This window comes from Bos javanicus, chromosome 19 (genome assembly GCF_032452875.1).
Source record: "Bos javanicus breed banteng chromosome 19, ARS-OSU_banteng_1.0, whole genome shotgun sequence".
Taxonomy (NCBI): Eukaryota; Metazoa; Chordata; class Mammalia; order Artiodactyla; family Bovidae; genus Bos; species Bos javanicus.
Genome location: NC_083886.1, coordinates 35,456,361 through 35,580,094, shown reverse-complemented (window position 1 = coordinate 35,580,094; position 123,734 = coordinate 35,456,361). Strand labels below are relative to the sequence as shown.

General features: G+C 55.6%; 5 protein-coding genes and 1 long non-coding RNA gene across 27 annotated transcripts; 3 read left to right on the top strand and 3 right to left on the bottom strand.

Moving 5' to 3' along the window:
- Nucleotides 1–4,284: 4,284 nt before the first annotated feature.
- Nucleotides 4,285–55,000, top strand: EPN2 (epsin 2). Of its 11 annotated transcripts, none has more exons than XM_061391177.1 (10): nucleotides 4,287–4,454; nucleotides 31,377–32,138; nucleotides 33,733–33,900; nucleotides 44,443–44,555; nucleotides 45,854–45,946; nucleotides 46,619–46,796; nucleotides 50,516–50,689; nucleotides 50,931–51,017; nucleotides 53,051–53,263; nucleotides 54,487–55,000. In XM_061391177.1, exons 2-10 carry the CDS (start codon nucleotides 31,544–31,546, stop codon nucleotides 54,783–54,785), a joined length of 1,920 nt encoding a protein of 639 aa, XP_061247161.1. In that variant the 5' UTR covers nucleotides 4,287–4,454; nucleotides 31,377–31,543; the 3' UTR covers nucleotides 54,786–55,000. The 11 variants fall into 11 exon arrangements, with proteins under 11 accessions (XP_061247164.1, XP_061247161.1, XP_061247157.1 ...); XM_061391173.1 differs by having other exon boundaries at nucleotides 46,619–46,811; XM_061391178.1 differs by having other exon boundaries at nucleotides 46,622–46,796; nucleotides 54,487–54,992.
- Nucleotides 55,001–57,920: 2,920 nt separating this feature from the next.
- B9D1 (B9 domain containing 1) lies at nucleotides 57,921–66,296 on the bottom strand. Of its 4 annotated transcripts, none has more exons than XM_061391185.1 (8): nucleotides 66,162–66,290; nucleotides 64,752–64,820; nucleotides 63,907–64,018; nucleotides 63,601–63,784; nucleotides 61,109–61,243; nucleotides 60,230–60,292; nucleotides 58,386–58,453; nucleotides 57,921–58,117 (listed from the first exon to the last, which is right to left on the bottom strand). In XM_061391185.1, the coding sequence occupies exons 1-8, from the start codon at nucleotides 66,222–66,224 to the stop codon at nucleotides 57,975–57,977; spliced, it is 837 nt and encodes a 278-aa protein (XP_061247169.1). In that variant the 5' UTR covers nucleotides 66,225–66,290; the 3' UTR covers nucleotides 57,921–57,974. The 4 variants fall into 4 exon arrangements, with proteins under 4 accessions (XP_061247169.1, XP_061247172.1, XP_061247171.1 ...); XM_061391188.1 differs by lacking the exon at nucleotides 63,601–63,784 and adding an exon at nucleotides 65,624–65,733 and having other exon boundaries at nucleotides 61,109–61,205; nucleotides 66,162–66,244; XM_061391186.1 differs by lacking the exon at nucleotides 57,921–58,117 and adding an exon at nucleotides 60,813–60,876 and having other exon boundaries at nucleotides 58,383–58,453; nucleotides 66,162–66,296.
- Nucleotides 66,297–74,446: 8,150 nt separating this feature from the next.
- Nucleotides 74,447–82,561, bottom strand: LOC133232156 (uncharacterized). Its single transcript, XR_009731329.1, has 2 exons — nucleotides 82,475–82,561; nucleotides 74,447–78,303 (listed from the first exon to the last, which is right to left on the bottom strand). It is a non-coding gene; the product is annotated as an uncharacterized LOC133232156 (long non-coding RNA).
- A 38-nt stretch (nucleotides 82,562–82,599) lies between these two features.
- On the top strand, nucleotides 82,600–87,855 carry MAPK7 (mitogen-activated protein kinase 7). Of its 2 annotated transcripts, XM_061391172.1 has the most exons (7): nucleotides 82,600–82,690; nucleotides 83,183–83,419; nucleotides 84,023–84,188; nucleotides 85,046–86,124; nucleotides 86,206–86,786; nucleotides 87,115–87,248; nucleotides 87,393–87,855. In XM_061391172.1, the coding sequence occupies exons 2-7, from the start codon at nucleotides 83,188–83,190 to the stop codon at nucleotides 87,544–87,546; spliced, it is 2,346 nt and encodes a 781-aa protein (XP_061247156.1). In that variant the 5' UTR covers nucleotides 82,600–82,690; nucleotides 83,183–83,187; the 3' UTR covers nucleotides 87,547–87,855. The 2 variants fall into 2 exon arrangements, with proteins under 2 accessions (XP_061247156.1, XP_061247155.1); XM_061391171.1 differs by lacking the exon at nucleotides 82,600–82,690 and having other exon boundaries at nucleotides 82,794–83,419.
- Nucleotides 87,856–87,947: 92 nt separating this feature from the next.
- On the bottom strand, nucleotides 87,948–90,557 carry MFAP4 (microfibril associated protein 4). Its single transcript, XM_061391189.1, has 6 exons — nucleotides 90,456–90,557; nucleotides 90,148–90,226; nucleotides 89,791–89,945; nucleotides 89,284–89,380; nucleotides 89,024–89,206; nucleotides 87,948–88,880 (listed from the first exon to the last, which is right to left on the bottom strand). The coding sequence occupies exons 1-6, from the start codon at nucleotides 90,459–90,461 to the stop codon at nucleotides 88,633–88,635; spliced, it is 768 nt and encodes a 255-aa protein (XP_061247173.1). The 5' UTR covers nucleotides 90,462–90,557; the 3' UTR covers nucleotides 87,948–88,632.
- Nucleotides 90,558–102,260: 11,703 nt separating this feature from the next.
- RNF112 (ring finger protein 112) lies at nucleotides 102,261–113,264 on the top strand. 8 transcript variants are annotated; one of them, XR_009731325.1, is made up of 18 exons: nucleotides 102,264–103,819; nucleotides 103,934–104,084; nucleotides 104,267–104,307; nucleotides 104,812–105,100; nucleotides 105,301–105,507; nucleotides 105,619–105,747; nucleotides 105,921–106,025; nucleotides 106,428–106,478; nucleotides 106,725–106,781; nucleotides 106,858–106,932; nucleotides 107,031–107,148; nucleotides 107,272–107,438; nucleotides 107,512–107,565; nucleotides 107,689–107,763; nucleotides 107,897–109,215; nucleotides 110,303–110,469; nucleotides 111,586–111,722; nucleotides 112,943–113,264. XR_009731325.1 is itself a non-coding variant. In XM_061391170.1 (15 exons), the coding sequence occupies exons 1-15, from the start codon at nucleotides 103,422–103,424 to the stop codon at nucleotides 108,365–108,367; spliced, it is 2,388 nt and encodes a 795-aa protein (XP_061247154.1). In that variant the 5' UTR covers nucleotides 102,264–103,421; the 3' UTR covers nucleotides 108,368–109,275. The 8 variants fall into 8 exon arrangements, 1 of the variants encoding a protein (XP_061247154.1); XR_009731323.1 differs by having other exon boundaries at nucleotides 111,945–113,264; XR_009731324.1 differs by having other exon boundaries at nucleotides 111,586–112,103.
- Nucleotides 113,265–123,734: the final 10,470 nt, after the last annotated feature.

Sequence of the window (123,734 nt, the reverse complement as noted above, 5' to 3'; positions counted from 1 at the left end):
AAAGATGTTTACCGCCCCCCCCCCACAAAAAATAAAGACTTTCCCTGGTGGTCCAGTGGTTGAGAATCCACCTGCCAAGGCAGGGGACAAGGGTTTAATCCTTGGTCTGGGACAATCCCACATGCCACGGGGCAGCTAAGCCCGTGCACCACAGCTGTTGAGCCCAGGCACCCTAGAGCCCTCAGTTCAGCTCAGTTCAGTCTCTCAGTCATGTTTGACTCTATGTGACCCCCATGGACTGCAGCATGCCAGGCTTCCCTGTCCATCAGCAACTCCCAGAGCTTGTTCAAACTCACGTCTATCGAGTCGGTGATGCCATCCAACCATCTCATCCTCTGTCGTCCCCCAGAGCCCCTACTCTCCAACATGAGAAGCCACCTCAGTGAGAAGCCCGAGCACCACGACAAAGAACCAGCACAGCCAAAACTAAATACATAAATAAATAACATTAAAAAACAATAAAAATAGCCTATCTTGTTTGGAATGTTCACCACTATAGGGGAAAAAACCTGAGGAATAATGGTCAATAAAGACTAGAAATGTTGGGTCACAGATTGAAAATTATATATTAAGCTGATGCTGTTGTTTACTGTTACACTTCATGCCCTAGGGAGGAAATCTGAGGAAGATCATAAAAACTTGTTTCTCAGGCATGATGAGAGCTGTGGAAGAAAGGTGTTATACAAATCTCTACTGAATTACCAGGTTATTGATTAATGTAGAAAATACTGCAAATATTGCTCCTTCCCTAAAAATGAGAAGGAAGCTTCCTTCTGAGCCCTCATGCCCTTTCTCTTATGATTTCTTGTGGTTTCAGTGTTTTGGTTTCTGTCTGTGTTCAGGACTCCTCTGCCCTTTCAGACTTCCAGCCCCTGGAGGGACCAGGGTAGCTTTATCTCTGTGCCCTAATAAGAACCATCGCCCATCTAGGGCTTCTAAATTTCTAAAGCTTTTCCTTCTCTGCTTTCTCATTCTGAACTGAAATGCAATCCCTCAAGGTGGGAGGAATTGCTACCCCCACTTCACAGATGGGGAACCTGAGGGCTGGCCAGCATAGGCTCTGCTTGCTGGACAAATGGATTTGGATCTGGAGTTCAGACCTTGGATGAAGCTCCCTGAGACCTCCTGCGTCTTCACCAGGAGAAGATGCATGCCATCTTCAAGGCACGCCCTCTCTTCCCTGCCTGCAGTGCCTCCCCCTTGAAGCCCTCCCTCCCTAACCCCAGAGACATTCCCATCTGTACAGCCATTTCTTCCTGCTTCTGACCCTCATCACCCTGACTGGCCCCCATCACTCTGCCTCTTTAGGCATTTGAGACTCACCTCCAAACTGTAAGTTGTGTCTGACTCTTTGCAACTCCATGAACTGTAGCCTGCATGGCTCCTCTGTCCATGAGATTCTGCAGGCAAGAATACTGGAGTGGGTAGCCATTCTTTTCCAGGGGATCTTCCTGATCCAGGGATAGAACCCATGTCTCCTGCATTGCCAGGTGAGTTCTTAACCACTGAGCCACAGGGAAGCCCCAGGAAGGCAGATGAGCATGACTGTTCCAGCCTGTGCCCTGGGTCAGCTTGGGCCTTGGGCAGAGTATCTGACTTATCCTGCACCTTCCTCTGTAAGATAGCTTACATGCTGTGGACCCAGGAGAACCTGGCTTTGAATCCTAGCATGGCCGTGCGCTGCCTCTCTTTCCTTATTTTTAAAATGGGAATGGCACTGCTAACCTCAAGGACTCCTCATGGGGATGAACCAAGAGAGGAAGTGCCAGAGTGCACTGGGATTCAAAAGGCGTGAGGAAAGAGAAGTGAGTTTGAGGAACGCAGGAATGTCCCCTCCGACATTGCACAGGGGAGATGGTCTTCCAGCCTTAGGAGGCCCTCCCTACTCTGCAGCTTGGCTTGATCCCGTGAATTGCTCTCCAGCTCACTTCCTGGGCTGTGGTTGGCTTATCATCTCTTTATCTGCATCCAGCTCTCTTTCCTAAATCTCTGTGGCAGTGCAGATTTGCAAGCTGGGTGTAGAAGGGACTGGGTTCTGCAGGCAAATGTTGGCCTGGGTGATCCAGCCCGGCACCTCTCCAAACCTCACTTTTTTCCTGTAAAATTCGAACAATATGAAGGCTCACCTTGAGGTGTCGTGGTGAGGTTTGGGGCCAGCGCCATGCCTGGTGGGGGCACGTGGTTGTTTAAATTCATCAACTAAAGTTAAATAAAGACTTAAAACTGCAGCTCCTCGGTTGCACTGGCCACGTTTCAAGTGCTTACGTGTGGACAGGACAGCTAGACTGCAGTCCATCCTCCCAAGGAGTCCTAGTGGCAGCATTGCTGCGTGTGGGCACAAGTTCATCTGTAGCTGCAGATTCTTTGGGGGGTGGAGGGCCATGATTTCAGCGAGAGTGCTGCCCTCCTGCAGGCCCAGGAAGGCCCAGGAGAGAGCCGGGGCTCACCAGGAGGGTGCTCCAGGATGGGAGTGGACCGGGTTTAAAATCGGGAGCTCAGGTTCCTGCCTCTGGGGGCAGGCACACAGGGCTCCATTCACTTTCTGGTAGAGAAGGCATGTGGAGTCTGAAGGCAGGTTGGACAAGCGGTTTCTGGCCTCTAGGACAGCCACTGTTGGACTTTTCAAAAGAATGATGGCTGCATGGCTTTGCAGAGGTGTTAGTGTCTCTCTCTGCTTCTCCCTTCCCCCTCATCACTCCTTCCAGTCTTCCCTCTCCTTTCTTCTCTCCCTCTTATCTTGTGGCCAGAGAAGGGTAGTCTAGATTCCAGCTAGTGAGAACAGAGGGCTGTCATCCCCCATATCCCCTCACACAGGCGGAAGGAATATGGGGCTGGGGGAAGGACAGTGGTTTGCCTTCCATGCCTTTGCCAGTGAGGGCACAGTGGGACTTCTGGACACAGCCCCCCTGAAACCAAAGCTTGGCATACTGTTGAGGTCACCTGGGCCTCCTTGGATCACAGGCTGCGGGAGGGTGCTCTCTGCCAACCCAGGAAGCCCTGATGCATCCCCAGACCCTGCTGTGAGGGGTCTTTGCTGACCCCACTGTGACTGGAGCAAGGTGGGCTTGGGCTCCTCTCCAGGGTCTGGCCCTCCTCCAGCATGGTTCTTAGTACATAGTAGGTGTCTCGTGGGCCCTGGTTGAACCAAAGGGAGGACGTGTTTCCTATGTGAGAGTGCGAGGCCCTGTGAAGGGGCGAGCCTGCACCGGGGGATCTATAAGCCCTTCACAGGAGGAGGGTGAACCCAGTGCCCCACCTTCTTAGGGTCATAATGTCATTAGCAGTCTAGCAAAGCATCTGCACCATCCTCAGAATAATTTTCAGGTGTGTTTTACTGAAGTAGAATGCATACATTAAAGTGACACATCTGTAGCATACATCAGTGGATTTTCACCAAGGGTAACACTTGTACCCCAGCACCCAGCGCCCCTGCACAACCACCCACCCCCACCATCTGGTTCCACCTCTCGGACTTGGTAATGTTTACAAGCGCACACTGCGAGGGAAAGCGTGTTTGAGCTTTGGCTGGGGGCTCTGGGAGTGTGTGTGTGTGAAGGAGGAGAGGGTGTGTGGACCTGTGGGACATGCCTGAGATATGGGGGGATTTGTGGGGTCTGAGTGAAGGTTGCCGGAGAAGGCAATGGCACCCCACTCCAGTGCTCTTGCCTGGAAAATCCCATGGGCGGAGGAGCCTGGTGGGCTGCAGTCCATGGGGTCGCTAAGAGTCTGACACGACTGAGCGACTTCACTTTCACTTTTCACTTTCATGCATTGGAGAAGGAAATGGCAACCCATTCCAGTGTTCTTGCCTGGAGAATCCCAGGGACGGGGGAGCCTGGTGGGCTGCCGTCTATGGGGTCGCACAGAGTCGGACACGACTGAAGCGACTTAGCAGCAGCAGCAGCAGCAGTGAAGGTTGCCGTGTGCGTGGGTTCGGGGTGAATTTGCCACGGTTTGTGCAGTGGTGTGGGGTCGTTGGCACGCGTGCGTAGGTTTTGGGTGTTGTTTAGAGTATTGGGGCGTGGGCTGTGGGGTGTGGTGGGAAGGCTGGGTAGTCTGCGTGGGGTCGTGGGTATCCGAGGGAGGTCGCGGGGTCAGAGAAAGTGAAGCCTGGGTTGGCTGGGACCCTGGCCCGCGGGCGCGGGGCGGGGCCAGAAGGTAGGGGGCGGGGCCGTGCGGGACTTGGGCCGTGCGGAAGGGCGGGCCCTCGGGGCACGGGGCGGGGCCAGACGGCAGGGGGCGGGGCCTTTCGGGACCTGGGCCGGGCAGAGGGGAGGGGCCGGCGGGCGCGCGCACGCAGCCGGCGCGCCCCCTCCCGGCCGCCATGTTGGCTGGTGTGTGGGTGTCAAACCGAGCTGGAAGCGGCTGTGACTCTTCGGGCTCCAGTCGCTCCCGCCTCCTCAGCTCTACTGGAGGCCGCAGCCGCGCACCCGGGTCGGCCCGGAGGAGCGCAGGTGAGCCGGGGCCTCGGGGCTCGGGGGCCGGAGCGGACCGAGGGCGCGGACCCTGCCCCTCCCCAGAGCGCCCCCAGAGCGCAGCTCCCCCACCACCTCCCGGAGTATACACCCCTCAGTCTCAGTCGGGTCTGTACCTCAGGCCGGATCCCCTCTTACCCAACAGGCCCCGCCCCACGGGCTGGAGCACGGCCCCTCCCCGTCTGGGTCCTCATTCCTCTGCAGGGACCCCCCCCCCGCCACCGCGCCCCACCGCCTTTCCCTCAGGGAGCTCTTCCTTTGGTATCCTCGGAGCCCCGGGCTTCCCGCGCCCTCCGCAGCTCCGGGAGCCCGTCCAGGCCTCGCCGTCCACCTTTCCGCTGGACCCACCCTGCCCCTCCTCCCCGGGCGGGGCGCCCCCGCCCTCGTCCAGGTGCCGGCCGCCCCCCTTTGGGCTGCCGCGGGCCCCCTCCCCTCCGCAGGGACCCGGCTCGCCCTCCCTACCCCACGGCACAGCGGGGACGGGGGTGGCGGAGCCAGGCTCCAGCTGCCTTTTGTTCCGCGTGGGATGGAGAGACCCCGCCCCGCGGTCCTGCCGGGCTGGTCGAGGTGGGTGAAGGGGTGCGTGGAGCCGCCTCTTCCAGAGGACCCTTCGTCTCTCTCCCCGTGGGGCGGCTCCCGGGAGCCTAGCGCCTTGGGAGAGGCCAGCCCTTCCGAGAGGAGTCCGTGCCAACAGGTTTTTGTTTGCAACCTGGAGTTGGCCCGGTGGCTTTGCCGCGGGGAGAGGGGAGGACAGCTCGCTCTCCCCAGAAATCCCGGCAGGGGCCTGTGGAAACCCATTTCGCCGCCCATGGGCTCCGTCTGGGGCCCTTCGCCCTTTAGCTGCCCTGGGGACGCGTCGGAGCCTGTGCTGGAAAGTAGATGGGTTTATCCACCTTGAGGGTTCAGATGGGGAAACTGAGGCCCAGGGAGAGGCACTGGGTCATGCGGTGATGCAGCGTCGGTGCCGGAACTAGAAGCTTGGGCTCTCTGGGATATTTTAGAATTTTTTTTTTAGAGAGATGTTCAGGGTTATCCCTCTTCTCTTTTTAACATTCACTAAGAACTTGAACAGAAAAAGGTGAGAAGTAGTTGTTCCTTTCCACCTCCAGGAGGAGCTTAAAATGATTGAAAAAGGTGAATTTTAATTTTTAATTGTTTTTGTCCTCTTCCAATTATGTAAGATAATGAAGATTTGGCAGAAAACTTGTGCATCTTGTAGCTCTATCTACGGATGTTAGGTGCTAACAGATCGTATGCTGAATCCTGCTCAGCAGGGATTGAATTTGCACTGATAATTAAGTTTTCATCTGTATTTACATTAACATCCAAAGGGCCTACAGGTTGTTCCTGAGTGGTGCTCATTCCAGCAATTGTGTTTGCTGGACAGGTGATTGTGTCAGAGTCTGCCAAGATCTCATTTCTTATTTATCTGAATTAAAAAAAAAATCTGTACTGTATTTTTACATTTTGAAAGCTTTTTTGCTTCTTTAGTTTTAATATTGCGTCAGTCATCCTTACCAGTCTTGCTGAGTTCTTCTTTTGGAAGCACTGGATGAGTTGCATGCATGCTCAGTTGCTCACTTGTTTCCAGCCCTTTGTGACCCCATGGACCCCTTTGCTCCTCTGTCCATGGAGTTTTCCAGGCAAGAATACTGGAGTGGGTTGCCATTTCCTTCTCCAGGGGATTTTCCCGACCCAGGTATTGAACCTGGGTCTCCTGCACTGGCAGGCAGATTCTTTAACACTGAGCCACCAGGGAAGCCCACTGGATGAGTTGTTGTTCAGTTGCTAAGTCGTGTCCTATGTTTTTCGACCCCATGGACTACAGCAGGCCAGGCTGTCCTCCACTGTCCTGGAGGAGTTACTGGCTGTTGAAGAGTTTGGTAAAGTGCTGATTAGAGTGAGGCACGATCCAGGACTGCATCCCACCAGCCCCCCGGCCAGGAGCGTGTTTGGGTTGTGCTGTGGGGTGTACTGATCTCGGTTTACACAGGCTTCTTGCCTCCCTGTGCCTGGTGGATGGGGTGCTCTGGGGAGACCTCTCTTCCAGCAGGGTGTGTGACTCCAAGCATGTGCCTGGGGTGTGAAGAAATGTAAGACTCGCGTGATGAAAGCTAGCATGGTGTGTACAGTCTTGAAAACTGCCCCATCCTCTATGGAAATTCTCTCTAGAAATGCAGGTGACTCTCTGTGTAACTGTTTTCCATGACAAGACATGGGTTTCCTGAGTGTTTGGATTCTGATAAGAGCCCTGCAAAAGTAGTTGAGAATTGCTTGTGTCGCTGATTTATTTTATTTTTTTTTTAATATTTATTTGGCTACACCAGGTGTTAGTTATGGCATGCGGGATCTAGTTCCCTGACCAGGGATCGAACCCAGGCCCCCTGCATTGGGAGTGTGGAGTCTTAGCAACTGGACCACTAGGGAAGTCTCTGATTTATTTCAATGGCTTGACTTTTCCCGAACCTAAGGAGTGGGCATTTATAATAATAATAATAATTGTTTCAGTTTTATTAGGAAGAGTAGCAGCATTTACTTCTTTGTGGCCTGAAGTGCTGAAGGATTTTTACGCACAGGGCTGCTGTTTTCACTTTCTAGGGAAGTGCCTTTTAAGTTTTCAAAGCTCTCTGGCAGCTGTTCTCCCCCTTCCCCAGAACCTTCCTGGTGAATTGGTGGGTGTGGAGAACTGTGGCTGTTGTTTCATGGCTGAGGATCTGTTGACCCTGAGCCTTGGAGAAATCAAAGGGCTTGGATTTGGGAGATTGAGAATCTGTTGTTTCATGGCTGAGGATCTATTGACTCTGAGCCTTGGAGAAATCAAAGGGCTTGGATTTGGGAGATTGAGGTTGGGGAGGATGTGAGGAATTATCTAGTCCTACCCTGCTTTTGTTTGCTGGGCTCTCAGTTCAAGCGTTCTACTTAAACAGGTCTTCCGGGATTTCCCTGGTGCTGTTGTGGTTGAGAACCCGCTTTGCAAGGCAGAGGATGTGGGTTTGATCCCTGGTCGGTGAACTAAGGTCCCACGTGCTGCAGAGCAACTTAGCCCATGAGCCACAACTGAGACCCGATGCAGCCAAATAATATGTTTAAAAAAAGAACAAAGATTTTCGTTCAGTGTAGCATGAAATGTGAATAAGGAGTCCTGGGTGGTGGGCAGCAGGGAACAAGCTTATCCATCCCCACTGCAGGATCCATGGTTCTGTCTTGCTCTTGCCAGAACTGCTGTTGTTGGTCCAGTAGTCCTGTGCCAGTCAAGTGGGTGTTATCCCCCTTCTACAGGTGAGGAAACTGAGGCCCAAGAGCGTAAGTCTTGTGCTCAAGGTCATGCAGCCAGTAGGTGATGGGGCTGAATTTAGACAGGTGTGTTGACTCCCCAGATGTTCTGATGCCTTAATATCATCTGAGAAACTGAGTCCTGGGGTGAAGAGACTTGTTCTAAACCCAGCTGTGAGTTGGTGGAGGACTGAATACCACGGGGTGACCTGATTATCAGGATTGCTGAGGTGGGAGAGTACGTTTGGCTTTGCCAGATGCATTGTGAAATGTCTGTTTGTCTCCATCTGTTGAGTTTTTGAAAATTGACAAGCTTTCTGATAAGTTCCTTAATGGAATTTTCTTTGGTCTTAATTAAGTTTGTTCAAGGTGTCTAAAAATAGACGCTTGAAAAGCAAACACAGTGAAGTAAGTGTCCATGCGGCTGAGAGGGTGTGTTGAGTAGCCTCTATCCACTGGCTTGTTTGACCGCACCTACCTTCTAGATTCTTGATGGCTTGAAATGCAAAGTTGTTCCAGCAGACTCTTGTTGAACATAATTCCCCTCTGTCTTCACATCCACATACAACACAGGGGTTGCCACCCTATCGCGAGTAGAAAAACAGGCCCAGAGAGATTAAGTAACCTTTGAGGAGCTAACCCAGCCAGGAGTCAAACCCAGGCCTGTGTGGTTCCTAAAGCTGGGTGCTTCCTACTCCACCAGCCCCTGCAGAACACCCCACATGATGAGTGCTCATTTCTGTTATAGGACACACTTGTAACCTGAAAACCACCACATTTATTTAGAGGGCTGGGAATTGTGAGCAAGGAGATGTGTGTCTTTTTCTGACTTTAGTGTCTGTGAAGAAATTGAGGTTTGAATGGACTGTTTGAACTGATAGAGGCTGAATTTTGGCTTTGGATTTAGAGAATGGCCTGGCTCTTTTGAGCAGATCCTCAGCACTGTGACAATCCCCTGCGTGCATGGGATTCCTTCTGGTGACTCAGCCCGGCGCACCCAGGTGCTGGGGCTGCGTTGTGCCTTCCTGTGGGCCCTGATCTGGGTGGAGCGTGCCAGCCCTCTGGAGACAGAGCAGGCAGCCGTGTCCCTTACCTGGTTGAAGTGGTGGTTGGAACTGTGCACAGAGGCTGTCAGGGAACGGACCCCGTCCGCTTCCTGGCACATGGATCGTGAATGGAGTCAGGAGAATCAGGCTCGGCTTGAGTGGTGACTGCCCATTCAGGCTCAAGCATGATATGGGTTTAAAAGCATCTATAATTCATCACTTCTGAGTGCAGGCTTCATCCTTCCTGTCACTCCCCCTTCTTAAGGAAGAGTAAGCTTCACAGAACAGGGCTCCGTAGCTGAGGACACCAAATGGCACAGGCAGTTTGGCTACAGAGGCCATGCGACAGCTTTGGAATCAGGTGTGGGTACAGATTGGCCTCCTGGCTGGATGGATTTGGGCACTTTAATCACTGAGCTTTGCTTTCCTTGTCTCTGAAGAGGCCAGTAATAACCACTGCAGATAGAAGAGTGGTCTTCCTCAGCCACTGGTGCATATTAGCATCGCTCAGAGGGCGGGGCGGGTCCTGCCCCCAGAGTTTCTGACCCAGTAGATTTGGAGTGAGGCCTGAAAATGGGCTTTTTCAGCCAGTTACTAGGTGTTCTCTGATGCTGCTTGTTCTGGGGCCAGATTGGAAATGCAGGCCCACAGGACAGACGGGAAGGCCAGTGAGGAGTCTGCCCTGGCTGGCTGTGCCGGAGAGTCACCAGCAGCAGGTCCTTGCTGCCTCCCAAGTGCTCTGAGTGAGATGGTGGCATGACGCTTGGGAAGGGAATTTGGTTTCTCAAAGTGATGTTTTCATTTGTTCTTACGTGATTATAATTTGACCTGTGGTCACAGCACGATGACTCTGTGGGTTAGTCAGGATGTTGTCCGTAAACGAAGGGAACGTAAACGTCAGTGCTGTTCGAAGAGGCAGTTTAAGTCCAGAATCCTGTTTGAAAAGCTGGTTCTTCATTCCCACACGTCAAGCAAGATGTTCGCTGTCAAGGCTCTTGAGAAATGCAGCTGAGAAAGGGCAGGGGGCGTGGCATTGGACAGGAGCAAACTCCCACCGGGCTGTTGGGGGTGGCCTCTGGTGTTAATGGAAGTTGCTCCTCCCTCCAGCAGTTCAGAGTGATTTCATAGTCTTTGGTGTTTACAGTTGGGAAGGAAAATTTTTTTGTCTCCAGTAGTAATGATCAGCTTGTCCGTCAAAACCAGACACGTGGGTGTGTGTGAGCCCTGCCGATCTTTGAGTGTCTCCTTTGTGCCTGGCCCCGTGCGACTCCTTCAGGAGTCCCTCCACAGGGCGCAGGGATCCTCCAAGACCCGTCACTACTTCTCCTTTCGCCTGTGCAGAAACTAAGTCTCAGAGGGGCTCAGCAGCTGACCTCAGGCCACACAGCCAGTCATTGCCCAGCTGAAGACTGCTGCCACCGTGTCAGATTGAAAACCACAGTGTCTCCGTGGCCTCGCCCTGCAGCCGTCGCAGGTGTGCCCACTGCCTCAGCGTGCCTCACAGCAGCCCGGGGGCAGGCGCTTCACAGGGGAGCAGAGCTGGGGCTTGGAGGGGTTGGGCTTGCTCATGGGCACCCACCCGCTGCTGGCAGGACCTGAATCCTCCCCTCCCTGCCAAGAGGTGCAGAAGTCAATTCTGAGACCCAGAGCTGCCTGGGTGTGTAGAGCAGGAACCTGGGGGGAGCCTGGCTGGAGCGGTGGGAGGAAGTCTGTGTGGCTGGTAATTGGTTTTGTGCTCATAAAGCTGTGCTAAAGTAATCGCCCAAATTGCCCTTGGAGAGAAGGGGCTTTGTTTTTTTTGACTCTGTGATCCTGAAACTGCACATTCGTTCTGTAAACATAGCACATGGGAGTTTAGGACTAAAAAATGGTCTGGTAATGCATACCGAAAAACTTGGTAGTTTTAAAATGTTGCATATAAATAAAAATATGATGCTTCACCTTCCTCAGTAGGCAGTTCACATATGCCTTCTAGCACATGGGTCATTTTTCTGGTCCTACCTCCCATGGGTGAGGAGGCTGGGGTGTGATCACTTTCCCAAGGTTTGAAAACTGCCCGAAGCTCCCAAGCCAAGGGGTGATAAACAGCTATGTGTCAGTACCTGCCCTGTGCTCTTGGGAGGCCCTGGAGGTTTGGACTCCAGTTGGTTGTTTTGTAAACTCTCTAAGACTCTGGGGTGAATACATCCTGAGAGCTAAAGGTTGCTAGCTAGAGTCTGTCCCCTTCTCTATGTCTGCGTACCCCAAGGTTGTGGCAATCAAGGAATGATGATGGGCTGAAAAGTTCACATTTTTACTTGAAAGTTTGTCCTCCCTGAGTGCCTGTTTGATACCCAGAGCTGCCATGGGGTATACTGGGAAATTAATGATCAGAGAAATAGCTTTTAGGCCACTTTCTGAGAGGCAGTCGGTTGAGGCAGAAATATGGGTGTCAAGTCAGGGCGGTTCCATGACCATATGGTCAATATCTGAGGGCAGCCTGCCGGAGTGCTGCACAGGGTCTCTGAGGTCAGAGCTGGGTGTTTGTGAGAAGCCATGGCTCCGCCACCACTAAAGAAAACTGTTAGTGAGGCAGAAGCTGGTTTGTTGAGTTGTGATTTTGATTCTTGGTCAGGAAATGAAGAGTGGAGAAAAGTCTGGAAGAGTCAGGGAGAGGACAGGATCACAGCTGGACGTGGCTGGACAGGGAGCCAGAAGGCAGAAGGGGGGCAGGTGCCTGGCGGGGGTGTGGCGTGTGTGTGGAGGAGGCTATGGAAGCAGCCCTGCCGGGCAGATGCCTCCTGAGAGCAGGGAGCACTGGGTGGCCACTAGCTCCAGTGGGGCTGCGGCCTTGGGGTTCCAGTGTTGGGGGCGCCCTCTGGCAGGGCCTGCAGTGTGGCTTAGTTCCTGTGGGTGAGGGCCTGGCCAGGCTGCCTTCACCGGACTGGATGGGTCCTAGTTCCAGAGCCAGCCCCAGGGTGTGTGTCAGGATGAAGAGGCCGGAGTCCTGCTCTGTGGAGGGGGCTCCTTGGGGCCTTCTTGCTGCCTAGGAAGGTGGCTGTCAATGCCCTTGGAGCCTGCAGTTCGTATTGTTGGCTGCACCTGCAGGTCACGTGGCCTGAAAGCTTTTCAGAATGCCTGTAATGGGGCTGCACCCCAGACCGTGGTGAGGGAGCCAGTCATGTTTTCAGAAGTGCTTTAGAGCACTCTGATTGTGTGTGTGGGCTGCGAGGCTGGAGCCAGAGGGAGCCGGAAGCCTTTGCAGTCACGAGGTGTGGGGTGCTGGGACCCTGAGCTCCTGTCAGCTGCTGTGGATGGTTTGGGAGGGAGAGAGGGGAGGGGGCAGGTTAGGGGAGTTGTGCCAGAGGAGGACGGTTGGGTGACCACCTGGCTGCAGAGGTTTGCCTTTCAGTCACCCCGGGGAAAGCGGGCTGGGTTAGCGGAGTCAGCAAGGTGAGAGCAGGAGAAGAGACTCTAGTGCAGCAGAAGAGACTCTGGCCCAGCTGTTTGGTGACCTCCTTCAGCCTGGCTCTCAGCCACGTCAGTGCAACTGACACCGCCGGGCCAGCCTGGAAGCCAGGTTCCTTCCTGCATCCCTAACTGTGATGACCACAGCAGACACTGCTTGTAAAATGTAGAACTACACTTCTGAAAAGTAATTATAGTAGCCTGGAGAATCCCAGGGATGGGGGAGCCAGTGGGCTGCCATCTGTGGGGTCGCACAAAGTTGGACACGACTGAAGCGACTTAGCAGCAGCAGCAGCAGCTGTTATTTAGAACTCCTTATTTAGGTAGATGCACTTTATTGATTAAAGGTCAGAAATAAGGTTTTACTTGGTGTATTTAACACATACCACAATATCATCATTTATGGTATTTCCAGAAAAAAGTAGTTTTCAGTCCAGTTTATTCAGTTTTTAATGTTTACTGAACACACGTGTTATACACTGTAGGTTAGGAATACATACATGATAAGATGTAAGTTCCTAGGAGGGAAAGATTAGGAGGTTGTGATTAATATATACACACCACTATATATAAAATAGGGCTTCCCAGGTGGCACAGTGGTAAAGAATATGCCATCAATGCATGAGATGCAAGAGACGTGGGTTTAATCCTTGGGTCCGGAAGATCCCCTGGAGTAGGAAATGGCAACCTGCTCCAGTATTCTCGCTTGGAAAATTCTATGGACAGAGGAACCTGGCAGGCTACAGTACAGTCCGTGGGGTTGCAAAGAATTAGACACAACTGATCATGCACACACACACAAATATATATATATGTACACACACACACACATACATAAAATAGATAGCCAACAAGGACCTACTGTATAGAACAGGGAACAATACTCAGTATTTTGTAGTAACCTATAAGGGAGAATAATCTTCAAAAGTATACACACACACTACTGAGTCACTGTGCTGTGTATCTGAAATTAACACTGTGTTGTGAATCAGTGTTGTAAATATTCTAGTTTAAAAACAAAGGATGTAAATTCCTGCCTTTAAGCAGCTGATGATCTGCGGAGAGCGGCTCCTGACGTGGGACAGGTAGTGTCAACTCCGAGAGAGAGACGTTAGAAAGTGTGGGCAGATGCTGAGAACGAACTTGGGTGTCAGAGAGGAGATGGTACGTAAGCAGAATCTTGAAGGAAAAGTGGGAGTTCTGAGGGGCAGAGGACCCCAAGCAGCAGGAACAGGCCACGAGGAGCCGTGGGTGAGATGTCAGGCTCCCTGAGCCGGGAGGGTGTGGAGGAGGCAGGCCAGGGCGTGCGCGGAGGCCCCCATCAGCCTGGAGTCCACCCTGGTTCTCATATGGCTTTGGTGGCAGGGGGCACCCGGTGCTCCCCCTGACCTCTGATCTGAGCAGCTCTGGTCCCTCTGAGCGTGGGGAGCTGGAAAGAGCTCCTGTGAGAAGAGGTCCTCTGCTGTTTGAGACAGACTGAAGTGATGTCACTGCTGTGGTGTGTGGGCATACCCTGGGGTGACTGGGAGCGGGTGCTGGAGGCTTCCCTGGGAACCTGGAATGCCCACACTCCTTTCTTTTGTCGCAGAAGGTGGGGCTGGAGGGGGCTCTCGGCTGCCCCTCCTCTCTGCGAAGCTGGTTCCTTGGGTCCAGGCGGGGCGGGGCAGTGCTCCTGCCTAGTGAGCAGGTCCCTGGGGAGAGGACTCCTGACAGCCAAGCGGCTATGTTCTCTAGAACCCATGGAGCCCTGTGTGACGACATTGTCGGGGCGAGGGGTCGAGCCCTTAGCTCAGGGCATGTGTGAGCAGCTGCCGTGTGCCAGACTTGGACCTGGGCACCCCCCACGTGCACCAGGCAGAAGTGGTCCGTGGGTCCCATCCAGCCCGCCGGTACTTTTCGTTTGGGTTGTTGGTGCCTGGTTTTCAAGATTGAACTTGGTTGCTGTATTGGTTTCCTATGGCTGCTGTAACAAATTACCACCCACGCATGGCTTAAAGCAACAGGGTTCTGCAAGTCTAGTCCATGTGGCTCTTTGGGTGTAGGCAGGGCTGGCTCTTCTGGAGGCTCTGAGGAGCTCTGTCCCCTGCCTTCTCCAGCGCCTTGCCTCGAGGTCCCTCCTCTTCAGAGCCAGCAGCTATAGTCCCGTCCCTCTCCCACTGTGCCCTCTGATACGGCTTGCCTGCCCCCACTAGTACTTTAAGGTCCTTTGTGGTTACATGGAGCCCCCTGGATAATCCAGGGTCCTCTTCCCTATTTTAAGGTCATCTGATTAGAGACCTTAATCGCATCTGCTGCTGTAATTCCCCTTTGCCATCCATCCAGGATTAGGATGAGGGCATCTTTGGGAGGCCATTATTCGGTCTACCCCAGATACCAACATGAAAATCAGGAGATCTTACATAGCAATCCAGACTTGCGGCTTCATTGACAAATCAGAACACTTGGCAGCCGGGGCCTGCCCCGTTGCCTGGCAACCCTGGGTCAGCGCCAGGGTCGGCGCCATCTCTGGGTGAGGTTGCGTGCTCCAGCTCCTCACAGCCCCCACCCCTCCCGTGGTGTCCACTCACCTCCCTTTGTGGCCTGGGCCCTGCTCTGGGGACTCACAGCCTTCCACAGAGTCCTGTGGTGGCAGGTGCCTGCTCAGGATGGTGGAGCTTCCTGCCTCCGTCTTCTGTGTCCCTATGAGACCCCCCTCCCCCACCTCCAGATCTCTGTCCTCTCCGTGCCTCCCTGCTGACCCAGGCTCCATGCTCCAGAGCCTTTCTGGTGCTCTTCTTGGTGGTGGTGCTTTTTTTTTTTTTTTTTTTTTACCATAACTCCTTGTCTCCTGTCCCTTCTTTCCATCCTGGTACCTTCCATCTTACATCTTGCATTGGCGTCTGTGAGAAGCAAGTCTTTCTAGTACACCGTTAGAGCAGTGCCCATTGAGTCAGGACCACACAGCAGTGTTTTGTTGAACACCTGCTGTGTGCTACATGCTCCCCTAGACTCTGGGAATGCGACAGGGGTGGGTGGAGGGAGATACCTGCCTGCCTCCCCTGCACACCTAGTTCTGGAAGAGGGAGCAGGGACAGGTGAGCTGGCAGTTAGTTGCAGCATCAGCTCCTCCTGCCTCTCGGGAGGGAGGCTCTGGCAGCGTCCTGTTCCTGGACCCTAGCCCAGAGGTGAGCTCCGTCTGGTGTGCTGGGGCTCTGGAAGAGGCACTTGGGTGACTGATCCCCGTATTTGCAGACATTGCCGGGACTCCAGCTGATGGCTGAATTTGGGACAGGCATTTTGGAGGGCCCTTAGTTAGCATTAGCAGCGTGAGAGACCAGGCCAGACACCTCTGTGTGCTGCTGCCCGGTGGCCTGGCCTGGGACTCTGGTTATTTTCAAGGAGCCCTTTGTATGGCTGCTTGTGGCCAGGTCTGCCTCCAGGTGACCCTGTGCTCTGGGGCTCAGGGGGAGGACACCTGGTTGAGCCCCTGGAATTTGACAGCTTAGAGGCATCTAGTTCTTTTATCTATACAGAATACTATCCAGCAGGTCAGAGATCTTTGGAAACTTGCTTGAAAACAGAGTAAGACTTATCATTATGGAGGGTTTCCAGCTTATAAAAATAGAATAGTTCAGCTTGACTGTTTTAATCTAGGCTCTTCTCCCTCCCCTGCCAGATTATTTCAAACCAAATCCGAGACTTGACTTTGTTGATAAGTGCTTCAATGTGTATTGCTCACAGATGTGGACTCTTTGGGAACTTATTTTTAAATAAGGACTGACCACCAGCGGTCCTAATTCTGAAGTTCATACTCTCTGGGTTCAAAGCTGGGTTTTTTCAGTGGTAGCATAACAGTCATCTTTATACAAAATCTTGATGTGGGTTAAATTTTATTAGCACTTCTATTAAGGCAAAACAATGAGAGTTCAGCTATCTTAATTATTATTATTTTTTTTATAAAATGACATAAAATTTACCATGGACCTGAGTTTGAGCAAACTCTGGGAGATAGTGAAGGACAGGGAAGCCTGGCATGCTGCAGTCCATGGAATCACAAAGAGCTGGACACAACTGAACAACTGCTGCTGCTGCTAAGTCACTTCAGTCGTGTCCAACTCTGTGTGACCCCATAGACAGCAGCCTACTAGGCTCCCCCATCCCTGGGATTCTCTAGGCAAGAACACTGGAGTGGGTTGCCATTTCCTTCTTCAATGCATGAAAGTGAAAAGTGAAAGTGAAGTAGCTCAGTCGTCCGACTCTCAGCGACCCCATGGACTGCAGCCTACCAGGCTCCTCCATCCGTGGGATTCTCCAGGCAAGAGTACTGGAGTGGGGTGCCATTGCCTTCTCCGAACTGAACAACAGCAGCAACCATTTTAAAGTGTAAGTACTCAGTGGCATTCATCACATTCATTGTGTTGTACAGTCTCACCTCTTTCTGGTTCCCAAGCTGGTCTCATCACACCCTGAGGAGACCTGCACCCATCAGCAGCCGCTGCTCCCCTCCCCACCCCGGCATCCATGGATTTGCCTGTGCTGGGCAGTTGACATGAATGGAACCATGTGGCCCACGGCCTTCTGTGACTGGTTTCTTCCCGTTGGCATCCTGTCTTCCAGAGTCACCCCCATGGTCGAGTGTCAGTGCTTCATGCCTTTTATGGCTGAATGATATTCCGTCATGTGGACAGACCACAATTTGTTCATCTGTTGATGGACACTTGGTTTGTTTCCACTTTGGCAGCTGTGAGTAGTTGCCGCTTTAACTTGTTAATGCTTAATTTGAAACGTGGTGATATGGTGTGTGGATCAAAAAGAAAATGTCACCTGTGAGGGAGCAGGAAGGTGCCTTACTCTTGGCTCCATTGGTTTTTACACACACATTTAAAGATGCTCGCTGCTGAGTGGGACACACGTACTACAGAAGCGCACTGTGCAGAGCATCCCCCTCAGGGCACCCAGGCCCACATGGCTGCTGTCTGCCTCTGGGGGCCATGAGGCCCTCCCAGCAGGCTGCTGACCAAGGACAGGCCCTGCCCTTCCCAACCTGAACAGCCACAGCCATGGGTCTGGGGGTGGATGGTGGCGAGGGGATGATCTCTCATATTCTCTTGGAGCCATCAGTACACGGGTGGATGCCTTTCCTTGCTTTCCCCAGTGAGACGGTCAGAGTCAGTTCCCTTGTGGCTTCATGACTGCATGCTGAGTTCAGGATGGCTGGTTAGATACACGGCTGTCAGCTGGACCATGAAATTATTCGGGAGCATGGCGTAGATGTGGGCGTTGATTTCTGGTAGGAGTTTATTTCCAGTGAAGAGTCAGTGGCAGCCCACCTGCTGACTGTAGGTCAAGGGCTGCCATGGGGATGCAGAGCGGCCCTTGTCCACTTCATAGGGGTCTGGTCCTGGTGTTGGGAGCACGTTTCATCTATGTCATGCTGTGTGTCCCCTTATGAGGACATGAGGGTGGGGTTCATCTCAGGCCCCAGGACAAGGAGAAGCTTCTTCTGTGACTCTGTTCTGTTTTGTCTGTAGACAGTGTGAGTCATCTTTGCTTTGGCCACCAGGAAGCTCAGCTCAGAGCCAGTCTCTTGTCCTAACTCTGGTGTGGTCTGCACTTGGGTTCTAACCTTGCTTTCTGGCCCTGCTTTTTTTTCCTCTCCCTTCCGTTTCCCTGTTGCCTGGGTTTCTTCATTCACTTGCCATTCGCCGTGTCTCCTGGCTTCCTCTGAGCCAGTGATTCTCAAATGCTGTGCCCCCATCACCTTTGGTTCTAATTTTTCTGGGTGGGGCTTGAGCATAAGTAAGTTCCTGAAGCTTGCCAGAGATCCCAGCACAGATCCCCCTCACAGGCGAGGGTTGTGAGCCACTGCTGTTGGCCATTTCCCTTCTTTTTAGCGACAAGGTAGGAAACATAGGCCTCCATAGGAAGGATGGAGTTGGGGAGGACAGCCGATGCAAAGGTGGCCTGAGCTCAGAGAAGCAGCAGGTGGATCACGTAGCTCCTGGTGGCCTTCTTGCTGGTGGAACCAGCAGGAGCTCTCCTTGGCCAGCCTGCAGAGGCCTCACCTCCTGGACAGACCGGGGATGAGTGGCTGTAGAGTTTGCTCTGAGGGCTTTGGGCCTGCCTGATGGGAGCGCGGCTGTGTGACAACGTCCCCGGGCTGTCCAGGACCCGAGCCTGTGTGTGGGGCCCAGTCAGGCTGCCATTTGCTGTGGAATGCAGTTCTAGAGAAGACCAGTGGATAAGAAGGCATTCATAACCGGGTCTTTGCAACTCATCTGACCCTGCCTGTGTGTTAAAGGAGCACTCTCCCTGCTCTAATTGAGAGAAGGAATAAATTATGACTGAAAATATGTTCCTTCTTGATTTAAAAAAAATATTATTTATTGGCAGGAGAGTAAAGTAAGTAGCGTAAGAAATCACCGTGTAACCGGACTGCAAGGTGTTAGGTAGATGTTAATATTTGATGAAAGAGAAACAAATGTTTTCTTTAAACAACAAAACCAAACCCTTTATTATTTCTTCCCTCTCTCTCCCTCTTCTCAGGTTTTTTTCATTAGGTTCTTTTGACTTTGAGCAAGAATCTTGGTAACTTTTTCCCCTCTTCACCATCTGATTATCCGTAGTTTTTCCAAAAACTAAAGCCAGCTCTGATAAAACATACACGCTGACGGAGCATCTTCAGGCTGGTTCTTCTCCGTGCTACGTCTCTGGGGAATGTTGATGATGCCTGTCTTAATGGTAATGAAAGAAAATGTGGGAAGTTCATGAAAGTAGGAAGGGCCAAGCTGGCACTAGCCTTGTCACTGTCACTGCGGTTAATGTTTTGGTGTATTTTCTCTAAGTTGTTTGTTTAGTGCCCAGGGGTCTTTGTGGCCTGTGTGGCCATCGCAGGCTGGCACAGAGCTCTCCCTCAGTGGCTGAGCTGGGAAGAGCTCAGCTGCCTCCTGTGGTTTGTCCCCCGCTTCCTTGCTGTGGGTGTGGGGTCTTGTGGCTGAGAGCACTGCTGGGGGCGAGGCTGCGGAGTGAGGGGCTTATTCAGCAGTTGGATGTGGAGGAGGAGGAGGAGACCCTGACAGGGAGGCTGTAGCGGGTGCTGGGATGGGGCGTGTAGGCAGGGTGGCCTGCAGGGAGGCAGACTTTGGGGCTGAACAGTGGAGCAGAAGACTGCTGGCTCTGCGAGCCTCAGAGACTGTGGAGCGGGCGGTGCCCCCCGGGCAGAGTCAGCTGTGACTTTCGGGGCTCAGGTTGCCCTTTACCATGTAGTACAGGGGGTGGCATTCTCCCAGGGCCAGGTGCCTGGGTGCTGGATCTTCGAAACCTTCCCTTCTGGGCTGGAGTGGCGTCCGGCCTGTCATCCTGGGTTTCTGAAGAAACCTCCTCCCTCACTGAGGTCAGGTTGGTTTATGGTGAGGTGGTCGTGGGTGGTTTATGCCTCTCCTTTCTGGAGGCTATAGAAGAGAAGGCAGGCCCCAGAAGAGAAAGCAGGCCGTTCTTCAGGAACATCTTTGCTTGGGGCTAACCAGCTCCCTCTGTTCCAGTCCAGGCTGTGGGTTCACAGGTCACTTTGGGGTGACCCACGACACGTCAGTGCTGAGTGAGTTCCCTCTGGGGCCCTTGGTGTGGATGTGCTTGTGCCTAGCCTGAGCCTCTGTGAGCAGCTCTGTCATGCTGGGGAGGGGTCCCCACTTCCCTGCCTGCCTGGCTGGTTACAGGCACCTCCGGGAAGGAGGTGCTGGCCTCCCCTGAGCCTGTGCGTCCTGTGATGGCGGTGGGCCTGGTGTGTGTTGGGGGGGTGTTCGGGGGTCTGCATCAGTGATGTGTGGCGTTGCTCTGCTAGCCACTGGATGGTGAAGAAATCCATGTGGTAGACCCCTAAAGGCCGTTGGGAGGAAAGAAAAAGAAATTGGGTTAAAACTAGGAGGAGGGGAACAAATATTGTCTTCTTTAAAAGGAAGAAACTTCATTGGCACACTGCTTCTGAATCAAGCTCTCAGAAATAAAAGATGTTTAAAAACCTGTGCCATGAGGCTCACAGGATGTAACCTGGAATCCTTCCCCCCAAGGCCTCCCGCCTTGCAGGTGGTGATGTGGAAGGGGCCAAGCACAGTGCCCGATGAACTGGCGACTTCTGAGCATCCAGTCACTTGAGAGAGAAAGTCCCAGGCCAGTGCAGCTGGCCTCTGAGGGCCTGTCCGTCTCCCCGCAGCTCCACGTCTCTCTGTGTCTCACTGAGGCCAGGGGAGGGCCCGGCAGGAGGGTCCAGTTTTGTTGCTGGCCTGCAGGGCGGCCCCAAGTGGCCCTCTCTGTGCCTGCTTTCCTTCTTGTTAAGGCTGTATGGGTATACCACGTTTTGTTCATCTGTGAAGGGAAGCTCTTCTCACTGGCTGGCTTTTAGGAGTGATGTTGCTGTGAACTCCAGGGCCACGTGCGTGCTTGGGCACCTCATCCTTTCTCTTTGGCGGAGACACAGGCCTCCACCCCCCCCCCCCACACACACATGCCGCGGGGAACGGGCCTCTGAGGTGCTGGACGCAGAACGTCACACCTCCCTTCTGCCAGTTTTACCGGCTAGGGCCGTGGCTGATCCCTGAGGAGCGGGGAACACAGTTCTGTTACAGGCCCAGGAGGCGGTGGACTGGAAGTCCTTGGTGCATAGAAATGATGACCACAGAGGGGGAGTGGGCATTCTGGGCACAGGGGAGGGGTCACTGCAAGGTGGGGCTCCCAGGTGCAAATTACCTGCCACTGGTAGGCCCGCCTTGGAAGCTGGTTGGTGGAGAGACTATGAGTCCTCCAGGGAGCAGCTTAGAACATGTGGTGGTCTTCAAGGAAGGACCCGGGAGCCTCGTGTAAGTTATGTTCGGGTCCTGAGGCTGAGGAGCTGGCACTGCGCCTCCTCGGCGGGCACTGCCTCACTCACCCTCTCTCCTCTCCTGTGAAGTGCTTCCCTTGCAGGCTGGGGCACACAGTAAGCCATCAGTAAATTCAGCGGCCACCTCGGTGAGTTTGGCCAGCAGCAGCCGAGCCTGCGGCCGGTGAGTGAGCGGGCCGGCCTCCCCAGGTTTGACTGTCTTCCTGTGAAGCACAGGTGTGCCGAAGGACCCGGTCCTCCCCCTGGTCGTCCCTGGGCTGACCGAGGGAGCAGGAGGCTGGTGGCCAGTGAGGCAAGGAAACACTTCTTTCTCTAAAGTGGAGTGTTTACTGGGCAGATCTGCGTGTGCACTGTCATCCGCACTGGAAACTCACTCCTGCATTATTATTTTCCTCAGCAAAGTAGGACAAAGGCAATGTAAATGTTGTTTGGAGAGAAGTATTTGGCTAATGGAGATAAAGCTAAAAGGAAAATAACAACTTTAACTTCTTTTTGGTTTTTGTGTTTTGACATTCAGCAGCATACTTCTAATCTTTTAAGAATTAAAAAAATTACATGGTATGCCAGCCGTGGTTTGTTTCTGCTTGTTAACTTTAGTGTGAAATTGACTCAGTGCCGCCTTGCCAGACGAGGGCCTCTCCAGTCCTGCTTTTCTCCTGGGTGGGGGAGGTGCTCAGCGGGACCGAAGAGGGTGTGGCAGAGGCCTGTGAGCAGCCGTGGGCCCCGCAGGAGTGAAGGGTCTCCCCTCCATCCACTCAGATCCTTCATGGGGTCATCTGTAGGCTTCCAAGGCTGCTGCTGCCATTTTCCTGAGGAGGAAACAGATTAGTGAGCTGACGAAAACGTGGTGTGGGGGCAGCTCTCTCTCCACTCCAACTCATGGTAGTTTTTACCCCCAGCAGCATCACAGCCCATGTTTCCACACCCCGTGAGACGTTGGGGGCCCTGGACTTGGGCATCGGGTGAGGGTGTGAGGAGCAGCCGAGGCTGGGGCAGTGTGGGAGCAGGTGGGGTTGAGTCACTCCTTCCTGGGGCAGCTGTGTGCCCGGCTTAGCGCCAGGCCCTGTGAGGCAGCCCCAGTGTGCAGACAGTCGGGGCCTCTGTCCAGAGGCCGTGGGAGGAAGCGGGGAGAGAAGGGGGAGGCCGGAAGCGCAGGTGGCCTGCAGGGCAGCCGCAGCAGGTGGGGGGTGCTCTGCAAGGCTGGCTGGAGGTGGGGGGGCGGTGATGGGCTTGGTGCTGTGCCACAGAGGCCAGCCCCGTGCAGCAGGTCTGGAGGGCCGAGGGCCCCACACTGGGTGTTGGAGCTGTTTGTTGGCATAACCAGGCAGAGAAGTCACAGCCCTCCCAGCCTGAGGCTTGGCTCCTGCTGCCTCCTCTGGACTCTGCATCCCTGTTGGTTGGCATCATGCCCTGAATCCCCTCAGCTCCTCTCTCCTACACCACAGGATGGTTCTCCTGTGTCTCCACCCATCTCCTGGCCCTTCTTGGACGTCACTGATGGCCACTCACCCCCTTCTGACTTGTGCTCCATGCCCACTCTCCTGGGCTCCCCCAGCGCCCGCCCCAGCCCTTGGCACAGCTGCCTCGGCTGTCTCTGCTCTCTGTGCTGGTCCTGCCAGCACCTCCAGCTTCATTGTCTTCATAGTTGTACGGCCTCCTTCCTTCTCCTGAAGCAGGCACACTCTCCCCACCTTGACATCCTGTGTCCCTGCCATTCTGGTGCAGCCAGGCACTGTGGTATGGGCGTCTGCCTGCTTCCTGCCCTCCCCCTCCCCCGCCCCCCCCAGTCCGCCTGCTGTGACTCCATCAGGACTGCAGGAGCCCCGCCTCCGCTGCGCTGCTTCTCTGTCCCCAGACTTGCAAACCCACTCCAGTAGCTTCAGCTGCGGCAGTGTTTCTTAAAATAATGTTAAGTGGAAGCCGTTGAATGTTACTCATCTTAGAGAGTTTTTTATTGTCAGAATGCCGTGGTATCTTTGGTGGTTCCTTTGAAAGTGAAGCTGAGAGCTGCCAGGTGACCCAGCAGCCCTCTTCCTCGGTACCTGTCCAGGCGAGCTGAGCACACACATCCACATAAAAACTCATACGCAGAGTTCACAGCAGCATTGTGCATAAAGGCCAATAATGGAAACAATCCAGGTGTCTGGCTGATCAGTGGGTACATAAATGTGGTCTGTCCATATGAGAGAAAATTACCACAAAAAGGAGTGAAGTACTGATAAACGCAGTATAAGCGAACCTTTAGAATACGTCTGAGTGAAAGGAGCCGGACATAAAAGGCACATACTGCGTGGTTTTGCGTGAAGTGTCCAGAGTAGGTGAGTTCACAGAGACAGAAGGCAGCGTGCTAGGGGCTGGTGAGTGGAGGAGTGGGTAGTGATGGCGGATGACAGGGTCTCCCGGGGATGCAAACGTCCACTGCAGTGACTGTTACCCAACACTGTGCCTGTATGCTAAGTCACTCACTTGTGTCTGACTCTCTTGCAACCCCAAGGACTGTAGCCCGCCAGGCTCCTCTGTCCACGGGATTCTCCAGGCAAGAATACTGGAGGGGGTTGCCACGCCCTCCTCCAGGGGGTCTTCCCAACTCAGGGATCGAGCCCACGTTTCTTATGTGTCCTGCATTGGCAGGCAGGTTCTTTACCACTAGTGCCGCCTGGGAAGCCCATGCAACACTGTGAGGATCCTAAGCTGTGAGTGTGAATTGCCTACTTTAAAATGGTGAATTTCGTCTTAATGAAAACAAATAGAAAGACCTCCTCTGCCCAAATGCCATAGCATGATACCTGATTTCATGTATGTGATTACTTAATGCAGGTATTTGAATTTAGAAGTAAATTGATTTAGGGACTTCCCTGGTGGTCTAGCGGAGAAGGCGATGGCACCCCACTCCAGTACTCTTGCCTGGAAAATCCCATGCATGGAGGTGCCTGGTAGGCTGCAGTCCATGGGGTCACGAAGAGTCGGATACGACTGAGCGACTTCACTTTCACACATTGGAGAAGGAAATGGCAACTCACTCCAGTCTTCTTGCCTGGAGAATCCCAGGGATGGGGGCACCTGGTGGGCTGCCATCTATGGGGTCGCATAGAGTCGGTCACGACTGAAGCAACTTAGCAGCAGCAGCAGCTGGTGGTCTAGTGGTTAGGACTCTGTGCTTCCACTGCCATGGCCAACTCAGTCCCTGGTTAGGAATGAAGATCCCACAAGCTGAGTGTGGCCAAAAACAAAGTAGATGGATTTGAAGAAAAATATTAAGCATACAATAACACAGCTTATATTAAGAATTAAAGAGGAGGATTCCTAACACAGCGCTTGGCATGTCAGAAGTACCCTGTGAGTGTTAACCATATGACTCTTACTTGGAGGGTTTGACAGAGATCTGGAAGGGGAATAACGAATCAGCAGATCCAGATTCCTCAGTGCATGAGGCCCCCAAACCCGCCCCCCGCCTCACCACCTCTTCCCCTCATGCCCATGGCTCCCTTGTGCCCCCATCCTCCTGCAGCCCTGCCCCAGGGGCACAGGTTTCCCACCGGCTGTCCCCACCTAGGTAGGGGCGGGGGCTGCGTCCTGGGCTTCCCCATAGGCATCATTCCTTGTATGTCCAACGTGTGAAAAGTATTGGCTAAACCCTCTGTCTGTCTGCGCTGTGACAAGGAAATGATGTTACAAGAGAGAACAGCAAGAACATTTGTAAAATGCCATGCAGACGTCGCCGTGTGCCTTGCAGAGCAGCAGCTCTGCTCCCGGAACAGGGTCTAGAAGCCTTGGTGCACGAGTCTCGGGGACTCTTGCACACACCAGCACTGTTCACGATGGCAAGAAGGTGAAGTGGGCTCAGGTGTCCCCGGACAGACGAGGGGGTGGGTGTCGGTGAACACAGGCGCTGTCACTTGGCAGGGACACACAGCAGCGCGGACGAGTCTCAGAGCCTCAGTATCGACACCGGCAGATTGTGGTGGTTGGATGATGTCAATGGTAAGACCATCTTCTTTCTTAAAAACCGTGGGATCACGGAGCTCAGAACCCAAGCTGTTTGCGGGGTTGGGTGGGGAAGGGGTCTGGGTGACAGGGGCGCGTCATCTGTGCCCACATGGGGCTGGTATGTACTCGTGTGTGCCCAGCAGCACGTACATCATAAAAATGTAAGAGGACAGAGTGGTGGCTGGAAGACCTTCTCTGGGCTGACGCTGACATTTGAGAGTCCAGTCAGCGGTGCAGAGTAAATAAAATCCTGGGAACATATCCAGCAGAGGAGGAAGGAGGGAAGTCGTATTTTTATTCTGAACCAAAAGAGGAAGTTTACCTTTCGGCTCTGAGACTGGTTTTTTTCCTGGTGGTACTTCAGATGACGGCTGTTCTTAAAGGAGTAATCAGAGCTCTCGGGTTGTTCTAGCCCATGTGGCTGCTTCAGCAGAAGACGCAGCAGTCACCGAAGAGGTCCTGTTTCTTAAAGTGTGAGTTCTGATGGGATGGAGTCGTCTTGGAGTCTCTGATGCGCAGGCTTCCACCTGCCAGCTTTCCTCCTGTTCCCGTCTGTGGGGCCTGACGCTTTCCAGGGCAGTGCTTTCTGGGAAGAACCTTAAAGACCTCTCCTTGGTGGGCCACGTTGGAAGGCGCTGGGAATGCCAGGGGCCTATCCCAGGACAGCACCACAGCGCCTGGGCCTCATGTCCGCACGCGGTCAGGGGCTGGCCCTTTAGCTCCAGCGTCTGGGCTCCTGCCTGCTTGGCTTGCAGAGCTGGAGACGGGCTGAGCAGGGGCAGGAGGGTGGTTATTTCTGTCCTGTCTCACTGCCTGTTTAGCACCTGACAGGAGGGCCCTTCAAAGCCTCTGGATTCAGGGAGGAAGGATTCACTATTCTCATGGTAGTGTGGGGTTTATCTGAAGCTAAACAGACGAGATGAAGAGGATAGGACCAGAAGCCAGAGGTCTGGGAGCAAGTCCTGGTCCCACCACGTGCTGGCATGTGGCTCAGGCCAGTTTCTTACCCTCTCTGCGCCCAACTTCCTCACCTGCAAATTCTTAACTGAGGTTCAGTGAGCAGACGCTCTGGCATGCAGTCAGAGCTGTTAGGATTCTCCAGCGTCTGTTGAGAGAGCCTGTGCTATTTTCAGTTTCTATTCTGAGCCTGTTCTTTCGGGTGACTGCTGGCATCAGAGAGTTAGCACATCTGAGGCCTTGTTGGAAATGCCAGCCACACAGGAGAGGACTGGGCCCGGGTGTGACGGTCAGGAAGGGGCTTGGGGATGATGCCACCTGCCTGACCAGGAGGGGCCTTCTGCCCAGCATGTTCTGCCTGGGCCCTGCTGCTTCTGTAGGTGTGTCCCCTGCCCTGGACTGTGCCCCAGGCTGCCCTCGGGGTGCTGCTGAGAAACATCCTCAGAGACACACTCTGGGAGGACGCAGGTGTCTGAACCTGTGTCACTCAGTGCTGAGCAGCGGCTGTCCCCACCTCATCACCTGGTCTGCTCCTGAGCCCAGGCTGGTGGGGTGGCAGGGCTCTGCTGCCCGTGGGACTGCCTGGGTACTATTGGCTGACATGGCTCATCCACCCCTGCCCTCAGGTTCTTCATTGTGAACTCTTAACCACGTGGAGTGGTTTTATATGTTCACTGAGCAGAGTGGCTGCTCTGACTCCAGCGACAGAGCCCTGAGGGAGACTGCTGGGGGACTGGCCCAGATGAGCCCCGTGTCTGAGGGGGAGGGGGTGGGGTGCTGTCTGCCTTGTTCAGTTTCCCTCTGTTCCCACTCACTCAGCCCGCGTCAGAGGAGCCTGTGCTGAGGACACGTGTTGGAGATGGGCAAGCAGCAACTGGGATGAGCAGGAAGGTGTCCCACATGAAGAGGTTCTGCCCACAGTGGGAGTTAGTGACTTGAGAGAGTGATCGTGGTCCCCAGATCTCAACTGACAGGAAAGAGCCAGTGGGACAGTGCTGGGGGAGGCCACGGGCAGGGGAGCAGACCGTGCCTGGGACCGGGAGAGTGCCAGGGGGCGAGGGTGCACCCGTGCTGGCCCTGGAGGAGGTCACCTTCCGGGTGTGCCGTCTTCTGGGCTCTGGTGCCCCCCACACCGCCTGGGGTGGGCTGCAAGGACCTCAGCCACACTCCCCAAAGCCCACGGGAGCCCTTTGTGCCAGGCTGGTCTGCATTTACACTGCCCGGAGGTGCCTGTCCTCACCTGCGGGCTTCCTCTGGGCAGCATCTTGAGCTCCTGAGAGAGCAGCGACGGGTGGCTGCTGTGCCTGAACCCAGGCCTGTGTGGTCCACAGCTCCCCCTCCCCTGGCTTCCCCTCTCCTGCTGGCTCCTCAGGACGTGGCCACAGCCCAGCACTCAGCGCCACCACAGTGACCAGCCAGGTCTAAATTAAGCATGAATCCCTGGGAATTCTGCCTTTTCCCATGTAGTTCTGTTCTTTTCCCAAAATGCCTCAAGCTGGAAACTTCTGCTGATCAAACCCATTGCGGGCCTGCCCCGTGTGCGGGTGGGTGGGTGTGAAGCCATCAAATGTCCCCTTCTGTGCCCCAGTCTCTGGGTGGCGTGGCCACTGGCCATCGGGGGTCTCTCTCTGGTGGTAGAGTCACTTAGCGTGTTGGAATGGAGACTCTGGCCCAGGGGTCACAAGCTCCTTTCTTGGAGGGGGGCTGAGTTCCAGGGGCTCACTCCACAGACCCGGGAAGCCCCACAGGCCAAGAGAAACATCCACCACTAGGCTTGTCGCCAGAACTCTAGCCTCATGGTGACTGACCTGGAGCTGGTCTGAGGTGGGGGCTCCTGTGACACCCTTGGGCTGGCAGGAGTTGAGCCCTTGTCAGAAAGGGGCCTTGGGACAGGAGGCTGGGTGTCCGGTCTGCCCTGCCATCCAGGAGCGGGAGGCTGGGCCTGGCCCAGCCCGAGCCCTGCTTTCCAGGCCCCTGGTTCTGTGTGCTGTCTGGTTTCTGGCAGAGTTGTTTAAGAATGTTGTCCCTGGTTGGCCATTAGCAAAACTACATGGAGGAGTGGTGGAGGGGAGCAGTGAGGAATTTTCTGTCCTCTGCTCACGCATCCACTGGCCCAGGTGCCAGCGTTCGGTGCTCACGCCTCTCCGGGAGGTGCTGCTCGTCACGCCACCGTTTCTAAGCGCCTGTGTTGTCGGGTGGCCAGACCACGTCTCCTGAGCCTGGTCCTTGTTTCACACTGCCTTTCAGAGTGACTGCGTTTCAACACCCGTGTAACCTGCAGCCCGGCTGCTCTTCCTAGAGACTGAACGATCCGCCACACTGCTAAAGAAAAGAAGAAGTCCTCACGTGTGTTTTCAGTGCTTGATTTCTGCTTTTAGAAAAATCACTAACATGGTCATTGGAGGCTATCTGACATCGAATTTGAATTTTCCTGTGCTTGTTCCAAGGCTGTCATGTCTTGGGAGAAGCCCCCAGGTGGCTCTTTCTTTTTAAGGGGACAGGGGTCATCCAGCGTTGGGGGGACGGTCAGTCCCCCTGCAGCCAGTTAACTGGCACCTGGGGCTCTCCCTGTAATGTGGGTGCTGCCACTGTATCTGCTTTATCATCTTGGAGTTCAGAGGCTCAGATGTTTGTTTTTGAAATTCTTCACATACATGAATGCAGGGTTTTCTTGAAGCCCGCTTTTGGGATAGAGATATAAGATTTGATTTCTCTGCCCACCAAGGAGTCCTGGGACACAGATGCTGCGTTCGGTGAGTGAGGCGGACGGCCCTCAGCTTCCCTGTGGGTGTTGCCTGCCTGGAGAAAGTCACAGGAGGCCGCCAGACGCAGATCAGGAGCTGCCATCTGTGGATCCTGTTAGGTTTGGGGAGGGGAGAGATTTGCTGCCATTCCCTCATAGCTGGTCTGGGTCCCTGATAACGATCCCCGATCCCTGAAAAGCCCCCCAGATGGGGGTTTGGTGGAGACCCCAACCATCAACATCTTCTTGACACCTGGCCAGTTATGTCCCTGTCACAGAAGGGATGGCCAGGACTCACGTGGGCTTTGACCAGGGCCCACCTGGGGTCTGGAGCCATGAGGGCTGCTTCCTCCTGAGTCTGGGACTCTGGATTGGGAAGGAATTTCCCCACCCAACTCTGAAGGCTCTTGAACACATTTTTATGGAATTCTTCTTGCCTCCAGGGGCATCACTCTAGCCTTGGAATTTTTTGTTTGTTTTTTTAGTGTTGCTCTATTTGCTGTTTTATTCAGTCTACTTGTAGTTTCCACTGTCAGGCGAATTCTGGTTATATTTTCAAATATGCCAGAATTTTTCTGCCCCAGCTTGTCTTTGGCAAATGTGATCCAGCTGTTACTTTATGGTCACCATTATAGGCTGCTCTTGAGATCAAGAGTCCTGATCCCAGACTCTGGCTGGGTTGCCTGCGTGTTGAGAGCCAAGGGACGCAGCTCCTCGGTGGTACTGGGCCATGGCTCAGCTGTGGCTAGGGGCCCGTCCTTCAGGCTTTGTGTGTGTAGGTGGGCTGTTGCCTGGGACAGGACATGCAAGCTGCAGGTTACATGCGGCCGCGATGGCTCCTGCAGCTGCGAAGTGCAGGGTGGGGGAGCCTGCCGAGCCCCAGGTGGGTGACAGACAAAGTGCTCGGCGGCCCTGGGGCTTCAGGACCTTGAGTGTGACCAGTGATGCTGGAGCATTTGCTCTGGGAGCCGGAGCTGCTCGGGAGGCCCCCTCTGAGGCCCATCCTGTCTGGTGGCCATGGATGACCAGCCTTGTCATGTCACACATGCAGGTCCCCACAGAGCACCTGGCCCTGCTCCTCAGACACACTGTGGAAGGTTTTTAAGAGCCGACCGGGCAGTGGAGTTCACTCTGCCCACCTTCAGCTGAAGTCCCATTCTGCTGAAGCCCTGCATCTGCAGATGAAGATAGAATTCTTGGCCTGTCTGAGGGTGGAGAGGCCTTGCTCACCAGGCCGATGACTAATGGCACCAGGATGACGGTTATGAGCTTCTCCTATTTGGCTGAATGTGAGGAGTGGGCATTTCCTTTGGCTTCCCCACTCCTGACACTTGCTGGTTATTTATTTCTGAGTCTGGAATGAAGCTGGTAGAGGCCGCCCACCTCTTGTTCCTCTGGCAGAAGCAGCAGAGTGAGAGCCCCTGTGGGAGGAGGGAGAGAGTCCTCACCAGGGGGCCTTGGTCAGCTGACCTCATGACCCAGAAGGAAGGCTCTCCATCTGCACCAGGGGAGGGGGTGATCCTTACCCGGAAGGAAGGCTTTTTGTGAGCATATAGTGAGACAGCCTGGCCCAAGGCCACCCAGCTCTTTCCCAGGCCAGAAGCCCAGTGGCAGCTGGGGGTGGGGTGGGGGTGGGGAGCTGCAGGTCCTGGGCCCCCTCCTCATTCTGTAGGAGAGGAGTCACCTGGCACCGCTTCCCTTCCAGTCCCCGCCCGCCCTGTCACCTCCTCTGAAGAACCCCCCTGAGGGCTCTGAAGGGAGTGCTTTCCTCGCCTCTGTCGGTGGCCCACCGCCACAGTCGAGTTGCCCTCCACTTGCATCCTCAGGTCCCTGCACTCACCTCTGTCCCCTGCCAGATGCCTTCCTGGGGGAAGGGGCGCTGCTTTTAACTTGTGGCAGCAGCATTTATATCGCAGTGCTGGGTGCCCACTGGCAACCAAACCAGGTGGAGTCCTCCACACTCTGGACCAGGCCTGTGGCCAGAGGCGTAGCCTTCACTCCAGCTCCGCAGGTGTTCCTTCCCTGGAGAGAGGTGTTTGTGGCAAAGGACTGGGTGGACCTGTTAATGTGGAGTCCTCAGTTCTCTTTTCTCTGAGATGAGGAAACTGGGCCAGAAGCAGTTTATATGTAAGGTTGTATCAGTGCTACATAGCTTGTGCCAGATGCTGGAGGCTCTGAAAGCCCAGTGGGGCCTCAGCCCTGGTCTCGAAGGGGTTGGGAGTCTCTGTAAGAAGTTAGGAGAAGAGGGTCAGAGAGAGTCTCTGGAGCCAGTGTAGATGGTGTGAGATTCTTCTAGCGGGCGTCTGCCAGGTGTGGCAGAGCAGATCCAGCAGAAGTGGTTTGAAAATAGACCAGGAGTTACAGTGTTACCGCTTTCCTTCCAGAGGCTTAAACTTGAGTTTAAACTGTATTGGTTATTAATGTGTAGTATTGTTCTTAACTTAGTTTTGAAGGGAAGATGGCATCCTTTTTGTCCTCGGGGGCTGGAGGATGTCCTCTCACCACCCCGGCTGGCCGACCCCTGCCTGCTATTTGCAGAGAGCCTGCTGTCTCGGGAACTCACACACAGTAACGTTTGTTACTTCTTTCTCTAGGTCATGGCTTCCAGCTTCTCAGACCTGAGGCTCCAATAGAGGAAATGACTGTCAGGGACCCTGCTCCAGACCTGTTACGGAGACTGAACCTCTGTGGAGCACGAACCTGCCGGAGACGGGGAAGCTTCTCTCTCTGAAAGGATCTGCACTTGTCACAGAACGTAAAGATGACGACCTCATCCATCAGACGGCAGATGAAAAACATTGTCAACAACTACTCGGAAGCTGAGATAAAAGTGCGGGAAGCCACCTCCAATGACCCATGGGGCCCGTCCAGCTCCCTGATGACGGAGATTGCAGACCTGACCTACAACGTGGTGGCCTTCTCGGAGATCATGAGCATGGTGTGGAAGCGGCTCAACGACCACGGCAAGAACTGGCGGCACGTGTACAAGGCGCTGACGCTGCTTGACTACCTCATCAAGACGGGCTCCGAGCGCGTGGCCCAGCAGTGCCGCGAGAACATCTTTGCTATCCAGACCCTGAAGGACTTCCAGTACGTTGACCGTGACGGCAAGGACCAGGGGGTCAACGTACGTGAGAAGGCCAAGCAGCTGGTGGCCCTGCTGAAGGACGAGGAGCGGCTTAAGGCCGAGCGGGCCCAGGCCCTCAAGACCAAGGAGCGCATGGCCCAGGTGGCCACCGGCATGGGCAGCAACCAGATCACCTTTGGCCGGGGCTCCAGCCAGCCCAACCTGTCCACCAGCTACTCGGAGCAGGAGTACGGCAAGGCCGGGGGGTCGCCGGCTTCCTACCATGGCTGTGAGTAGTAACCCCCATGCTGGGCACCGGGCTCAGCCAGAGCTCATGACCCCTACCTTCCTGCTGCTGGCACCTGGCAGCAGCCCCTCAGTCCGCCTGGAGTTACTGTTACAGAGGGGCTTCTGGCCTGGGGTCCCGAGACCCTCTGCTGCTCTGGGGTTTGACTCTGTGCATGTGGGCAGGGCTGGCCTCGGGGGCAAGGCAGGCGCAGAGGTTGGATTACCTGCTTCCTCCTCAGGGCAGGGCTGAAGCGAAGGGCCTGGCTGCCCACAGCAGCAGGGGATTGGCTGTCCTGGAGAATCTACTCTCTTTTATCTCATATTCAGTCCCTTTCTGAAACTGGGCTTCCGGTCTCCTGACTGGCTCAGCTTCTGTTCTGCTTGAGCATCACTGGGTGAGGCAGAGCATGTTCGCCTCTCTTGCAGAGGGAGAGACCAGGCTTCCTTCCCGCTTCTGGGTGGGAGTCCTTGGTGATTCGGTCACACGGCTGGGTCCGTGCTTTCTGGGCTGCTCTGTTTTCTCGCTTTGCATGTTGAAGATGCTAGGTCTTTGCCTAGTGTTCAGGAGAAATGTCAGAGAGCAGAAGTGGCATTCAGGGCCTGACGGAGGCTGGCCAGGGAGCCATGTTGGCATCCTAGCTGTTCATGGATGTGGGCCCTGAAATGGTGCCCCTCTGCCTTCTCAGTGAGGTGGCAAGCAGGCAGCCCTGGTAGCCTGCAGGGTGAGGGACACAGAAATTGTGCCTCTGGCTGTGAAAACAGAAATCCAGGTACCCCTACCCTTTGCTTTTGGAATAAGTAACACTGTTAGCATAAAAAAAATTTTAAGGCAGTTGTTTGCAGTTTGACCCCCTGTTGACCTTGCTTATTGGCAGGTTTCGGTTTGTCGTCGCCCCGCCACTTGAAGCATCTGTGTTGAGCAGGTTTGCACAGTGGGGTTGGACTCCCGCCTCTGGGATTCTCAGCAATTGTCAAGCTCAGAGGCCAGCATTCCTTGTCCCACTTGTAGTTCCTGTCGTTTCCCCACCTAGTTTGGATGACTCTGCTCAGGCAAATGCTGGGACCTTGGTGAAGCCGCTTAAAAGAATTGGAGCATGCAATCTGGGGCTCCAGGGGCTCCCCTACACTAGGTTGATAGAAAAGGAAGATTGACCTTAAGAAATGAAGTCGTATGTGTCCCTCAGGGAGCCCCTCTCCGCCAAGAAAGGCCGCTGCAGGTAGGCTGGGCTCCGGGCTGGCCTCTTCTTTGGAAGTGGTCACGTAAGGGCCCTGGGGGCTGCTTTTCTCTTGCCTGCCTTTTGAGGTCATTGCCCCTGAGTCCTGAGGACTGAGTGTAGGAGCTGAAGCCACGTCCCATGCATCGAGTGAAGACTGTTCCGGGGCTGGGAGGAGGTGGTGGGGCCTCGTGTCTGGTCCTGTGGCCTCAGCCTTCGCCTCCCTGCCCAGCGGCCCTGAGTTGGCCCACCTCTGAGAGCCCGAGCTTGAGCTGCATGTTCAGAGTCTGTTTGCGGGGTCCGGCCTTGCCTGTCCCTCTAACGGCCTGTCTCTGTGTGTGTGTGTGTGTGTGTGTGTGTGTGTGTGTCCCTGCCCCACAGCACCCGAGGCCTCGCTGTGTCCCCAGCACCGCACTGGGCCCCTGTGGGGTCAGAGCGAGGAGCCGCCGCCGAGCCATCGCCCGCCCTTCCTGCTGCGCCCGGGGCCACCCTCCTGCCCGGCCAGTGACCCGGCCCAGCCCTGCCTCTCTTGGGACCCCGCAGCCCAAGGTGGGAAACGCGGGCAGCCTGCTGGATGTGCTCCTGGTCGCCCAGTAGAGCCAGCTTTCTCCCTGCCTCCCAGGCCTCAGGGCGGCTCCCTCTGCAGCCCAGCGCTGGTCCTCCCCTCTCCCGGGAGCCCTGGCTACCCTGCGCCCCTCTTCACACCCCTCACCCAGAGGCCTCAGGGGATCCGCTGTTTGCTTTGCATGAGGCCTGGGTAGCTATCAGGCTCTCCCAGTCCCACACCCTGCGGGATTGGAGGTGTGCTGGCGGCAGCCCCAAATGCGGGGAGGACCAGGCCCCTGGGCCGGGCCTGTGGTTTGGTCCTTGTCTCACCGGCACACCCAGCCAGGAGCCATCCTCCATGTTGCAGTGATGTGGGCAGGTGAGCAGAGGACCAAATGGGGTGGATCTTGCTTCTCAGTTCCCCGCCATCCTTCCTGAAATCTGCAGGACCCGGGACCCTGGCAGGCAGAGAGTTGGCTGCCTAGTCAGTTGTAGGTTGCAGTGTTTGGAGGTCTCTGACTCAATGGGGATGGAAGTGAGGCTTGCTTTGGTGGTGATTGCTAGCTCTCCTGGACGACCTTCAGCTGGTGCGGGCTACGCTGAAAGCAGATTTCGCCGCAGCCTACGAAGAAGTGCACTCAGTCCACTGCCTTGGCACCTGGGCCCACCACAGAGAACGCCTCTCCTCTCTGCCTAAGTGGCTCTACCGGGGCGGCTGGCGGCCCCTCACCTGGGCTTTGTGCGCCTTGTGGCCCCCCTGCCAGTGCTCGCGGGATCACTGTGTTGAGCTCCGGGCCCATTTTCCCCTCACTCTCTGTCCCGAGGGAGTACTGGCTTTGGTGCAGGGAGGCAGTCATAGTGTTTCAGAGTGACACTCCCGCTGGTCCCCAGGGCCCCTGAGCCTGCCTGTCGAGTACCCGGGGCCCCCAGCTCTCCTGGGACGCTTGCATTCAAAGCCCCCGAGCCAAGGCCCGCAGGTCCCCCCTCAACTCGGTGCCTCCACACACCACCACCAAGTTGGTCGACCCACAGCCCACACTGCCTCAGCTCTGGGGTTAGAGGTAGAAATTAAGGGTAAAATGAGTGAGTGAGTTTGTTTTCCCAGAGTTTCTCAAGTGCTGGATAAGGTTTGGGCAAACCAGTGATACGTGGTGTCACCGTTCTGGGTGCCTTTCTCTCTGTGTCTCAACCCTCACCGTCACGGGTGATCATTTCTGAGCACCCGCCTGATGCCCAGTGTGAGGTGAGGATCTGCCTTGGGGATCTGCCTGGGCCCTGGGGATCTGCCTTGAGCACGCTGGCTTGGAAATGCAGCATGGAGGGGTCACCCTGACCGGCCTTGTGAGACATAGCGGAGATCCAGGCCGGGCCGTCAGCTCGGCTCGTGTGGTATGCTGTCTCCATCGGTGGTTGTATCAGGCTAGGGAACTAGCCCTCTTTTCCTTTTCTTGACACTTAGCCTTTGGAACTGCATTTTGTGGGCTTTTCCAGAAATGTGGAAATGTGCCATATCTTGAGGCTTTGAGTCTAGAACATCTGATTCTTAGAGGTTAGATTTTGTTGGTAGTGAAGGCTGTTTCCAACTTTGTAGCTGCCCTTTCTCTGCTCCCTGAGCCGCTGGCTGCCCAGAGCCCAGGCACACGTCTGACAGGCTGGAGTCTTGGGGTGGGCGCGGGCATCGTGGTCTTGGTGCTGAGTTTTCTCGGAGGCTGTGGCCTGTCCGGTTCAGGTTCTTCCTCCCGTCCCTCCGGCTGATGACCGGCAGCCGTGCCCTTTCAGAAAGTCAGAGTCAGCAGGCGATGCGCCCATGGGCCTCCTCCCACAGCCTGCTGGCCACTCAGTGACCAGCCCGTCAGGCCAGTGCCCCTGTGGCCCACTTCTCCATGTCTAGGTGGTGAGCTCAGCATGGGTGGCACAAAAGAAACTCTGCTGGTTTTCTCATCGTAAGATAATGCCTGTGTACTCCTGATCATGTAGAAAGTGCAAAAGGAAGACGGACACACTCCATGATCTCCTTAGACTGCTGTTGTTCCCGTGTGGGTGTGTCCTTCTGAATGCTTTTTCTAAGCGGGTGCTTTTCTAGGCCTGCAGGTTTGTTTGGATCCCTGCCCTTTCTATCACGACGTCGTCCCAGCTCCCAGGCCTCTGGGCACAGGCAGTGGTGGGGCCTCGTCATGGCCATCTGTCTGGGAGAGCCAGAGAGTTCTTCCTCTGAGGAGGAAGCGAGGACCAGATCAATACCCATATCCCCCACAGCCAGCTGTATGGACAGACCTGGATCTGGGTCTGAAGTGTTTTGTGGGAGCAGAAGAAATCTGATGTTTTATATTGTATACATGGTACAACAGTGTTACACGCGTGTTGTTTGTAACAAAGCACACATCTCAGAAGGCTACAGCGTTCATTTGCCCAGGGCTCGCGCTGGGCAGTGAGGGCTCGTGGTCCCCAGATGAGGCCTGGCCCTCTGTGGGCCTCCAGTTTGGGAGAGGGTGGGCATCTTGACGGTGTGCCACATGGAGTGCCCGGAGGGGGCCGGGCAGGCGAGTCAGAGGCTGTTCTCACCCTGCGTGCAGTGGGCCGGATGCAGTGGCTCAGAGGACCCCTCAGCTGACTCAGATTAACTTGCTGTGCATTTTCCACGTTGCTGCACAGTTACACTTGACTGCAAAGGTTAGAGCTCGGGTGGGTTAGAGGTCCGTACAGCAGGTTGGGATGGTGCTCTCTCCCGGTTTTGCCTGTCCCCTGTGCTGTCACAGGCTCTCACACAGCGCCCTGCCTGAGGGACATGCTCTGAGAAGGGACCGCGTGGATCACAGTCTCCACCCTGTCTGAATTGTGTCCAGGTTCTCACAGTGTGGTAGCAATGTGATGAATACCTTTGGGCAGAAAGCTGCTTTTCCGAGGGGTCTTGATGTAGAATTGTCTTGTCTTCAAAGTAGAATTCCAGGAAGTGAGGTTAGTGGGCAAGTGTGTTAGCATCATTCTATGTCTTGAACTTGGCAGATGTTTTCCCAGCAGACCCGGCCCAGGTGCAGTGCCCCCAGCTGGGGTGCAAGAGGGGTGACCATGCTTGGTGGATAGCCCCCAGCCCAAAATGGGTACTGAGATTTTTCTGAAAGATAATTTCTAGTTTTAGTTAAGTTCAGTCGCTCAGTCGTACCTGACTCTTTGGGACCCCATGGACTGCAGCATGCCAGGCCTCCCTGTCCATCACCAACTCCCAGAGCTTTCTCAAACTCATGTCTGTTGAGTCAGTGATGCCATCCAACCATCTCATCCTCTGTCGTCCCCTTCTCCTCCCGCCTTCGATCTTTCCCAGCATCTGGGTCTTTGCAGAAGAGTCAGTTCTTTGCATCAGGTGGCCAAAGGATTGGAGTTTCAGCTTCAGCATCAGTCCTTCCAGGAATATTCAGGACTGATTTCCTCTAGGATGGACTGGTTGGATCTCCTTGCCGTCCAAGGGACTCTCAAGAGTCTTCCCCAACACCACAGTTCAAAGGCATAAATTCTTCGGTACTCAGCTTTCTTTATAGTCCGACTCTCAGTCCATACATGACTACTGGAAAAACCATAGCTTTGACTAGATGGACCTTTGTTGGCAAAGTAATGTCTCTGCTTTTGAATATGCTGTCTAGGTTGGTCATAACTTTTCTTCCAAGGAACAAGCGTCTTTTAATTTCATGGCTGCAGTCACCATCTGCGGTGATTTTGGAGCCCCCAAAAATAAGGTCTGTCATTGTTTCCACTATTTCTCCATCTATTTGCCATGAAGTGATGGGACCGGATGCCATGATCTTAGTTTTCTGAATGTTGAGTTTTAAGCCAACTTTTTCACTCTCCTCTTTCACTTTCAAGAGGCTCTTTAGTTCTGCTTCGCTTTCTGCCATAAGAGTGGTGTCATCTGCATATCTGAGGTTATTGATATTTCTCCGGGCAATCTTGATTCTAGCTTGTGCTTCATCCAGTCCAGCATTTCTCATGATGTACTCTGCATAAAAGTTAAATAAACAAAAAACAAACAAAAAAACAAAAAGGAAAAAAAAAGTTAAATAAACAGGGTGACAGTATACAGCCTTGATGTACTCCTTTCCCGATTTGGAACCAGTCTGTTGTTTCATGTCCAGTTCCAACTGTTGCTTCTTAACCTACATACGGATTTCTCAGGAGGCAGGTCAGGTGGTGTGGTATTCCCATCTTTTGAAGAATTTTCCACAGTTGCTGTGATCCACACAGTCAAAGGCTTTGGCATAGTCAATAAAGCAGAAGTAGATGTGTTTCTGGAACTCTCTTGCTTTTTCGATGATCCAACGGATGTTGGCGATTTGATCTCTGGTTCCTCTGCCTTTTCTAAATCCAGCTTGAACGTCTGGAAGCACTGTTCGCATACTGTTGAAGCCTGTCTTGGAGAATTTTGAGCATTACTTTGCTAGTTTAGTAGATGAAAATTTCCATCAGGATATTCATTTTAAAAGTGAGTTTCCTGTTTGTAAGTGTTGCTCTATAAGAAAGTGCTCTAGGCATGCAATCTCAGTTTACGACTGAATTAAGAAAGAGAGCCTTCTGTCTCTGTTAAAGTTCCGGTGACCACAGCACCCCCCCAACCCCGGTTCCTCCCGAGCGCCTGCCTGGGGAGCTGTGGGTGTGGCCCTAGCCCTGGTGCTCCCTCACCCCCTCCAGAGTGTGACTTCCCAAAGCACCAGGAACCATGGAACCCCTGGGAAAGAGCAAGGAGAAAAAATGGCTTCCTGTTCTGGACAAGCTCCTAGCTCCCACCTTGCAAGCTGATGGCCTTATAACGGACAGGATTTACTCTGCAGCCCAAGGAGAGCAGCACAGATAGGACGGGCTCTGAGTCCTGCCAGCCAGCCCTAGGGCAGCCTTTGTCTCTGCCCGGCTGCCTATCCCCACAATCGTCTGCGCTGCCTCCTTTCTTCTGGGCTTCGGCTTTCACGCACCTCAGGGTGGTTGGGACCAGTGTGTGAGGTGTGCCCTTGGGAGTCACAGCTTCTGCTCACTGGAAACTAGACTAGAAAATGAACACACAGGTGCGTGGAAAGAGGCAGATTGGGGAGATGGCCCAGCTGCAGGCAGGTCTGGAGCGCAGGTGAGGCCTCCGGTCTGCCGGCTCTAGGTGCCCGGGGCAGGGGTGTCTGCACTGAGCCAGGTTGAGAAGAACCCCTGCCCGTGGAGCACCCCAGTGGGGAGGACGTGCTAGGGGGGTGGCTCCAGAGCCGACCCTGGAGGGGAAGCCGAGGTGCTGTTGCCCGCCCGAGAGCCAGAAGGAGCTGGGGGATTCTAGGGCCTGTGCGGGGGTGACAGAGCAGGGGCCAGGGGTGGGTGGTGAGCAGTATAGAGTCCAGGGGCAGTTCCTCCCCGTGGCAAGAGTGTGCGGGAGGTGGGGCCCAGATGTGTGTGCTGGGAGAGCCCGGGACCTGGGGCTGCAGCAGCACTGACCCGGGTCTTGTTCCCTGTGGAGGCTGGAAGCCCTGGATCAGGGCATGCGCAGGCCTTTGCCTCTGAGACCCGCACGCGCAGGGAGCATCCTGCCTTATGCTCCCCCTGCTTCTGCTGCTGGAGGCCTCCTTGGTGTCCCTGGGCCATGGCTGCCGCCCTCCCCTCGTGTCTTCGCCCCCATCTCTTCCCTGCCTGTAAGGACACAGGTCACGTTGGATGTGGGGCCCACCTGCTTCAGTGTGACCTCAGCTTAACCATTCACTAAGGACTCTGCCACAGCCATTTCCAAATCTGCTCGTGTTCTGAGGCGCTGGGGGTCAGGACCTCACACCTTTGGGCCCGCTCTGCCTTGGCCCCTCGGCAGGGCAAGGCTTTCGACCCTGGTGAAGCCCCACCTGCTCTCTGCTTGGCAGCCTTGCTGCCTGCCCGCAGGCCATGCTCCAGTGTCCCCACCCCCTCCCCTGTGTGTGTGTGTCTTGTCCCTCCTTACTGGACACAGGCCCTGGGAGAGCATGGGCTGCCCTCTGGCCTGGAGAAGCGCCAGGCATGGTGTGCGCAAATGTTAGGACCGAGGGCTCCGAGCAGCTCAGGGCATGGGGACAGCATGGCATTGGCTCTTGAGTTCTGCTGGCTCTGAGTGGCCTTGTGACCTCCCTGGGCCCCGGTTCCCTCCTCTGTGGGAAGCAGTGATGGTGAAGAGCAAGGCCTTAGGTCGGCCTTTGTCCCTTGTGGCTGTGGGACCCTGGCAAGCCACCTCATCTCTGGACCTCAGCCCCGGTTTTGAGGGTAGGTTGGAAGGCAGGACCCCATCTGGGCTGAGGGTTGGGCAAGACACCAGGTGTGGTACCACTGTCACACACCAGGCACTGGGCCAGGTGCCCCCCGTAGGAACTCGTCTGGTCCTCACAGCAGCCCAAGCCGCAGGAACCCTGTTTCCCATCCTGTGGGTGAGGAAGCCAAAGCGAGGGGTTGAGCAGCGGCAAGCCCGGGTCTGGGCCCAGGCTTCCAGGCGCACCCTCCACCAGGGCTGCCTCTTTGAGGCTGAGACCGTCAGCCTGGGTGGGGATGCGGTGAGGTGGAGCCCACACATGGCAGGAATTGAGGGGGCCGGTGGGCGAGAGTCAGGAAAGCACGCCAATGTGCAGGGTGTGCGAGTATGTCTTCTGGGTGGAATCATGAGAAAATGTCAACAGCTGTTTCCTCTGGGAAGAGGGGTAGAGGCAGGAAGAGTGGGGCGGCCCTCACTTCCTCTTATGCTGAAGTATTTAACACAGGCTCTGGCATCTCCCCTCCCCCATAGCCTGACAGTGGATGGAGTGGACAGCAGCCATTGGGCCGCCTCGTCCCTGCCCGCGTGCCCATCTGCCCACTGTTCTGACTGTGACGTGCAGCCAACTGTCTGTACGGAGACTGCCCGGGATCTTGTCCCTTCAGTCTGACTGTGCTCATGACCCTCCTGTGCTGGGATGCTGGGCTGGCCATCCTGCAAAGTGGCCCTTGATCTGGGTTTGTCTGCCTCAGTCCTTTTCCTGTGCTTCTGTGAACTGGAATCAGATGTAGAGTCTGCGATGGGATCTGGACAGGGTTTTGCCAGGACTGTCAAGTGGTGGGCAAAGGGCAGAGCATGGTCATGGTCCAGCCCCCCTTGTCCTGAAGGTCCCCCGGCTGTGGTGGTGCTTCCATCTCCTCACATCTCGCACCTTTTTGGCTTTTCCACAACATTGTTGTTCAGTTGCTGTGTCGTGTCTGACTCCGCGACCCCATGGACTGCAGCACAGCAGCCTTCCCGGGCCTCCACCATTTCCCAGAGTTTGCTCAAACTCAAGTCCGTTGAGTCAGTGGACATGTTATTTCCACAACATATTTTTGTATTTTCTCCCTTTCAATGTTACCTGGGGTAATCTGAGCTTATTTTCTCATAATTCATCTCACTTGACTAAAAACAGTCTTTCCTGCTGTTGCCTGTGAGCTGGGAGAGGGCGGGCCTGGAAGGTCTCCCAGGGGACAGGGTCAGAAGCCTCTGCTCTCCGTGGGAGTGTCCTTGGTGGCTGAGGTCATTGCTGACTCAGGAAACAGCCTGTGGAGCACAGGAAGATGTCGGCAGCTGAGGAAGGCCCAGTAAGCACTTCATTGCAGTTCAGTGATGAGGAAGGAACTTAGCTGAACGGGGATCTGGTCACCAGGGGCAAAAAGTGGCCCTGGGCTCAGTGCCAGCTCCACAGCCCCTCCCTCGGTGGCCAACAGAAAAGGGAGGGGGAGGCCACGGCCTCCAGAACCACAGTCCTCAGCCCACATGGGCCTTGGGCCACCACGGTGTCCATCTGGTTTCTGCCCCATGAGACAGGGGGTGTCTTGTGGCTGTGGGTGGAGTGGAGAGCAGTGACCTGGGCAGGGCCAACCCCCAGGGTGGGGGCAGCTTGTTTCGGGCCTTCCCACCCCTCCCGCCCCTCCCATCGCTCACCTCACAGACTTGGAAGCAGAAGCCTGGAGGGGTGGCATCCAGGTGCAGCTCCCTGCTGCAGTGGGGTAGGGACAGGCCAGGTGCCTGGTGTCCCCGTCTGCTGGCAGGCATGGGGTAGTGGCAGTGCTCAGACCCAGGTGGGGTCTCCTTGGAGCCGCATGGCCAGGCCCTTGCCTTCTTGCCAGCCCGTGTGCCTGGCTTTCCGTGAAGTCCCTGTGCAGAGTTGCCTGCGGGAGGGGGCGTGCAGTCTGCACCCTTCACAGCGGCCGTGACTGCAGACGCCCCTGAAGAGTGCTCTAGGAAAACTGCAGAACGTTGCCAATGAGAAGGGGCAGTTTCCTGTTTTTCTGTTACCTTGAGTGCTTTACTTTGTTTTTTCGCAATTCCCCAACCGTGCACACCTGAAGTGCCTTGTAGGGGGCATTCGGGGCCTGGAGCAGGCGAGCAGGGTCAAGGAGGGTGGCCCTGCAGGAGGTACCAGGTTGGGGGTGGGTTTCTGGTTCTCCTCCTAGCCTGGAGTTTGAGAAAATGTGATCCTGTGTAGGTTCCCTGTCCAGCCTTCCCCTGTGCTTCCTCAGCCAGGGTGGTGGACCAGGCAGGACAAAAGGGAGCCTGCCACAGGGGTGCCAGCTTTGTGCTCCTCCCCACGGGTCAGGCTCAACTGCAGGGGAAGGGCAGGGGCATGCTCGTGCTCCCAGGGTGATGAGCCTGTGTGCACAGGGCCTGCCTTCCCAGGAGAGCATGGCTGGGGCAGAAAGCAGCAGAGACCCGAGGGGACTTGCTTCTCCTACTGCCCCGTGAATGGTGGACCCTCAGAGTGGGGCCCGGCCGAGCTCTGGTGGCCGGAGGGCCCTTTCAGGCTTTGTGCTCACTGTCCTGTTCTCTGGCACAAGAGGCCCTTTGTGGGGCCGAGATGCTGTCACTAAGGCAGGAGCATCTCCACCGGACGCCGCCCTCGCAGCTGAAGCCCGTGTGCGCTCAGCTGACGCTCCGGGCTGGTGGCTGTGAATTCTGCCATCTGCGCGACCTAGAGCCGTGCATCCGCTTATAAAAACCACAGCATTTAGGGGAATACCCTTTGTCTGATTTCCACATTGATGTGGTGAGCTATTTCCGTGTGTGCCGGCCACACATTATTCCAGCAGCGTCAGCTGGGGGGACACAGACGTGCACATTTGCATTTGAAGCTGGGCCGGCCGCGCAGCTGTGCAGAGAGGCACCGAGGACAGGGCGCCTCACTTCTCTGGCCAGCCCTGCAGAGCCCCGGCCCATTCATCCTGTCCCGGGCAAGTCAGGCTCTGTGGCTGCACAGCCAAGTTCAGCTTTCCCTGCCAACATGGGGCCCTCTGTTCAGAGCCCTTTGGGGGTATAGGGTGGAGCCTGGGGGCCTGGTTTCCCCTTTGGGAGTAAGTGGAGGATGGTAGATATCCAGGGTTTGTTATAAACTGAGAGTTTCGTGGGCAGCCTCAGAGACCATTCATCAGGAGCCGGCGGGGAGCGGGCGGCCCATGGGGCCGTGACCTGGATAAGATAGCCACTCTGGTCCTGGGAGAGCCTCCTCCTGCCCCCACAACTGACCCCAGCCGTCCCACTTCCCTTGTTCTCGCCAGTCTGGGTGGTGGCTTTGCTTCTAGAGCACAGGGACGCCAGAATCTGCCATCTGTGATGGGCAGAGGTGAACTTTGGGGACCAGACATGCTTTTGTTTGGGGATGTTGTTAAGAAATAGGATTGTTAAGATAGATTTGAGGACATTTTGTTACCATCCAGCTTTATTTCTAAAGGAATGCTCTGGAAAATTGGGGTGATGGACTGGGATTGGACTTGATTTTATTTAGAAAAGCATCTTTGTGCTTTTTCCTAACTGCAGTGTTTTTTTGCTCTTTGACCTCTTCATTAGCTTAGAGTACACATGAGGCAGTTGGCCTTTTTTTTTTTTTTTTAAAACTATTTCTCTTGGTTGACTGTGAATCATAGTGAACACACTGTGCTCCAGGCCTGGTTGCTCCAGATGCAGTCTCCTCGCTGTGTTTACGTGTCTTTCCCCTTTACAGGCTGCCCCAAACTGCCCCGCAGCCTTGCCCGTTGCACTGCTCAGGGACCCCAGTTCAGTCTTGCCTCTCCCACCTTACTCACTGCAGCCAGAGCACAGCCATCTAGAAACTTCAGTATCCAAGCTCTTCCCCACCAGTTAATTTCTCCCAAAGAAGCAGATCCTGAGAGGCAGGCTTAAGTGGGAGATTTAGGCTGAAGCAGCGTTTGGGGTCAGGAGGTCTTGAGAGGACCTGTGAGTCCACACAGGCTTTGGGCTTCTTTGAATGATGACCCAGCTTTTCCAGAACTGTGCCCCCAATCTTGTAAAAACTCAGCTCCCCTTCTTGATGCCATGCAGCTCTGCCATGGGGGCAGGTCTGATCCTCGAGAGGTCGGAGCTGGCCATGCCTGTGCCCCAGGATATTTTTCCTGGTGGGTGCTGGGTGGCTGATGTGCTTGTGATGTTCCTCAGCTGTGACCTTGGGATGGTCGCAGACACCCCTTCTCCCCGCCCAGGGGGACCCGTGGGTGTGAGGCGGGAGCGGGTGGCTGACCGGGGAACACGGGTCCTTCACAGTGACTTTGTCTTCCCTACAGCCACTTCCCCACGGGTGTCCTCGGAGCTGGAGCAGGCGAGGCCGCAGACGAGTGGGGAGGAGGAGCTGCAGCTGCAGCTGGCGCTGGCCATGAGCAGAGAGGTGGCCGAGCAGGTGGGTGCTGGCAGGGACACGCCCCCGGCGGGGAGGGCCCAGGCACAGCCACACAGAGGAAAGGCTTTTCAGGACATTGGTCCTGGGGACGCACCTGTCAGAGGTGCTTCACAAGATGCTCCCTCTGTATTCTGCACATCCTGTGTGCAGAATACGATCCACAAGGTGGCTGGAGAGCATCTGGATCCGGAAAAGGACAAGACAGAGGCTGGAGGGAGGGCCCAGGAGAGAGGAGAGTGCTAACGTCCAGAGAGGGGCGTGTGTTTGGTCTCCCTGTTATGAGCACGTGTCACGTGAAGATGGCGAAGGAGGGGGAGTGGCCCAGAGGACCTTCAGAGGGGTTGGCCCTCTGCTGCTGCTTTCAGCCCTGACTTGCTGTCCTGGGGTTAAAAAGGGCAAAGCAGTGTGGCATGGCTGCGTCACCCTCTCGCTTAGAAGTGCCGTGAGGGACAGGCAGGGGGTCACATGGAGGCAGCTGTCGGTCCCAGAGTGGCTGGTCCCCCTGTAACTGGAGTATCCTGTAAGGTCCACAGTAGCGGACTGCCCCCAGGGTGGCCCCTCAGTCCACACGACCTCCCTATGGGTCCCACCTCACCTCTGGCGGCCCAAGGGAGGTACAGAGAGCTCACAGGGAAAACGGGGCAGATGGACATGCCCATCCAGTGTGGTTCCTTATCCCATCTTAGAGTAAATAAGACACAATGAGTGTATTCACTTACATTTAATCATTATATTATCCATTTGTAAAAGCTTGAGTGGCCCAGTTTTATATATGGTGACTGTGCTTTGAATAAATATAAAATACAATGGACCATTTCTGTTAGAATTCAAAAATAGGAACACACTTGTTTTCTGGAAGCACGGCGGGGGTCAGGGTGGAACGGCCTGTGACGTGTCCCCCTTCCAGTTCCTCTCTGGATTGTTTGTGTTTGTTTTTTTTTCCCCTCCTGATTATTTGTGTTTTATGAAGAGACATATTGCTTCCATAATTAGAAAGAATTTTAAAGTCATTTTCACTTTGAGAAAGAGCATTTTAGAAGTATTCCTCTTCTCCTCTCTGTCTGTGGTGTCTGTGCCCTGGGCTCCCTGGTGGGACTGGAAGTAGGTGGGAGTCACACAGGTGGGAGGGGACCCCGGGCGCATAGAGGGGACGGGAGATACTCGCTGTCCACCTTGTCCTCAGACCCTCCTCTGAAGTGACTGGCGATCCAGCTTTAGTTTCCGGCTGTGGTGGGAGGGCCTAGCTGGGTGGCGATGTTGTGGCCATAACCAGCTTCAAGGTCCATTGTGCTCCACAGGAAGAGCGCCTTAGGCGGGGCGATGACCTCAGGCTGCAGATGGCCCTGGAGGAGAGCCGCCGAGACACGGTTAAAGTTCCAAAAAAGAAAGAGGTGAGTGCTTCACGGGGCTGGGGGGTCACTGTGTGAGACCCTTCCAAGCCCGCCCCCGTGGTGTGACAGCAGGAGCGAGGAGAGGGCGAAGTGCACACTTCTACCTGGGTGGTGGGCCCCCATGACCCCTCCCCGGCCCCCCACCCCCCAGCCACATGGCTCTAGCCACTGCTTCCTAAGCTGCGCATCACGTGCTCTGAGATCTAAATGTGACTACTCTGCCCCCGACAACCATCCTGACGGACGGAAGAGTCCCCCCAGGGCCAGGGGCTCCGTTGGGGCCCCTACCCTGTTACAGTGCTGATACATCCTGGCCCTGACGGCATCCAGGATGGCCATGAGAGTGGGAGGGTGAGCCAGCCCCCGGGAGAGAGGGCCTTGGGTGATGCTGGCCACTGCAGGGCCAGGTGTGTCAGCGGACAGCACCTGGAAGGAGGCAAAGCCTGCGTTTTCCCAGGAAACCCTGAGGACCGGTTGACAGAGGGCACGTGGCATGTAGGGTGGAGCCGGGTCTTCACTGGGAAGTGGTGATGTGGGGCAGTGGGAGTCCTGTGGTCCTCTGGGCCCCCGAAGGCCTTCTCTCTGGGAGAACCCTGGGCAGGTGCAGGTGATGGGTGAACATGTGCTGCCAGGCAGCAGAGCTCACTTGTCCCCTACCCTGCTCGTCTCAAGCAGCACGGCTCCCACCCGCAGCAGACCACGCTGTTGGACCTGATGGACGCCCTGCCCAGCGCGGGCCCTGCTGCCCAGAAGGCGGAGCCCTGGGGCCCGTCCACCTCCGCCAGCCAGACCAACCCCTGGGGCGCGCCGGCAGCCCCGGCCAGCACTGCGGACCCCTGGCCGTCGTTCGGTAAAGACCCCTCTGGTACATCTCCCCTGCGCACTTGCTGGATGAGGGAGGAGCTACGGGCACTCTGCTCACCTGGCAGCGGTGGGCTTGGGTCCAGGTGATGGGGTGGGTGTCCAGGCCTGCACACCCACTGTAACGCCCTCCTGAGGGCGGTGGTTCAGAGCTCCACTTCGTCCTGTTGTGAGGAGCTTTGCTTGGGCACGTTTCTCTTCCGCTTCCCACATGCACTGGAAATGGCTTGTCCCTCCCCTGGGACACACATCAACCCTCAGCCTCAGGATCGCACCCGGGTTAAGAAACTGTATTATACGGCGTGAAATGTCTGAGTCGAGTTGCTGTGATTAGCTAGAAATTATGACATGCTTAAATGACCGTATTAAAGTAATTCTTCTTACTTGCTATTTAAAGCAATAGCAAATCTGTTTAATAGGCTAAATGAACATTTTAGAGTTCTGTTTAATGCCAGCGTAAAGTGAACTTGTGACAGGTGATTCAGACATGAGTGTGGCACCATCAGTTTCATCTGGGGAGTAACCTTGGGCACATGGGCTTCCTGATCGCTGGGCAGGGCTTGGCTACAGGCTCTGGGACGGTTTTGCAGCCAGCCCGCCGCTCTGGGAGCCCCCCGAGGTATACTCAATCCTGCTGCCATGGCTGATCTGTGGACATCCTGTCTTACAACTTTGGATGTATCTTTTGTGCCCATGTCTCTTGGGGCCTTTGTCTCTGCAAACCAGAACCCCATCTTTTGTATTCAGCTCAGTTCCCTAGCAGTTTGCTGAAGTGTACCAAATGCCAGGTTCCGTTCTCCCACGTGGGGACCGGATAGGCGCAGGGAATCGCCCTGCCCTGGGATCACACAGCACGTGGCCCTGGTGCTTTCCACTTGGTATGTTTTCAGAGTTCATCCACATGGTAGCACACATTCCTACCTCACCCCTTTTTATGGCTGAATAATACTCCATTTTATAGATTAAATCATATTTTGTATAACTATTGAGCAGTAAGAGATGATTGAAACCTAGAAAAAAAATTTTTTAACAAAGAATGGTTATCTCTGCCTGTGCTGGGTCTTCGTTGCTGTGCACAGGCTCTCAGGTTGGAGCTCGTGGCCTCTGGAGCGCAGGCTCAGTAGTTGTGGTACTCTGGGCTTAGCTGCTCCACGGCATGCAGGATCTTCCCGGAGCAGGGATCAAACCCAGGTACCTTGCATTCACAGGTGGATTCTTAATCACTGGACCACCAGGAAAGTCCATAACCTTAAATTTTCAAATCAAACCTTTAAATGTTGATAGTGAATTTAAAAGATTAAGAGCATGTTTGGAGCTCATCAGAATACAGCTGGGTTGGCCTCATGTGGTTTGTGGCCTCATGTGGTTTGTGGCCTGCCGCTTTTTTCCTTGCTGTTCCTTGCCTGACCCAGGGCCAGCTCCTTGGTTCTTATGCACTTTACTCTGGGCTGTGTGAGGAGGTGGCATGGGGGCTGCAGGGCAGGACTGCACCCCGAGTACGTCAAGGAGGCAGTCTGATGGGCAGGACACCAGTCATATATGGCCCCAGTGCAGACAGGTGGCTCTATGCTTGGGCCAGCTTCATCCAGCAGTGGAGCCAGCGTCCTTGAGAGAGATCCTGCCAAGACTCAGCAGAGAGTGAGAAGACTTTACCAACTCTGTTGGCAAACCTGAGGACTTGGATAAAATGGATGAAGTCACACTCAGCCACAGTGGTGGAAGGACACCTGTGAACAGGATAGTCCTAGAGTCACTAAAGGACCTGAGTCAGCCATGCACCTCCCCCTCACCCCCTGATCACCCCACAAGCTTTGCTGGGAGGTCTGACACCCCACAGGAAACACCTCCCCTTCACACAAACTCCTGTGGGCTAGCACAACCTTAATACCAGAACCAGACAGAAGACGCCCAGTGTGAGAACAGACATGTCAGGCCAGGCTCACTTAGGAATATGGATGCAAAAACCCTCAGCAAAGAAGCAATTGCAAAATCAAAATGAGAAAAGCATAAAAATGGTATAGTGCATTATGAAAAGCCTTGTTTGCCAGGACCAAGTCAGGAAATGCACGGTTGGTGTGTAGTTGCTAAGTTATGTCTGACTCTTTGCGACCCCCATGGACTGTAGCCCGCCAGGCTTCTCTGTTTATGGAATTTTCCAGCCAGAATACTGGAATGGGTTGCCATTTCTTTCTCCAGGGAATCTTCCCAACCGAGGGATTGAACTTGCATTTCCTGCAGTGGCAGACAGATTCCTTACTACTGAGCCACCTGGGAATCCCCAGGAAATGTATTAATGTACCATATTAATAAACCCAAAGAGAAAAATCATGCAGTCATCTTTGTAAAGGCAGAAACAGGTTGACAAAATTCACCAGCTGTTTATTGCAAAAGTCTTAGCAAACTTGAAATAATGCAGAGCTTCTGTAACCTGATCAGCTTCTGAAAGGAGAAAGCCTGTCATGGTAAATGGTGCCATTTAATGGTAAATGTTTAAGAGCAAGACATGGATGCAGCGTGCACCCCTGCCATGTGTTGGGACGGGTGGTTCTGGCCAGTGCAGCAAGATAGAAAGAAAAGGAACTCGAAGAGCTCCGCCCCCATCCTTTATGAGAGATGGGAGAGAGTGCGTAGCTTCCAGGGAGGGGTTTATTGGAATTGAGAGTTATTATTAGAATTACTGTGAGAATAAATAGGATGAATTTGAGTGATTAGAATTGAGTTTAGTAAGATTGCTGGATATGAAAATTACTATGTGAACTTCAGTTGTTTCTCTGCATAACAAAAAGGTAATTAGAAAATGAAGTTTTAGAAACATAACAGTCCCTAGGACTAACTTTTACAAAAGTTGTATAAATCCCTTATGGAAATAAAAACTATAATAAAAAGTATTACTGAGGCCGCGTGTGGGGATGGAGCTCCTGCATGTCCCGGAAAGCACAAATCAGAGGAAAATCCCGGGGGTCCTGCCCCATCCCCGTTGAGAACTTCTCCATTCTTCAAGTGACCCCTTAAGGAGGGTGAAGGGAAAGTCCACAAGTGAGAAGATGTTTGTAACTCATGGAAGAGAATCAGCAGCCAGATGTGGAAAGAACCCCACTGATGAGCATGATGGAGAAAAGCAGCCCCTCAGGAGGTGAACAGAGTCAGCACCTCATGGAGGGCAAGGGGAGTTGTGAGGGGCTCCTGGGGAGCGGTGGCCACACAAGCACACCCGCCTCTCCTTCTCTGTCTCAGAGCGGAACGTCGCACAGCAGGAAAGCAGCACAGCTGAGCCTCCCAAATAAAACATGTGAACACAGCCTTGTGGCGTGTCTGCCGGGCACCTGATTCAGGGGCCCCGCACTGCTCGCCTAGGGGAGGTGCTGGCCACTGGGACGGGGCGCAGGGGCATGGTGTGGGCACCTGTAATGCTCCGAGGGGGGAGAGCCAGCATGTGGGTGCTCTTGGAGTCAGCCCCCTCCCCACGGACAGTTTCAGGGTATAGAAGTCTGTCTGTCCTTCAGGGAAGGGCCTGTCCAGATCCGCCGAGTGGCTGTGGTGGCGCCCAGGTGTGTGCCCTGTGTTCTCTGAAGCACATGAGTCTGCCAGCAGGCTCTGCGGCCCTCTCCCCCTGGGTGCTCCTACCACCCAGGGCTGGCCCTCGCCTTCTCACTCCAGCTGCCCAGCCATTTCACCGGGCATCTTCGAGCCAACCCTACCTCTCCACAGGTGCCAAGCCAGCCGCCTCCGTCGACCCATGGGGGGCACCCACTGGAGCCAGCACACACTCTGCTCCCAAGGGCTCGGACCCCTGGGCTGCCCCGCAGCAGCCAGCCCCCAGCGCAGGGAAAGCTGCTGACCCCTGGGCTGCAGCCTCGGCTGCCAAGCCTGTGTCTTCCTCTGGTGAGACCCCCTTCCTGGCTCCTCTGCTTCAGTCTGAGCACCCCACTCTGCATGGGGAGTCCCTCTCCTGGTCCCCGCCCTGCCCACCTGGTAACCCAAGCCTGTGCTTCACCTCCCTTTCCTCAGCTGGCTCTCTGGTTCTCCCCACAAGGGGCAGAGATGCCTGCCCACCCCGGCCCAGGTGGGCAGTGGAAGGCAGGGAGTGGAGGCCCCCTGCAGTCACCACCACTCTCTCCCCCAGGGTCCTTCGATCTCTTCAGTAATCTGAATGGTACAATTAAAGATGACTTCTCTGAATTTGACAACCTCCGAACTTCAAAAAAAGCAGGTACATGAGGTGGTGGTGGTTTCCGCACGGTCCTATGCCCTTGACCAATCCCGTCTCTGCAGGGATGACAGTCGTGAGCCCAGTGACTCCACACACTTCCCTCTTGTCTGACTCAGAGTTGGAGTGACTCGGGGCAGCAGTGGATGCCCTTGAGCTTTCTGTCCTCTCGCTGGGCCGCCTCAGCCTCCTGCCCTGGGGCTGCCTGCAGAGGCTACTGCCCTAGCTTCCAGCCCTACATGGCTCCTGCCCCACCTCCATCTGCTTCCTTCCTCCCAGCTCTCCAGAGGTGCCCCCTTTTCTAGACCACTCAGGTCTCTGTATAGGCAGGCATCTTTCACACACACACACACACACACACACACACACACACACAGGTATATGCACACACACAGCCACATGCTCACACACACACATATACACGTGCATACACATGCGTACATGTGCGCACAGACATGCACACACAGACAGACGTGCACACACACAAGTGCGTGTGCAGATATACACACAGATACATGCACACACAGACATATATCCACATACATAAAAACATGCACACACACATACATACACACTTGTGCGCATGCGCACACAGAGATATATGCACACACAAACACACACAAGCAGCTCCTGCACTGCCCACCAGCCACTGTGCAGGAGGCCTGACCCCTCCTCGTGTGCCCCTAGGCTGGGAGTGGTCAGGGTGGCGGGCCGAGGAAGGGGCTGGACGCCCTCTTTACACACCGCACAGGGCTGGGGACAGAGTATCCCCAGGGCCACCCCTCTTGCCAGAGCAACTTTTCTCGTTGCTCTCTCCTCTCGGCTCCCCCTCCCCATTTCCCACTGCCTCCTGTGCCTCCCCCAGCAGCCGGGCTGGGCTGGTTGAAGGTACGGGCAGCCTGGCACCGTGCACCACCCCCAGGCCTTGCGGCTTGAGGGGCCGGAAGCGCCTTAGAACTGCTGCTTCCTGGGCTCTTTGTTTTGCCACATGAAGAAAGCAGCAAGCTTCCGTGTGTCCTCCACAGCCAAAGCACAACCTAACTGTCCATACCTGCTCCCTGCGCCTAGTGAGAAGTCTGAACACGCTTCCCTGGGCCTGTGAAGTGTTTACCCTGACTCCAGAGGAGTTCCACTGTATCAATAGAAAGTTTGGAAACGCTTACGGAAGAAAATGAGAATCGTTTCCAATTCTTCCATGTGCTCGTGGCCACCAAGCTTCATTCCAGTACTTTTCCTGAGCTGTTACGTACGGCCTTTGTCGTTGGAACTCACGGTGGCGTGAGAGTCCAATCCTGCCCCCGTGACTTTTTGGAAAAACAGATTGAAAACATTTTCTCTCAGCATTACAAATCCTTTAGAAATAGCTCTGTAGAATCTCAGCGATGTTACTGAATTTTTCACTTAGGGGAGGACGTTTCAGGCTGACTTCCAGGTTGTGTGTCTCTGTGTGGTATTTCTCGAGACCAGGCTCCTGGACGTGGAGCTGCAGGAACAATGAGCAAAGGCACCACCATTTCTAGGAACCCACATCCACATTGCCTTTTCACATCTTGGCAGAACATCCATGTCCTGCTGGCCTGTCTCAGCACACCCTCTATTGGCTGAATTTTTAAAAATCATTTGCTTTCTTATTGTTGAGAGATTCATGTCCTTTGTAAAAACTTTAAAAAATGAAAACATCCAAAAGATGTAATTTACTCACGCGTAGCCACCAACCCACAGTTCTGTTGTCGTGTGTGGAGACGGTGCCGTGCTGTTGGTCCCTGCTTCTCTTGGTTGGTCTCTCCCTCCCCACACCTTCTGTCCCTGGATTCGGGTCTTATGGTGCGAGCCCTGCCCTTGGCTGCTGGCAGCTCCAGTTTGGGGCTGTTGGGAAAGCTCTGCCATGAACGTCCTATCCTCTGGAGCAGCCGTGCACGTCCCCAGCGAGGCAGCATCTAAGGACATCTGGGTTCTGGATACTGCAGGGTGGGATGCACCTGTCCTGGGCCCCCGCCCTCCCAGCTCACTGGTCCATGTGTGTCCTTGTCTTGCAGCCAAGGCAGCCTCTCCGCCGACCCAGAACAATGGAACCTCCAGCCCTGATCCCTTTGAGTCTCAGCCCCTGACCGTCGCCTCGAGCAAGCCCAGTGGTGCCCGGAAAACCCCAGAGTCCTTCCTGGGCCCCAACGCGGCCCTGGTCAACCTGGACTCACTGGTGACCAGGCCAGCCCCGCCGGCACAGGCCCTCAACCCCTTCCTGGCACCAGGTATGTGGCTTCCTGGGTTCCCCCAGCCATCCACCCTTCTTGAGAGTGGCCCTGGGGCAGGCCTGTGGGCGCTGACCTCCCCTCCAACCCTGGATGGACTTTTCCCACAGGCCGTAGGCAGGTGGGGAGCACGCTCTGGAGCACCCACATCCTGGGCCAGCACTGGTGCCTCTCGGGGGGCCTTGTGAGGGGCTGGAAAACAGCCCCTCCTCTCAGTTAAGACCACAGAGCAGAAGCTGCCCCTGGCTTGGTGCCCCCAGCCAGGGAAACCCTCTAGCAAGCATGAGTTTGGGACACTTCTGGGGGCCAGGGGAGCCAGGGTTGGCTGCCCCCGCTTTGGGTGAGTGTACCTGGGTCCTCTGCCGAGCCATGCTCCAGGGACCCTCACTTTGCCCCTGCCCTGGGTTCTGCCTCTTCTGGGGCCGGAACTCTGCCCTCTGTCCCGAGCCCATCCTCCCTGCTGGTGGGCTCTCCACCCGCAGGGGCTCCACAAGGCTGCAGGACAGGCCCCAGCCCTTGAGTCGGTGGCCAGGGCCCCATGTCCCGCCCCGGTCCCGAGTCCCAGTGTGCTCACACCCTCAGCTGCGTGAGCTGCTCACCATCCCTGCCACATGCTCTGTCCCACCGGCCTGGCTGTCTTGCTTCTCCCTGGGTGGGAGGGTCAGATCTACCCTTCAGCCCCAGTCCAGGCAACCCTCTTCCTTAAGGAAGCCCCCGCCCTTCCCCGAGTTTTCCTTGGGCTCTACAAGGACAGGAACGGGTTACGTTCAGGGCATTTGGCCTGAGGACTTGGCAGGGCCAAGCTCTCAGAGCCTCGAGCAAAAGTGCAGAAGCCCCAGCCATGAGCTCCTGAAGGGATAGGGGTCTGCGTCTCTCCTTGATCGCAGGACTTCTCAGAGATTTCATGAGGTCAGGGTCCCCCGGTACAGCATGTGGGGACTGCTTTCAGGCTGCGCTGCTCGTCCCGCCTCCCCCATGGCTCCCCTCTCTCCCTGCACCTGTGGCTGCTGCTGACGGTGCCCAGGGTGCCAGCCTGGAGTAGGCGCTGGCCCCTGTCAGCCTGGCCCATCACTTGGCTCCTCACAGCCTGAGTTTCCTCCTCTGGACGTCGCGCCCAGAGGCGGGGCTGCCTGGGTGGCCTCCCTGGCATTGTAGTCCAGCCCCGGGGCCCAGGGACGCTGCTGCTCTGCCCACAGCCACTGCCTCTCCCACTCTCTCCCCAGGTGCTGCCACGGCCTCGGCCCCTGTCAACCCCTTCCAGGTTAACCAGCCGCAGCCGCTGACGCTGAACCAGCTGCGGGGGAGCCCAGTGCTAGGGGGCAGTGCGTCCTTTGGTCCTAGCCCAGGTGTGGAGCCTGTGGCTGTGGCCTCCATGACCTCCGCGGCCTCCCACCCAGGCCTGGGGGCCAGCAGCTCCTCCCTGCCACCTCTGGGCCCTGCTGCAATGAACATGGTGGGCAGCCTGGGTGTACCCCAGTCGGCAGCTCAGGCCACCGGCACAACCAACCCGTTCCTCCTCTAGTGCCCGGCCGGGACCCGTGCAGAGCATCCATGCCGAGGACGCCGAGCAGGGACTGTCGCTTGTGGAAGGGGTCGGAGAGCAGGGGGATGGGTGTCAGGGCGTCCTGTCCAGCTTCCTGAGCAGAGGGTGTCTCTGTGATCCCGGGCCTCAGTCTGAGGGGTGAGCGGTGGCAGCAGACAAGAGGCATCACACAGCATGTGGGTCCCCGGGCCCGTGTCCTGTGGGGGCCCCCTGACCCAGCCTGGCCACCCCATTGCCTCTGTGAGGATCTGCCAGCTCTCGGGGGCTTGGCCAAGGCGGCGGCCATGTGAAGTGCCAGTCCAGCCTCAGCCCAGGGTCTCTGGGACACTCTCGCCCGGGACCTGGCCCCCACCCCTAGCCCCAGGGACACCCCGGGCAGCCCCAGGCATGGACCGGATGGAGTGCCGGCACCCTCAGACACTGACCTTTTGGGGACGCAGTTGTGCGTGTTTTACTTTTCTTTGACTCGTGCGTGAGTTCAAAGTGAACGCCACCACCGTGGAACAACTCTTGAATTAAATCCACTAGAGAAGCTTTAAACTAACCCGAGCATAGCCCTGCCACGTGCTCTGTGCTTGTATGCGTTTGCACAGATTTTGTTTAGTACAGTTTCATATTTGAGTTTGCAGAATTATCAAATAGTCTTTTTTTGGCTAATATTTTTATAACGTGGTTCTTATTTAACTGTCTAGTTTTGATAGAATTTACCAGGTCTGGCTGAATTAAGATATTGGCAGTGTCATGTTAGTGGTTTAAATTCTCTTATTTATGGTTTTAACTCTGTAAGAAAATTTAAATACGAAGAGACAAAAAAATGCCTTATGGAAAAACTAAAGCAAATTCTTTATAGGAAAAATACGGGAATTTGATTACACATAAAAGATATTAAAAAAAAAAAGAAAAACCTACAATAGTAACAAAAAATTGTAGCCTCTAGTTGCCTTTTCCTTTAACTCCCTTTTTTGGTAAATTACCAAACTGACTTTCAGCCTTTTTGGCTAGATCTAAGAGAGAGGCTATTTTTCTTACTGATGTACCAACATGAGAGTTAAAGACAAAATCTAACATATGAATGTTACTCACCAGGTTTTATCAGCTAACTTCTGTGACTGAAGGCATGCACAGGACTCGCGTTTACAGTGGAAACATGGGATGGAACCCTGTCTCTGTGACCTCCCCCTTAGCTCCACCCTCAGGGCAGAGGTGGGGACAGTGCTGGCGGCTTGTCAGGGGGCAGTGGGGCTCTGCTGTGGCTCCTGGGACAGCCCTAGGCTGACGGGCTGCGGCCCAAGCCTGGCTCCCACACACTCACCTGCCCTCCAGACACATGTTGTGATGTAGAAATAACCATCTCTTTCTTTGGAGAGGATCAAAAATCACTCTTATACAGAAAAGATATTAACAAACATGCACTAATCTTACCTCCCTCTCCCCTGCTTCCTTTGTCCCACCCACCACAATTTAAAGAAGTATTAAGTCACAAAGATCAGAAGAGACTCACTCCTCCCCAGAGCAGGGACATTGGCCCCGAGTCCCATGTCTGGACAGCTAGCCTAGTGGGCAAGTCAGTCTCCATTTCCACAGCGGACGTCTTGCCTCCGGCACCAAGGGCAGTTAACACCAGGTCCCTCTGCTTGCAGTGCTGGGCACGGGAGGCTGACAGAGCAGCCTGGAGAGCTCACTCTGCTCCTCCTTTCGGAGGCCACCTCCAGCCCAGAGACTTGGGCTGGACTGTGGGCTCCTGAGTCATCAGGAAGGCCGGACCGGCTCTCCTCTCCCAGCGGCCCAGGGGCGAGCGGGCTTGGGGCAAGATGTTCCCCCAGGGAGGGATGGGCTGACGCCTGCACAGGTGGTAGGACCACACTACTGGGTGCTGGGGCCGCTCCTCATCAGTTAGGAGCCCTTCCTGACGTGACACAGGCCTCCGAGGCCCAGGCAGCCTCAGCTCCCGCCCTTGATCAGACCCATCCCCAGGCACCTCTTCCCATTGCCCGTTGCACTGATCATGAAGCCACTGGCACTGCCAGAGTGTGGGATGTGTGCCATCAAGCGCCCTCCTGCCCAGGTGCCATGGTGGGGGTGTAACCCAGCCATTCTCAGTCCAGGGGCAGGTGGCTGGTTTTGAACTCGTATTGACTATTGATACTTATTTACTGTATAAATATAATTTATCATTTGTATCATGATGCGGTTTCTGGTTGTGTCCTTCCCCTGCCTCCACCCTCATCAATCCTGAAACACTGTGAGGGGCCGGCTCAGGAGCCAGTTCCCACCTGGACCCAGCTTGGCCACTGAGCTGGTCCCGGTGCCTGTGTGAGCCTGAGCATCAGGGAAGGAGTGGACTGGGGAGCTCCTGTACAGTCAAGGTCATGACAAGGGAGGAGCTGAGAGAGAGGCCATGTCAGGGAGGAACCATCCAGGTGGATGGGGATGCGTCAAGGGTGGCTGGAGTCCGGTGGCCGTAGGCTGGTCTGATGACCAGGGGTGTTCTGGAAGCTGGGATGGGGCCACGGGGGATGCGCCTGCGGAGCAGAGGCCAGAGCAGGAGAGGACTCCTCATGCAGAAAAGGCCAGCGTCCTGCTGCCTATTCCAGGGAGCACAATGAGTTGGGGCAGGGGGAGTGGCCCTGAGTAGCATAAACTTCTGGTTTCCAGAGGAACTGGGGGAACATGAGCCGGGGGCTCCCTTCAAATCCTGCCAAGGAGAGAACACTGGGCGAGCCCTGTGACCTGCTCAGAGGGCTCCCTTGAAGCTGCCAGCGAGTGGTCAGGTGGCCTGGCGTTGGCCGAGGGCAAGTGGGTTCTCCCCCTGCAGTACCACCCACCTGGGGAGGCTCTCAGCCCGTCCCCTGTCCAAGGGTGGCAGGCATCCATGGAACTGGAGCCATGGAGCATGGTCAGTTTGACATGTGCCAGGCACCAAGCAGGCAGGTTTTAGGGCCGAACGTGTCGAGGTGTGAGGGGCACACAGCTGTGAGCCGTTGAGATCAGTGTTGAGTCCAAGCGCGCGTGCTGGTGGCTGTTCTGTGCAGCGGCCATGGGCGGTGCCCTCTGAGGTGAGGGCCCTGCTCCCAGGGGATGTGCTGCAAAAGTCGGCGCAGCCCTAGCCCAGGCTCTGTGAAAAGGTTACACTTTATTATACGATTGCTGGGCAGAGGGCTGTTGCCTTCACCGGGGGAGGCCCTGGGGTGGGCTGGGCCCCGAGACGCCCTGTGTGTCCGGAGGCCCGGTGTCATAGCCCAGCTTCCTCATGTCCTTGGTCACCACGTTGAAGAGGAGAGTGACGAAGCCCTGGGAGCGGACACGGGTCACTGGGGACAGAAGGACAGAGTCAGCCAAGCTGGGTCAGAGACAGATCCAGGCTGCTTTGGGAATCAACAGCTTCCGTGTTCCCTCCTGGAAAGTGGGGGCAACACTGCCCAGCCCACATTCCTCCCTGGGAGAAGGGGCTGCCCTGGGGACAGGGCGATGGAAGTGGCAACCCTTCTGAGCTGGGCCCTGCTCCACCCATCTGACTCCTGGGGGCCCACCTGGTCCCTTCCACGCCCACCCTGCCCAGGGTGAGGGGTGAACCTTTACCTTCCCGGCCTTCCCCCTGAGCCACCACTTTGGGGTCTGTGTACTCGGGTCGCCGTCCCATGAACCAGCTGGGAAGACAGGGGAGCGGGTGAGCAAGGAGCTTGGGGGTCCTGCAGACATGGCATGGGCTCTCCCTTCAGCCCTTTCCCGGGGAAGAGCCTCCCCACACCACCCTCCTCCTCAGCTGGACACCGTCCATGGGTACGGTCATTGTGGGCAAAAGCAGAGGGAGGGCTAGGGCTGGGAGGGTGCATGGCCTGAACCCAGGGGGCCCCACCCGGAGTCCAGCAGCCATCCTTGGGGGTGGGCAGAGGGACAAGATCAGGGCTCTCTGCTGTCCTAGTAGAGCGGGATCCTAGACTAGTCACTTCCCGACTCTGGGCCCTAGTGTTCTCCAGTGTCCCGGGGATGTGATCACAGGCCCAACCTGACGGGGCTCTGGCCAAGATGTCTGTGCCCCCCGCCTGGGCAGTGTCCTGCCACCTCGCTCCCAACGGCAGGGAGGTGGCACTGGCCTGGGTCCTTTACACCCACACAGGCACCAAGGGATGTGGCCGTGGCAGGTCGGGAGGAGCCTCACTGACTGCGCCTCAGTTTCCCCGTCGGAGGAGCAGGGCTCCACCTGTACCTGCCTGCCAGGCTGCGCTGAGGACCAAGCTGGGGAAGCAGCCCCCAGGGCTGGCATGTGCCAAGGACAGATGCTGCTGTAGGAGCACCAGCGGCTCCTTGGGGCAGAGACATGCCTGAGTCGCCCATGTGGTGGCATCTTGGGGAAACCCTTGAGCATCAGATTGGAGGGGCGGAGTGATGGCCCCAGAGATACCAGGTCCTGTTGAGAGAACTTAACGTCTTTGGTTTTAAGCCACCACATCTGTGGTAACTGGTCACAGTGGTCACAGGAAGCAGTCGCAGGGGAGTGGGTAGGCAGCAGGCTGAGGAAGGGTGCTTGGGAGCAGAGCACCCAGAGAGGGGGTGTTTGGAGGGGCTGCTTGGCCAGCTTCTCAGTGGCCTCCAAGGGCCCTGGACTGCGGAGGTCTTGTCGATTCAGCTGCTGCCCTGGGTTCCATCATCCAAGCTCACACAGTCCAGCTGGGGCAAGAGCGCCCCCTGCCCACCCCCCCACCCCCCCAGCAAGAAGAGCAGGAGATACCCCTGCTACCACCTGGTCAGCAGTGAGGTCTTCCCTAGCCAGAAGCCCCTTCCTCAGGGAGACAGCACATGGGGGCCCACAGTTCTCCCCCGAGCAGTGTGGACGTGGCCAGGATGTGTGGACCCACAAGGCCCTTGACACCCCACAGCTGCCCTGTGGGTGGTGATGTCACCTCCAGCCGACACTGGCCCAATCACAGTGGCTTCCGGAGGAGCTCCCAGGGGCAGCAAGCACCCAGCCATGCTCCCCAGGCCTCAGAGCTCAGGAAGCTTCCTCCAGCCAGCAGGGCTCCAGCCACGTTCCCCTCATCCTGCCCGCCCACCCAGCAGCTGAGCTGACTGTTCTCCATCCCTACCCCCAACAGCCAGCCAGGCCCAGCCACCCTCCAGCTCCTGTTCAGATGAGGGAAGGGGCCAGAGGCCTCGGCTGGTCTCACCCAGACCCTGTGTCCAGCCCCCGCTGGCTGTGCTGCCAAGTCCATTACCTACTCCCTGTGCCTGCAATCTTCTCTGGGCTCTGCCACGATGGCCCCACCCTTGGCTCTAAGCCCTGCTCAGATGTCACCTCCTGGCAGAGGCCCCTCATGCAGAGGTGTTCAGCATGACAAGGAGGGGTGGGGGAATGTGACAGCCTTCCTTCCCACCACTGAGGCCAGGATGGGCGCCCTGGGGATGGGGGATAGGCGTCTACTCACCTGGTAAACTTTTGCAGTTTAGATGTAGATTCTGGGACAAACATGGGGATGGTCTTTTTGTGCCTGAAACAAATGTTTTCACAGCTGTGCTGAATCAAGGGAAAGTGCTGGAACTTTCTGAGCCTCCAGTGAGGGACAAGCTGGAGTGCCCAGAGGTTAAAGCCGAGGCCGCCTCCAGGGCCAAGTTCCCGAGAGCCCTGCCTGTTTTCAAGGGCCAGAGGATGTGAGGGTTACAGACACCAACCCCGGCTCAGCTGCGCCCTCACAGGGTCTTGCCTTTCCCCTAATGTCCCCCTGTGCTGCCCGGATACCTTTCCTCCAGGAAGCCCATGGCAGCCCCCAGGGTCCCACCCGCTGTGATCAGCGAGCAGGTCCTGTCCCAACACTTCTCGGCTGCCTGCTGTGCCGCCTCCCTCCGCCCCCTCTGACCTAGTCCTACTCCTTAGGGCCCGCCTGGTCCCCCTGTGCCCAGACGTCCTGTCTGCACTGTGTCTACATCTGTCATGGGGCTTGATGAGACAGAGCCTCAACTCTCCACCCTGCCCACTAATGGGGGCTGCCGAGGGCAGGGCCCTGAGCTCACATGTGTCTGACACGTCGTCCTCAGGCCAGCAGAACCGCGCACAAAGGCAGCAGCCATGCGGGCTCTCGGGAAGGAAAGAAGGAATGAATGTCTCAACTCCAACCCCTGGGGCCTCTCGAAGCCCAGGACACTGCCCACCCCTGCCTCCTCCCAGATGGGGCTGCGCCCCCACCCCTGCAAGGCCCCATCTACTCCCCACCTCCAGGGGGGTTCCTCTGGATAGGAGCCTGGCAGAGGGTGCCCACCTCCCAAAGCTGCGTGGCCAGCAGCCCAGGGAGCATGGAGGGAGGACCTACCGGCCAGGTGAGAGGGGCACGTGCACCGCCCCGTATCCTCGGACCACGTCATTTCCGAACACGTCCGGCCCGTACACGCTGAGCACGATCTGCGGCCCTTCGAACGACAAGGCAGGGGTCAGCCCGTGGGGAATCCTGGGAAGAGCAGGGCAGAGAGCAGGGCCGTGGTCCTTGAAGCCCCCAGGTATGGGGCTGACAGAGAACGGGGTGAATGTGGGGACCTCCCACCCCACACCAGGGGTTTCTGCCACCCAGGATTCAGGAGGCGGGAAGAGGGGGGCAGAGCCTGGCAGCTGTCCAGTACCGGCCGATGCCCTGCCTGGGATGCTGTGATTCCACTGTCCACAGACCCAGGAAGTCGGCAGGCATCCAGGTGTGATTGGGTGGGGTCCGGTCCTGGGACCTTTTTTGAAGGGGTGTCAGACTCAGGCCAGCGGGGTGGGTCCTGGGAGGGGTGGTGTCCGGTCCGGTCCAGGAGGACAGAGGGGAAGCAGAGGCCTGTACGCCCTTCCTCTGGAATCCTAACTGGAATCCTAACAGTTCCCAGTGTTCCCGGTGGGCAGTCCTGCCCCCTGGAGGCCCAGAAGAGAACTCCCTCCACTCTGGGCCCCTCCGGTGGAGGCAGGAGCTGGCTCGTGGCCAACCCACATGAAGTGTTCCTGGGGCGGGGAGGGCCGTTCAGAGATTGTCACTGCTTTTCCTAAGGTTTCACCACCAAAGCAAGTGTTCCCAGCCTGGTCCTTTGGTTCTGCCTGTGTTCTGAACTTTGTACCATGGGAATGGAACAGTGCATAGATTTCTTTCAGCTTCTTAGACTCAGTGTTCACGGGATGCAACCAAACCATGTCACCTACAGGGTCTGCTCAACTTGGTCCCATCTAGCATGTCTGTGGGGTGCACAGTCAAGCAGGGGCTCAGCACATGTCCCCCCAGCTGCTTCCCGGGGGCGCAGCACCCACTCCAGCCTTGTTCCCTGAGCCAGCGCTTGGCACCCTTCATGACAACTTGCCATCCTCAAGCTTCCTGATTGGGCTGTTCTGGTGCCTGCATTGTGGCCACTCACTTTTTTCTTATATGACTGTATTTAATTTTGACTGTGCTGAGTCTTCATCACCGTGTTAGCTTCTCTGTAGTTGCGGTGAGCAAGGGCTATTCTTTGTTGTGATGTGCGGGTCTTCACTGTGGTGGCTTCTCTTATTGCGGAGCACAGGCTCTAGGGCTTTAGAAGTTGTGGTTTTGGGCTCAGTAGTTGTGGTGCAGCACGTGGGATCTTCCCGGACTAGGGATCGAACCTGTGTCTCCTGCACTGGCAGGTGGAGTCTCTACTACTGAGCCACCAGGGAAGCCCCTCACTTTAGCTTTAATTTGCATTTTCCTTAATTGTAACTGTTCTTCCTAAAATAAACCTGAGGCCTTGTCCTGTTTATTGGTCACTCAGACCACTCCCAAGTCCCCTTTCCACTCCTGCGCTGCCCCTTGTCATGAACCGGCTGTCTGCATAGATTCAGTTCTGCCTGGGGCTCCGTATGGATCTGTCTGTCCCGGTGCCCTCCTCACTGTGCTGTATAATCACAGCTTAGTATCTGGCTGGCAAAAGTCTCAACGGGCATCTCCATCATCTCTGCCAGAATCGGCAAATGCTCCTGGGGGGAGCGGGGGCGGGGCCTCTCTGGAGCCCTGCTTTGCTCCTGGAGCTCAGCAGCTAAATAAAGTTCCATGCTCTGCTGCCTGTCTGATGCCTTCATGTAGTTGTTTTCTGGTTTTGCTTTTAAGTACTCTATTCACCTGTCCTCGGCAGCAGGAGTCTGGTATGTTACCTAGTGCTGTCTTCCAGGGAGCCAATGAGAGTTTCTTATTCATGGACAGCAGGATGGCCGTCCTGCCCAGGAGGGTCACTGGGCAGCCTCTGCTCTAGACCTGCAACCCCAGACCCTCTAAGCCTGGGCGCCGGCTGCACGCAGTGTGAAGGCCTGGACTGTGAAATCAGATCCGTGCTCAGCTACTCAAGGTGAAGCTGAAGGCAAATGATGCCACTGTTTTGAGTCTTGGTTTCCTAAACAGGAGAAGAGGTGGAGAGAAGCCTACCTTTAAGATAGTATCTCACAGCTCAGCCAAGTCCACGTTTGGAGAGCACGCACAGCTCTGTGGAGCGAGCCAGGCTTTGCACACAGCTAGCACTCATGAGTGACTTCACTTTCACTTTTCACTTTCATGCATTAGAGAAGCAAATGGCAACCCACTCCAGTGTTCTTGCCTGGAGAATCCCAGGGACGGGGGAGCCTGGTGGGCTGCCGCCGTCTATGGGGTCGCACAGAGTCGGACACGACTGAAGCGACTTAGCAACAGCAGCAGCAGCAGCACTCATTAAGTGAGAGTGATCACAGACGACCAGATACAGTGGACAACAAACCCTGCAGACACTAGCAAGGAGAACTTTGGGAGGCCAGAGGTAGGACAAGGGCTGGGTGCCCATGGCAGAGAGAAGGGCCTACCCCTGGCTCAGGGCAGGGTCTTGGAGGAGGAGCAGGGGGCTCGGGACTGGCGGAAGCACAGCGGTGATGGATGGGGGAGAGCCGTTGAGAGGCCAGACTGCTGAGCCCCAGTCACCAGGCTCTGCCCTTCGCAGGCAGTCGCTGCTCAAGGTTTCAGGCTGGGCTTCACCGACTTCCTCAGAACCTCGGAAAGGTCAAGTGCACACAAATAAGTGGGAAGGAAGGGAAAACAGCCAGGTGTCTGAGAGCACCTGAAAGGCTGGTAGAGGGCCCCAGGGATGAGCAGGACGAAGCCTGCAGACTCACAGCCGTAGGGGTTGGTGCTCTTAAAGGTGACGTCGATGGGGAAGTTCCATACCAGCGCCCGCCTCGCATCTTGGCTCTTGGAGGTGATCTGTGAGATGCCTTCCTCCAGCCCCTGCGAGGACAATGACAGTGACGGCCAGCGTCCCAGCTCCAGGCTGCCATGTCCTCCCACCCCACCCCAGAGGTGACAGCTGAGAGCTGTTTTCATCACCATCTTCTGCCGAACAGAGGGACCTAAGACATGACAGAGCGGCTCCCAGGTCTTTGAGGGTTTCTATCCATTAGGGCCTGAAACCTTGAGGCCCCTCCCCTCTCCTGGTGCCCAAGCTCCACCTGCACCTCCTTCAGAGGAGGGGACGGTCCAGCAGGCTGTTGCCCTCTCCCTTGTCGTTCTGCCTGGCTAGTTTATTCTACAGCCTTCTACTTGGCCCATCCCCCTGCTTCCTTCAGCTCTACGCTCAGTTACTGTCTTAAGGAGGCCTTTTCTGGCCTCTCATCCCTCCCCTTCCTGCCTTCACTTTCCCCTCAGCACCGCTACTAGCCAACAGCCTGGAGCGTTTACTGCCCCGAGTCTGTCTCCCTCTCAGGCAAGTGGCCCCAGCAAAGCTGAGCTGGTCTGGCTTTATTTGCTGCAGGGCAGGGCCCAGGAGCGACCGTAGCCTTAGGGGTGGATCAGGGATCTCTGCATTCTCTGCCCCGGCCTCACTGGGAACAAACTCACGTGTGTGCCACCCGTGAACTCTTAACTGGTTCTGAACTGGGAGGGGAAAGGGTGCAATGGAGCCTTCAGAAACCCCTCCAGTCACAAAAGCTGTGAGTCTGGGAGGCTGTAGGGTCCAGCTTACCGCTGTGGGGGCCCAGTCCTGGCCATACACGAAACAGTACTTGCAGTAGAGGTCGTCGTACTCAGGAAACTGGAAATAAGCACACACAGCTTCTGCTCACAGGGACTCATGCTGTGACCACCTGTTAGCCAGGCAGGTACAGCCACCAGCAACTCTGAACATGAGGCACCTGGCGGGCAGGGGCTGAGAGAGCAGGGTGCGTGGATATGGAGTTCATTGGAGGGTCTGGTCTCAAGATGTGGGATAGTCCAGGGCCACTGCTGCCCCCAGGCTTTTGCTCAGGCTCTGACATCTGTATGACATGCCCTTCTCATTCCTTCACCTGGAGGAGTGCTGGTCACCCTTCAAAACTGACACTTCGGGGAGCCTGCCATGACTTCCAGGTTGTTGGAGCCACATCCCAGCTTCCACAGCCCCTGGTGCTCCATCACAGCACTGACCATGTTTATTTCTCTCAACTCCATTAGACTGTGAACAAGGGACAGGTATGTGGGCCTTCTGTGTCCCTAGCACCTGGCACAGGGTGGGCACAGGAGGGTCTAAGGAATGATGCCGAAGTGAAAGGTCTAGAAGACAGGTGCTCCCAGGATACAGGGCTTGGTGGGAGCTGAGGGCCTGCAGAGCGGCCCAAGCAGAGAAGGGGAAGAGTGGGGATGAGGGGCTGCTGAGAACACAGGCACATGTGACCCAGCCCAGCTGAGGCCCCTGCTGGGATAAAGCAGAAGAGGGGAAGCTGGCCTTAGGCACCAGGCCAAGGAGGAGGTGGACAGGGTGGGAGCGTGGGGCAGCGACCCTGATGAAACAGGAAGGCGGGAGATGCCCACTAAGAGACCCCACGGGGCTTTACTTAGACCACCTTGGTTAGTACTCACAATATAATCATAATATTTTAAAAACAGCCTGGAAAGGCAAGTCCAGCAAAGCTTTGACATCAGTCCAAGTTTGAAATTCGTTTTGCCACTTCCTTTGGGCAACTTCCCATCTGTAAAATGGGGGTGCAAGTAATACCTACTTCAAAGGGTGGTTGTGAAGACTGGCTGAGCGGGGCTGGGCATGAAGACTGGCATATATCATGTCTTACAGTAGTAACAAACGGTTCTTAGGACATGCAGGGGACTGGAAAGCACTGTCCCCTTCCGTCGGACAGACACACCCTCCGGGTCAGGAGAGCTGCCACCATCGCTGTGTCAGACCAACCCGCGCCGGAGGAGCTGAGGGTCGCTGGGTGGATGGAGGCCCCTGCCCGAATCTTCACGCGGGCTCGGCCAACTGTGGCCTCGGCCTGCTCAACCCTCCAGGCCTGTTTCCCCACCGCACTTCGTGGCGGAGGGTCCGCGCGACCTCTCGCCAAGCCTGTCACGCTGGCTCCCTCCCCCGAGGTTCGACCCTGGAGAACTCACGGCCGCTCACCTGGGCGCTCTCCACCTGCCCGTTGACCATGAGCAGGAACACGCTGGGGGCCGCGGCCGCCATAGCCGGGCCGCGCGGTTACTAGGAGGCGCCGGGTTGCCCTGGAGACGACGGCGTGGCGCAAGGGACAAGTTTCAGGGAAGCGGGAGCTTCGGAAAGCGCGCACAAGGCGGCGGCGCGCAGGCGCAGTCGGAGCGGCCCGTTGCGGTGGGAGGCGGGGCTCAGCCGTCCGGTCAGTCTGCTGGGCGGTCGGCGCGAGGAACCCCACGCGAGTGTAGCTGGTGGTGTAGGACCCAGGCCATCGCCCGGGAATGTGTGTCCGTTCTGACCACCGCGCTGCCGGCTGGAGTGTGTGACTGGAGCCCGAGGCTGCTGAGGGGCGGGGTCCGGCCGCGCTTCCGAGAGTCCCCGTGGGGCCAGCAGCTCCCTGCCTCGGGTCGACAGATTCTCCCTCGTGCCTTTGAGACCCTCGCCTCCCAAAAGTTTATTAGACAAACCGAGAAGGGACCTGGAAGGTCCTTAAGCCCAAGACAGCAGGTCTCTGCGTGACGCGGGAAAACGGGCCTCTGAGGGGCCGCCCCAGCACCTTGCCGGTGGGGAGGGGCGAGCCCACCGGGCTCGGCTGCCCGCCTGCTCTCAGCGCTCACCACTGTTCGCTTTTGCACATTGATTACTGTGACAGCTCCAGCCAGTGCCGCCTCTCCCCCAAGCCCTACACCACGAACACCAGGGCTGTGCCAGCCCCGTGTCCCGGTTGCCTGAGCACTGGTGGCAGCTTGTGGAGTGGATGGATAATTGAATACGTCTGCTGCTGCTAAGTCGCTTCAGTCGTGTCCGACTCTGCGACCCCATAGACAGCAGCCCACTAGGCTCCCCCGTCCCTGGGATTCTCCAGGCAAGAACACTGGAGTGGGTTGCCATTTCCTTCTCCAACGCATGAAAGTGAAAAGTGAAAGTGAAGTCGCTCAGTCGTATCCGACTCTTAGCGACCCCATGGACTGCTGCCTACCAGGCTCCTCCATCCATTGAATTTTCCAGGCAAGAGTACTGGAGTGTGAATACATCTCCGTTGCGCAATATCAAAGCTATGGTTTTTCCAGTAGTCATGTATGGAGGATGTGAGAGTTGGACCATAAAGAAGGCTGAGTGCTAAAGAATTGATGCTTTCAAACTGTAGTGTTGGAGAAGACTCTTGAGAGTCCCTTGGACAACAAAGAGATCCAACTAGTCCATCCTAAAGGAAATTAGTCCTGAATATTCATTGGAAGGAATGATGCTGAAGCTGAAACTCTGATACTTTGACCACCTGATGTGAAGAACTGACTCATTGGAAAAGACCCTGATGCTGAGAAAGACTGAAGGCGGGGGAAGAAGGGGACGACACAGGATGAGATGGTTAGATGGCATCACTGACTCAATGGACATGAGTTTGGTGGACAGGAAATGGTGGTGATGCACAGGGAGGCCTGGCCTGCTGCAGTCCATGGGGTCACAAAGAGCTGGACACAACTGAGCGACTGAACAACAGGCGTTGTGCAAAAGAGGAAGCAGATTCAGATGCAAGATGACTGGGACTCAGTCAGAGCTGTAGATACAGAGCTGAGTGAGGACTCCATCAGCTTGGGACCCTTGCTGCTGCTTCCCTTCCTGGGCTTGGGCCAGCGCCAAGGGCATTTCTTGACCAAGGTATCAAAGGTGGCGTTAGAAACCTTATCTGGGATCCAGAGAATGAAGGGATGGACAGGTGTGTAGACATCAGGGAGGCCGTGCCCTCAGTAGGGTGCCCAGGTCATCACACCCTGCAGCAGCCAGCTGCTGGCTCGGTAGCAGACCAGGGGTTGTCCCAGGAGACATCTGTGCGGGAAAGGGAAGGAGAGGTCACAGCCAGCCCAGGCCCACTGACCGTCCCCCCACCCCCACCCCCCGCCAGGTAAGCAAAGATACTTGACAGGGGACGGGACAGCCCGTGTTCACACATCTGATAAGAGAGGCTGAGGCTGGGGAGCCTGATGGGTGGGCCAGGGGCTCGGGTGAGAGTCTGCCTCCCTGAGGCCTTGGCCATGTCCCCCACAGACACCCCCCCCATCCCTTTCCAGTTAAGATGCTTCTCCACAGATGATACCACTCTCGTCTAACACTTTCCAGTGGCTTTTGAGGCTTGGTGTTACACAAATCAGTTTTCAACAAAATGCTTGCTGTTATCAAATAATCATGGGCTCCCTAGAGTTGCAAACCTGGCTGTGTCCAAGGCTGCCCCACATTTGCTCAGAATCTGGACAGGGAGGCTCCTGGGGGCGGGGAGGAATCTCTGGGGTGTCCATTAGGGGTGCAGATCAGTAGTCCCCTGGAAGGTAGGAGATGACCAGGCCTAGTGGCTTTAGGAGGAACTGTGGGGCTGGTGGGGCCCGACTGGAGTCCTCACTGTGAGGTGGGGTGGGCTGTTATGGGGTCTGGTGCATCAGGAGCCCTTGGGCAGGCGGGTCTTCAGATCAGGACAGTCAGAGGGAGGAGGAGGGGGTCTTTGCAGGTGCTGGTGTGCAGTAGCCTAGGCAGGATGCTGTGCAGTTTTCGGGGCAGGATGTAGGGGTCTGCACAGGGAGGGGAGCCAACCCTCAGCAGGTTGGCACCAACCTGGCCTCAAAACTTTCCACTCCTCCTGGACTTCCAGTCCTCCCTGTCCTCTCTCTGGACCCCTAGCCCCTCTCAGTGTAGCTTCTTCCTCCGTTGTACTCTCATAGTCCCCTCAGGGCCAGGCCCACTGAGACTGGGGACACACTGTGGCCCAAGGGAGGGGGCTGGGAGAGTGCCCAGTGTCACCCTGAAGGCTGGGTGGGGCTGGAAGCTGGCCCCGGCGTAGCGGGCACCAATGCCTGATGCCCGTATCTGCGTGCCAGCCAGCAGCAGTCAGAGCTGGGCTGTTCTCAGGGTCAGAGACTGGGGACTTCTGCTCTGTGGCACCCCAGCTCCACCCTGGCCGATTGCCCAGCCCAGCCCAGCATCTCCCCCGATGCTTCCACGCTGGACTTCTGCTCCTGTCCCTCCTGAAGTCAGGCTCAAACCCCTGGGCCCAACACAGCCACAACGTGAACAAAGGTTTGGGCCCGGTGGCTGGAGGGACAGGCTGCGTAGCACTGAGAAATGGTGGGTTTGCCAGCCAGGCCAGGGCCAGGCCACCAGACCCAAAGGTCCTGGACCCTCCTGGGGACAGGAGCAGTTCCTCCACACTGGACTGGCTCTCACAACTTTCCAGTGCCAGTCCGTCTCGGCTCAGGGTCACGCTGAAGGGGGACTGAGGCCAGCTGTGGATAGTGGAAGTGAAGCATCTGGGAACCCACTTCAGGCCCCCCATCCCCGAGCCCCTCTCCACCACCCTCCCTGGCCCCGGCAACCGCCTGCCAAAGCATTCGGCACCTGTGAGCACCCACTCTCAGGAGATGAGGGCCCCCTCTCTGTGGTACCAGAAAGATGCTGGCCTGCCAAGGCCACTTGGCTAGGCCCTTCCTGTTGTGGGCATCTGCCGGTCTGGGCCCTGCCTCAAGGACGAGACATCTCAGCTGAGTTCTGGGTCCCGGGGCCTCAGCGTCTGCTCTCTGTCTCTAGTTGATGTTGATCTCCTCTCTGCGTCCCCTGATCCCTTGATCATAGTCTGCCCTGGCAGATTCCCTGCATCTCTCCTGCCCAGAAGCTCATTATACTTGTGTGTACAGCTCTGCTTGCATTTCTTTCCAGACAAGGAGCACACTCCTAACTAACGTGCTGGGCTCCTGGCCGCCTGGGCCTGTTAGCTTGGTTCACCCTCGGGCAGGCACCCTGCCCAGTGCCTGGCACGTCTCTATCTTGTACAGCTTTCCTGTTATTTGAACCCATGTCTGGGCTACGAGTCAGGAGAACCTGGACTCTTGGCCCTTGAGGGGTTGGGTCCTCCCGGCAGGAGCCCCCTTCCTGCCTGCAGCTCCTCACCAAACAGCAGCAGCAGCCGCCTCATCTGTAAATCAGACTGTTTCTGCTGGGTCTGGCCTTCCCTCACCTCCACACCACCCCCATCAGCCCAGGACATTTAACCTCTCCAGCAACCCCTCCCTACCACCATCCTAAGGCCCACGTCCTGGACAAAGGGGAACTGGTCTGGGGAAAAGGAAGCGCCAGGCAGGGCCTGCCCCAGGGTGCACGGCCTCAGGCAAGCGTCCCACTCACAGACCTTGGCCCCTGCTGGGGCGGGGGCCTGGGGACCCCTAGACCTGCCATCTCAGGTGAGAGGCAGAGGCCAGCAGTGACATCAGCACCCACAGACCTCCTCCTCTCCCCTCCCTAGGCCCCACAAACTCTGCAGCACCCACGACACTTGACTCCATGAGAACACTGCTGCTCCTTTTTTACATGGAGGGGCCTTCCCAGGATCTCGGGGAGCCTTGCAGCAATTTGAATCAGGGTCTCTGGGCCCCCGGTCCCCAAGGTCATTCCTGTGACAACCCTCATAGACCTTCCTTCCCAGCCCAACTCTCAGCTCTCTGGCAGAGCGTGTGTGTCAGCTCCCTGTGGGATGGGCCACAGGCCAGGCCTGCAGCTGTGTGTCACCAGGGACAAAGCCCAGGTCCCCTGGCCTGTTGGGTCCCTCAGCACCCCCTGCTGCTGCCCATCTCCCCCTCCTCTCAACCTCGCAGTACTGGGTGCCTGCACACACATACCACCAATTCAGTGCATTGCAGGTCTCTGTACATGCTGTTCCTTCCACCCTTTCCATCTGACCTTCCTTTTGAGCGTCAAGCTCTAGACAACTGTCCTGTCCTCCAGACAAGCCTTGATTGGGCAGGGGCCTTCTCCACCAAGGAGAGGCTATGGCCTGATCGGGCTCCTGGACCACACTCAACTGCCCAAGCACCCACTTGTTGAGTGAACTCATGAGTAAGTGAACAAGTGGGCAGAGAATAGGGACCCCCAGGAGGGACCTTAGAACGCTGAAGACCAGGGCCGAACCCTTAGGTTCTATCCAGAGGGCAGTTCAGAGTCAGGGGACTCAGGGACCCCAGCCTCCAGCAGCACAGCTGAATCAGTAGGTCTGTGTCGGGGCACAGCCCAAGTTAGATGTCTCGTCTCCAGCCTGTCCCCAGCTTGCAGTCTGGTCCCAGCAGGTCATTGCCCCTCTCCAGGCCTCAGTGTCTCACTAGGAAAATGAGGGCCTGGCCTGGACTGTCCTTTTCCTGCCGAGTCACTTGAAGAACCGGGGGGTCCTTGGCCTCTCCAGATCAGCCCCAGGAGGGGCATGCTTCCTTCATCCTCAAGTTCAAGGGGGAAATGCCAGGGCCGCTGCTTCCAGGGCTTAACCAGCAGGGGGAGCTGGGTTCCAATCTGAGCTCTGCCGCTCCCTGGCTGTATGACCTTGGGTTTATGCCTCAACTTCTCATGAGTCTCAGTTTCTCGGAAATCGGGGGTGGTAAGATCCTGACCTCGCGGGGCTCAGCACAGGGAATCAATGGTCCCCATAGTGAAGGCGGTGATGCAGTTGGTATCCACCTTGCTTGGAGACAGCAAGTTGAATTGCTGGCTAAACTCTGGAAAACACTGCAGGTCTTTAAAAACCATTCATTTTCAATCCATGGGACATAAACTCAACATCAGCCAAAGCCAGGCAGAGAAGTGAAGCTTGCCAGGAGTTCACATGTTGGGTGCATGGCATGGCGGTTAGGCTGCATGTGTGGAAAACCCAAGTAGGGTTTAAATACATAAGGCTCACTTGTGTCAAAATTAAGACAGCCTAGAGCTGACACCAGCTCAGCCATGCCACCAGGGACCTGGTTCTCCTGACCTGCTTAACATGTGGCTTTTGTCCTCATGACAAGACTGCCAGTTCAGCTCCAGGTACAGGGCCATGTTCTACGCAGAGCAGGGGGAGAGGCTGGGCATCCCCAGCAGGGCTTGGCATAGGACAGGGCATCCTGCACAGCCCAGTAGCTAGAACTGGGGTTCAGGGCCTCTTCTAACTGCAAGAGAACCTGGGAGCTTGAACTCAGGTGAGATAGGAGGGAAGTCATAGTTAGAATGAGTGTTGAGTCACGCATTCTCCTCTCCTCGGAGAACCACATGCTGCTGCTGTCTGTCTCAACAAGCATGTCTCCGTGTCTAGCTTTTGTTTTCCTGCTGTGCTGAAAGATGCAGCTGCCAGAAACATGAGTTCAGGTGTGGAAATAATCCAGGGGATAATGAGGCATGCTCGGTCCCAAGTGGTTGTTGAAGAAGGTGTGGTGTTTAAAATGTTGAATAACTCACATGACACAGACCCCAACCAACCTGATCAGAGGTCTAGTTGATCAAAACACACCAAGCCTGTCCTCACGGGTGCCTGCCAATGGCCGGAAGCCACGCCTACCAGCAGAAACCAGCCCTGGTAGTAGACATTGGGGTTCACAGCTGGGAAATCTCTGTTTCCTTGAACTCTCCTAATTTTGTCACATTGGGTGAATTTTTAGATGATGTTAGGTAGGGCAGAGAAAGCTCATTTGGCATTGTTATCTAATCCCTCATCTGGGTCTTGAGGTGGCAGAGGCGTGGCCTGACTGGCTCATGGGAGGGGGTGTCATGTGCCAGCCACTCTGCATGGTCCTGGACAGATGGTTCCTTCCTTTGGGACATCACTCCTTCCAGGTACCCAGAAGAGAGACAGGAGGTTGAGTGGAGAGGGATGGGGCCCAGGGGACAGTGGGAGAGGCTCCCTAGAAAGAGACAGCTGAGAGCTGGGAGAATTTAGAATGACATTAAAAAATATATATTTATTTAGCTGCATGGGGTCTTAGTTGTGGGCACCTGGGGTCTTCGATCTTCGTGGTGGCATGCAGGCTCTTTAGTTGTGGCATGTGGGATCTAGTTCCCCGACCAGGGATGGAACCCAAGCCCCCTGCATTGGGAGCTTGGTGTCTTAGCCACTGGACCACCAGGGAGGTCCTGGCATCATTTTGAAATGTATTGAAGTCCTCAAGAATGGGGAAGGGACAACAGAAAGATTTTTTTTTTTTTTTTAAGAAGTTTGCCAGACAAGACAGAGCCAGGTAAGCATCTCCACATGGTGGTCAAGAAGACTTGCTCTAAGTGGAGATTGCTTCGTTAAGGTCACTTCCTCAGTTTTCTACTTGATGAAAATAATGAAAAGTCAAGTTTTCTACTAGATTTTTTTTTAAAAAGCTGTTACTGAATGATTTATGCTTTTACATCATGTGTAGCTGATTGTGAGCACTTTCGACAGTTCTAGAATGTTTCTATGGAGGAGGCACTGGCGACCCACTCCAGTATTCTTGCCTGGAAAAATCCCATGGACAGAGGAGCCTGGTAGGCTGCAGTCCATGGGGTCGCTAAGAGTTGGACACGACTGAGCAACTTCCCTTTCACTTTTCACTTTCATGCATTGGAGAAGGAAATGGCAACCCACTCCAGTGTTCTTGCCTGGAGAATCCCAGGGATGGGGGAGCCTGGTGGGCTGCAGTCTATGGGGTCGCACAGAGTCGGACATGACTGAAGTGACTTAGCAGCAGCAGCATCAGGATGTTTCTAATAACTACAAAATGTCTTTCCTTCTGAGAAATAGTGGGGGGATGGGAGCTCCTAAATTTTAGCGGCTATAAGTTGCAAAGTGCTTTCCCATCCATTCAGCCATGTGGTGCCCACAGTAGGTCAGGAGGTGGAAGTTATTAGTTAATCCTCCCTCATAGGAGACAAATCCAGGAGCCTCAGAGATGGAGAGAGCCTCACCAAGGCTGCACAGGCAGAGTGGGAGTGGAGTGGGGCTGAAGTTTGTGTGTCCAACTGGCTCCTGTGGGGGTGGGGTGTATTGAGTGGCTCCAACCAATGCACAAAATAAACATCAAGGTCATGGGAGCCAAGCTTACTGAGCTGAGAGTTATCGCTCACTCAACAGGTGTTTATTGAGCTCCTACTGTGTGCCAGGCACTGGGCTAGGTGCTTGGAGTTAAGTGGAAAACAAGACAGGCATGGCCCTTGCCCTCATGGAGTGACTTTCTAGTAGGGAGGCAAACATGTAAACTTACTTGATAATCCAGCACTGTGGAAGCTGCTCTGAGGGAAAAAAGCAGAGAAGAGGGCTGGAGAGTGAGGGGAGGGTTACTGTGGATGATGCACAACGTCCTGAAAGCAGGGAAGAGGCAAGTCCTGTGCAGGTGTGGGGCAGGAGCTCCCACGCCACAGCGAGAGCACAGTCGGTGTGAAGGCCCTGGGGAGGAATGTGCTCGAGGATCAGAGAAGCTGACGGGCACCGGCTTGCACAGCCTGCGCTGACTCACAGGTAACCGTGTGCAGCTCAGCCTCCAGCGATGTGCTGCTGGCTTGAGATCAGCCACAGAAACTGGCAAGTGCTAAAATTAGGACTTTCCATTCTTTACATTTTATTGACTTTATTTTTTCAGAGAGTACTTCCCCAGCATGCCATGGGGGTTGGAGGTGGGTTGACAGTGCACACGACGCAGGTCATCAAGGCCTCCAAGTACTGGGGGGAGCCCAGGAGAGATGTGAAGCCACTGGGTTTTCACCAGGCGTCTCTGGTCCCCACATGGGGCTGAGACCTGGGGCCAGGGTAGCCGGGAGGCCATGTGGAGGCGCATGTGGTCCCTGCAGGGCTGCCAGGTTCAGCAAAGGAAAACACAGGACGCAGGTGGGACCTCCAAATTCAAGCACAGTGGGGCCTCCTGTGTTTGTCTGCAGCCCCACCCACAGGTGCCAGAGGAGGGGCAGGGCCACACTGCTGCTGAGCAGCTCACCCAGGCCAGTCCCTTCCTCCTGGGAGCATTCCCACCACCCGCTCCCCAAAAACCCACACCCCAACCACCCCGGGCTGCACATACCCATTAGTGGTTTCCTCGGGGCTTTTCCAGCAGATCTGAGAGAGGAAATCAGGCAGATGCATAAAGGGGATGACTTCACAGGAACCACAGCTGGGGCTGCCACCACACCCTGCACTTGGCCTCCAGGCAGCCAGTCCCATCACAAAGGCCACTTCCTCCATCTGTCCTCCATTCTCCACCAGCAGGGCCTCACGGGCCTGGGGCGGACTTGATCCCACAAGATGGGGACACCCATATTGTGTTTGTTGAAGCCTCATCTGTGTTTGCTGAAAGGTCACTCTGGCTGCTGGGCAGGGAGGAAGTCACAGCAGGGAGAGGAGGCTAAGAGGACAGTGACTCAGTGATGACAGTAAGGGTCCTGGTGAGAAGTGACAGCAGCTGGGACCAGGCAGCGAGCAGTCGTCCCGATCACCACCCCCTGGCTGATTCTCACACAGGCCAGGCACACCCTGCCTCTGAGCTCTGTCTGTTGTTCCATCTGCCCAGAATGCTGTTCCTGCTGCTCCGTCCACATGGGGCTCCTTCCCGCTCACCCCTTCAAGTCCTTGCTCCAAGGTCACCATCTTGGCTGGCTTTTCTTGATCACTCCATGGAAAATCACCACCTCCTCCCCCATCAGCCCTTCTTGGGTCCATGCCTGGGGCCTGTCACCCGAGACACTGTAGTTCAGTGACTTTGTTGTCCTCTTCCAGGCTAAATCTGAGTTCTTCAAGTGCAGAGATTTGTACATGTCGTGTTCATGGTCAACCCCTTCCCCTGCCCACCCTCCCCCACCCCGGGAGACTGCCCTTCACGGAGCATGTGCTTGGCGATGTAGTGAGTGACTGAGACTCTGGCTTTGGGGCAGGTGTGGAAGTGGTCAGTCAGCATGTGGGTGAGATGGGGGCCCGGCCAGGGCACTGGTGAATGTGGCAGTGGTCACAGGCCCGGGAGCCTTGTGGGGCATCCCCTGGAGACATCTACAGAGCACTGGGCGCTGGACAGAAGCTCAGGGGAGGGGAGAAGAGACGGACTGCAGTAGGGTTAACAGTCAACTTGTGTGCACAGTGGTGCCCCTGAATTCTGTGCATCCTGGGTAGGCATGTGTCCGTGTTCAGGGAACCTAAATGGACTACAAGGGCATGTGAGCGCCGTGCTGTGACTGTACTAGTGTGTGTGTCACAGTGTGACTGTGTGTGGACTGGAGGGCTTGGCAGTCCTAAAGGAAGTCAAGGGGCAGTCCAAGCTGCTGGCCAGCACCTCCCTCACACCCACCCCTGCTGCACTGCTTGTCACCTGTGGTATGGGCTCTGGGCCAAGGGGACTCTTGGTCCCTGCCACCTTTGGGAAGGAGTGGTGACCTTCCAGGGCTAAGAGAGAGAAGGCTGGTCTGTCATGGGGAGGCTGTGGACCTTGACTGAGGGAACTCAGCCCTCCAGTCTCCAGGGTCTCTGAGAAGGTCCTGTCTTGGTTTTGGGGACTAGGTCATCACACACCTGTCCTCTAGACCAGAAGATGTGGTTCTGGCCCTTCTACCTGTTCATTGTCTGTTCTGCATTTCTAACAAATCCTGATTGTATGGGCAGCCATGTGCCTAACTAAGCATTTGATTTCTCAGACCCCTGCAGGGGGCTGGCCATGTGACAAAGTTCTGTCTAACAAGATAAATGCATGTCTGCTGGGGGAAGGGAAAGGGGGAGGGGCTTCAGGCTGACAAGTGGGCCCCAGAGCAGGTTCCATAGCCTCTGCAGATCCGGGTGTGGGCTGCGCCGGCCGGCTGCTCACTGGGTGACTCAGGGCTGTTGGCCTTAGTCAGTGGGAAGAGTGGAGCCAGGCACAGGGAGTCCCAGAGGCAGAGGCGGCACCCCCACCCACCCACACTGTGTGCTCTTAGGTTATCACAACCCTCCCCTACTGAGCCCCCTTCTCAGCTGTGAACAGGGACAATGACGAAGGCGAAGGTAGACATAGTGGAGGGCACAAACAAAACCTTATGCGTGCCAGGACCCAGGCAAAGGAGCAGTGACCCCCACAAGATACTGAGCCAGACCTTCCTGTGAGTGTGTGTAGGTCTCCTGCAGAAGCAGGGGTCAGCAGTGGCCTGCTGTGGGGACAGGAGCAGCAGCAGTCCTGGGAGGTGTGGCATGTGGTGTCAGCCCTTTTGGAGGTCGCCCTAAGGCCTGACACAGAGACTATAGCCCTTCCATAGAGAACAGACTCCAGGACTGGCCCCTTCTCCTTTTGCCCTCAGTCTTTTCCAGTATCGAGAGCTTCCCTGGTGGCTCTGAGGTTAAAGCGTCTGCCCGCAATGTGGAGACCTGGGTTCGATCCCTGGGTCAGGAAAATCCCCTGGAGAAGGAAATGGCAACCCACTCCAGTATTCTTGCCTGGAAAATCTCATGGACAGAAGAGTCTGGTGGGCTGCAGTCCATGGGGTAGCAAAGAGTCAGACACGACTGAGCAACTTCACTTTCACTTTTCCAGTATCAGGGTCTTTTCCAATAAGCTGGCTCTTTGCATCAGGTGGCCAAAGCATTGGAGTTCAGCTTCAGCATCAGTCCTTCCGATGAATAAATGGGGTTGATTTCCTTAAGGATTCACTGGTTTAATCTCCTTGATGTCCAGGGGACCCTCAAGAGTCTTCTCCAGCACCACAGTTCCAAAGCATCAGTTCTTCAGCGCTCAGCCTTCTTTATGGTCCAACTCTCACATCCATACACGACTACTGGAAAAACCATAGCTTTGACTATACATACGGACCTTTGTTGGCAAAGTGATGACTCTCCTTTTCAATATGCTGTCTAGGTTTGTCATAGCTTTTCTTCCAAGGAGCAAGCATCTTTTAATTTTGTGGCTGCAGTCACCATCCACAGTGATTTTGGAGCCCAGGAAAATAAAATTCGTCACTGTTTCCAATTTCCCCCCATCTATTTGCCATGAAGTGATGGGACTGGATGCCATGATCTTAGTTTTTTGAATGATGAGTTTTAAGTCAGCTTTTTCACTCTCCTCTTTCACCCTCATCAAGAGACTCTTTAGTTCCTCTTTGCTTTCTGCCATTAGAGTGTTATCATCTGCATATCTGAGGTTGTTGATATTTCTCCTGGCAATCTTGATTCCAGCTTGTCATTCATTCAGCCTGGCATTTTGCATGATGTACTCTGCATATAAGTTAAATAATCAGGGTGACAATATACAGCCTTGATGTACTCCTTTCCTAATTTTGAACTCCAGTATTCTTGCCTGGGGAATCCCATGGACAGAGGAGCCTTGCGAGCTATAGTCCATGCAGTTGCAAAGAGTCTGACATGACTTAGCAACTAAACAACAAATAAGGACAGAAATTTGACATTACCTATTAAAATCACAAGTGCAGTACTCTTTAACTTGGCACACATCTACTTCTGCGTATTTTAAACTTGCAATGCACAAAATGATGTGTTCAAGATAATTTAGTGCAACATCATTTGCAAGAGCAAAAATCTTAAAAGTAGTAGTGTACACCTATAGGGTCTTGGTTAAATAGGTTATATTTGAAAAGAGGTACTATGCAGCTGTAAAAAAGAGTGGAGTGAGACTTCCTGCTGGTCCAGTGGTTAGAACTCCAAGCTTTCACTGCTGAGGGCACAGGCTCAATCCCTGGTCAGGGCACTAAGATCCTGCAAACTGCATGGTGGTGCCACAAAAAAAAATGATAAAAGTTAAAAATTTAAATAAATTTTAAACAAATATATAAATAAAAATAAAAGTTTTTATATAAAGGTTTTTAAAATAAAGTCTATATAAAGTTTTAAATAAAAATAAAAGTGGGTTCAATGCCAATGAGGGCTTCTGTGGTGGCTCAGTGGTAAAGGATCTGCCTGCTAGTGGGAAGATTCCACATACCACGGAGCAACTAAGCCCCTACACCACAACTATTAAGCCTGTGCTCTGGAGCCTAGGAACTGCAACTTCTGAGCCCACATGCCCTAGAGCCCATGCTCTGCAACAAGAGAAGCCACTGCAATGAGAAGCCAGCAAACCACACCAGAGAGTAGCCTCAGCTTGCTGCAACTAGAGAAAAAGGTCTCGAGGCAACAAATACCCAACACAGCCAAAAGCAAACAAACAAAACAGAAAGGAACTGAATAGACACTGAACAGATATTTCCCCAGAGAAGAATGCTCATCAGCCTGTGAAAAGATGTTCAACGTCATTAGTCATGAAAGAAAGTGAAAGTGAAATTGCTCAGTCGTGTCCGACTCTTTGCCACCCTGTGGACTGTAGCCCACCAGGCTCCTCTGTCCATGGGATTCTCCAGGCAAGAATACTGGAGTGGGTTGCCATTTCCTTCTCCAGGGGATCTTCCCAACCCAGGGATCAAACCCAGGTCTCCTGCATTGCAGGCAGACACTTTAACCTCTGAGCCACCAGGGAAGCCCTCGTGAGTCATGAGTGTAATGCAAATCAAAACCACAATGACATACTACTTCATACCCACCAGGATGACTACAATTTTAAAAAGAAAAATAAGAAAATAATAAGTGTTGGTGAGGATGTGGAGAAATTGGAACCCTCAAATACACTGGGGAGATAGTGAACTGGTGTGACCACTAAAGGAAACAGTTCGGCAGTTCCTCAAAATGTTTAAAAACTTTACCATATGACCCAGCAATCACACCCTTAGATCTGTACCCAAGAGCTCAGAAAGCCTACGTCCACACAAACCTTGTTCGTGAATGTCCAGAGCACAATTATTCATACCAGCCAAAAAGTGGAAGGAACCCAAATGTCCATCAGCTGATGATGGGATAAACAAATGTGGTCTATCTATACAGTGTAACATATTCAGCTTTAAAAATAAAAATGAAGTTCTGATACAAGGATGAACCTGGAAAACATTAGGCTGAGTGAAAAAAGTCAGATACAAAAGGTCTCAAGGTCACGGAGTGTATGATTGCATTGATCTGAAACATCCAGAATAGGCAGTGGGGAGACAGGAAGTAGATTAGTGGTTGCCATGGGCTCACAGGAAGTAGATTAGTGGTTGCCAGGGGCTGGTGAGGGGAAATCAGGAGTGACTAATGGCTTTCTTTTGAGATGATGAAAATGTTCTAAAATTGGGTGGTGTGATGGTTGCCCAACTCTGTGAACCTACTAAATTCATGTACTGAATTGTACACTATAAGTTCTACAGTATGTGAATTATACCTCCAAAAAAAGCTGTTAAAAGAAGAATGAGAGATCCCTCCGGTTTTTGATACTTAATGATTTAAGGAAAAGTGTAAATGATTTGCTATATTTTGTCAAGGGGACAAACAATGTATAGTTGTAGGGGACAAAGAATGTATAGTTGTATTTGTGTGTTTCGGATTTTTATTGTTTCTTTTTTACTTCCAATGAAAGTGAAAGTGGCTTAGTCGTGTCCCCAGGCCAGAATACTGGAGTGGGTAGCCTTTCCCTTCTCCAGGGGATCTTCCCAACCTAGGGATCAAACCCAGGTCTCCCACATTGCAGGAGGATTCTTTACCAGCTGAGCCACAAGGGAAGCCCAATAGGAAACTATAAAATCAGCCACCTGGCGTGAGACCAGGATTTTCACTTGAACCTTTTTATTATGATTTGAATTTTGAGCCACATGAAAAAACTTTTTATTGAAGTAGTTGTGTCATATGAAGTAAGCTCATAAGACAAGGCTGAAGAATGTTAGATAACTGACAACTTTCTCAGGACAGAGTCAGGGTCTAGTAGGGGGAGAAGTAAAACAGCTCATGATGGATTCAAAAGTAAATGAAGGGACTTCTCTGGTGGTTCAGTGGTTAAGAATCTGTCATGCAATGCAGGGAACAGTGGGTTCAATGCCTGGTTGGGGAACTAAGTAGGATCCCACATGCCCCAGACCAACTAAGCCTGCGTGCTGCAGCTACTGACTTTGCATGCTCTGGAGCCCATGTGCCACAACTAAGACCACTCAGTGCAGCCAAACAAGTAAAATATTTTTAAGTAAATGAGAAACAGGGAGGTTTCGCCAGAGAAAGTTGAATCGTCTATAACTTGTATACCAATCCTAGCTCAAATATTTCTAAAAAAGTATTTAAAGCATTCAAAATGTATGGGTCTTTTCTGCTATCTTATGCTTTATTCCTTTAGCAGACCATATTGTCACAGAACTGGCCATCGGGTTCCCTGAGAAGACATGTTTCTGGGTCCTGCAGTTTTATGTCCTCTCTTTTCACTGATGGACACCGCAGAACTTAATGCACACATACGTCAGAGTTAAGGTAGGTTGTCTACAGTGTCACTTGAGAAAAGGCCATCATGGAAATGTTTTTGGAACTCAGTACAGAAAATGTTCACTTCCCATGAATATGGTTTATTAATAGTCAAGGCAAATCATGTAACAGATAATTTGGCTTTTTGCTATGCTTTCAGGAAAACCAGAACCAAAGGTATAATTAACTCAGGAGGTCCAAGTGATCTTTCCATGTCTAAATACGAGGTATTTATTTGTCCTAGAGCTGACCTTATGCTCCCAGACATTTTCTCTGATGTTGTATTTTTAAAATGCAGTCTCCACTTTTCCATCTTAATGTATGGGCCCCAGTGAACCTCCTAGAATTCACGGCAACCCCCGACCCCCAAAGTATGGAAGAGTTAACAGAAAGAAGTTGTAACCACTAGAAAAGAGAAAGGGCTTCTGAAGGGCTGGTAATGTTCTGGATTTTTGTTTGTTTGTTTGTTTTCCTCCACCTGATTTCGATACACTGATATGTTCAGTTTGTGAACTTATTCATACACTTAGGCTATGTGTGGAACTTCCTGTAAGTATGTTTTAGTAAAAAATAAACCACCACAACAGTGGGGTATGTAAACAAAATTCCTCTCCGGTCTAAGGGATGGACCCTCAGGCCTAACTCCTGGGCTCCCCGCCTCCTGGCTCTTTCCCGTCAGTCACTGGAGGACACCCGACCTCCCGCGAGCCGCTTCGGGACCCAGAGGGTCAGCGTTCGGCACGCACTCGCTGCGAGGTCGAACGCGGGCCCTGAAGACTGGCAGGGCACTGGCTCCGGCGGAGCTCTGCCTCCTCCAGGCGCAGCTGACCCTGTGGCCCTGCCCGCTGCCCTGCAGCCACAGCGCGGGAGTCGCTGGACGCAGCCACCTCACGGAAGGTTCACGGCCGAGGCTGGCGAAGCACTGGCCGAAGTCCGGGGCGCCGGAAGCTGAGCTGAGAGGACCAGATACCGGAAGATACCAGATACAGGGCGGCTACGAGCCGACGCTCTAGAACCCGGAGGACCGGGATCTCGGTGGTTGGATGTGACGGATCACCGTCTACCAGGGACCACGCATTCCCAAGCGCCAGGCTCCTGGGGCCCATCGGGAAAATGGGGGACGCAATCCCCGGGCTGATAGGGTCTGATAAGGGAAGAGGGGCCTAAAGGAGGGGGACTCAGTGATGGTAACTACCGGTAACCTCAGCCCTCCAAGATTCGGAAGCCACCAGCAACTGACCTGAGAGAACCTGGAAGATCGGAGCGGATGCGCGCGCACGCAGGCAGTAGGCGGTGCCTCGCAGTCTCGCGGCGCCGGGGGCTGCTGGCGCGCCTGCGTCCGAGGACTGAGCCAGGCGGCCGCGCCCCGGCTAAGCGCCGAGCGCGGGTTGGGTGGTTCCCTCCTGGAGACTGGACCCCGGCGCGGGCGCGGGTGAAGGCGTGGCTTCCTCGGAAGGTAGGCGCGGATTGGAGGAGCAAGTGGAGGGGGTGGGCACTTCAGCAAAAGCCGTTCAGGGATTGGTCAGAGACTGAGGGGCGTGGTCTTTAGGGGGCGGGGCGGGAGACCTGCGGAGTTGAGCGTTCCGCTGAGGTGGTGGCGGCTGCCAGACCCATTGAGGGAGCGGGTATTCGGGTCCCACCCCCCCCCCCACCCCGACCTCGGGACTAGACGCCTGGGCGGCGTCGAGGGCCCGTGCGGCGTCGGGGTGAGGCACCATCCGCCTAGTGAGGACCAAGAAGAGCGGGCGCCCCGCCCCTCGCTTTCTTCCTGAACCGCGCCTCGCGGAGCCTCCCCCACTGCCGACCCCGCGTCCCGCGCGGGGTTGAGCTGGGGGCTCCCGAGCGTGCGGGACGCGGGCTGCGCGTGCTGCTTGGCCTGCCGCTCTGAAGCCTCCGAGGGGCCCCTGAGTCCGGGGCCGGGCCCCTCCTCGCCCGCGTGTCCACGCAGACGCCATGGCCGAGCCCCTGAAGGAGGACGACGGTGAGGACGGCTCCGGGGAGCCCCCCGGGCCGGTGAAGGCGGAACCCGCTGGCACCGCCGCCTCGGTGGCTGCCAAGAACTTGGCCCTGCTGAAGGCGCGGTCCTTCGACGTGACCTTCGACGTGGGGGACGAGTACGAGATCATCGAGACCATTGGCAACGGGGCCTACGGGGTGGTGTCCTCCGCGCGCCGCCGCCTCACCGGTGAGCGACCCTTCCGGCCGCTCTCATGTGTGGGAACCAGGTCCCGAGGGGTGGGACCCGCCGTCCCAGCAGCCAGCAGAGAAGCTGGGATGTGAAATCTGAGTCAAGTCAGCAGGCAGGGGTTGGGCGCTGTCTGGGGGCCGGCCTCTGTGTTGGGTTCAGGTCTCTAGAAACTGGTGGCTCTGCCAGCGCAGCAGTCGGCTTCCTCCTTAGAAAGGTGACAGTCCGGGTGAGATCAGAATGGAGGTTCCCCGGAGTGTGTTGTGGAGCAGACAGCGGGCATCGGGTTGGTGGTGGGATGAAGAGGCCTGAGACGCATAGAGTGTAGGGGGGTACGGCTAATTAGCTGTGCAGTGTGCCCAACAAATTACTGTGCCCAGATCTCCATGTCTGTGACTTTGAGCTGTGTACCTGCCAGAAGTGAAGGACAGAGGTGAAGGGGAGATGTGGTCATGTACCTACTGTGCTCAGCACAGGATCTGGAACGTAGTAGGTCCTCTGTGGTAGCGGTTGTCACATGCACAGCATATTGAAAGAGGCCATGTGCTACTCAGCAGCTCACCAGCTATCCCAGGTGACATCTACTTTTCCCCTGTTCCCTAGGCCAGCAGGTGGCCATTAAGAAGATCCCTAATGCTTTTGACGTGGTGACCAATGCCAAGCGGACCCTCAGAGAGCTGAAGATCCTCAAGCACTTCAAGCATGACAACATCATTGCCATAAAGGACATCCTGAGGCCCACTGTACCCTATGGCGAGTTCAAATCTGTGTAAGGAGTGGGGATAGGGAGGGAGGCAGAGTTGGCACCTTTTCTGAAGGCTGGAGCCATTCTGCTGAAGTTCTGGAAGGGCAGCTGAACCTAAGGTAGGGTAGGCTGGGGAAATTCCCACGACTCCAGGACCAGTGCTCCCTAAGGGTTTGCCAGGGACACCTATGATTTCCTCAAAGAAAATGTAGAAGTGACAGTTTTATAGAATCTCAGTATGTGTGCACGCTAAGTCACTTCAGTCATGTCTTGACTCTTTGCGACCCTGTGGACTGTAGCTTGCCAGGCTCCTCTGTCCATGGGGATTTTCCAGGCAAGGATGTTCAAGTGGGTTCCCATGCCCTCCTCCAGGAGATCTTTCCCGACTCAGAGATCGAACCCACATCTCCTGCATTGGCAGGTGGGTTCTTTACTGCTGGTGCCACCTGGGAAGCCCAGAATCTCAGTATATAGCATGGCGACTGTAGGATATTCATCCTATGTCTGTTCTTTCCTATTCCAGTAGCAGACGTCACTAGTCAGTCACAGAACACTGTCCTGCAGATTGCAGAAGCCTTTAAATTTTCATCATAGCCTTTCAAGCAGCCACTACCACACAACGAAGAGGGCCCCCAAACTAAACCCCGGGGCCAGACTGGTCTAGTCCAGCCTCATCTCTTCTCTGATGAGAAAAGCTAGGCCTGGAGAGAAAAGTGATTTCACTTGAGTCCATGGAAAAGTTGTAGAGAATCTTGATACCATGCGGGCAGCCCCTGCAGAGTCCAAGAGTAAGACCTTGACCTGTCTGGAGCTGGGAGGGCGTGGTGACAGTGGGGTTGGAGTTTGGGCAAGACAGCCTGCGTCTCTCCCCTGCCTCTCAGCTACGTGGTCCTGGACCTGATGGAGAGCGACCTGCACCAGATCATCCACTCCTCACAGCCGCTGACACTGGAGCATGTGCGCTACTTCCTGTACCAGCTGCTGCGGGGCCTCAAGTACATGCACTCGGCTCAGGTCATCCACCGCGACCTCAAGCCCTCCAACCTGCTGGTGAACGAGAACTGCGAGCTCAAGATTGGGGACTTTGGCATGGCCCGTGGCCTGTGCACCTCGCCCGCTGAGCACCAGTACTTCATGACCGAGTATGTGGCCACTCGCTGGTACCGCGCCCCTGAGCTCATGCTCTCGCTGCACGAGTACACGCAGGCCATTGACCTGTGGTCCGTGGGCTGCATCTTTGGGGAGATGCTGGCCCGGCGCCAACTCTTCCCAGGCAAAAACTATGTGCACCAGCTGCAGCTGATCATGACAGTGCTGGGTACCCCGTCGCCGGCCGTGATTCAGGCTGTGGGAGCTGAGAGGGTGCGGGCCTATATCCAGAGCCTGCCACCACGCCAGCCTGTGCCCTGGGAGACGGTGTACCCGGGCGCCGACCGCCAGGCGCTCTCCCTACTGGGGCGCATGCTACGTTTTGAGCCCAGCGCCCGTGTCTCTGCAGCTGCTGCCCTCCGCCACCCCTTCCTGGCCAAGTACCATGACCCCGACGACGAGCCTGACTGTGCCCCGCCCTTTGACTTTGCCTTTGACCGTGAAGCCCTCACACGGGAGCGCATTAAGGAGGCCATTGTGGCGGAGATCGAGGACTTCCATGCACGGCGCGAGGGCATCCGCCAGCAGATCCGCTTCCAGCCTTCCTTGCAGCCTGTGGCCAGTGAGCCCGGCTGCCCCGATGTGGAAATGCCCAGCCCCTGGGCTCCGAGTGGGGACTGCGCCATGGAGTCCCCTCCGCCAGCCCCACTGCCGTGCCCTGGCCCTGCGCCCGACACCATCGATCTGACCCTGCAGCCGCCCCCACCAGCCAGTGAACCAGCCCCTCCAAAGAAGGAGGGGGCCATCTCAGACAACACCAAGGCTGCCCTCAAGGCTGCCTTGCTCAAGTCCTTGCGGAGCCGGCTCCGAGGTGCCTGGCTGGGGAATGGGGGGCAGAGGGGACCCCCTGCCTGGATAGACTCTTACCTTCACCTTCCCATCCTCCCCACAGATGGCCCCAGTGCCCCCCTGGAAGCTCCTGAGCCTCGGAAGCCGGTGACTGCTCAGGAGCGCCAGCGGGAGCGGGAGGAGAAACGCCGACGGCGGCAGGAGCGGGCCAAGGAGCGAGAGAAGAGGCGGCAGGAGCGGGAGCGCAAGGAGCGGGGCGCGGGGGTCTCGGGGGGCCCCTCCGCTGACCCCCTGGCTGGGCTGGTGCTTAGCGACAACGACCGCAGCCTGCTGGAGCGTTGGACTCGCATGGCCCAGCCCCCCGCCCCCGCACCCGCCACAGCCCGGCCCCCCAGCCCTCCCGCTGGCCCTGCCACCCAGCCCACTGGGCCCCTGCCACAGCCGGCCTGCCCACCCCCTGCACCTGCAGCTGGCCCTGCTGCTCCCCAGACCACCACCGCCTCCGGCCTCCTGGCCCCCCAGCCACTGGTGCCGCCCCCTGGGCTGCCCGGCCCCAGTGCCCTGAGTGTTCTCCCTTACTTCCCCTCTGGCCCACCCCCTCCAGACCCCGGGGGGGCCCCACAGCCCTCCACATCGGAGTCACCTGACGTCACCCTGGTGACCCAGCAGCTGTCCAAGTCACAGGTGAGAGAGAGGCCTGGTCGTGGGGATGCCTGGGTCTGACGCGGGGGAGGTGGGCTCTGAGGTTGTTGAGGCCAGGAGAGGGCGTGTGTGTCCTGGTGCCAGAAGAGCTGAGGTCCCCTCACCTGCCCCTCGCTCGCAGAAAGAGCCTAATGCTGACGAGCAGATTGTTGGAGACCCCAGCCCACGCTCAGGGCTTGTCGAGGCTGGTGCTGTCACCGCTGCTGTCCAGGCCCGGGCATGGGTGGGGCGGTGTCATGGCTGGGCACCCTGCCAACCTCAGTCGGCTCTTGGTGGTGCCTGTGTTGAGAGCTGCCGTCGTCCCCTGCAGGTGGAGGACCCTTTGCCCCCCGTGTTCTCGGGCACCCCCAAGGGCAGTGGAGCTGGGTATGGTGTTGGCTTTGACCTGGAGGAATTCCTAAACCAGTCTTTTGACATGGGTGTGGCTGATGGGCCACAAGACGGGTAAGAGCTGGGTCTGACCTTTTGAGTTGGGCTGTGGGTCCAGTGGGGCTCTGGGTCCGGTGGGTCTCTGGGTCTGGTAGGGCTGTCAGTTGGGGCTCCCCTGCAGGAGGAGCCTCTCACCCCCTCTCTCCGCCACACCCACAGCCAGGCAGACTCAGCCTCGCTCTCAGCCTCCCTGCTCGCTGACTGGCTCGAGGGCCACGGCATGAACCCTGCTGACATCGAGTCCCTGCAGCGTGAGATCCAGATGGATTCCCCCATGCTGCTGGCCGACCTGCCCGACCTCCAAGAGCCCTGAGGCCCGCAGTCCGTGCCTTGCTGCCAGGGGCAGACCCAGCTCCGAGATCTGCAGGACCGTCCCCAAGGGCCGGAGCCTTGCGCGCCCCGTTGGGGAATCAGCTCAGATCATTCTGCAGCTTCATCTCAGACCCACCCTGTGGCCTTAAGCAGCCACCTGAGCCAGCACAAGCCACACCAAGAGGGGTAACCCCTCCCCCAAGCGATTCTTTTCAGTATCATAATTTTATTATTATTATTATTACATTATTATGATGACACAGTTTTTTTGCCCTCGGAAGGTTGCTTGTGAAATACAAGGTCTCCTCTACCACCTGTCTTCAGGGTGTGTTTTCGGACTCGAGGACAGTGTGCCGTCATGGGGGCAGGCAAAGGTATCTGCGTGCACAACAGTGAGGCTGGTTCGTTCAGGTCCTGAGGTTTATTGAGACCTCCACTCCCACCTGCTCCCAGCCCCACAGAGGCAGTCCTCTGACCCTAGCACAGTCACACTCACCCCCGGGGCGGGTGGGGGGACCTCACATGTGTGCCCGCCTTGGCTGTGGCATTTTTGGGTGGCCTGTTGGAGCTGTGGTGAAATACAGTTTGGGTGTTGCGCTTCAGATGCCTTGGTCAGGCAGGCAGGGGGCCGCTGAGCGTGAGTGCAATGGGGCCGGGCTGTGGTGCTCACCCCGGGGGAACACGGGGGTGGGAGGAAAGTGAAGGGCCAGCCAGTGGGACTGCTGGGGTGTGGCAGCAGTGGCCACACGCGGGTGGCCTGGCAGATGCCAGGAGAGGTCTACAGGCTCGGCCAGCAGAGGCCGCGGTCAAGAAGCTGGCTAAAGTGGGACACAGCCCCATGTCCTTCGGGACAGGGTCCGAGTCCGGGCTGGACCGTGGTGCCTTTTGGAGGTTTGGGACGCTGCGGCAGCATAGCCTCGGGTGGCAGGGAGCAGGGGCCTGGCCGAGAGGTGGATGCCAGGGATGTGATGGGGATGTCTGGCTGGAACCATGGGGGCCTGGCCGAGGCGGTGCTGAGAGCAGCAGAGCTGCCGGTGGGCCGGGTGGGATGGGGGCAGGGGCGGTGGGCCGCGAGGGGGCCAGCCCCTCAGGCCCGGCGGATCTTCATTTCGGTGCGCTTGAGCGAGTAGTAGAAGCCCTTCCACTGGGCCCAGTTGATGCCATTGGCGTAGGAGAGGTGGGAGCCGCCCAGGTAGAAGCCGTTGAGGTTGGCGAAGTGGCAGCTGCGGAACCAGAAGGCGCCCGAGGAGAGTGCTGCACAGTTCTGCACGAAGAGGTCCTGGTCTCGGTCAAAGGTGGAGAACTTCTGGCCGCTGTGGTAGGTCAGCGAGTCGCCTGGCGGAGGGGAGGGGCACGGGGCAGCTGAGGCAGGAGGCCCTGGGAGGGCCCCCCGAGCCAGATGCAGGGTGGCCGGGGTGGCGGTGCTTGGGCCCAGTGCCCTTCCCCATCCCCAGCCCCACACAGCTGGCAGAGTGTACCTGCCCCGCCATCCTCAAAGCCCGACACATAGAGGGTGTAGCCATCCTCCTCTGCGCTGACAGCATTGGGTGAGATAGAGAAGTCAGCGTACTTGGCAAAGGCCGTGTTGTTCTCAAAGTCCTCCAGGTCCACCCGCAGCTCGTACTTCTGCTTCAGTGTCAGCAGGTGCATGTTCTGGAGCCCTGAGAAGGGGGGTGCAATTGGCTGGTCAGTGGGGACCTGGCTCCAGGGGCCCCCAGCCCACCGGGCCCTGCCTTACCCAGCCAGTACTCCCCGTCAGCCCGGCCAAAGCCCAGCTTGTAGTCGTTCCAGCCCCGGAAGAAGCTCACCGAGCCGTTGAATCTCTTCTGGAAAACCTGGAGCGGAGGGGGTGGGCCTGGATGCCTGAGGGGCCGGGGGCAGTGCCCTCACCCAGACATAGACCCTGTGAGGCTGAGGTGGTTTATGAAAGGACCAAATGGGGGCCAAGAGGAGGTGCGTGCTGGCCCAGGGGGCAAGAGCAAGTGGAGGGAGCTGGTGGGCTGGAGTTTAGGCACCTGGGGTGGAGTCTGGCACTGGCTGTGTGACTTGGGCAAGTTACTGCACCTCTCTGGGCTCCAGACCGTCATTTGTAAGGGGCACCTTGCTCCCAGGGTTATGGTGCAATGCAGCCCCTAACCTACCTTAGATGCCTAGGGTTTGGGGGTGGCGGCGCTCCACACACTGCTGTGAGCATCGTCCCAGGCTCACAGCCACGTGATGTGTCCCCCGTCCCCCCTCCACTCACCGTCCACTTCCCGCCCTCCGTGGTCATGTCGCAGAAGACGGGCACAGGCACGCTGGGGCCTGAGGGGTAGATGAGGTACACGCCGTCCGCCTGGTAGCCCTGGGCGTAGATGTCGTCACAGTCCAGGGGCAGCTGGAGGCACGACTTCTCCAGAGCTGGGGCAGGTGAGGAGAAGGGGCCTGAGGCGACGGACACCTCTGCACCCCATGCTTGCTTCCTTCCCTAGGCCAGGGGTGCCTACTGGCCAGCCCACCCGCCCCATCTTAACAGCCAGCCCCACTCCCAGCTGTGAGGGCCCGGGACAGCCCCTCGCCCAGCCTGTCACCCAGCCTGCGGGCCAGGTCCGAGGCAGCTTACCATCTCCCCGGATCCCCAGGAGCTGGGGAGCGCAGGGGCCAGCGGAGAACAGTAGCAGCAGTGGCAGGACCAGGAGAGCCTGGCGACAGGAGAGCAGGGTCAGCGCCCAGCCCTGGAGCCCCCGTCTCCCTGCACTTGCCCCTCATAGGAGCCAGCCCCACCAAGAACCCCTGGTCTCCCCTGCTGCCCCCACCTCCTCTGGGACAGGCTCACGACAGCCCCCGTCTGTCCGTGAGGGCCCTCTGTGCACGGTGGGCTCAGCCCACACGGCCCCCTTCCCGGCTCCGGCCCCCTTCCCGGCTCCGTACCTCCATGCTGTGAGCTGGGCTCCGAGCTGGGCTCCAGCGGCTGGGTGTCTGCTGTCCCAGACTGTCCGCCCAGAGTTATGTGCTGGGCCCCCAGCCAGCCGCCCGGCCCCGCCCCGTGGCTGCAGCGCCCCTTCCCCTCCCCCGCTCCACTCATGCTGTTGGGGGCCCGGGGCGGGCCTGGGCCAAGGGACCACCTGGATCTCATTAGGCCTGTCTGGGCAAAGCGCAGAGGACATCCATGCCCCGCAGACACCCCCGGACCCCTCCACCAGCACCCCCAGCCCCTGCCTTGCTTCCTGACGGCCCCCCTGCTCACGTCTGTTTATTTTCTCCCTCTCCTTCCCTGGCCTGGGTTTCATTAGCCATTGTCTTTGTCCAGGGGAAGGCTGGGGTGAGGGTGTTGGGGTATGTCTAGGTTCTGGGGAGGGGAGGCCCATTCTGGGGAGCAGAGGTGGGGTGGGGGGTAGCTCCAGAGCTCCCGATGTGGGGGCTGCGCCGGGGCCCGGGCTGGGGCCGGGCGTCTCCTGGCAGGGCTGGGACATTGCTGAGCTGTGAGCACAGGCCTCAGGCGTCCAAGTGCTGTCTGCCAGCCCAAGCCAGGGCCCCTCTCCAGCCCCCTGCAGCAGGCCCCCTCCCTCCCCCTCTCACACAGGCCTCCTCTGTTTTTCTTTCTCTTGCCCCAACCCCGTCTTCCAAATGCCTTCACTGGGACCGTCCCACCTCAGGCTCTCCTGGCTCCTCTCAGTCAGTTGCCTCAGCCCTGAAGCCCACCTCCTCCCGTCCTGCCCCCTGAGCCTCCGGCTCCGTCTCTGCCTCGGGCTCCCTCCCTCAGGGCTCTGGCCTCTGCTCAGGCTTCCAGGACAGTCTTCCTTGGGGGCGACCCTGCCACCTTCCCCACCCCCCCACCCCACTCCAGGCCTCCCTGTGGCCTCAGGCCTGAGGCTGGGCTTCTCATCTTGGACTTGAGAGGAGAGTTAAGTGTGACTCTGGTCCACCTGGAGGGCCTCAACCATGGTTGCTTGTGACCCCCAAAGTGCAGCCCAGCCACACCAGGCTTGTCCCGAGGAGGCCCCAGCTGAGCCTGCTCTGTTCCCTGAGGGGCCACCTGCCTGCTCCTTATTTGGCCTTGAGCGTTGATGGGCTGGTGTCGCGGCCCACTCGTGGGTCAGACATCTGAGCACCTGCCGTGTGTTGGCTGCCCACGGAGTGGCAAATGCAGGCACCAGACAGTTTATCGCACACGTCACGCGTGTTGAGGAAGAGTGTTGGTTGAGCGGATGAGATGTGCAAAGGCTCAAAGTAAGAGCAGTGCCGGCCCCGGCCCCTTCTCCCTCCTGAGTCCTGGCCCCTCGAGTTTGTGAAAGCTGATGACGGTTTTCTCTTCATAGCTGTGTGTGTCCCGGGGGACGTGGAGCCAGTCTGCCTGCACTCAAGTCCAAGTTGTGCCACCTGTTAGCTGCGTAACTTTGGACAGGTTCCCTAGCCTTTCTGGGCCTTGGTTAGCCCCTCCGTAGAACGAGGGTGGTAATAGTCTGTCCTTCAGAGGCCTGTGGTTGGGTAACAGATACCAGGTGCCTGGCGCAGGGCCCACAGTTGGTAACTATGTAGTGAATACTCACCTTCATCATCATAAATGTAATAATTGTGTAATAATTTTTCTGCTGTGAACAGATTGCCTGAAATGGGACTTTTATCCTCATCTGTGGAAGAGACGGTGGTCTTCCTCTCGAGAGCCGTTCTTCCCTTAGTCTTGAGTCCTGGTTCCTCGCTGGCCCCGTGGTCCAGCTCCCTTACTGAGGCCACATGTCTGAAATCCGGCCAAGAAGATGCACATGGATGTGGTGCAAAGGCAGCTGCTCTTCCCTCTTCTCTGACCTGTCCGCGGGCACAGCGGCTGGACGGGGAGGAGGAGGCCCCTCCCATGGGTGGTAGGGGGTGATCAGGGAGGAGCTGGGTCCCTTGGACTTCATGGCATGGTCGAGAGCCAGCCCTGACTGCCCTTCCCCAGGCCTCTTTCAGGCCGCAGAGAAAGGAACTTCTATCTAGTTTAAGCCTCTTTAGGCTCTTTCCTGTTACACACAGCTGAATCTAATCCTAAGACATCTATCCTTTCAGCTAATTTTAGCACAGGCAGGCTACAGCAAGGAAAATAATGGACAATCAGTCTTCAAAACTAATAAAATGTAAAATTAAAAAAAATACTAATAAACATGTCCTAATTCTAGCATCAAAGACTTCTGCTGAGTACAGCTAATAAGCCTAGGCCCCACCCCCTGCCCCCGAAGAAACCCAGAACATGCACACCAAAAACAGAAGAGGAAAGACAAGTAATTAAGGACTGAGGTGGTCCCTATTGTGTTTTGCCTGTTAATTTTTTCTTAAAACCTTCACGTGGGTCAGCAAAGCAGGCCCTCTGCTTGTTGGGTGTGGTGGGGTTTAGATGCACTCTTCAGGGACAGAAGTCTGGCCCCATGCACTCCTCTGAAGGTGGTGTCTGATGGAAACCCTTGGATGTCCTGAAGAGACACATTAGTGGGCGTGTTTATTGGCCACCCAGCATGGACATGTCTTCCTGGGTTTGGGGGGGCCCCTGCCTGAAATGGTTGGTTGGTTTTGCAGATCTAATCTGCTGCCCTGGGACCCACTGTGGGAGGTGTTGATTTAAGCTAGGGTGGGGGAATCCATTCTTGGAGTGCCAGTCACCCCCAGCAGGCCTGCTCCTGGGTCACTGGCTGGGCAGCAGTAACTTTGCAGGTGAGGTGCTAAGTCATGACAGCTCTGCCTGGGCTGCCAGCCCTGAGCTTGGGTCTCAGTCCCCTGCTGCTTGGTTTATTCTGGTTATGAGTCTGAGGAAGTCCCCTTGCTGTGAGTGAGGGGCTTCTCTGACCAGCATTGCCAGGAGGCGGGAGAACTCGGGGTGACAGGATGGGGGCAGTGGGCCCACTGGACAGGCCTATCTGCTGCGGCCCCCACCCCGCCTGCTGCGGCCCCCACCCCACAGGCCTTGCACGGGTCACCTGCTCACTGTACTCCACCTGTCTGTCCTGCTCTGGCCCCATGGGCCCAGATGCTGGCAGAATGTGGCCCTTAGCAGGCACCAGCAGGGCGTGGGGGGGAGAGGTGCTCCCAGGCCCACCCTGCCAGGACCTCAGTTTGGCAATGGCTGTGTCCCCTCTCCACCCCAAGACAGCACCCCAACTGGCCCTGACGACCTGCCTCCTCCCTTTATCCCTGCAGCCCAGGGTGGTCCCAGGTGCCTTCCTTAAGGCCCACAGCCCGGTGACAGTCCCTTCGTGAAATTCTCTACAAAGCAGAGCAGCTGAGTCTGCCTTTGTTCCCTGCCAGATCCTGGATGATACAGGTCTGATGCTGATTTTGTCCTGAAAGCCTGGCAGCCTGCAGAGCATCCGGGACCACAGCTGAAGATGAGGTCCCTCGTCTCCCGCAGGAGGCCACTGCTCCTTCTGCTTGAGCTGGAGAAGACTGGGTGTGTGTCCCCCAGCCCCGGCTGAGTGAGGGGCTGCCTGCTGTAAGGAAGGAGGGTCTTGCTGAGCCGCTGACCCCAGGCCCCTCCCCAGAGGCTGCACCTGCACTGGGAGGGAGGCTGATGGGGAAGGGGTGGGGCCCTGGGGCCCCACAGGCACTGTGGAGTGTCACATCAGATCACATCAGGCCCACCGTGGGGTCAGGGCTTCAGCAGGTAACATTTGAGGACACAGGCCAGCCCATCACCCCTGTGCCGGCAGCAGAGGACAGACACACAGCCTCAGCAGTCCTGGAGCCAGAGAGGAGAGCGTGATGACAGGTGGGATGGGGGAACCCTGGGGGAGGGTATTTAAACACAGGGTGCAGGAGGGGGTCACCGGGTGTGTGATGAGCTTGTGTGCCGCTCTCTGATTGGCTGGCAGTGAGGGGACAGCCTGGTGTTTGCAGAATGTCAGTCATCCACCTCTGGGTCCCACCAGGCTGGGATCCACGTGCCGGTGGGCCATGTGCAGTACACTCTTCCCACCTGGTAGGGGTCCAGTCTCTGCAGCACTCAGAGGCCGTGGTTCAGACTGCATGATCCAGTCCAGTTCCCTGAGGTGGAACTGAAGATCCTGGGCTTTGTTCTATGGCTAAACTATTATTATTTTGTCTTACTTGTCTTCTTCCCATTGTTTGTGCATTTACTCACTTCTCTGATGAAACTTATTCTTTGGAATTCAAGGAAGACCTAGGAGGCTAAAGTTATCCTATAAACAAGAGGCAGGCGGAGGCCATGGTTGGGGGCAGTCTTTTCCAGGAAGACCCCATCGGGCCCTGCTCAACTGTGGGGGTATAATTTACACATGGTAAAATCCATCAACTCTAGGTGTGCAGTTCAATAATTGTTCCTTTAAAAAAAGACTTTATTTTTTAGAGCACTTTTTGGTTCACTGAGAGGAAGGTACAGAGATTTCCCACACCCCCGCCCCGACACAAGCACAGCTCCGCAACAACAGCCCCACCAGACCCACGCCCTCAGCTCAGCATCACTCGGAGCCCACAGCTAACATGAGGGGTCATGCCTGGCACTGTGCGGCCTGCATCACATGCCGACACACACACACACACACACGAGTCTTCCTGCCCTGAGAGTCCTCTCTGCTCCACTTAGTCGTCCTGTGGCACCCTCCCCACCCCGCCCAGCCCCACAGCCAGGGAGCCAACTTGAGGTGCTGATGCTGGGGGTGAGCAGCTGTCTGCCCAGGCGCTGGCCCCTGCTGCAGAGAAGAAGCCTGGGTTTGGGGGCCCAGCGCCCTGAGGAGGTTGCAGGTGTTGGGGGGTGCGTGCAGCACGGGGAGCCCGGCAGGCTGGAACAAGGGTGGTGTGGCTTTGTGGGCTGCAAAGCGCCCCGCACTTCATGTCCTTCCTGGAGATGATTTAGTAAGAGCCCCAGAGTGAAGAGTGTGGCCAAGGGTCATTCCACCTGACCAGGAAGACCAAGTGGCACAGAATTCTGCTTCCGGCGAGTGTTCTTCTCACCACCGCCAGCTCTGAACAAGCACAAATATGCACATGTGCCCACGGCACACACATCCCCTCATCCTTGCGTCCCTCAGTGTTTATGGGGTGCCTGTGCCACGCCAGTCACCACAGGGCACTCACGATGTGAGCAGTTTAGGGGATGCAGACGGACACCCACGTTCTCAGCATCCATCTCTGGAGCCTGGCACACTGCCATGCTGAGGTGACCAGGACACACCCAGGAGCAGATCCAGTGGATGGCCTGCCCACATCAGTGATTGAAGGCAGGGAGTCTCATAGAGTTCAAGTTTGGGGCAGGAAGCCTCAGTGAGCAGTGAGAAGGTTCTGAGGGACTGAGACTGGGTGAGCAGCTTTTTCTATAAATGGCCAGATGTGAAATAGCTCAGGCTTCAGGAGCCCTATGGTCTCAGACTTGAATCTTCAGCTCTGCCACCTTGGCCATCCCTGGACATGCACGAGATGGCTGGGCTCCAGTGAGCCTTATTGACAGGTGATGGGGAAGGGGCTGATTGTCCGGACCCCTGGAATAAAGACTGCAGGGGCAGGGAGGGAGCAGTGCAGACATTCCAGTAAAGAGAGGTGTGAGCAATGGAGTGACATGTGCAAAGGCCCTGGGGTAGGAGGCGCCTTTGCATTTGAGGGCTGGGGCGCCAGCCGACTGGCCAGGCAGAAAGGACAAGCGAGGACACAGGAGAGGCTCAGAGGAGGCGGGGCAGGGTCCTTCGGGGCCTCGCAGACACAGGACGGACTTTGGCTTGTGCAATTGTAAACAGTGGGAAGGGAGGGCCGTGGAGAATGCCAAGGCCCGTGCCTAATTGTCTCCCCGTGGTTACTCCAAGTCTCCTTCCTGCCCGAGGCAGAACTAAGAGCCCGTTCTTGTTCTTTTTCCTGCAAAGAGAGCTGGTCCTGAGTCAAAAAGACAGACTCACTGGGGGAAGAAAAGTCCCTGGCCAAACATGCCCAGACCTGGTGGAAGCAAGCAAGGCTGGGGGTGGGGAACAGCTGTGTCCCCTGGTCCTGCTGGTGCCCCAGGGACTGGGTCTCCCTGATACAGCAGTGGCCTTTCCAGTGAGTGTCCCATGAACTCTGGGGTCTTCCCTGGCTGCACCAGGGTGATCTTGGCTCTTATGGAGAGCAGGCGTGCCCTTGGGAGGCTGGGGCCCCCACAGGTGGCCTCCGATCCTTGTGAACTGATGGGAGGCACGTCCCGGCAGTTCTAATGAAGCTGAAGCCAAGTCGAAGGTGGAAGAGTGCGATGTTAATGGTTTTCCTTTTATCGAGGTCAACGATGGTGCGGGCAGGGGTGCAGCTTGTACTGGGTGAACCACTGTGTCACTACCTGTAGGTCAAGAGACAGGTTTCCGGCCCAGAAGGTCACGTCTATGTCTCCCACTCCCCAGCCCGAGGGAGACACCATTGTCACTGCTCTCAACTTGCAGTGGCTTTGTCTGTTCCTGAACCTCCTATAAGTGGAATAATTCTATACATATTCTTAAGCATCCGGTGTTCTGCTCAATACAAAAGTATTTTTAAAATAGTTCCATGTAGTGCTTCTCAGAGTGTCATCTGGGGTCCCCTGTGGGTGTCTGGGGCCTTTCCAGGGATCTGAACGATGGGAAGCGTTTTCACAGTAGTGTGTTATTTGCACTCTGTGCCCTGCTTTTCCAGGGAGTGGGATGGAGTTTGCAGAGCCTGTGACTGCGGCTTCTCAAGACTGAACACAGAGGCTGGACGGCGGCAGGAGTGCAGTGGGGCCCAGGGGCCTATCTGGGCCATGCTTGCTTCGGGTGAGATGCAGGCAAGGAGGCCCTGAGCTTGGGGGGAGTGAGTGAGGGGCTGGAGGAGGGGAGGGCTGGGGAGCTGTAGTGGGGGGACTTTAGATGGGCAGGCCTCGTGGGGAGGGAGTGTCAGGCTATCCTACAGGCAACAGAAAGCCGGTGTCCCATTTTAAGCAGGAAGGGACACCTTTCTTCTAGATTGTTATTTTATTTTTAACTAGACTTTTGGTCTTGAGGTCATGGTAGGTTTCCATGCAGTTGTGTAAATTGATAGAGTGCCCAGGCATCTTTTTCTCCCCTTCCCCACCTTTTTTTTGGCTGTGCCTGGTCTTAGTTGCAGATGCAGTCTTGCCTCGTCCTTGCAGTGTTGGGATCTTTTCTCGCGGTGACCTGTGAACTCTTGGTTGCAGAATGCAGGACCTTGTTTTTAGTTGAGGCACATGGAATCTTTAGTTGTGGCATGTGGGATCTGGTTCCCTGACCAGGGATGGAACCCAGCCCCCTGCACTGGGAGTGCAGAGTCTCAGCCACTGGATCACAGGGGAGATTCTGAGCCCTGGTACCTTGTCCTGTTTCCCCAGTGGGCATATGTCGTTCCGTTTCCCCAGTGGGCACACGTCGTACGTTTGTCCCTCAGCATCACAACCCGGATGATACCATGGATGCAGTCATCATGCAGGACATTTCCAGGACTGCAGGGTCTGCCCTCTGGCCTGTTGATGGCCACTTGGTGCTGAATCCTGAACAGTGGGACACCTCATCACACGATGCCTTGAGACACTGGATCCTGTTGGCCCCTGTCTCGTGGCTTTCTCTGACACCCCTCTGGCAAGGGATGGGGTAAAGCCTCAGGATGCTGAGGCAGGTGGGCGTCCAGGCTCCTTACTCTGCCACCCCAACCAGTGCCCCAGGAGGGGCTGTGACCACCAGACAGGCTCAAGATTCTGACTCCCCAGGTGGCTTCCACAGTGCTGTGGGGTCAGGAGAGCGGGTGTCCCCAGCTGGGAGAAAAGTCCAGGCTCCCTCCGGCCTCCTCTGACACGGCCAGGTGAGGGGGCATCTCGTCCCCCCTGGTGCCGGCTGGGGCGGCTAGGCTGGGGCTGTATCTCTTCGTGGTATTTGGCTGGAGTGTTTACTGTCTAAAAGTTTCCCATCTTGCAAGGCTGTCCCTCTCCTGATTTCTCAGTTAGAGTGGGGGTGCAAGGAGTTTATTGGGACTTTTTTGGTCTGCCTGTTAGCCTTTGTGGGCTGCCCCTTGTCCAGCATCAGGTCCAGAACAGTGAGGCAGAAGGAGAATCCAGGGCACCCACCTCCATGTGGCTCCTCAGGTCCCGAGGCCCCAGTGCCTCAGACCTCCCCTTCTCTCTCCTTTAGAGTCTTGTCTCCTTTAGAGTCAGTCTTGTCCCGAACACTCTGCCTGGTGTCCGGGCGTTTCGTCGTACTTCACACAGGAATGGGACAAGGCACACCTGCTCCATCTCCCTGTGAGTGGGAGTTGCTCAACAAGACTGTGATGCAGTGTGACGTACATGGAGCACCGTGGGCCCATCTCCATGGACATGAGCCCCTGGCCACCTGATGAAGTGGCCCAGCAGGATCCCTTATTCCTGAAGGACTCGTTTTGATTTACATTCGGGCTGGCAGGGCGTAGGGCTTCCCAGGTGGGCTAGTGGTAAAGAACCTGCCTGCCAAAGAAAGAGACAAAAGAGATGCAGATTTGATTCCTGGTCAGGAAGATCCCTGGAGAGGGAAATGGCAACCCACTCTGGTGTCCTTGCCTGCAGAATCCCATGGGCAGAGGAGCCTGGTGGACTACAGTCCATGGGGTTGCAAAAAGTCAGACACACACTAAAGTGAGTTAGCACATATGCATAATACTGGTGGAGCGGGTGGGGCAGGAGCTGTCAGCCTGCAGTCTGTTCCTGGTGGCCGCTGTGGATGGGCAGGGCTGGCCTGGGCCCTGGGGATGGCTCCCCAGCCTTCTCAGGCCTGTCAGCTGACCGCCTCCCCGCCTCTGGCCCCAGAATGTCCTCTGGGACCAGCTGCTCCGATCGGGGTGGGGCTCCTGCTCTTCCTGCCACCAGATTCATCATCAGAAAGCAGAAGCAGATTCCAGCGTTTGGACACCATCCTCCCTGACCTCTGGGGTCAGCTGGTCACTTCCTGTTACCTAACCTCACTCCACACTAGATTTCATTAACAAACAGGCTGTGTGGTGGATTGCTGAGCACCTGGCTGTTATGGCCGCTCTGCTCTCCCCAGGTCTAGGCTACAGGGTGGGGAGGGGTTGAGAGAGGAAGGAGTGTGTGTGTACATGTGTGTGTCTATGTATGTGTATGTGTGTGTGAGGGAGTGAGGTTAGCAGAAGGCAGGCGTGGCTGTGAGCATCTGCAGAGCCTCAGTTTCCTCATCTGTAAAGTGGAGCAATGATTCCACCTTTGGAGGAAATCTGGGAGAACTGAGTTTCTATCGTTGAAAGGACTCAGCCTACCTTCAGTTCAGTTCGGTTCAGTCGCTCAGTCGTGTCTGACTCAGCGACTCCATGGACTGCAGCCTACCAGGCTCCTCTATCCATGGGATTTTCCAGGCAAGAGTACAGGAGTGGGGTGCCACTGCCTTCTCTGCCAGGCTTCCCTGTCCATCACCAATTCCTGGAGCTTGCTCAAACTCATGTCCATTGTATCGGTGATGCCATCCATGGGATGGCAGCCTACCTTAGGAGCAAGTAAATGCCTGTGACCATCTCATCAGAGTAACAAACTAGCTGAAACAGGGCTCTGTCTGTGGGGCATGGTCTTCACGCCCTCAGGTCCTGCCTCTGTAGGAACCTCTCGGATTCTTATTTGACAAGAGGAGGGGTCAGGCCCCCTGGACGGGGAGGGGGCTGAGAGACCAGGCAGGGGGCAAACAGTGGGGAGATGCTGGCACAGTGAGGTGAGGTGAGCCCAGCTGGCATTTATTGAGCACCAGCTGCATGCCAGGCTCTCGCAATAACCCAGCAGGGGGGAGATCATTATCTTTAGCTTTACTGTCAGGAAGCTGAGCTGCAGGGAGGGGAGTGACCAGGCTGGCAAGCTGGGCAGGGTTGGCATTTGAACCAAGGCCTGGGTGCTGCCAGGGCCTTCCAGCTGGTCCGGTCCATCTGGGGGTGGTCTTGGCCACCAGATGGCCAGTGGAGGTCCAGATGTAGAGGCTGAGCCTGCAGGGGGCCCGGCCCCAATCAGTCTGGCTGGCTGGCTGTCCAGCTGCGAGCTGCTGCCTCTCACCTTGGAGGGGTCTGGGGGGCCAGGCCCAGCTGAGTGGAGACTGTGGCAGGGTGTCTGCTCCTCAGGGCCAGCTGGCCGCATCCTCAGCATCCTGGCCGACTGCCTGGATGCTCCAGACCTGGTGGGCGGCTAGGAGTCCAAATGGGGGATTTCAGGGGAGGGGCCTGGAGCTGGGCATGGGCTCGGGTTCAGGGAAATTGGTGCATGATGGCGCAGGTTCCTTGGTTGCTGATGGCCCCCCGCTAGCCAGTGTAAACCTCAGGGGGCCTTTGAGCGTCACCACTGTCACCTCCAGTCCCCACAGTAGTCAGTCAGTGCCCTGGCCTGGGCGTCCTGCCCATGAAGGTCCCCTTCCTGTCCCTCGTGCTGGGACTGTGGCTTTTCTACCCCTTCCTGACCCCCAGGTGGGCTGCCCCAAGTCTCTGTGAGGAGGTCATGTGACTCTGAATCTCTGCTTCCCTGTCCTGCAAAGTGGGGCTGTGAGTGTTAAGAAGTGGCTCCAGTGTCCATGGCCCCTTGCCCTCTCCCACCCCACCAGATTGGCTGCTGAGCCCCACTTCTGACTGACCACACCACTGCCCAGAAGTTTCCAAGTGCTCCACAAAATCTCCACTCTTGTCCTCATGCCCTTTGTTTCAGGGGACAGAGCCCAGTGTGCTCAGCCTGACCGCCAGGGCCTTTCCGGTGGGCTGCCCGGCTGCTGACACACAGCAGGGACCACCTGTGTCTGTTGTCCAAAAGAAGCAAGAACAGATGGGATTCTAATTGGAAATGGACTCAGCCCAAAACAGACCCCTGGGTGCCTAGCGTCAACAACAGCTCTGCCCACGCCACCCTGCGGCTGAAGCGTCTAGTTTTAAATCATCAACTATTTATTTATCTATGACTGGACACTTAGGATGCTTTAATCTCCCCTTTTAATTAGAAAAAAAAGTTTGTTTTTGGTGACATGGCAGACCATTAACCTCAAAACTCCAGAGCAAGTCAGACGTGCCTGGAACCGCCCTTCATTGTGGCTGAAGTTGGCAAAGATCAGCGTGTGAGTTGACCTCTATGCAGGTGAAGATCCCCACCAGGTCGGCGGTGGTGTCAGGGCAGGAGCCCCTGGCACAGCACTGCCTGCTGTGGCAAAACTTGGTGGCACTCTGGACGCAGTCCCTAGGGGACAGGTCTCAGGCCTGGTTTAGCCACCAGGTCTCCTGTAGTCTCTCTGCGTGGGTTCAGGGACGCAGATCTCGTCACATGCCTCCTGCTTCAACTCCTTTAGGTTCCCACCGTCACGTCATTAAAGTCTAAGAGCTGCCCCATGTCCTCCCCAGGTCTGTGCTCTGTGGACCGCACTCCCCAGCACCGCCCCAGCCTGGCCTTGACACAGGCTGCTCCCTGTGACTGCAACGCCCACCCCACCCAGCGCCTTTCACAGAGAGGGGTTAACGTCCACCCATCCCACAAGACTGAGCCTCAGCAGCTGCAGGTCTGGCTGCGGGGCTTCCCCAGTCCCACAGTCTCCTAGGTTTCGGTGTCTGTGCTCAGGGTGGAGGCCTGTCCTGGGTTGGAACACAGCCTTTGAGCTCCCCTGGGTAAGGACCCCATCTGTCTCTTGTAGCCCTGGCAGCAAACTCCATGATTGGTACAGAAGAGGCACTTCCTAAAGATTTGAGAACAAAGAGGGGAAAGGACAGACGGGGAAGCTCTCTGAGGGTGTCTGAGCCAGCCTGGGCCTGGGCTGGGGGGTGGTTGCTGGGGCTCTCTGTCTGTGTAAACCCTCTAGCATGGGTTGGGGGGAGGCGGCGACAGGCCAGCACAGACCTGGGGTTGGGGGGCCGAGGCCGCCCTCTGGACCCACACTGCATGGCCATCCTGCTCGCCCAGCCTTGGGTTCCCTGTTTAGACACCAGGCCCTCTGTGCTGTGGGGACCGGGGGAGGCAGCTCTTGGTGACACGGTGTGACCCTAAATTGCTAAGCAGGTGTGGGATGATTGTTCTGCTCTGTCGTCTTAGGACAGGGCGGGGGTCGCCTTGATGGGAGGGGACTGGTGGCCCTGGGGGGTGGGGGTGGGTACTCAGCACATCCTGCTGTCCCTCCGGGTTTGGGAGGGTCCCAGCCACGAAGGCAGCTGAGTCTGGGCTCACCCACTGGACAGTACCCAGAGGCCGCTGGCTAGACAATGGCCTCCTGGGCCAGAGAGGGCCCTGGGGACAGGACTGAGGGCTAGGCTGTAGAGGGTCCTGCACGCCCCACTCCTGGCCTCTCCTCCACCTCTCACTCCCTGTGAGAAATGTCCTTCCACCCCCACCCCTTTGCTGGCCCAGACTCCCCAGGAATGCAGATCCGAGTGCCCTGCCTTTGCTTGGTGCCCCTAGAGACCTGGATTCAATCCCTGGGTTGAGAAGATCCCTTAGAGGAGGGCACAACAACCCACTCCAGTATTCTTGCCTGGAGAATCCCATGGACAGAGGAGCCTGGTGGGCTACAGTCCACAGGGTCACAAACAGACACGACTGAGTGACTAACACACAGAGGAGCCTGGCGGCCCGCTATAGCCACAGGGAACACTGGGTGGAGGTCGGAGGTGGAGGAGGGAGGGCTGCTCAGGGAGGTTCAGACCCTCGGGTGCAGCCCAGGAACTTTGGATTCCAATCTAATGGAGCTGTGGCAGGTATTTGAGCAGCCTGGGGTCAGCTGTGCTCAGGGGTCTGGGCTGGCTGTGTACTGCAGGGTGAGTGGGAGGGGCCCAGTCAATAGGCAGCTAGAGGGTCCAGGGATAACTCTGTGGAAGAGGAAGACACCACGGGACAAAGAGCCAATGTCAGAGCAGCCCAGGGGGCTGAGGAAGGCATAGCTGGGACGACCCTAGGGAAGGGATGACCCTGGGGGAGGCACTACCGTGGGGGAGGGTCTTGTAGGCCACATGTTGTGGGTAGCATCATGGGCCCCAGCAGATGCCCAGCACCACGACCATCCACGGGAGGAAGGAGACCATCTGGGGCTCTGGGTCAGCGCCCGCCATGTGCTTTCCCGGTTCCCACACTTCTGTATTCTGTACCCCCTGCCTGCGGCCCTGGAAGAGACCTGCTGGGCCAGCAGGGGCAGTGCCAGCCTAGTTCTGTGTCTGCCACGCACCCATATGGTTTCGTTCTCCCTCCACCCTCCCCCGCCCTGTCCTTATCTTTCCCTCGTCTCCATGGCGACTCACCACCTCGCTAGCTCGCCTGCATCCCAGCCTCTGCCAGGGATTCTGGGCTCAGCTCTCTCATCCCTCCCTCCTCCGGAGCCCTGGTTCCCGCAGTCCTGTCTCCTCCCCCTGGGGTGAGTCCAGAGGCAGCCTCCTCTTTCCCGACTGTCACATCCATTTCCCAGCCCTGCCCAGTCGTCTCCTCCGGGGAGACCACCCTCCCCCTCACCAGCCTCCACCTGCCACAGCCCCACCAGCGCTTCCAGGAGAAGAGCCATCCTCAGCGCCGGCAAGGTCTCTCGGGCCTGTTCTCTGCTCTGGGACTCTTGCCCCCGCCAGCCTCCCATGCCGAGGTCCGCCTTGTCAGTCATTTCCTTTTGTCACCGGCTTGGCAAACAGGCAAGGTCTTGGTCCTGAGATCTGGGGAGGAAGTGTGTGGGGGGTTGCTGGGAAGGGGCCCCCTTGTGGGGATGGGTCTCCAGAGAGGGGATGGGGGCACCTAAAACCCAGGATGAAGATAGAACTCTGGATTCTCTTCTAAATAACATTTTTTTGGTTTTCTGTCCCCGATTTTCTCCAAGGAGAGAAAACGGAGCTTCATGGGGAACAGCAGCAACAGTTGGTAAGTGGAAGGCCTGGCGGCGGGTGGGGGCCATGTGGGTGGGCTGGCTGGGAGCACGGAGGCCTGTCCCAGGGCGGGCAACACGAGGCTGGCCCTGGTGGGCTGTGGAGGGAAGGACGGGAAATCAGGTGGGTGCCTCAGGAAGTCGGTGCCAGCTCAGCGCTGGAATCTTCTGAGAGCCATCTGCCCCGCTGCGGGAGCCCCCTTATGTCCACAGGCCCAGCGTGTTGAAGCCACTGCAGGGAGGGGGTAGGGGTAGGTGACCCCTGGAGGGACCCCTCCCCTCGAAGCAGGAGGCCGTGGGGGTGTATTTCCTTGGCATCTGTGCCAGACGCCGGCACCATCTTGTCTGCCCGCCCCTGCCTCCCTTCCTGGAGGATTAGAAACAGGCCAGACCCGGGCGGGAACTTACCCGCGACGGCTCCATCCAGGGTTCCTCGTTTCGGGGGCCCCTCTCACCACTGTCTGGGGTCCCCGCACCCCTCCCCCCACCGCCGCCCCCAGGTCCCATACGCCGTTCCCCAAGCTGGAGCTGGGGCTGGGGTCCCGGCCCACGGCGCCCCGCGAGCCGCCCGCCTGCTCCATCTGCCTGGAGAGGCCGCGTGAGCCCATCTCGCTGGACTGTGGCCACGACTTCTGCCCGCGGTGCTTCAGCACCCACCGCGTGCCTGGCTGCGGGCCGCCCTGCTGCCCCGAGTGCCGCAAGACCTGCAAGCGGAGGAAGGGCCTGCGGGGCCTGGGGGAGAGGATGAGGCTCCTGCCGCAGAGGCCGCTGCCCGCCGCCGCGCTGCAGGTGCCGGCATGGACCTGGAAGGAGGGGGCGGGGCGGAGGAGGGGGCGGGGCCATGGAGGTGAGCATGCCGGCCTGGGCCGGGGCGACGGAGGGGGCGGGGCGACGGAGGGCGTGGCTATGGGGCGGGGCGACGGAGGGAGCGGAGTTCGGGGTAGACACGCTCCAGCCTGGTGCTCAGGGAACCTCGTCTCTGGGCCCAGGAGACCTGCGCTGTGCGGGCTGAGCCGCTGCTGCTGGTGCGGATCAACGCCTCGGGGGGCCTCATCCTGCGAATGGGCGCCATCAACCGCTGCCTGAAGCACCCGCTGGCCAGGGACACCCCGGTCTGCCTCCTCGCCGTCCTGGGGGGGCCACACTCAGGGAAGACCTTCCTCCTCAACCACCTGCTCCAGGGCCTGCCCGGCCTGGTGAGCGCGGGGCCGGGCGAGGACTGGGGGACAGGACCAGGGTCCCAGCCGGGCTTGGCGAAGGGAGCAGGGCCGGATGGTCCAAAGCTGCTCTGCTTCTCTGTTCCTTAGGCGTCTGGCGAGGGCAGCTGGCCGAGGAGCGCGGGCTCCGGGCAGGGATTTAGGTGGGGAGCCAACGGCCTCTCTAGGGGCATCTGGATGTGGAGCCACCCTTTCCTGCTGGGGAAGGAGGGGAGGAAGGTGAGGGGTGAAGGGACGGAGGGGTCCAGGCCGATTCGGGCAGTGCGGGGGCTGGGGAGCAGAGAAGGTGATGGGCAGGAAAGCTTTGGGGGCCAGGATGAGAATGCGGGGTGGGAAGGGGCAGGGTTGGGGAGGCGCCTGGAAGGCTGACCCACAGCTGGCACTCCACGCAGGTGGCCGTGTTCCTGGTGGACACGGGGGACGTCATGAGCCCGGAGCTGAGCAGGGAAACAAGGACCCGGCTGTGCGCCCTCACCTCCATGCTGAGCTCCTACCAGGTGAGGCCCTGCTAGCTCCTCAAGGCCCTCTCCACCTTCCCAGGACCATCTTAGCCCAGGCTGGTCCCACCAAGGAAGGTCACCTTGGCCCCAGAGCAGGTTCTGGAGGCACCCCTGCGAGGGGATGACCTTAGGGAAGGTGGGAATATGGTTTGTCCTAAAGTTCGGTTGAAGGTTCCTGGGGCAGCTGAAGGTCTGTGGACCATTCTTGGGCCTGCCCTCCACCCCACCAAGGTCAGGCCAGTCCTGCCCCACTGCAGGGTGCAAGGGGTTCTCCTCCCCGGCTGATCCCTCCCACATCCTGAGCCCCACAGTCCACCTGAGGATCCTTCCTTGCCGGAGTCCTCCCAGCATCTCCTTGTCATCACAGCCCCTCCCGCACCTTGTTCTCCTTGGTTGCAGATCCTCACGGCCTCTCAGGAGCTGAAGGACACAGACCTGGAGCACCTGGAGGTGAGGGGATGGCTGGCCTGGGGCTGCTCTCTGTCCCTGTGTTGACTGTGAGGCAGGGGACTGGGCAGCTGGAATCGAGTGCTGCCGGGCTCTGCCCCAGGGTTTCGTGACCTGGAGCAGGGCTGTGGGCTGGGGGCTGAGGAGAGGCCGGAGGGTCCTGGGCTGGAAGTTGGGAGGGTGTCCTCCAGGGGCTGGGAGGCACATCTTTGGAGTGGTCCAGTTGTGACCTCTGTGCCCCGTCCCCAGACGTTTGTCCACGTGGCCGAGGTGATGGGCAGACACTATGGCATGGTGCCAATCCAGGTGAGAGCCCGTCTCTGGACTTGGAGCCCAGACCCCGACGCCCCAGCTGCTGCTGTCAGCACCCCTTCTCTTCCAGCACCTGGACCTCTTAGTTCGTGACTCCTCCCACCCCAGCAAGGCTTGGCAGGGTCACGTGGGCGATGTCATCCAGGTGAGGGAGGGGACGGAGGGCCGGGAAGATGGGGCAGGTATGGGGAGCTAGCTCAGAGTGCTCCCCCTCCTTTATTTATTTTTTTCCCCCTCCTTTAGAAATCGTCCGGCAAGTACCCCAAGGTCCAGGGGCTGCTCCAAGGGAGGAGAGCCCGCTGCTACCTCCTGCCGGCTCCTGGACGGCGGTGGGCGAGCCGAGGCCATGGAAGCTCAGGCGGTGAGTGTCCCTGGAGCAGGGACTCCCTGGCCTGCCTTCTTCTGGGTGCCCAGCCTGATACCCTCTCTCCTCCTAAAGCCGGTCCTGCTCCGGGCTCCTCTGCATGAGGGATCTCTTCCTCAGACACAGATGACGATGCCGGCCGCCTGCGCGCCTACGTGGCTGACGTGCTGAGTGCAGCCCCCCAGCATGCCAAGAGCCGCTGCCCAGGCTACTGGAGCGAGGGGCGCCCCGCAGCCCGGGGGGACCGACGCCTGCTCACGGGGCAGCAGCTGGCTCAGGAGGTCAAGGTGTGAAAGCCCCCTGGAGCCCCGGACACCTGGTGCCCCTGCACCCCCTGACTCCCCACCGCTGTCTCTACAGAACCTCTCGGGCTGGATGGGCAGGACAGGGCCCAGCTGCGCCTCCCCGGATGAGGTACGGGGCCAAGGGGAGGACGTGGGAGTGGGGGAGGTGGGCCGGACTCCTCTGGGTGAAGCCGGGCAACCAGCAGGGGACAGGGGCAAAGGAGGGAGGCAGCCGGGTTTTCCCCCTGGACAGATGGCCGCCCAGCTGCACGACCTACGGACGGTGGAAGCTGCCAAGAAGGAGTTTGAGGAGTACGTGCGGCAGCAGGTGAGCCTGGCCTGCTGGGAGCCTGGGCGTCCTGTAGGAGAGGAGCCAGGCATTGTGTAGGAGGAGCCCAGGCGAGGGTCTGGTGGGAGACACTTGGCTCCGGGTCAGGCCCCTTCTTCCTCCTCTATCACAGGACGCAGCCACCAAGCGCATATTCTCTGCGCTCCGGGTACTGCCGGACACCATGCGGAACCTCCTGTCAGCCCAGAAGGACACGCTGCTGGCCCGGCACGGGGCAACCTTGCTGTGCACCGGGAGGGAGCAGACTTTAGAGGCCCTGGAGGCCGAGCTGCAGGCCGAGGCCAAGGCCTTCATGGACTCCTACACCGTGCGCTTCTGTGGCCACCTGGCTGCCGTCGGTGGCGCAGTGGGCGCGGGGCTCATGGGCCTGGCAGGGGGCGTGGTGGGCGCAGGCATGGCAGCAGCGGCGCTGGCCGCAGAGGCCGGGATGGTGGCTGCGGGAGCCGCGGTGGGGGCCACGGGGGCGGCCGTGGTCGGGGGAGGTGTGGGTGCCGGGCTGGCGGCCACGGTGGGCTGCATGGAGAAGGAGGAAGACGAGAGGGTGCAGGAGGGGGACCGGGAACCCCTGCTGCAGGAGGAGTGACCCCCGCCTGGATGCTCCAGGGCTGGATGCTGGGGGGAGGGGCGGATGTGGGAGAGGGCTGGGGGTGCTGATCCGAGGGCCCCCATGTACCACACTATCCTGGGTGAACGGCCCATCTGGGTGGTGACAGAATCGCAGTCACCAAGAAAGCGAGAGGGCCCAGGGCCAGGAGGGGCCTGAACAAAGCCTTGGGCTGTTTCTGTCCCAGACAGTCCCAGACCTGCCTCTCTTCCTAGATGAACAGGCCCAGGGTCTCCCACCAAGAGCGTGACCCACCCTCTCCACACTGGCTTCTTTCCTGGGACTGCAGCAGGGCTGGGCGGGTGCCATTCTGAAGCCTCCCCTTCAGAGACGGAAGCAGCCCCAGGATGAGGGCTCCTGGTGATCAGGATCAGGAGCCCCGAAGAGGGGCTGAGAATGGGATGGGTGCCCCCACCCCAGGCGGCACACAGTGGCCTAACCCCAGAGCGGACACTCCTCCCAAAGTTACCCCAGCAGGACGGGGGCTGCCCCTCCTCTGGCAGCCCCAGGGAGCCTGCACGCTCCCTGAGAGCAGGGCCCCTTACGTGTCCCTTGTGGTCATGTCCTTTGTCCAGCCCGGTCAGTGCCCACGTTCTCTATGGAATGCCGTCCCAGCAACGCGTCAGAGCCAAAGAAAAACTCCAGTAGTTGCTGAATTACACCAACAGCCCTCATCGCAGATTCTAGAAAAGTCCTGGGGGGACAGGTCCATGGACCACACCGCCCCCTGACCCTGGGGCAGACCCCTCGGGCCCGGTGGCAGGAGACCTGAATGCAGCCCCACGACAAGCCCGAGGACAGGAGAGCCCCACGAGGAGGCTTCTAGGGTATTAAACTGCGAAGGATTAATGGGTGCATCCTACAAAAAATAAAACGTGTGTGCTTGAGTGTCAGCGTCCCGGTAAATCATTGAAGCAGCTCCAGAGCTCAGCCTCCACGGGGCTTTGGGGACTGGGCAGTGAGCCCAGGCGCTCCATGATGGGGACCTGCAGACAGGAAGAGGGGCCAAAATCCAGAGACCTGGGGGCCAAGGGCTTGTCCGCCCACTAGGACTGGATCCCGCTCCGATCGTCTCTCCCACCTCGCTGGCCCTGGGGAAGGTAGTCACTTGGTTTCCATCCAAGGGTGGAGGTGGACGGGGAGTGACTGCTGGAGCCGGAGGCAGGAGGAGCCAGGACCTCTCTGCAGGCCAGCACCTGGCGAGCATCTGCTGCCCTGGCTCTGCCCAGCCTGCACTCAGCAGGACAGCAACTGAGTCTGCGTTGGAACCCTGTCCTTTGCAGCAAACCCAGAGAGGGGACATCTCAGCTGACGCTGCCCTGGTGGCTGATGGCAGGAGAGCCTCCAAACTCCTGACCTCTAGCTGGTGTCCCCCTGCCGAACTGGGAGATTCCTTTAGGGTCAGCTGTGCTGAAATTGAGGTGTCGGGACCAGCTCTCGGAAGCAGTGTCTGAAGACAGACAGAAGGGTGTGGTCTGGGACCCAGCTCCACAGCAGAAGTCAGAGAAATCCCAATGCCCGGCCTGGGATGGATGGAGATGGAGGGCTGGGGTGACTCTGGAACTTCTGGGGTTGGGGCCAGAGGTGAAGGCAGGGCTCAGACCGTGTGTGTTTGTCGAGGACAGTTTCTGGAAGCATCTCCCTGGGTTGTTCCCTTGTCATCCAGTGGACACACAGGCTTACAGAGCCTCGCAGGCTTTGGGGCTGGCAGGCTCAGGATGTGGGGGAGTCTCCAAGGAGTCAGGAAGGGAGGGAGCAGTCTAGCTGGAAGCCCCCTCCCCTGGGGCTGCAAGGAACTGCAGTGCACTGCCCCCCTGCTCTCTGGACAGAAGGGAGACTGCCCGGTGGGCCAGGTGAGCACTCTGCAGAGGCCAGATGGATCACATTGAGCCACATTTGCCTTGTGTCTTACAGCTCTTAAAGCATCTCCCCAGAGCCTGGGACCCACCTGGGGCATTGAGGACATCGAGGGCCCGATTTTATCAGAAGTTCAGAGAAATGACGCGTCTCCATTGAGAAAACTAGTCAGACATGAGCTGGGCCTCGAACACACGATCTCTGATGCCAAATTCGTTGCTCAGGTAAGCCCACATCACTCCCTATCCCAACCCAGATCCTGCGATCAGGCCTCTGGGCTCCAAGCCCAGTGCTTCCAACACTAGTTCTGTAGTTCCCAAGAGCCCAGGGACTGTGTCGAGACCTCGCAGCCTGGTTGGTTCTAACCTTTCTCTCTGGTGAAGGTAACTGATTTCCACATTCCTCGGGTGACAAGCGTCAGGGTAGAGATCTGGCTGGGGACTTAGCCTGTGGTGCCTGCTTCTGGAGCCTCCTGGTGCTGAAGCTGGCCACAGAGGGAGGGAAGCTGTGTCCTTGGGCCCCCTCCTCCCACCCCCGAGCCCCCAGGTCATACTCTGAAACTCTTGTGCCCAGTGTGTGGTATCAGCAGGTGAGGCTTTTGGGAGGGATTAGGTCTTGAGGGTGCAGCCCTCGTGTATGGGGTTAGTGTCCTTGTCAGATATGAACAGACCTGGCACAGCCCCCAGCCCCTTCCACGTGTGAGGGCCCAGCCGACTATGCTCCAGGAAGTGGGCCCTCCCCAGCTGCAACAGCGTGTCCGCTGGCCCCAGGATCTTGGACTTTCAACTTCTCAAGCATGAGGAATAAACGCTGTCCCTTCTGTGGATTTTATTACAGCAGTCCCTTTATGTAGACATTGAAAAGAGGTGGCCTTTCTGGGAAGAAAAATCTCTTGAGTTTTAATTCTGGTAAAAAGCTTATTTTGGGCTTCCCAGGTGGCTGAGTGGTAAAGAATCCACCTGCCAACGAAGGAGACACAAGAGGCACAAGGTCAGTCCTTGGGTGGGGAAGATCCCCGGAGGAGGAAATGGCTACCCACTCCAGTCTTCTTGCCTGGAGAATCCCATGGACAGAGGAGCCTGGTGGGCTACAGTCCGTGGGGTCACAAAGAGTCAGACACGACTGAAGCAACTGAGCATGCAGGCAAAAAGCTTATTTAGCCTTTAAAAACATTTGCATACCTATTAACAGGACAGAGGAAGAATTTACAAATATGAATTTTCTCCAGGAAAAGTCTTAAGGGAGGGGGCGAAAAGAGCTCTTCCCTTTGATAACCAGGGAAAATTCAGTCTTAGGTTTATTCATCCTCCAGATTTTCCCCTTTTGTTGTTATTTTATAGTAATGAGACAGGCTGGGACCCGGGACTGTTTACCAGAGCGCTTGCACCTGGACAAACACGAGGGCACACGTGGGGGCAATCATGAACAATGAGCTGCGGAAGGCCACAAACCAACCACCAGGGCTGAGGCGCGGAAGGTAAAGCGAAGCGCTGAGGCAGATCTCTGCGCACTGCCCCACCCAGGGGGCGGGCAGACCGCCCAAGCTGACCCCGGCCCCACCCGACCTGGTTAAGGGCCCAGCCCGCCCCTAAGAGCCGCAAAGCCACCTGGTGCTTGTTCCCACTGCGCAAGTGGCAGGAGCTCCAATAATCCTCACCTGAATTTCTCATCTGGCCTCATCGATTTCTGTTGATCAAAGAGTCCAAGGACTCGGGTCAGTGCTATACTTGGCGACCACCCTGGTGGGCTGTCCGTGGGGCCTTTGCCTCTTCCCTGGGAGAGGATGCAGGCACCTCCGGGACCATCGAACAAGCTTCCCTGAGCGGCCGGGACCCCTTGCTTCAGCTTCTCCCGTTCGGTAAATCTGCTTCCTCACCCCAGGGTCTCAGCACCTGTGTTCAGGCACAGCTTCTCTCCCCTTTGTCCCAGCCCTCTCCTGACCTCTCTCATCTCCTTCTCCTGTCCTCTTCTTCCAAGGGGGTTGAGGACAGGCAGCTACAGCTTCTCTTAGGCGTGACAGCTGCTCCCTCTGGCCAGCAGCAGTCACCTGACGAGGGACAGACAGGCAGGAGACATGTAACTGGCTGGTGTCCAGGCTCCATCATCCCAGGGGGCAATGGACAGGGTTCAGCCCTTTCTGGAAGGGAAGGGACTGGAGCTTGAATAGACACCCACGGCCTGGGTCGAAATGGCAACCTCTCTCTCTCTGTCTTTTCTGTCCCTCCTCCCCTCCCTTGGTTCTCACACCCACACTGCTGTCCCTCTCACTCTGGACACTCCCTGTGGGGTCACATTTTCATGACCCCCCAGTGCTTTTCTGTCCCCAGCTCCTGCTGGTAGGCAGGGCATGTAAGAGAGGAGCAGGGCTGCATAGAGTCCTCCAGGGACAACGCACGGTGACCTCATCTCTCTGTTCCTGTCTGTAATAGTGTCTGTTGCTGCTACATGTTAAGGCTTGATCAGTGAGTTTAAAGGGGTCTGTGTTTCATGTGGTTTTGTCTGTCCAGCCTCTTGTATGCGTCTCTGCTGGGCTCAAATCCAGCACGTGAGGCTTGAAATGCGAGCACAGCGCATGTGGCCTGAGACTCCCACCTTGGGTGACTTAGTCGGACTTCAGAGAATTAACCTGTTGATTAAAATAGAGTCCAAGGGGCTTCCCTGGTGGTCCAGTGATCAAGAATTCGCCTGCCAATGCAGGGGATGCCGGTTCAATCCCTGGTCCGGGAAGACCCACATACCATGGGGCAACTAAGCCTGCACCAACAACTGAGCCCGTGTGCAGCGACTGCAGAGGCCGAGCGCCTGCGCCGCACAAGAGAAGCCGCCGCAACGAGAAGCCTGTGCACCACGGTGAAGAGCAGCCCCTACGCACAAAACTGGAGACAGCTCACCAGCAACAAGGGCCCAGCACAGCCAAAATAAATAAGTACATAAATACATTTTTTAAAGGAGCAGAATCTATTTAAAAAATTAAAAATAAAGAGTTCAAACACCTGGTTCAGTAACAGCAACACTACAATTTCTAATGATCTCCGTTGCTATTTCTACCTTTCTTGTTTTTTGCAGCCATTGAAATTTTAAGCCATTCTGTAAATACAAAGCCAAGTAATTATCAGAATCCCAATGGGATGAATTAGAGATGTCAGTACAATACATGATTTGAGGAGAAATCTTTAATGCATACCAGTGTTAAACACTTAAATTCTTGAATATGTGAGGGAGGAAAAAGCATCTTTTCTTTTGCTGTATATTTGTGAAAAACAAGATGACATTCTCAAAATGGAGTCACTGATGCTGAGCTCCACATCACCAAACTTCACTTAATTACTGCTTCAGACTCTCCCCGAAATAGGATCTTAAACCAGGGAATCAGGAATTGCCTGGTCGATACCAGTGAGGTCACACTGGCCTGATGGACCCCTGCTTCCCCAACAGGGAAATTACCTCTCAACTACCACCTCACTTTTCAGCCCAGCGTGACTTCCTGTTCCTGCTCCTTCTGCCTGTGAAAGTCTTGTCCTCTGTACAGTTCCTCAGAGCTCCTGCCAGAGGCAATGCCATCTAATTCATAAGTCATTGAACAAAGCCAGTACGATCTTTAAAATGTATGCAGTTGAATTTTGTTTCTTAACATACTTGTCTGCATTCTCAGCTGGGAGCCATGCAACAAAAGCCAGATGAACAAGAGAAAAGCACACAGATTTATTTAATGTAAGTTGTCTGGGATGCGGGAGCCTTAGTAAGGAAACAGAAGCCTGAAGAGGTGGTTACACCTGTGTGTTTTTAGAGAAACATGGTAGAACCAGAAAGGGTATGACAAGCTCCGTGGATTAGCGGCGGTGGGAGGGGGAGGGGGCTCCACAATACCTGTCCGTACCCTTTCCTCCCCTCCTCACTCTTCGAGGAAACAAGGGGCTCCTTTCCTCCAGCTGTGGGAGAGGTCCCCTCTCACACGACAGCGTTATGAGGGTCAGAAACTGCTTCCTGAACCTGCCATTTCTCAAATCCCTTCATCTTAAAATATTCAGTGTGCCAAGGTGCCAAATTCTGGGGCAGCGTATCCTGAATCCCGCTGATAAGCAGCGTGCAAAATCCCCCTTCTGCTGCACGTTAGTTTTACAAACCATATTCACTGTTGCTCGCACTTTCACACGATCAACTATTTGAGTATCATTCTGTTGCTCACAGTCCCACCCAATCTTTTTTTGCTCAAACCACATGGCCTGTGGAACTTCCCGGACCAGGAATCCAAGTCCCCTGCAGTGGAAGGGCAGAGTCTTAACTCCTGGACCACTCAGTCCTAACCTGAGGAACAGTGTAACTCCAGGGCCTGATAGTTGGAACATGCCAACATTTTCTCTTGTAAGAACCAACACGTTTGTCCCAAGATCCCCTGATCACACAAGAAGCCTCATACTTCCGTGATAACTTTGGTCTTCAGTAAGTGTTCTGTTATCCTAAATAATGTTTCCCAGACACAAAGGAAAAGACAGCCATGGCTGTCACCCAGTACTGAAGCGTCTCCTGAGGTGCTCTTGGGAGGTTCAGGCTCAGCCTCCACGGCTCTGAGTCTCAGGACTGACCCCCTGGGGGCCATTTCCCACACCAGTTGCTGTGTGATTACAGCCAGTCTGAGCTGTCTGTGCTGGTGATGGTCTCAGAGCCACAGTGAGGCCACAAGCTGTGTTATCGCTGAGTGACCTCTGAGTCCTTGTGGGGAGTTTTTGTCCCAGCAGTATTCTGAATTTCCCCCATTTCCATTCCAATTGTGTTTGTTTTGGTAATTATCTCAAAGTACTAAGTTTACTAATCAAAGTATTAACATCAAAAAACATCAGCTAGGACTTACCTGGTGGCACAGTAGATGAGAATCCACCTGCAAACACAGGGGACATGGGTTCGATCCTCGGTCGGGACGATCCCCTGGAGGAGGGCACGACAATCTACTCCAGTATTCTTGCCTGGAGAATCCCATGAACAGAGGAACCTGGCGGGCTACAGTCCACGGGGTTGTAAGAGTTAGACACGACCTAATGGCTAAACAACAACATCAAGATGCATTTTAGTTACTGTCACTTCAACATCGTTGCAGATTACTAGTGAAGAGGGTCCAGCTTTACTTTGTGGCTATGTGAGTTGCTGGACACCTGTGCCCAGACCGTGTCTGTTTGGGAACCCCGAGGAGACATGCCTAGGGGGACACAGCAGTGTGATGGCATCTTTGTGGCCAATGAATTGTGAGTCTTCGAGCTGATGAGGTGTCACAGCTGTGAACAGGACACGGGGGCTGCCTGTGATGACAGACAACTCTACTAGGAAAATTTTCTCCCTGGAGTTCCAAACAACATCAGTGATTCTAGAAAACTTGTGTCCAGTCCTCTGGGAATGTCCCGCACCTTGGAAGCATGGATCTGCCTGGGTTCTTCTCTCACGTGGAAGTCACATCAGCGCACGTGAGGGGTCCTCCCGGATGACAGTGCCCGTGTGGCTGGTCCCTCCAGCTCCTGCAACTCGAGGCCTCAGGGCGTCCAGGGAAAGCAGGCCTTTTGGGTATGAGTGGACCAGCCTAGGAGTCCTGTGCCCACGGGACATGGCCTCAGATCCAAGGTCACAGGCCCACTTGATACCAGTGTGTTATGTTCAGAGGGTGCAGCTGTGCTGCTGGGACGGTGGGACAAAGCTTCTAGAGTCGGGCTCATCCACTCCACTGTCTGGCGGGCCAAGAGGCTGGGGCAAACGCAGCATGATTCACCAATGACCATGGACGTAAGGCCAGCTGGACATCCCACTGACCATGACAGGAGACCTCACCCCTTCCAAGGCCTCAGTCTACGGGCGCAACTGGTCCCGGAAGTGTCCTGGGCTTTCCTGGCAGCAGCCAGACAGACAACTCATCTCCGGCATGTGGTGGACATGGTGTCCTCTGGGGAGAGCGTGGCGCCTGCGACTCCCTCTTGGGTGGTAGACTCACGTGGTTCTACGATGAGACAGCAAAGCGAGCGGGTGTGCTGAGGCACAGCGGTTGTTTTGTTGGCTGGTGGCCAGAGTTTGGTCGAGTTCATTTCATCCTTTCTCGACCCATTTGTCTGTTTCCTTTTGTGAATCATTATTTTTTCAAATGAACAGCAGTTGTCTGTTAAATTGCAAGGGAGAGTGTCCACCGTTTGGCAGGGGCTTGAGCAGCAAAACGGCCTCCCACCTACCTGGAACCCGTCCTCAGCCCCGTGGACCCTGCCTGCCTGAGGGTGCTCGAGCCCTGAAGCCCCAAACAACACAGAGCCTGATTTCCTGTGAGACATTGTAGTTCCCACCATAGGCATGAATGCCCTATCTTTCCAAATTTGCCCTGTTGCATAACAAGCCCTAAACAGATGTTCACAAATACCACAGATACTTAGTGCCTGTAGATTTGCTGTGAGTCCTGAGCTGGGAGTGATGGTCCAGGGGCTGCTGAGGGTTATCTCAGCTCTGGCCGCTTTCCTTCCGGGCAGAGCCTGGCCTCCTGAGGCTCCCTGGCACCCAGCATTGCTTGGAAGCTGATTTCAGCCATTTTCATCCCACACCTGGTCCAGCAGAGGATGGTCAGGACAGCGACATTGGGTGAGTCAGGCCGGGCCTGCTGACTTCCTCAGCGGCCATCATGTTGCCTGCCTGGCTGTGGCCCAGGGTCCAGTGAGAGAGCTCAGGGCTGGCTGGCGATGCTCCTCCACAGCTCATGGATGGGCGCCTGCAGCGCTGGGTGTCATGCTCCTGAAAGGGGGCTGTCAGGGCATGTGCGATGTGCAAAGTCCAGTGACCCAAAGTGGACTCGGGCCCTTTTGGCCCACGTGTCTGCTGCCAGCACAGGATGAGGCTAGACCCAGCAGCACCGGGAAGTGGGCTGTGGGCCTGGAGTCTGTTAAACTCCGCTTCCTGTTCTGTGAAGTTCTGTGGATTAGCTGCAGACTGGTCAGGATTGTCGAGTCGTTCTTCTAGACGCACACTGGGACGTTTTTCTCTGCAGCTGGGGAATCGTCCCTGAGAAGCCACTTTGACATTAAAGCTACTCCAGGTGTGTGTTATTCAGTGGTTGCTCAGAATAGCTTTTTTTATTCTTTTACTTTAAACTGTGTCTTTATATTGAGAGTGGGTTTCTTATGGGCAACATGTTTTGAGTTTTGCTTCTTCTTCTTTTTTCTTTTTTTTACCCATTCTGATAGTATCTGTTTTTTGTTTGTAGCATTTAGGCCATTTACTTTTAAAGTAGTTGTTGATGGGATATACCTTCGTGTGGTCTTCTTCATGGTTCCTGTGCTTAGAGTTCCATGAGCTTCTTGGATCTGTTGGTTTCAATCAAATTTGAAATTTAGGATATTGCTGTTCATATAGTTTGTCCTGCTCCCTCTCATTCTAGGATTCCAATGACACATATGCTGCGTTAGTTGATGTTGTCCTGATGTTCTTTTTTTCCTCTCTCTTCACACTTTGCCTGTCTTTTCTTCTCTGATCTTTTCTCTGTAATGCCTACTCTGCTGGTAGTCCCAGCTAGTCTTTCTTTTTTAAAAAAAATTCTCCCACTTGTCTCCTGGTCCTCTGCATTCTCCAGCACACAGGGCATCTTTATGATGCTGTTTGTACGTCTTTGTCTAAGAAGTCCATCGTCTCTGTCACATATCTGCAATTTTCTCCTGGCTATGGGTAATATTGCTGATAATCCTTGGTGGCTCAGTGGTAAAGAATCCACCTGCCAGTGTAGGAGACATGGATTAGATCCCTGGGTCAGGAAGATCCCCTGAAGAAGGAAATGGCAACTCACTCCAATATTCTTGCCTGAAGAATTTCATGGACAGGAGCTTGGTGGGCCACAGTCCATGGGGTCGCAAAGAGTCAAATAAGACTAAATAGCAACAATGGGTAATATCTTCCTGCTTTTTTTCATGCTTTTTGATTTAAAAAAATTAAATATTTTAAAAACATATAGGAGCTTCCCTGGGGTCCAGTGGCTAAGACTTTGCCTTCCACTGCAGGGGATGAGGGTTTGATCCCTAGTCAAGGAAGTTTCACATGCCATAAGGTGTGGCCAAAAAAAGAAAAAAAGAAAAATCCAACTTGCAAGCTTTAAAAAAATATATATGTAAAACATAAGTTTACCGTTTTTATCATCTTAAAGTGCACCATTTGGTGGCCTTAAGTTATATTCATCAGCCATCACCACCATCCATCTCCAGACTATTTTCATCTTGCGCAATTGAAACTCTATACCCATTAAACACTGACTCCCCATCCCCGCTCTTCCCAGCCCCTGGAAACCACCTTTCTACTTTGTCTCTAGAAATCTGATGATTCTAGGAACCTCCCGTGGGTGAAATTGCACAGTATTTGTCCTTCTGTGACTGGCTTATGTCATGGGGTGTAATGTCTTCAAGGTTCATCCGTGTTGTAGCACGTTTCAGAATTCCCTTCCTTTTTCAGTCATGCCTATTGACTTTTAGTTGGATGCTTGACGTTGTGGCTTTTATGTCTTTGGGTCCCAGATGTCATTTAATTCCTTTAAAGAGTCTGACGTTTTCTGGGAACAAATAACTTGAAAGGATCAAACTGATCCCTGGTAGCGTCACTGTGTTCTGGAACAAAACGCAATGGTCTTTCAAGGAAGACAGTACTTGGCCTTGTGTATTACAAGGTTTTTCCATGCTGGAACTTTCCCCATCCTGAGAGAGTGCCAGTTGTTTAGTCTGCAAGTTCCACATCGGATTTCTGGGTGAAAAACCTCAGAGGCGCTAAGCAAACGATCAGTTTGAAATACCATATTGGTATCAGTGAAATCTAAAAACACAAGTCCAGTGGGCTCATTCCTATTGTAATAAATGCGGATTATACTCCCAGTATAATCCAGGCTTCACTGGGATGTTATGTGGGTATTCTAACTTATCCTGTGTATTCTGAGTAATTGTTAGAGGTTTCCAAATATTTAACCACCCCTCCAGTCACTCATACATCCTAAAAAGAACATCCAGCAGCTTCTAAGACAAAATTAACACCAGCTATTTAAAAAGAAACTTCCAGAAGGAATCTGATCCCCTTTCCACGCATACTCCACAGAATACAATTCCCACAAAGGGAATAAAACAACTAGAAAAAGTGGTTCAGGCGTGTCTCTAACCTTTACAGAAGTCATAAATGATGTCACATGTTCTGAATGCCTAATAAACTGATCTAAAGGCTTACACTAAAACAGGCACAGACGATGGGACAGCCTTTGACTTGCCGGTAGCCTGCTGTACAAAAATCAGTTCTTCTTGTGAGGCCTATATAAGTACAGCAGGGCAGACAGAACAGTGAGTGATGAGGCTGGAAGGGAATGGGTCTGTCTGTCTAAAGCAGACCCTATGAAATTCTGGGCCCTGTGGGCTTTGAGACCTGCAGGAAGCATTAAGAGTCATTTTCTTTGTGTTAACTGTCTGTTTTGTTGTTGGTTTGTATGTCTTTCCAGAGATTTTGTTTGCTTATTTTATTTTCAAGAGATGAATTTTTTTATTGGAGTATAATTGTTTTACGATGTTGTGTTCGTGTCTGCTGTACAACAAAGTGAATCAGCCATATGTATACATAATAATCCCCTGAAATATAGTTGATTTACAGTATTGTGTTAGTTTCAGGTTTACAGCAAAGTGATTCCATTATATATACATATATTTTTTTCAGATTATTTTCAATTATAGGTTATTACAAGTGATTGAATAGAGTTCCCTGTGCTATATAGTAAATCCTTGCTGCTTATCGATTGTATGTATAGTAGTTTGTATCTGTTAATCTCATACTCCTAATTTATCCCTCCCCCCACCTTTGGTAATCAGAAGTTTGTTCTGCTTGTCTGAGTCATTTTCTGTTTGGCATATAGACTCATTTGTATTATTCTTTATATTCCCCATATAAGTGATATCATATGATATTGTTTGACTTCACTAAGTATAATATTCTCTGGGTCCATCTATGTTGCTGCAAATGGAAATATTTCATCTTTTTTATGACTCATACCATCTGCTAATGGGCACTTGGGTTGTTTCCATGTCTTAGCTATTGTAAACAATGCTGCTAGGAACATTGGGGTGCATGGATCTTTTCAAAATAGTTTTCATCTCCTCCACAGGTGTATTCAGGGACGGGATTGCTGGGTCGTATGGTAGCTCTAATTTTAGATTTTCAGGCACCTCCACACTGTTCTCCATAGTGGCTGCACCAGTTTACATTCCTACCAGCAGTGTAGGAGGGCTCCTTTCTCTCCACCATTTATTATTTGTAGACTTTTTAATGATGGCTGTTCTGTTGTGAAGTGGTACCTCATTGTAGTTTTGATCTGCATTTCTCTAATATTTAGTGATGCTGAGCATCTTTTCATGTGCCTATTGGTCATCTGTGTGTCTTCTCTGGAGAAATGTCTGTTTAAGTCTTCTGCCTGTTGGGTTGTTTTTTCCGATACTGAGATGTATGAGTTGTCTGTATATTTTGGAGATTAAGCCCCTGTCGATAGCATCATTCACACATATTTTCTCCCATTCAGCAGGTTGTCTTTTTGTTTTGTCGATGGTTTCCTTTGCTGTGCATACATGTCTTGTCCAAGGTTTAAATGCTACCACATAGCCACTGTCACATCAGATGGTTCAACCATGCAGCCTACAGCAGAGAAAAAAAAGTTAACCCTGAGTCCCCTAGAGAGTGTGTGTAACACACATGCTTCTGATCTTAATCAACAGAGTGTTGACAAGGGTAAAAATCTGGGCATCATGAATTAATGTACTGTGGCCTGATGTCATCTGTCTTTGACCAAAAGCGGAACTGAGAGAGAGGAAAGCAGTTCCTGACATCTGGAGCTGATCTGACACTTGCAGCTAGATCTTAGCATGGTCACGAGCTGTCTGAGGCTCACCGCCAGGCCGTTTTGTTCTGTCGGACATAAAATCCTCGCAGACGAGCAGCCTCAGGGGTTACTGAGGTTACTCAGAGACCAGGATAAAATGAAACAGGATAAGCCCGCTTAACAGCTTTGTCTAAGAACAGACACAAAGGTCACCCACAAAGTTCCCCGTCTTAGCGTGGTCTCTGCTCCTGGGAGCATTCCATTCCAGAGCAGACCCAGCTTCCTCAGATGCTGCTCCAAACTGCCTCCGAGCACCCAAGTCCTGCCCCAAGGTCTGCTCCACAGAGCCTCAGCGATGTCACCTACAGAGGAGTCCCTGACCAGAAAGGGTTAAACACCACGTGTCACAGAGACCTCCCTGTGCTGAGCCCATCCCAGGAGCAGCGTGGCACACACCCGACAGACACAGGATTCTCAGACATACCTCTGTATAGAGTCACTCATGTTTGTGCCACTGGCAAACACAAGCTTCAACTTCTTTTTTTGTTTAAATTAATTAATTTATCTATTTTTCGCTGTGCTGGGTCTTCTTGCTGCGCTCGTTCTCTAGTTGCAGTCAGCAGGGGTTCCTCTTCATTGCAGTATGCAGGCTTCTCATTGTGGCGGCTGCTCTCGTTGGGGCTACCCAGCTCTAGAGCACAGGCTCAGTAGTTGTGGCCCATGGGCTTAGTTGCCCTGTGGCATGTGGGATCTTCCCAGACCAAGAATCTAACCCGTGTCCCCTGCGTTGGCAGGTGAATTCCTAACCACTGGACCACCAGGGAAGTCCCTAGTTATATTTCTAGATGATAACAATGAGCAACCCAAAAAGGAAATTAAGAGAACAATTGCACATAAAATAGCATCCACATGAAAGAGATGGGGTCAATCTAAAAAGTGTAATACTCATATTGTAAAAAGTATAAACATTGTTGAAAGAATTTAAGTTCAGTTGTTCAGTACCGTCCGATTCTTTGTAACCCCACGGACTGCAGCATGCCAGGCTTCCCTGTCCATAACCAACTACCAGAGCTTGCTCAGACTCATGTCCATTGAGTTGGTGATGCCATCTATCCATCTCATCCTCTGTCGTCCCCTTCTCCTTCTGCCTTCAATCTTTCCCAGCATCAGGGTCTTTTCAAATGAGTCAGTTCTTTGCATCAGGTGGCCAAAGGATTGAAGTTTCAGCTTCATCATCAGTCCTTCCAATGAATATTCATGACTGATTTTCTTTAGGATTGGCTGATTTGGTCTCCTTGCAGTCCAAGAGACTCTCAAGAGTCTTCTCCAACACCACAGTTCAAAAGCATCAATTCTTCGGTACTCAGCTTTCTTTATAGTCCAACTCTCATATCCATACATGACTACTGGAAAAACCATAGCCTTGACTAGATGGACCTTTGTCAGCAAAGTAATGTCTGCTTTTTAATATGCTATCTAGTTTGGTCATACTTCTCTTCCAAGGAGCAAGCATCTTTTAATTTCATGGCTGCAGTCACCATCTGCAGGGATTTTGGAGCCCCCCCAAATAAAGTCTGTCACTGTTTCCATTGGTCCCCCATTTATTTGCCATGAAGTGATGAGACCAGATGCCATGTTCTTAGTTTTCTGAATGTTGAGTTTTAAGCCTACTTTTTCACTCTCCTCTTTCACTTTCATCAAGAGGCTCTTTAGTTTCTCTTTGCTTTCTGCCATAAGGGTGGTGTCATCTGCATATCTAAGGTTATTGATATTTCTCCTGGCAATCTTGATTCCAGCTTGTGCTTCTTCCAGCCCAGCGTTTCACATGATGTACTTTGCATATAAGTTAAATAAGCAGGGTGACAATATACAGCCTTGACGTATTCCTTCCCCAATTTGAAACCAGTTTGTTGTTCTATGTTCAGTTCTAACTGTTGCTTCTTGACCTGCATACAGGTTTCTCAGAGGCCAGTAAGGTAGTCTGGTATTCTCATCTCTAAGAATTTTCCAGTCTGTTGTGATCCACATAGTCAGAGTCTTTGGTGTAGTCAATAAAGCAGAAGTAGATGTTTTTTGGGGAATTCTTGCTTTTTTGATGATCCAACGGATGTTGGCAATTTGATCTCTGGTTTCTCCACCTTTTCTAAATCCAGCTTGAACATCTGGAAGTTCATGGTTCACATACTGTTGAAGCCTGGCTTGGAGAATTTTAAGCATTACTTTGCTAGCATGTGAGATGAGTGCAATTGTGAGGTAGTTTGAACATTCTTTGGCATTGCCTTTCTTTGGGATTGGAATGAAAACTGACCTTTTCCAGTCCTGTGGCCACTGCTGAGTTTTCCAAATTTGCTGGCATATTGAGTACAGCACTTTCACAGCATCATCTTTTAGGATTGAAATAGCTCAACTGGAATTCCATCACCTCCACTAGCTTTGTTCATAGTGATGCTTCCTAAGGCCCACTTGATTTTGCATTCCAGGATATCTGACTCTAGGTGAGTGATCACACCATCGTGGTTATCTGGGTCTTTAAGATCTTTTTTGTACAGTTCTTCTGTGTATTCTTGCCACCTCTTCTTAATATCTTCTGCTTCTGTTAGGTCCATACCATTTCTGTCCTTTATTATGCCCATCTTTGCTGAAATGTCCCCT

What these genes read in the sequence shown, in the direction of transcription:
- EPN2 (XM_061391173.1), top strand. Translation starts at nt 31,544, where the DNA reads ATGACGACCTCATCCATCAGACGGCAGATGAAAAACATTGTCAACAAC. An exon ending in GCAGAGAGGTGGCCGAGCAG is followed by an intron (nt 44,556 to 45,853) that starts GTGGGTGCTGGC and finishes TGTGCTCCACAG; the next exon opens with GAAGAGCGCCTTAGGCGGGG. An exon ending in CCGAACTTCAAAAAAAGCAG is followed by an intron (nt 51,018 to 53,050) that starts GTACATGAGGTG and finishes CTTGTCTTGCAG; the next exon opens with CCAAGGCAGCCTCTCCGCCG.
- MAPK7 (XM_061391172.1), top strand. Translation starts at nt 83,188, where the DNA reads ATGGCCGAGCCCCTGAAGGAGGACGACGGTGAGGACGGCTCCGGGGAG. An exon ending in CGCGCGCCGCCGCCTCACCG is followed by an intron (nt 83,420 to 84,022) that starts GTGAGCGACCCT and finishes CCTGTTCCCTAG; the next exon opens with GCCAGCAGGTGGCCATTAAG. An exon ending in CTTGCGGAGCCGGCTCCGAG is followed by an intron (nt 86,125 to 86,205) that starts GTGCCTGGCTGG and finishes TCCTCCCCACAG; the next exon opens with ATGGCCCCAGTGCCCCCCTG.
- MFAP4 (XM_061391189.1), bottom strand. An exon ending in CCTGGGGATCCGGGGAGATG is followed by an intron (nt 89,946 to 90,147) that starts GTAAGCTGCCTC and finishes CACCTGCCCCAG; the next exon opens with CTCTGGAGAAGTCGTGCCTC. An exon ending in CTTTGAGGATGGCGGGGCAG is followed by an intron (nt 88,881 to 89,023) that starts GTACACTCTGCC and finishes CCCCTCCGCCAG; the next exon opens with GCGACTCGCTGACCTACCAC.
- RNF112 (XM_061391170.1), top strand. Translation starts at nt 103,422, where the DNA reads ATGTTGTGGGTAGCATCATGGGCCCCAGCAGATGCCCAGCACCACGAC. An exon ending in GTCACCGGCTTGGCAAACAG is followed by an intron (nt 104,085 to 104,266) that starts GCAAGGTCTTGG and finishes ATTTTCTCCAAG; the next exon opens with GAGAGAAAACGGAGCTTCAT. An exon ending in CAGACCTGGAGCACCTGGAG is followed by an intron (nt 106,479 to 106,724) that starts GTGAGGGGATGG and finishes CCCCGTCCCCAG; the next exon opens with ACGTTTGTCCACGTGGCCGA.
- B9D1 (XM_061391185.1), bottom strand. Translation starts at nt 66,224, where the DNA reads ATGGCGGCCGCGGCCCCCAGCGTGTTCCTGCTCATGGTCAACGGGCAG. An exon ending in AGGACTGGGCCCCCACAGCG is followed by an intron (nt 64,019 to 64,751) that starts GTAAGCTGGACC and finishes TTGTCCTCGCAG; the next exon opens with GGGCTGGAGGAAGGCATCTC. An exon ending in TCAGGGGGAAGGCCGGGAAG is followed by an intron (nt 58,118 to 58,385) that starts GTAAAGGTTCAC and finishes TTCTGTCCCCAG; the next exon opens with TGACCCGTGTCCGCTCCCAG.